General features: G+C 39.4%; 2 protein-coding genes across 4 annotated transcripts; one reads left to right on the top strand and one right to left on the bottom strand.

Annotated features, from left to right (window-relative positions):
• Positions 1-22505: 22505 nt before the first annotated feature.
• Positions 22506-59899, top strand: ZC2HC1A (zinc finger C2HC-type containing 1A). Of its 2 annotated transcripts, XM_030491349.1 has the most exons (10): positions 22506-22615; positions 34360-34433; positions 35191-35307; positions 35515-35650; positions 40080-40228; positions 41172-41271; positions 42210-42318; positions 48291-48413; positions 53150-53257; positions 53964-59899. In XM_030491349.1, exons 1-10 carry the CDS (start codon positions 22600-22602, stop codon positions 54145-54147), a joined length of 1116 nt encoding a protein of 371 aa, XP_030347209.1. In that variant the 5' UTR covers positions 22506-22599; the 3' UTR covers positions 54148-59899. The 2 variants fall into 2 exon arrangements, with proteins under 2 accessions (XP_030347209.1, XP_030347219.1); XM_030491359.1 differs by lacking the exon at positions 48291-48413.
• A 9979-nt stretch (positions 59900-69878) lies between these two features.
• IL7 (interleukin 7) lies at positions 69879-80983 on the bottom strand. Of its 2 annotated transcripts, XM_030505591.1 has the most exons (5): positions 80496-80983; positions 77315-77457; positions 73372-73458; positions 72467-72619; positions 69879-71020 (listed from the first exon to the last, which is right to left on the bottom strand). In XM_030505591.1, exons 1-5 carry the CDS (start codon positions 80503-80505, stop codon positions 70868-70870), a joined length of 546 nt encoding a protein of 181 aa, XP_030361451.1. In that variant the 5' UTR covers positions 80506-80983; the 3' UTR covers positions 69879-70867. The 2 variants fall into 2 exon arrangements, with proteins under 2 accessions (XP_030361451.1, XP_030361461.1); XM_030505601.1 differs by lacking the exon at positions 73372-73458 and having other exon boundaries at positions 70033-71020; positions 80496-80543.
• Between the last annotated feature and the right edge of the window lie 62208 nt (positions 80984-143191).

Raw genomic sequence — 143191 nt, 5'->3', positions numbered from 1 at the left:
ATTTCTGGTTACATTATCTCTAATATGTTCCTTCTTCGAAATCAAGTCTTCAGATCAATCATTATTAGGATTATGAAACAGTTTTGCATGAAACAAAGCCACACAGGGAAATTATATTGCCTTTGAAGCAGCCTATCTATGCTTCACAAATTCGGGTTCTACAGAAGGTTGTAATATTATGAATTATGACAGTGATGGTACTGAGTACTGGTACAAGAGTACCCTTCTTGTACAAGGGTACTCCCAAACATAGCAAAATGTTAGCTTGTGTCACTCAAAAAATAGAAGTTGCTATTTAACTATTCCAAACACGGTTCTGCCACGTGCACTTTGTTTCTCCAATAGAGTTACTGATACACCTAAACATATGTAGCCACCTGTGAACCTTATCAAATGTGAATTCTGATTCTTTTGTTTGGGAACACATTCTTCCCTATAACTTCCTTGTTTCTGAAAGATGAAAATGATAAATCTTCCTGATTAAAACTATGTACTTTCCTGCTATATATATATTAATATATATAAATATACGTGAATGTTCAAGGACTGGAAAACCATTCCTTTCTTTGGTGTGCTCTGTACTAGTTACTGGCCTATGGAAGTCAAAGCAACACAAGTTCCCATATTTAATATTACAGAAGCATCCTCACCCATTACTAAATAGCATTCTACCAAATTTTGGCCATAAAATATCTGATGTTAATGTCAGCTCCTTGTAGTATCACTGTACTGCCCTGGAGACACGGTTGTTTCAAAAGATGAAGTACCTTATTTATTCTACCATGGTGGTTTTGTAAAGCTTGTATGCAGATGCATCAACATAATATTTTTGTTTGACCTGCAAGACCCCTGCTTTCATCTCGGCTACCTGCAAGGCCTAAGAGCTTCCTAAGAGCTCACAAACCCTTTTTGGTCCCTCCCTGCTGTCTCCCATGAAATATTCAGGCTCTGTTCTCTCAAGTATTATTCTGTTTCTCAAAATTACTTCAGTAATTGTTATCCACGTGTCGTGAAGTCAGAAAATATTTAGAACTTACTACTTTTAGCTATATTAAGACTGATCATTATTTTTCCTCTGCTGTTTTTATTTCCTTAGGACAAATGAGACTATTCAGTAGATATTCCAATTTGCTAAACATTTTCACAGTAATACTGAAGGTAAGTTAATGTAAAGAACCAAACAGTCAATTTCAAACTAGAAAAGAAGCAAGGAACTACTTTGAGTTTTACACCACTCTACAGATACACAAAGTAGACTATGCTCAGTACATTCTGCAAAATAACATGTTCTTTCAAAAAAGGGGGGATCTGATTTTTACAGATTATAGTGCAATCTCATAAAAACTCCCTTCATGGAAGACGATAGAGTTGGATTAGCATAAAACTCATGTGGATGTACACTCTGACTACCAGAAGCAGATTAATTTGATAAATTTTTAGTGCAGGTTTCAATCACAGTGAGAATTAATGGAGTATTTTTTTGCCCTTAAGTTTCACTGAATAAATTGCTCCAATTTAAAACCAACAATTCCTATCCTTCGTCTAACTATGTGTGCCAAGTGTGCTGGTTTTGCCTGAGATAGAGTTAATTTTCTATGTGTGTAGTCGATAGAGAAGCTTCTGCAGGGGATGATTAAGAAGCACAATCTAGTTTAGGTTCTTTGAATTGCCCCTACAAAGTGTTTGGGGGGACTACCTGGCTTAGTTACACAGACAATTCTCTTCAGTTTCTAGCATGAATATTTCCTTGCCCCTATACAATGGAGAATCAGGAGTGACAAATTTGTCTTTTAATCTTCATTTAATATTAATATTGCCCTTTCTTACGGAATGACATAGCAAGGGCTCATATGAAAAGTGGAACAGCTCTTCCAAAAATATGTACCAATTTCACTGCAGTCATAGAATCATAGAATCATAGAATCATAGAATCTTAGAATCATAGAATCATAGAATCTTAGAATCATAGAATCATAGAATGGTTTGGGTTGGAAAGGACATTGAAGATCATCTAGCTCCAACACCCTGCCACAGGCAGGGACACCTTCCACTTGACCAAGTTACTCAAACCCCCATCCAACCTGGCCTTAAACACTTCCCGGGATGGCCCAGCTTCTCTAGGCAGTGCCTCACCACCCTCACAGTAAAGACCTTCTTCTAATAATTAATTTAAATCTACCCTTTTTCAGTTTAAAGTCATTCCCACTTGTCCTATCCCTACATGCCCTTGTACAAGTCCCTTTCTGTCTTTCTTGTAGTCCCTCTTTAAGTGTATAATTATGTTTTAGGAAGCACTTTAACTGGGTGAATGAGGCTTTGCAAGTTTAGATACAAGATGATTCACAATGAGGTTGAAGTTGACAAACACACTGATACTACTACTGTCCTGGGTTCAGCTATAGCAGTCATTTTTCTCCTTCTTAGTAGCTGGTGCAGTGCTGTGTTTTTTTAACTTTCAGCCTGGGAACAACGCTGATAACACCGATGTTTTTAGTTGTTGCTAAGTAATGTTTACTCCAACCAAGGACTTTCTCAGTCTTATGCTTTGCCAGGGAGGAGGGGAAGCCGGGAGGAAGCAGAGACAGGACACCTGACCCAAACTAGCCAAAGGGGTATTCCATACCACAGCAAGTCATGCCCAGTATATAAACCAGGGGGAGATACCCGGAAGGCCCAGATCACTGCTCTGGTCGGGCTGGGTATCGGTCAGCGGGTGGTGAGCAATTGTATCCTCTCCCCTTGTTATTTCACTAATCATTATTATCATTGGTGGTAGCAGTAGTGGTTTTGTATTATACCTTAGTTGCGGGACTGCTCTTATCTCAACCCGTGGGAGTTACATTCTTCCGATTCTCCTCCCCATCCCTCCGGGAGCGGGGGGAGGAAGAATGGGGGGAGTGAGCGAGCGGCTGTGTGGTTCTGAGTTACCGGCTGGGCTCAAACCACAACAACTACTCAACAGATAATAAGCTAATTAGCTGAAAAAAAAAACCCAACTTGGAAGTGGTAATCAAAGCAGTACCCCAAAAGACATCAATCCGACCAGCCATGCAAGGTTCTAAAGAAGGATATTAACAACCCCAATAACAGGCATCCGGAGTTCACTTCAGCAACCGTATTACATATAAAAGTGCATGACTGAGGTGACAATTAAGTGCCTTCAGTGGTAACAAGTCTCCACTTGTAAACCTTCAGTGATATTTGATATGAATTTGAAAATTGGTCTTACATGGAAGCTTGAAAACTTTTTCATATATGAAAAAGCTGTGGATTGAGTTGTGCCACTGATTTCATTTTCAAGGGGCAGGATGATACTACTGTACTTCATATTATCTTTCTTTGCACTTACATGGTAGAAGGAGGAGGGAGATATATGTCACCTTGAAGTGTATTTCCTTTCCATGTACTACCATGTTCTGTAATACTTTCAGATTTTAATAGTGCTTGAAAGCAAATACAACAGAAGAACTATCATAAATTGGACCAGTGGTGATGTCTGGAACTGAACATGATATTTACTACAATGCAATATAATTACATATATCTACTACTTTTTTGTCAATATGTTTCATAGATATTAGTAAACTGATTTCCTTTTTTACTGTTTATGTACCATATATTGACATTTCTTGCTGTACTTTGTCTTGCCACTTTTTGAAGACTGAATACATTTCTTGTTTGAGCCTGAGACATGTACTTTAACTTAAATATTATTCAATTTTGTCCTCTGAGTAAATAAAAAGGCTTTATGAACATTTTTACATGGGAAATGTGCAGCTTCAAAGAAGCATGTGCACTCTTTAGCTAACAGCTTTGAGGTGAAAATTCAGGTTTTGTTATTCTGCTGTTTTGTCTGCAGCCCAGAGAACCCATAGGAAGGGTTTCAGAAAGATCCTGATGAGTGTTTTTCAGAATATGGAGGCATACCCACTAAGAAAATCAATCTATTCCACTACTCAGCCAGGAGTAATAGGTTTTGCCCACTTAAAGTCTGAATGAGTTCAGACCAGTGAACTTGTTTCCTTACTTGAAATCTTGCTTACTACTTGTTTCTTGAACTAATAAAATATCTGTATCTATATCTATACTTATATATCTTTATTTAAATCTGTATATAGATCTATATCTACATCTAATCATATGGATTAAATATAGCTATATGGAGGTATACTAGGTACATTTATACAGATGCAATCATATAGGTATGTATACTACAGATATATATTACATATCTCTATAATCTATAATGAGTAGAACAGTACAATTTTCTCAAGCAGAAAAATCACTTGACTCACCAACCACAATCACATAGTATTTTAGTCATTATTTTTACAGTTTCAGCAATAGGAAAAGCAGAACACATTTTTCATGAGCATTGTAATGCCTAACTAGTCCAGGCAGGCTGAGATTATTTTTGTCTTTGTTCAAATAGATGAACTATTTAATTCAAAGCTGTATGCTTGATCGCATGTACATTATGGAGAGGTAATGGCACATTAGCAGTTATATTCCAGTGAAGATAGTACACTAAGTCTTTTGCAGATAAGTTACAGGACAAATAAGCAATTTTATCTTAAAAGCTTTCATGCTGTAGTTTGACAGCTCGGGCTTTAAAACCCATGAGTTCTATGAGCCAGTCTGTCAGGCTGCATCACAGGAAAATACAAATGCACTGTACATGAAGTGAAGGTGCAGCGTATAACCTTGAAGCTTCATACATGAAAAAGGTTAGCCCTTTCAGTTATCAACTTTTATCCGTAAGCTGATATGCTCACTCATCCTTACCAGAAAGCTGAAATAAACATTGGAAGGAAGGGTTCTCCTGCAGAGATTGTTTTTTACTAACATCATTTAGTGGCTCACTGCCCAGGGAAGTGGTGGAGTTGCCATTCCTGAATGTATTTAAAAGATGTGTAGATGTGACACTTAGGGACATGGTTTAGTGGTGGACTTGGCAGTGCTGGGTTAATGATTGGACTCTATGATCTTACAGGTCTTTTCTAACCTAAATGATTCTATCATTCTATGACTCCATGAGTATGACAGCCACTGAGTATGAGACTACCGAGGCCAGAATTGCCTCCTAAAACCTTCATTCTTCCAGAAAGTTCCTTCTCTTTTATTCTATTTATCCTATTCATCACATTTGCCAGCTCATCTTTTAAAGTCAAACCTCAATACCTTAAATAAGGGACCTAAACACAGCTGAAGGTCTAGACGCTTTGCCCCGTTGTGGTTGAAGGTGAAATGTCCTCCCCTTTCCTGTTGAAAGCCATAGAAACTTTGGGGCATTTTGTTCCTTGAAGAATACACCTCAAGCATACATGAAACAAAACAAGGGCCAGGTGATCATGACAGTACACTGTGTCTTAGTCTAACATTCAGTCTTCCTACGACACTACTTTATTAAAGGATGTAGCAACAGTGCCTGTTTTCACACAGTTTGAAGGTTAAAGCTTTGTTTCATGACATCAAAGGTTCAGAATAAATCCCATCTTTTGTCTGAGGCTTTGAATGTCCATCATCTACCTTATAGGCAAGAAAGTATTCTGGTCCTGAGACTCTCAAGCCTTCCTTTTAAAGTGTTTCTCCACTCTGTAAAAAGAAATTAAAGGCCTTACTTTCTCCCAAGTGAATGCCCTAACCAGTAAACTACCTGACAATGGGCCCAAAACTACACTGATTCTCTTTATGGAAAAAGAGTAGGATTGATAAGCTCATCTTCAAAGGAAATTACTCAAAGAGATTTACATGCTTAATAACAGCAGTCAAGCCAAAGAAGAGAAAGGCACCCCCAAGCCCAAAGGGAGAGATTTACATCCTTGGCAAGCAGGTCTTAACCACCACTTTGTGCTATTCTTTACAGGCTTACGTACAGGCACGACTTCTGTGGATCACATTTCTGTGCCCATAACCCAGTGTCAGCCTAGACATCCTCAAAGCACAGAGAATTGCAATAGTTGCATCCTCCCCATGAATGCATCCAACATTTATTAACTCTCTTCAGCTCTCACAGGAGAGATCACAAGCCATGACTGATCTGAAATCTAGATATAACCAATTATTTTCCCTCCAAAACCAAGAATAAAACCTACTTAAACTACAACTATTCAACCAACCAATGGCATCTAGGAGCAGATTTGATTCTGACATTAATATTCCAGGCTACTCTTGGGAGAGGCTAGTGGCAAACAGCTGCTTTTGAAGCTGTTAGTTAACCACTGCTTCCCCATCCTATGGTCTCTGCCTTCGTAACACAACCTGCCTTTTTCATGTATGATGTTGCTGGTTCTTAAAAATCCCCAAACATCCTTTATTGAGAGAAATATACAACTAGGTGAATACAATTTGGAGATTGAGGAAGAACAAAAATCTACAAAATCATTGGAGTTAGTCCTTTCCTGACCTGGGGAGATGCTTTTAGAGTATTCTGAACAAATATTTTGACAGGACTTTTATAAATAAAGACCTGTTCTTCAGTAAGAAAATATACTTAAAACAAATAGAAAAAAACAATAGAGCTTTTACAGCTGTGTATAACAGAAAGGTATATGCAGTATACATAGGAATAGGAATATGCATGACAGAAAAGTATACCATAAATCTATAACTATAACTAGATAAATTGATGAAGTCAGACACTGAAATTGAGCGGTCATCTCACAAAAGAATATTACAAGTGAGCGTTTTCCCTTGACTCCATCTCCATTGTCTCTAAGTAGGTGCGAGACTGCTGGGGCAAATTCAGTTCCTATGATGGAAATCCAGAGTAACAGTGCTGAAGTAAGTATTGCACTTATTTATTGGTTTTGAAAGCAGGAATCAACTATACCCTGTAATTTCTGCATTGAGCCCATGCTGTCCATCAGCTTCATATTTTAGCAGGATTAAAATCTGTGTATACATGTATTTATTCCCAGGGCGTTTGCTGCATAACTGCACCTTCAGGTCCACCAGGGGGGGTTCCAACATTGGACTGGAGCTCCTGCTATGCAAAATGCTTCTATGCTAAAAAATTATCCTTAAGAGAATATGGCAAAGATATTTCAGAGCTCAGTTCTTTCCTTGAACATATGAACACAATATTGTTACTGCTTACAGTGTTAGAACCGTATGGCAGCATCTGAGAATAGCATATTGTTCCGAAAGTTCAGAAGTCCAGACAACATATTTGAAACACAAACAAAATCCCAACCTTTCAAACAAAACCTTGATTATTTTTATTGTCCTCATATTACTTGCCATTCAGCTTTGATACTTTGAGGAGTCATGAGGAGGGATGATGATGATGATGATTGTTATTATTATTAGGTATATAAAAAAATACTGTGTTCATTTTTCTTATCATAGGGGGACTCTGCAAGACTCTCTCACAAAACAGTCACTCAAATAAAAACATGGTGTCATCCATATAAGGGTGAAAAATAAAATCACGGCATGTATATATTTAATACATGGAAAGTAATAATTTCATATAATGGTATGTATCAGCCACAGACATCTACATACCTCCAAGTTTTATCCTTAGGACTTATCCACCCTGGTGATTGACATATCCAAGAACCTGGGTGATGCCACCTCTCTACTCCATTCTCACCTGTTTTTTACTAGGAGGGTAAAAGGGGAAGGTCTCATATGCTAAATCCTCTTTATCTGAGACATGGTGCTTTTTGGAACTTATTAACTATATTTGCTGAGGTAAAGTGCTGTCTTCCGTACACCTGACTTTCTCATTGTCCAAACCAGATACTTCTTAGGCCAGCAGATGCACTTTCTAACTGGAAATCATCAGTGAGTAGGAACAGTGAGCCTATACACACAAAATTTCTACTTCTCTGTGGGGCTGAGGGGCACAAGGGCACAAGCCTGGGTTCTTCAATTTAGATGTTCAGTGCTGTATCCTAGGACGGTTCATCCCATTTTTTTTTCATTCAAAATATGTAAAAAGGGAAATAACTTTGTCAATACCATACACTACCCAGTAACACATAATTATAATACTACATGTGAGATCTGTTGGAGGAATTCTTCATGCTTTGAATGCTTTCAGAGAGATGACAGAGGACATTTGGAAATGAAAACACTTACAAGGCCAGAGAACACAGTCAACAGCCAGACAGCATGCATAGAGATTGCGAAAACTCAATGCACAACGCACTTCTGGTTCAATTTCTGGTTTACAGCAGTATTGTTAAGCACGGGGCAGAATGGTTAGATTTCTTCTGCAAGGACATATCTTACCACTTCTGTGAATAGCTTTCCTCAGACTTTCCCAGACTGATTCTTCTTTTTGAAGTGTTAGCATTAGCATTTCTGGTTCTAGAAAACCTGAGCTTTACCTCCAGTCCTGCTGGTCATAGAACGTGTTACCTTTCTGTTCTAGCTGGGACTGGACCTCTCCAATAGCACACAGGCTTTCTGTTTTTGGCTTTCTGTTGTAGCCCCTTGGTAGGTGTGAAGCATCCAGACATCCAGACCGGAGCATCTTCCAAGAATCGTGCAGCCAAGTCAGAATTTTGTTTTCCTGAATAATCATGGATTGATATTCCCTCTTTTAGATTTCACCTTGTCCCATTTCATGATTTAAGTCCTTCAAGGCTGAGTTATGGAGTGGAGTACTTTTCCTTCAGAGTTTTAGAAAGACATTTGTAGTCATATTTTATGTAGTCACACAGCAGATGGATGCAGCATAGCATAGCAAGCTATGAAGACACATAGCAGATGGACGCCTATTAAGGCAATCACAAATCATGAGTGTCTCTTGCTTTTTTTTTTTTTAATGAAAACCATTTATTTTCAAGGTTTTCAAGCATTTTGCTTGACTGTATTGCACTAAGGAAAGAACACTTACAAAGCTTCTCCTGTAAGACAGTGTTCTGTACCCAAAACAATCGTGATTTACACTTCTGGGGACCTGAGTAGAAAGGAGAAGTAGCACTGCTGGTCAAGGAGAATGTTCTCTCTGGGCAGAGGCTCTCAGATGCCAGAGTAGTCCACAGTTACTGTGGTGACACAGGATTTACTGTTATCCCTTTTGTAAAGTCTCATTTGGAAGAGGCTATCGCAGAGAGACCTGTTCTCCTCACACTTACTGAACAAGTCACAGGCTAACAAAATTGGAAGGACTGAATAATGAAAAAGCTATAATAAATTATTACAGCTATGGCAATTGTAATTGGTGATTTGTTCTTTTCAGCACCCTTTAGTGAGATTTTGATAGAGAATGATAAACCTTACTCAGTAATTAAATCTTACTGGTTAATTAAGCAATGTAGAAACAGGGGAAGACTATGCAGCACTCCATTCACGCATTACTAAAAAGCTCTGGGAGTGGACACCTGTGTTGTTTAATATAGTATTATAATAGCTTGCATAAGAAGGAAAAGAAGTACTGTATCAGGGCCTGCCTAGAATTTTAGGAGGGTTGTTAGGTAAACAGCATTACTACTTTCAAAATGGCCTTTGACCACATCACTGTGTTTCACTCCCTACTCCTACTTACAAGTTTCCTAACTAAGCTGAACCTTCACAGCTTTAGGAATTCATCCTTGAATAAAGCTTTGGTGCATTTTGCACAACTCCTTCAGGCAAAATCCTCTTTGAAATGAAGAAGAGGTTTACATAGTAACTATAAGAAGAAAGAACAGTGTAAGAATGTGAGGTCAGATCTCAAGCTGATGGTTTTGGAAGCACATACTGAACACATGAAAGGATAAAAGAAATCCTTAGCATCTTCTCATAACAAAGGGTCACACTTTTCTACATCAATTATGTGGGTGTAACCTGCTTTAGTCAGAAAGTCAAGCACTGAGGTTGACACCTATTAAAAACTAATACCACTCTTTCAGTTATTATTAAGGAAAAAAAATTGCATGTTGCAAAATGAAAGGCAAAGCCAAATAATAGATCAATATTCTCATTTACCTCTTTAGAAAGTGAAATAATAAATAATAAAAAACCTTCTACCAAATATATTTACCAGACTCCACAGCATTTCTGTATGTCATAATATGTATATGAACACATTTTGTTCTTTTGTACAGAGCTTACATAATGCCATTAATAAAAAAGAGCTAATTTAATGAAAAAAAAATTTCTCACTCTTTCTTTTTTCCCTGTAGCAGATAGATGAATAGCCATAAACAGAATGATCAAAACATATAAAACTGATATTTCTCACCTACTCTCAAGCATGGAGAAAAATCTATTATTATTATTAATATATTATAATAATTAATAGATTACAATTAAAAGATATTATTAATAATAATCTCTTATTATTAATATTCCTGGAATTATGGAGTTGTTATGAGAAAAAAGCAGAATAAGCTCATTTTATTGTTCTGATATTCAATGGCCCATATTGAGTCACCTGGTTTTGCTTCGTGGTTGGACAGTACTTTTCAGTCTTCATTATTTAGCATCCAACTGGACCAAGAAGTTCTTTCTTACATTTAAGGATGTCCTTCCATTTACAAAAAGGCCTTCTACTGGTCATTTAAAAGAACTGTAGCTAAAAATGAGTACTGGAAAAGGAAGAATCTTTCTTTCTGAAAATGAAGCCGAAATAGTTTCCTTGCCAAGTCCTATAATCATCTCACATGGTTTCCTGCACCTGTAGAAAGCCTTGTTTCTGCCAGTATCACTCCCCAAAGACTTACTGATAGCAAGATAAGGACATCAGTCATCTGTTCCAGAGCAGCATATAAATTCAGCCTCTCGGCTGTTTTCATAGTGTTTCATAATGACCTGTAGGAGTAACGGGGATGTTTTGTAACTAATCAATGCTTTCTATTACTATGGTGTTTCCTCAAACTGGAAGCTACTGGAGTTTCAGAGCTGCAAACACAAACCTCATGATGGTACCTGAAATAAATACTTTCTGTTAAGCAAACAAACAAACAAACAAACAAAAAAAAAGAATTCACTGGGCAAATAGGAACAATTTAGTACAAAAGTACTAAAAAATACTGTATCAAGCAGAATACTGTATGCTGATCCATACCTTTATATATGAAACAGGGACCTCAGCCCTTCTACTAGATCTGAGAAATCTGTTACATAAAAAAATAGCTACACACTAATTATATATCATTGGCAAGAAAAAACAGTTACCTCAAAGAATGTTAGTGGCAGCAGTTGCTTCTAATTTTTGTGTCTGTTTATGGCAAAAATAATAATCATTTTGTTAGCAATTACCAGATGTTTTTGCATCAAGCATATTAACTGAACTGGCATACACACAACTATAGGATAAAATACACAAAAGTCTGATTAAGATAATGGATGATTAAACACATCAGCTGATGGAAATAGTGTTTGAGATTTCTAAGGAGGACTTACAGGGAAGCACTGAATTGGGAAGAGCTAAATGTTAGTTCAAATCCAAGGTCTAAGGTGCAAAATGTTTGGAATCTGAATGCAGAGAAGCTGAATGACCTAAGAGAAATCTACTTATCCATTAATACACTGTAGTTCTAACATGGAAGTACTAGTGCAAGGTGTCGTGGTTTGAGCCCAGCCAGTAACTCAGAACCACACAGCTGCTAGCTCACTCCCCCCATTCTTCCTACCCCCCTCCCAGAGGGATAGGGAGGAGAATCGGAAGAATGTAACTCCCACAGGTTGAGATAAGAGCAGTCCCGTAACTAAGGTATAATACAAACCACTACTGCTACCACCAATGATAAGAATGATTAGTGAAATAACAAGGGGAGAGGGTACAATTGCTCACCACCTGCTGACCGATACCCAGCCCAACCCGAGCAGTGACCTGGGCCTTCCGGGTAACTCCCCCCAGTTTATATACTGGGCATGACGTGCCATGGTATGGAATACCCCTTTGGCTAGTTTGGGTCAGGTGTCCTGTCTCTGCTTCCTCCCGGCTTCCCCTCCTCCCTGGCAAAGCATGAGACTGAGAAAGTCCTTGGTTGGAATAAACATTACTTAGCAACAACTAAAAACATCAGTGTTCTCAGCATTGTTCCCAGGCTGAAAGTTAAAAAACACAGCACTGCACCAGCTACTAAGAAGGAGAAAAATGACTGCTATAGCTGAACCCAGGACACAAGGGGATGTTCAGACTCTGCCAGGAGCTGTGCTGAACTTGTATGTTTGGAATGAATTGAGAATCACAGAATGGTTGAGGTGGGAAGGGACCTCTGAAGGTCATCTGGTCCAACACCCCTGCTCAAGCAGGCCCACCTAGAGCCTGTTGCTCAGGACCATGTCCAGATGGATTTGGAATATCTCCAAGGAAGGAGACTCCACAACCTTCCTGCACAACCTGTGCCAGTGCTCAGTCACCCTCAGAGTGAAAAAGTGTTTCCTGATGTTCAGAGAGAAACCTCTTGTGTTTCAGTGTGTGCCCATTGCCTTTGGTCCTGTCACTGGGCATCACTGAAAAGAACCTGGCTCCGTGTCTTTGTACCCTCCCTTCAGGTATTTGTAGATATTGACAAGATCTCCCGAAGCCTTTTACTCTCCAGGCTGGACAGTCCCAGCTCTCCCAGCCTTCCCTCATTAACAGAGGTGCTCCAGTCCCTTCTTCTTCAGGGCCCTTCACTGGAAGAGGCAGTATGTCTGTGTCTTTCTTGTACTGGGGAGTCCAGAACTAGACCGAGCACTCCAGGTAGAGCCTTACAAGAGCTGAGAAGAGCATCAGGATCAGCCTTCTTGACCTGCTGGCAATACTTTGTTTAATGCAGCCAGGACACCATTTGCCTTCTTTACTGTAAAAGCAAATGCACCAAGCTTTGAGATAACTTGATGTTGTAGGACTGGTCAGTAGGGAGGGTACGTCTACGTTTAAATATAGGCTAAAGGCTAAACTCAGCAAGTTTGAGGAGTGCTGACTTGTAAGACACAGATTGGGCTTGCTTTACAGTGACTCAGCCACAATGCCCTAGGCAGAACTCTGTCTGCCTTTACTTCATGCACTTTAAAGCCCATTTAGTCACATATTTATCCGAAGTGCAAATAGCCTGGCTCCCAAAGCCTGTCTGAACAGCCTCCATCTATCCCAACTGCATATGGTGATTTTATGTCTAACTCTGGACGGGCATGAGAATTTGAGGTACTTTGAGGGGCTCAGGAATCTCCTTCTACAAGATCAAATCACACTTGTGTGCAACTTTAGCTGAAGTTAGTTTGCAGGAAAAAGTAGGTACAAGTAAAGCCCCTACTGACTCTGAGCTCCCAAGTTTTGTTTATGGTGTATAAATTGTATACAAGGGATAACATACACATAGCCATCCAAGCCAGATCAGAGATGCAAATGAGGAGCTGGACTCATTTCATTCTGCTTAGAACACAGAAATCAGTGAGGGGAATAATAACCAGAGGGAAACAATAACCAGGAACAGAAACTGAGACATCAGGAGGAATTCTGTGAGCAAAGCTTTAAAAAGAAAAGCTTGAAAATCTGGACAGAGGACATATGAAACAGCACAATCTAAAAGATCCAAAGTCAAGTCAAGAAAGAAACACGGGAGACTGAGTTCAAGGTATTCAAAGGAAAAATAGAATTCAGTGGGTTTTATACCTGAACTGCTGTTTTCAAGACATTGCTAAGAAATGTCTGTCTGTTCTATAGCTAAAGAATTTAGGTCCACAAAAAGAAAGAATTTCACACTGATGGAAGATTAAATGGTCCCTAGAACCAGTGGGAGGCAGCTGGAGATGCAGGAAAGAGAATACTGTATTGCGATTTTTTCAGGAACTGTAACAAGTCATTATCTTAGAGCTGTAAAAGATTTGTGCTGGTTTAGTGGCAGTTAGATGCACACAAAAATCATACTAAAAAATGCAAACTTGGGCTTGAAACTCAGTTTGATTTCCCTGTTTCTCCTTTTCAGTTTTAACTAGAGCTTTCAAAGCATCAGTTCTCCAAAAGTATTTGAAGAAAAATCAAAGGAAGAAATCAATAAGGAGAGGGAAAATCAGCAGTGCCTGCCAACTAAAGACCCTTTTAATTCTCTCATTACTGCCTACAGTTGACCTCTGCATTTTAATTGACAGTACTTGGCACCATATGATACATTTAAGATCTAAATAGCCTGCCCAAAGGGACATAAAAATCTACTGAACTGAGCACTTAAAACATGTTCATGGGTTAAAGAGCAAGAAGGGGCACATAAAAGATGTGGATGTACACACATACAAGATAAAAAATATTCATTTGACGAATTTTGCCCTGTCCATTTTATATTAACCTTATTTTATGTATTATCCATTGAGAAAATAGAATTGAATCCCATTTAAAATCAAAAAGTCCTCAAGAATAACAGGAAGGCGGTGTAAGGGGAAAAAAAACCCAACCCAAACCAAACAACACACCACCACCATACTGCAAACATACAGAATGTCATAATCAATGTGGAATGCTCTCTTCTCAAAATCTTCTTTGATTCCCAGTAATAAATGAAAGCCAAATTCACATATTTAAATTTTTATTTTGCACGTATTTAGCTTTTTTCATCAAAAGGAGGATGATTGTGAGCAAGAGTCAGGGGGAACAATTTCAAATCTTCATTCTGCTTGTGATTTTTTGTGTGATTTCACTTCCCCTTTCCATGTCTTACACTGCCAGTATCAGTAACAGTTTGAGACCAAAAGATTCCCTTAGTTGCTAGCCATTATTTTCAAAAGTAATAGCTTCTATATACAAATAAGGTTTTTGAGACTGAGTATCTTGGAGCAAAGATCATCTTAATCCAGGCTATGAGTTCAAAAGTGTGTCTTATGCTATTGGATAAAACCAGAAACCTTCACTCAGTTTCAGTTTTGAGATCAATGTATGTAAATCTTTAAATCAATGTGAAATTTCTGTTAATCAAGGAAAAGATTGAAACATGAAGTTCTGCTTAATCAAATTCTTCGCAGTGAATCAAACAGTCAAGATAATCAAGGATTTTTGCACTTCTAAATTCTACAGTTTGATCAAATAACACTTAATATTTAAGAATATATTGTGAAAATTACACTGAGCTGGCATGCATCCCCTCTACTTTTGGTTTCTGTGATTAAAAGTGGAAGCATGCCACAGCCCAGTTGCTGAATTAGTTCAGTATGATGCCATCAGTATGATGGGCCATTCCTTAAAGTGAAAGCATTGACTAATATTTCTGTGTTTCTTGTTGGAGCCCATGTACCTTTGGTGGCTTTTTACAAAGATATGGAAAAGAAAACTTTGTGCCAAATGGTAAATCCAATTTAAAAAATAAAATGAAACATTCCATTGGTTCTTTATATTAGAACTTGCAGTAATTATTAGAGTCACTCAACTATTCGTCACCATAAATAATGTTTTCCAATCTACTCTGTGCCATACATGTCAAGGCTCTTCCTTAAGTATTCACACAAATCTGGAAGTATCACTGGAGTTGTATCATATGGTGAAATTAATTTTTTATCCTAACATCTCACTACATCACAAAGCCAACTTGTACAGAGAAACCCATCTCACAGTAGCTCAGACTGAGAGCCACCACATTTACCACAATAACTTTCAATGTACTGATAAATTTCAGTCTACTGATCTATACCTAAAAAGCCATTTATTGCAATAACTTGTTGAACTAGGTGTTAGAGATGCTGAAGAGCCAATTTTCTTGATACTGGAAAACAACATAGGGAATGCAGATATCTGGCACTCAGAAAAAAAAAATTATCACAAACCATTATGAGACAGAGAGAATTCTCACCATGGCCATGCATCAAATGCCACTGGTAGAAAACCGTAAGAGGGAGAAAGAGCAGACACACATGGACTGACGTTATGGCTTTGAAATGAAACATAATAGGAGACAATCACTGGGAGATCAGCTTCAAGTAGAACAGGTCTGCAAAATTCATCTATGGAGCTCTTTTTGTTTAACTTAAGGAAAGCACATCTGATTTAATGACACTAAATGTTAATCTAAAACTAGATGAAACTTTAGTGTTTTCCTGCTTTGCCAAATTACTTTGTAAAAATGCTTTTGTTTAAGGATTTTTACCACCATATCCATGGTTACTTATTTCCAAAAAGAAGAACTGCAAATGTGCAAATTTAGTCACATCTTGCAAGTTTATAAGGGATATGCACTACATAATCAGTCCAGGTTTTTGTCTAAGAATAGAAGGATCAGCAGATCACATTCTGGGACAGAAAATGGCAAGAAGATGAGTATCTTAAGTGGTAAATAAAAAGGGAAACAAATATATCAGAATATTTTATTCTGAAACAAAATCTAAGTTCAGTCAATAAATTCTGCTCTTACTATGTATGACATCTTCCTCTGCATAGTGAACACTATAAACACTATAAAATTACAAGCCAGTAATATAGATTAAATTGTAATGACAATTGATTTTAATTTCTCAATTAAAAAAAAAAAAAATCTCCTAAAAGTTGAAAACACCTCACCCAATCCACAGACCATGATACCTTTGTATAATTTTAATTTAAATTGCTATACAAGCCATTTGGAGAATTCCTCAACAGTATAATATTTCACCAGCTGTGTGGTCAATTTGTTTGTGCAATACGTAGATGCAACCAATTTTTACATGCTCACCCAGCAAACTCCATCTTCTAAGCAAACACTTAGGGAAGAGAAACACATAAAGTGCTTTGTGGAACTCTCTCATATAAATGGCTTTGCAAAATCAGCTTTGTAGCATTGCTTTGTTTCTCAGTAATCTCTCAGCTCTGGCTTAAGCCATGCCTTAGAAAACACGATCATCTCCTAAACCAACAAGATGAAGAGTGTCAGAAATTAAATACAAGCAGTGCAGAGGATTTACTAAAAGTCAATCTGTTTGGTTTACAGATTTTCCTGTAACACTGATTTTCCCACTCATCTTTCAAGAACTAACCTGCTAGTGGAACTGTGAAAACTAACACCCCAACATTTGAAGACTGTTCTATAGGTTGCAAATGCCAATGTATGAAAAACAAGTAAACAGCAGAGGTACTACATGAAGTGCAACTTTATTCAGGACTGTGAAGCAGATTATACAGAAAAAAGCATGTGCATTGTATAATTTGACATTTCAGCATAGAAATGCTCCTGAATTGGAGCTGAGTAAGTCCCTCAACCACCTGAGCACACGAACATTTGGGCCAGCACAAGGAGGAGGGGAAGGAGGTCAAAGTGTAGAGCTGAGAAACCATGGTCACTGAAGGACAACTGGTTTTGATGGCAATGACGGTTTACTGATCATGAAGATATGGCACTACTCCAGCAGCAAAGTTTCTAATGGGAAAAACCCAATAGTCTTTCTTTTGTTGTTTGCTATCTAACTGAAGAATCACAGCCTCGGACAAAGTCACAGTCCCTGGCCTCCTCCTATTTACTGGCTACTTGGCTTGAAAAATATACCTAACAGCATGGCGTCCTAGAATTTAAACTATTATTTTATTTGTGTTTTGGGCATTATTACATCTCATTTGCTCTAATGCTCCCAGTTTAGACTCAGCTTTATAAGTTAGGTAATTCATGCTGGGAGAGAGCGAAACCTGTTCAGCCCAGCACTGTTCACCAATTTTCATTGTGGCCTCTGGTCTTGTTCTGTCAAATTTGGAAGTCCCACAGCAAACAAAACTGTGAAAGTATACTAAAAAAATCCCTGGGTTGCTAAAAAGATTGATAACAAAATCACAATACTCCAATCCTGAATATAAATTGGAACTATAACCCACAAAAGAACAAAAGGCAGTCTTGTATTAATTCAGTTGAGGAATTATTTTAGTAGGAGAGTAATCATTCTCGTCTGTAGACCTCAATTAGTGCTAATTGTAAGAAAAGTCTTCATAAGAATATTTAAATTTTAAAGTCCCCTTGTGCAAACATATCTGAACTCCCAGGAGCTAGTTATAGTGCAAAGTGTATTAATTAAAATGCCACTTTGGGAAATCCTTTTTATCCAATGTTCATTATTAACATGAAAGATAGTGAACAGGTTTTGATTTTCTATAAAGATTTCAGTCATCGTGACAGGGATTCAAATGGTGAAGAGCATTTGAAATGTTAATGAAATTCTGATCATTTTACAGGACTTAGTCCTTTTATGACCCTTCTGCCCCAAATGATGGATCGAGGACAATGTATTGTCAAGCTCTGGATCCGAGCCACTTTCTAAAGTGACTAAAGATTTGGAGCACTTCAGTTTAGGGATTTTTCTATACTGATATATACAATAAGCCATATTTATTCCGTGGCTCTTATTGGCCTGTCTAAACTGTTTATAAGACTAATAGTCCATTTCCCACAGCAGCTCTCCTTACCTGGGGTGACTGTTGGCCATATGAATATATCTAAATGCCAGAAAACTCTCTTCACTGCATTTTACTAAATATATCCTGTGATCAGTATGTGCCTTTCAGATGATCAAATCCAGGCATCTCTATCACATGAGGAGCTGCATGAGAAACAGAGCTTATGCATAGGACATGGCTCGAATTTATTGTGTGACCAGTCAGGCTCTGCTGGCGAAAGAAACACCTTACGTACCAGAAGTACACCAGGGAACTATGAGTACTGTAAGTTCAGTCCTCTATTTCTGCCTTCAGAGATTCAGGCAGAAAGATTTGGTATCACTGCTTCTCTGTGCTTTGAAATTCAGGACCCTTTCAAACCTTAGGTCATGATTCTACATCTCTAGGCACTTTTGCAAAGATCCAGACTATGCAACCAAAGATTCAGACTAAGCTGTAACTTGGGAAAATGAGTCTTCATAATTTATCAGAGACTCATAATTTACCACTCACAACTTATCCCTGTGGGCAGACTCCTCTTTCTCACCAACTGAAACTGAAGAAACACTTCTTTACTGGTCAGCAGAAAGACACCCAAGTCTTTTTTAAAACTGTGTTTGAATCTTAGGTGGCATCTCTATACTCCTGCTTAATGTCTGATCTTACCTTTTAAGTCTCTTCTTCGGAATTCCTTCTGGAATTTGGCGACATGTAGTCACATCTATGTGAGTGTTTGTATTTCAGTTCTTTAAAACAAGTGTGAGTAATAAAGATGTGACTTTTGCATGTAAGGCTGCATTTTCTTGGTCCTTCTCAGGGCCTGAAGATTCTGAACAGAAGGTCTTTAGATGCAAAAATTCCTATCATCATTGCTGCCTCTGCAAAACAACTGATATGGAAAAGGAGCTAAATATATACTGGTGCCTACAAGCTTACCATAACATCACAAATGTAACCTAAGATACATTAGTAGAAATAACTCCCAGCAGAGGCAAAGAACTCTGAGTGATGCAATAACATCACCTCTCAGAGACAGTTTAAGATTCTGATCATGTATGAAATATGAATTAACATGGAAAAGGGGCAAATAAAGGGCATTATGATAACTATGGAAACCGGAAGCATAGTTTCTGAGGACAGTTCAGAAGAGCTCTATTTTGTTTAGGCTAACAAGCCAAATACTGAAACAGCATGCATGCTAATTGCTTATAAACACATCAAAGAAGTAAACAATAAGGAAAATATTTAATCCAGAAATCAATGTTGGCACAAGCAGCCACAGTGCAAACTAGCAATTAATAAATTTAGCATAGAATTTGGGGGGGGGGGCGGAATCCTAAATATTGTAGGAATGCCATTGCAAAATAGACTTGCATTTGGTGTAGTAGGTCTACAGCAGAATAACACAGGCTTGGGGTTTTTCAGTATGGAGGTAAATTTATGCAGGCATTCATGTAGCACAGTGGCTATGATAATCAAGGACTGGTCCCTTGTTCCTCACTTGGACATGACCATTAAAAGACAGCTACTTTCAGTAGTCTTTCAGGAGCCTTCTGAGGTATACTGACCCTATACATAGTTACACAGAGAATGTTCAATACACCATCCACAAGAACTAGAAGAACCTTTTAGCTGTGCAGCAGACCACTTGTCTATTCATTTTATAAGCCAGCTCTTACTTCTTTCACTTCTTAGGTGAGTAAGTGTATGGCAAAGACAAACAATGACACCTTTGCAGAGGAAAACTAAGCATTACATCTGTTTTCAGTACATAATTCAGCCTGAAGAAATCTAGAGTAGGATTTGACTAGTCTGACGCAGGTGTTGGTTATTTACTTGTCTCTCATCCTGAAACATTTGGCCAGGCAGATGGCACCCTCAATCCTGTAGACTACATTAACTAGAGACAAACCTCCATAGACTATTGTGGAACTTGACAAGTAGCTCAGGTGTGTAAGCACACATTGTAAACACCTAAAGACAGGTGAGCTGAAGTTATCTCCTGCCTGAGTTTTTAATAAAAATAACCACAAATTTCAAAGAGAAACAATGAATCAAACCAAACAAAATGCTCCTCTAATACTAAACTTTTCATTAAATTGAGAACACAAGATAAAAAATATGTTTATTTTTTTCATTTGGAAGGATTTCCTTCTGAGAGATGATGTTATCCTGAGCCTCTGTTTTTCAGTTTGCTGTCCAAATACAGAAATACCACTCAAGTAAGTGCAGTCTGACACGCTACCCTAACGGTTAGTTAACAGCAAATGCTTGCTAGCTACAGGCTCATTTAAATTTTATGTCAAAGATTTAATGGATAATTTGCAAAGTTTAGGACTCTACAACATGGTGGCAAACTAGTTCCTTCTGGCATGGCCTGTAATTTTCTAAGCATAAACTCTATAGATCAAAGGCAATTCTGAAATGTATTTTTAGTATGGTTCTAAAGTACCAAGAAAAATTGCAGCTAGAATTACCATATATTTTCAAGCTTTTGGTCTCAAAAGATTATTTTTATCATACATTAATAATGGTTTACATGGTGGCTGTTTGGCATGCAGCATCTGGATCTATTTGTCCTGTGCTAAGGACATGCAGAGAAAACAACATGATCATAATCTTCTATTTAATTTAGGTTTTACGCATTTGTTTTGCTTTCTTTGAGTTGCATTCCCAGATGTATCGTGATTGGGACAGTAACTGTGATTGTATGGACAAGCAAATATGGATCAATCAACTCGACTAGAGTAAGAAGAGAAATGATTTGCAGGTGCCTGTAAAGACAGAAGTAATTTCTATAAGATTTATTGTACTTTATGGAGAAAAACTTTATTAGTTGCTCATGGCATATGGCCACAAAAAGGCGAATGAAAGATCTTAAGAATTAATTCTAAAGTAATGTCTTGAAGAAAAAAAAACCAACCTTGAAATGCTTTTGTTGCTAAAAATGTGGGGAGCTCTTGTAAAAGGAACAGAAGAATTTCAGTATGTATCAAGCATTATTCATATTCATTAGTCAACAGCAACTTAGTAGTACTATTTTCCAAAAACATCCATTACACAGATGTTACCCCGCAGCAGGAGATACTCTCAGATACTAATTTTATAGGAGCAGCTCTTTCCATTAAGAAAGTAAAAGGAGTAGAAATCCACTGCCTGCAAGTATTTTCAGGCCATGAACCCGGAAACCATTGTTTGTGCTTTACCCGTGGTTGCCCATTGCTTTCCTAGAAGCATGGCAGCACCTCTGTGGCCACACACTGCGCTGCACCTCAGCACACTTGTGCGGGCTCGCAGCTGTGAAGGGCAGCAGGACCTTGCTACCATCATGGCTGCTGCCCGCGCCCGCCCAAGGGACTGGTGGCTCCGGGGCTTTTTCAACAGCAGGGTTATTCGGTCTCGCTTGCCCCCAACGCAGGAGGGACGTGGGCCGGCTTGAGCGAATCCAGAGAAGGGCTACAAAGATGGCCAGAAGGCTGAAGCACCTCCCCTGTAAAGCCAGGCTGAGAGAGTTGGGCTTGTTCAGCCTCGAGAAGATGAGGCTTTGGGGACACCTTAGAGCAGCTTCCAGCACCTAAATAAGGCCTACAAAAAATCTGGAGGGGGACTTTTTACAAGGGCGTGTAGTGACAAAACAAGGGGAATGGCTTTAAACTTAAAGAGGGTAGATTTAGATTAGATATTAGGAAGAAATTCTTTACTGTGAGGGTGGTGAGACACTGGCACATGTTGCCCAGAGCAGCTGTGGCTGCCTCATCCCTGGCAGCGTTCAAGGCCAGGCTGGATGGTGCTTGGAGCAACCTGGTCTAGTGGAAGGTGTCCCTGCCTATGGCAGGGGGGTTGGAACCAGATTATCTTTAAGGTCCCTTTCAACCCAAACCATTCTGTGTTTCTCTTTGGTCTTCATGTACAAGGGCTGCTCTTGGAAAACAAAGATCCTGGCCACAGCACAACCTCAACGCCTGGCCTACAGGACAAGTCTGACTGTACCAGCGTTAGGGTAAGGCCGGGTTTTGCAGGGAGACGCCCAGACCTAGGTCCCCGCTCCTCCGGACAGACAGACCGACCAAGCGCGGTGCAGCCGAGGGGCGGCCGCGGCGGGCCGGGGGGTGCTCGACTGCCGGGGGCAGCGGGTTTGCGGCGGGCGGTGCGCTGCAGGGCAGCGGCAGAGCTGGCACGGGGCAAGGCTCGGGCAGGAGCGGGGCGGTGGCAGGCGGTGCCCGCGGCGGGGGGGGGAGGGCTGGGCCGATCGCTCGCACCGCCCGCCCGGCCAATGGGAGCGGCGGTTGTTAGCGGGCGGGGAGGTGGCGGCGTTGCCACAGCAGCGGCGGGGCCAGGGTTGTTGGTCAGGGTGCACTATGGAGGGGCTGGAAGGTGAGAGGCAGCGGTGGGGCGTCCCCTCCCTGCACCGGGGCCAGCTGGCGGGCGTCGGGGCCGAGCATCTGTGCTGTGGCGGGGCGTGCTTGGGCGGCGGCGGCGCTGGGAGCTGGGGCCTGGGCGCCGCCTTCCCTGTTCTCGGACCCCCTGCGGCGGCCTCGCGTCGCTCCGCGGCCGGCAGTGCGGGGGGCGGCGGGGCTGAGGTGGGGGAGTGCCGCAGGAGCGGGGCAGGGTGTATGGGGGGTGGTGAACAAAGGCGGGTGGCGGCGGGGCCCCTGCGCGGAGCCCGGCGGGTCGGGGGGCAGGCGCGGCGGGCAGGGCCGGCCTCGCTGCGCTTTATCTTGGGCGCTGTTCGGGTCTCCCAGCCGAGCTGCGGGTCTGTGGCCGTGTCCCGCCGGCCCCTTCCTGCCGCGGCCGAGCTCGGGGCGCGGTGAGCCTGCTCGGTGATCCGCCGCTGGCGGAGGGTTCGCTGCGCGGCGGGCGGCAGCGGGTCAGGCGGGCATCCCTGCCAAGCATCCTTTTTTGCAAACAGATGGCTAACGTGGGTGTTGGGATAAGCTTACGATGGTAGGGAAGTGTTCAGTGCAGTGAAGTCTAGGTATGTATTTGCTGAGTTTATCCTTTGCAACTTTATCCTGTGCCAGCTGCGTTAGTGAAGATACCATCACTCTCCAGAGCAGCCATCGTAGCATAGATATCTATGATCAGGTTGGAATTTATGAAGTTACAGCTTGCTGTCTGAGCATTTCGGTAGGCTTGTCATTACTGTGGTTTGCAAGCTGCTTTAACCTTATTACTTAAGAAAAAACACAGACCTCTTCTGAGTAACTTTTGCAAAACAGTCATTAAGTCTTCCATGCTCTGCTTCACTAGAGGTAACTGAGTGCTTGAATAGGAGTGAGCACAAGCTAGCCTTTGTTCTTTATCCCTTCTAGCACAGTTGGAGAAGTAATTCTGCCTGAATACCCGTCTTCTCTCTTTGTCAGTTTTTACAGTCATCAGACACTGTTCTTAGACTTAGTGACTTCATCAAAGCTATATATGTGGGCACGATTTGGCATTAAAATCCTAATAGGCTCTCTTATTTCATTTACTCATTATGCTTTGCTGACTATTAATGCCTTTAAATTTGAAGGTGGTGTCCAGTGTTTATCAAATAATGCTTTATCAGGCACTCTGGCTCTGATGACAGTCCTGTGACAAACCTGTGTTGCCTGTCCAGAAGGGGAAAACTTGCTTTAATTTTGCGTAATCTGTGTCTTTGACTGCAGTTGGGACTGCATGTCATCTGCAGCCCATCCATCAATTGATTTGGTTGTGAGTTAACTTACCAACGCCAGCTATGCCAGCTGTGTTTGTATAAGCTCTAGCACCTTCCTAATGGAGGGTGGGCAGAAAGTAGACCTGCAGGTAATAGCAGAAGCCTGAAAAGAACATGCTATTTTTGCAGTAGAACTTGTCCAGCTTCAGACTTTGCTGGAAATGGTTTACATTTTGTGTGTGTGTCGGTAGGTACTGGGTGTGGTGGAAGGAAGAACTGCTAAAGCATGGGTGAAATCTCATATTTAGTCTGTGAGCCCTTTCTTGAAAGTACTTTCAGAAGTTAGAGCTTATCAAAGAATTTTTTTCATAATGTTCCTTCTGAGCACTCAAGATTAATCTGAGAATAGCATGGGTAATAAGCCATTTCTAGAACTTCAGATGGCATTGCACTGTGAACACTCTTATCCCACGCTTGTTATCTAGCATCCTTGAATGCTAAAGTTTTTGAAACTGAAGGACATAGTGGTTTTGCATTTTTGTGGGTTGCTTTGTGCTGTGTTTTTCCTTCTCTAAACAAATCGTCACAACATAAAATACTTCCTTTTTTATGTCAAAACGTTTGAAGCAAGTGGCTTTGCTTTTATTTACAGTTTTTCAGTTTGAGCTGTCTCTTGATGCACATTATGTTAGGCTCAGATGAAGTTTCTGTAGAAAGGTGGCCCTAAGACAGGAAAAACGTAAGCAAAACTAGTAACAATAATAAATTACTTCATTGGGAATTATGGTTTTTTTCCAGGCATTGCTCCACTCAGAAGAACGTTGCTGGTTGCCATTTTAGATTAAATTTGTGTTTAGAAGCAGAGTTGCACAGTCATATCCGCCTGACATGGAAGTATGGGCTGCTTCTGAAATCTGGCTTGGACTGCTCCCTCTCTATATTAGTGCTCACCAAAATCATTTCCCAGAGCTGATTTGTACAGCAGGTCCTGGCAGTTGTGTGCGCAAGGGGTGTGCTTACGGTGGAGGGTGGGACTTTGTCTTTTGGCAGCAGTCTGATTTTATGACTGTGTAAGACCCCCTCAGGCACAGGATGCTTGGCCTGGACTTTCCTCCCTCAGAAGCCAATGCTTTGCTGTTAGGGAGCTCAACACTATAGATGCAGGATGTGGTTTGCTTCTGTTTATTTGAGCATGCTATTAATAAGTTTATGATTCCTTCATAATATGATGGAGAGTTGAATATGGTTAGTTTGCTCATGGAGCTGCATTAGTGACATTTAAAAAGCTAAATATTTCCAGTGTTGTGGTTGCATTTTCTCACTACGTGCAAGTTTAAATGTTCAGTGAAATGGCGAAGTAGGTTTCTGTGTGACTTAGGGTTTTTTTCTAAAATTTACTTCTGTTCTTTTTTTTTAAGTCAGTTGCTTTATTATTTTATTTGTATATCAGTATCGTTATATTACTAGATTCATACTGAAAGTGAAATTTATAACTTTAAAGTTTTGTAAAAGAAATCAATGCACACTTGTGTCATTACAAGTGACAAATTTGATGTAAAATCTGAAGTCGCTAGTTCAGCATTTGTTACTTTGCAGCCCGTGTGCTGTTTGGCTGGTTTTCAATTTTCATTTAATTTACCAATGAAAATACTCAGAGCAATAGACCATCAGTGTCTGAAAATGCAGTGATCTCTAAGGTGAGTTTAAAAATCCATTCCTGAGTAGTCCACCGTGTGCTGGCTGTCAGGACCATTTTTGATGGGTTAGCATCTGCTAGTTGCTTTCACTGTTGGATGGCAAGAAAAAGCTGTCATGTTGGCATGTCTGTTGCTCCCTGTTTTGCTTGAAGGAGATGGAGGAGGAGATCCAAGCACAGAATTCCTGACTTTGTTTAAGCTGGAGCAGTCCAGTGATGGACATTTGATCGGCTTCTCTCCAGTCTGTTGTTTTTTCTGGGAGGATGCCGGCAACAGCTGCTTGATCCAACTAAATGACGGTTTCCACACTTGTTCCCAGCCTATCCCAGCGGGTCAGGACTGCTGCTGCCTAAGGCGTGAAGGGCAGAGGGGCAGCTGTGTCTGAGGGCAAAAGTCCAGCTTTCTCTGGTCAGTAATGGCAGCACTTACCCAGCCCCAGCCTCCTCTTTCAGCCTGCGTTCTAGCAGTCAGGGAAGGCTGATTGTGGTTGGGAGGGGATGGGTGGCTGCTTGCTCAGGAAATAGCCTGCAGTCTCAAACCCAGAGCTTTCCCATGCCGATGCCAAGTAGGGACTACTGTGATTAAGCATTTAGACTCTGAGCAGTCTGGGCGTGCCCTTGAGGTCTCATAAGAATAAGGCTTGCTCTGTGTAGCATCTTCTGGTGAGAGCTGAGATCTGTGCTTTAATAGCATTTGTCCCTGGACCCTTCACTGGCACTGATAATGTCTGAGACACCCCACCCCACACAGTGCAAGCATTCTACTTTGGGGTTTTATGTTGGTAATGCAACTGTTGAAAGCAAGTGCTTAGGCTTGCTTTGACAGGATTTCTGAGTAAGCTAATGCCCCATCCTGTTTTTTCCTGATAGTATAGAAATTTTTTTTCTGTTTTGAAAACAAATAATATAAGTCTTCCTTTCCCTTTCGTGTTCATCTTTCTCTTGCCTCACTGGATGCATTCAGCAGCTTCCTTGCTTTGGCAGCCATTTTCTTAAGCTCCATTTGAGAGAGGCTCTTGCCTTTTTGAAATACTTCAGCATTTTTTTTTTTCTTTTAATTAATTTTACAGTATTGTTCTTAAATCAGCAAGTTGCAAACTATTAAGGATTGAAATGCAAAACTAATATTAATGTGTATTATTTTTAAGGAGTTTTTTGTCTCCAGTAGCCATTAAAACACTGATAAATGTGACTGCATTGGATTGCTGTGTTTCACTAGGCATGCTTGCACCTCCATTAAATGATCTAATTTTGACATTTAGTACCCTGTGGTCAATGTATTTACTTTTTCTAAAGCAATTATGTTTTTATTTTTTGATTAATGTTTGTGTTTTGGGGAAGAAACTGAAAGTAAGTGTTTTACTTAAGGAAAGTTCTGAAAGGCAAGTTTAGGCCATTTTGGTAGAGGAAGTATGTTATTAGAATATGTTTTACCTTTAAAAGAACAAAGCAATATATGTAGACAGGAATTTGAGTTTTTCAGATTAGTTTTTTCAGCATCTTGGTACCAGTAGATTTTACACCCTCTTCTGTAGTTTTTGTAGAATTCCTGCGTTTTTAACTTAAATTGCAGAAACTAGATTCATCTAGTAATCGAGTTCCAGGACTATGGTAAACAGTTGACTGGAGGGAGCAAACTGGGCATTGATACAATGTAAATGAAGATTATCAAAATTATCAGAATTGTTTCTAAAATGTTATTATTAGCTGAGTAATATTCTGATAAGCAAGCAGACTTAGATTGGGATTGCTCTGTCCGATTATATTTGGGTAGTAGAGTCCAGAATTGTTTGGGGGGGGGTCACTGGTGCAAAGCAGTTTTGGTTTAAGGCTAGTATGAGAAAGCTTGTCTTTGCTTGATTGCCTGCTTACAGTCATCATGGTGATTGTAGCCTAATACAGAAGAATGGTGAGTTTATGATGCCAAAGCAGAATTGTGTAATATGTACATGGATTTCACAGGTCACACGCTTTCTAATGGTTTTAGTTGATCTTAAAGCTCATTAATGGAAGACCGGATAATGTATCTGGAAGTCAGATCGATCAGATAGTGCTGCTTATTTGCCTTTGGTTTTGTTGTGGTTCCATATGCACTACAGGGGAAGCTCCCATAGATTTTTCTGGATAATCATCACAACTGAGTGCCTGTCTAAAATGTCTGTATATTAACACTCACAGTATGGGAAGAAATGGGGGGATTTGGAGGTCTGCATGCAGTTGTAGGGTTAGCATCTTGCTGAGATCATGTGTAGGACAGCTCACAGGTCTGCAGTGTTGTTGAGGTGGATGAATACAGGCTCTTCAGGAAGAACCAGCTGGACCGCAAGCGGAGAAGTTGCCCTTTATGTGGGAGAGCAGTGAGAATGCACTGAGCTCTGCTGTGGAGCCACCTGTGAGCTTACGGATCAGGGTTAGCAGGCAGACCAATGTGGGAAATGCTGTTCTGGGTGTCTGCTACAATCCACCTGATCAGGAAAAAGATGAAGCCTCCTTCAGATAATTCGAAGAAGCCTCATATTCACAGGCCCTGGACATTGTGAGATACTTGAACCGCTCAATACCAGCTGAAGGGACAAATCAGCAAGGCACCAGCAACCTAGGAGGCTTCTGGTATGCATTGATGACAAATTCCTGATGCAGGTGATTGAGGAGCTGAAAAGGAGATTCATTCCTGTTGAGGACATACCAACAAATTTATGAGATGTGAAGGCCAGGGACAGGCAGCCTTACCTACAGTGACCGTGGGACAATTGAATTCAAGGTCCTGAGAGGAGAAAGCTGGGCAAATAGCAGGATCTCAACCTGGACTTCAGGAGAGCAGGCTTTGACTTGTTTAGGGATCTGCGTGAAAGAATCCCATGAGATATGGCCCTAGAGAGGAGTCCAGGAGAGCTGGTTATTTTTAGTGTGACATTGGTATGTTTTCCACATTAAAAGTTATGCTTCGTATGAGGAAGGGAAGAAAGAAGGACAGACAATTGTAGAAAAGGGGGAGTACACCATGATGCAAGTTGTGTGTGCTGCTATCACAATCATTCTTGGCTGCATGCAATTAATTTCTCAGTCACAAAAAAAAATCCTTCACCAAATCCTCCTCCAGATTATCACTTAGGGCAATGGAATGACTGTTGATATGTTTTTTTCAAGGGAGTTGTACCAAACTCACCATCATCAGAGTCATGTTCAATGGAGTAACAGTAATTTTGACAAATATAATGCACTTGCATTGTCAGGATGAACAGCTGATACAAAACATGCAGAGGTACTATGAAAGTCTCACTCAGGCTTTTCAGCTTGAAGGAATGGAAGTTATGCTGCTTTTTATTACCTTCTGGAAGCAGAAATGACAGGTTTATACAAGATTAGACTGCATTGTCAATACAGAAGTAGAAGAGAATTCATGAGGCTTTCCTCTAAAGTTAGGGCTAGATAGATAAAAGTAGATTGGTTTCCTATTTGTTATACAGTTGTGAATAACATAATTGTATAAATATTTCAAAGTGTGTGAACAGTTGAATACTAAGAGACAGAGCTTACTTTGATTTTTGTCTTTCTTCCTCTAACTCTTCTTGCAAAATGCTGAATAGCATAGGCAAGAAGGGATTTGCTTGGTGGAGTAAATCATGTGCATTGTCAGTTATCAAGTAGACTTTACCAAAGCATGCCAAATACTGCCAGTTGCTAAGCAGTATGGCATTTTTATCTGACTTCCGTTTGCATTTCAGAATTCCTTTTGGCAAAATAATGAAAACTTGCAAAACTTACACCATTGTTGGTATACTTTTCTAAATTGTGTACATTGATCTTTTAATTATTTTATTTAATGCTCTTTAAAAATTAATGCTCTAAATCATATTTCAAATAGGTACCTAGTCTCAAGGCTGGAAATTATACTGTTTCTGCAAGTTTTAATTCAGTGAGGCTTGATTGTTGTGATTATCACAGTTGACTGGCCCAAGTCATTTAGTGCTTTCACTGCTGCAGATAAATGAAAGGTTTTGAAGGGCAGTCAGACTTTACAACATGACAAAGTACTGGTAACTGAGACTAAGCAGAGTCTAGTTTCTTTGAAGGTTTCTGCACTTTATATCTAAGTGCAGACACATAATTGGGTATACATAGCTCTCCAAAAGAGAAAACTGTAATAAAACTTCAATTAATAGCTGTTCAGCAATCCTGAAGACTTCTGCTCCATCTAGGTGTGGAGTTTATTTACACAACTGCTTAATTTGTAAACATGACAGCAAGAGCTAGCATTATGCCTGTGACTCTGTCAGATGGCACTTGTATGTATTGATGGGTTCCGCATATTGTACTGATAAAGATAAATCTGAGAACTGGCAACTTACACTTTCTGCTGTAAATCAGTTGTTGTATATGAATGTGGGGGAGGGGGGAAGCAGTTCTGTGGAAATCTAGGTTTTGAGGAGGTCTAAATTTGTCTGAGTATTGAAAGCACTGGGCTACATATGAGAGACTGACTGTACAGCTATGCTGTCAGACTTTGAGGTCCACTGAAACTTTACAGCTAAACTCCAACTTCAGGATCAGAAAGTATGGGTAACTAGACTGTGACCATATTCAAAAGGAATGTGCAATAACTTCTGTGTAGGTAGAAAAACATGATTTGAAAGGAGATTATACTCTGGAAGTGGCTGGAGGAGGAGGAGCTCTGACTGGGACAGTTTAGAAACACAGGTTATGAAATAACTGTAGTGCTGCTAATCAAACTTCCAATCTAGTTGTTTAATTCAGATACCCAGCATCTTACCAGGTTGTACTCTTGTGTTTTTATTTAAGACCTGGTCTTGGGCAGACAGTAGAAGAATAGGGTGTAAAGCTGTATATCATAGTTCTGGCATCACTTCAGCTGAAATACTACTCCTTCCTTTGGTATTCACTTAACCATTCTGAACATAGTTCTCTTTTCCCTAAATGTGTTTAGATTAGATAGCAGTAATAATTACGTCTGTCCTGTTCCAGGTTAACTATGTTCATTCAGGTTTAATACAAGTATTCAAAGTGCTGGTGATTAGTGGTATTAAAGACAATAAAAGGAGAAAGAAGTGTAGCTGCTGGATCTTGGGTTTTCCATGGTTTTTATAACCAAAATGGTGGTGATCCCTGCATTGTTGCAAGACTTAAAGAAGACTGAAGAAAATTACCATGACACCATCTTACTACCAATTTCAATTATGAGATTCATTTGCCAAGCAAACCCTCCTTATGTTTCTTGATTTGAGTGTTTTTATTTATTGATTGATTGATTGATTTATTTATTTAAACCTCCTTCCCCCAGTGTAACAACCATTTCTGTTAACTTCTGTTCCAGAAGTGATGTGGCATTCATGCATGATATCTAATGCATTAAAAAAAACCCCAGCAAAATAAAGCAAAAGGGAAAAAAAAAACCCAACAAACCAAACCCTGAACCAGAACCTACACACAAAAAAACCCTAAACCACAGCCCCACACCAAAACCAACTCTACTGGAACTTTGACAATTCCAATGTTTTATTTTTAAATTATCAGATTTCATGTTGATGACATTGCTAACCCTTCTGTTAGGGAAGGCTCATGGGCTCCTGGAGAGAAATACTAAGGTTTTGTGATTTTATTATTTTTTTCAATTTTTTTTTTTTTTTTTTTTTACTTTAAAGGTGGGGAAAAATCAAAGAGGAATGATTTAAAAATTGAAAGGATAGGTGTGCAAATCTAAATGACTGTAGCCTTCCCATTTTCAACAAAACTGAATGAACTGATTTTTTAAAACAACTTCCTTTTGTGTTTTGGATCAGTGGTTTGTATTACAGGGGAGGAGGTGTTGCAGTAGAAATAGCTCTTGGCAGATGTGATTGGGTACCTGCCAGCAGCAAAGGAGGGTAGGAATACTGTAAGAAAATCCACCTCTGTAACTGTAGTTGCAGCGAGTGCTAATTAGCATTTGTTATGCACTGGTATGTGATACGTAAATACCGCTCGATCAGGTGAGCATTTATCAAGTCTCCTTTTAATGGTGAGTTTAAACACAAGCTTGAATTCCAGAGTTTAGTGAACAGAAGAAAATGGTGGAAAATGTAGCTGGTTTTTTGTTTGTTTGGTGGTTTTTTTTTTTGTTTGTTTTTTGTTTTTTTTTTGTTTTTTTTTTTAATGCAGGTATTTGAAAGAATTCTTCTCTTGGTCAAATTCTTAATCTTATACTATACACCTGTTTGAGATCACTAATTCTGATTTATTTCATCTAATAAATTTCATCTAATAAAGTTAATCTGATTTCTTAGATACATTGATACATTATACATAGTTGCAAACTGATGATGAATGTCATTCAAGAAATTGAAAATGCAGAAACAAGACCTAATGGTTATGTATTGATACTAGAAATCTCACTTGGTTTTAATGGTTACATTTAGAATAAAAGGTTTTCAGTGGGAACCGTGGCTGCCTGAATCTACGTTTATTTGCCATAAAACATTTTGTTAAATTACCCATTTTCTTTAGGACTGATCTTGCACTTCATTGACAAGTATGTATGTTTAGATGGAAAATTGTTTTCCACTGGGGAACTGGGAAAAAGCCCTGATGAATGATCATTGAATGTTGATATGTTCATAACTTCATTAGTTTAAGCCACTAGTTTGCCTAAAATACATGTCAATTCAATGTGATTTTGTTTTAACTTTGTATTGTTAACTTTGTACTGGGAGCTGTATTGTTTACAGTAGTTAGGCTGAGTACAGAGAAAGCAACTAGTAGGTCTCAAACTTAATCCAAATTTACTGCCTCTTTATTGATGCGTATGTGTCGTGGTTTAAGCCCAGCTGGTAACTCAGAACCATGCAGCTGCCCACTCACTCCCCCCTTTCCCTCCCCGTCCCAGGAGGGATGAGGAGGAGAATCAAAAGAATGTAAACCTCACAGGCTGAGATAAGAACAGTCCAATAATAAAAGTATAATATAAAACTATTATGATGATTATTAATAATAATAATGGAAATAACAAGTGGAGAGAATATAAAACTCAAAAGGGAAGGAGAAAACCAGAACAAATCAGTAAGCACAAGTGATGCACAATGCAATTGCTCACCACCTGCCGACCGATACCCAGCCCAACCTGAGCAGTGGTCTGGGCCTTCTGGGTAACTCCTCCCAGTTTCTATACTGGGCATGACATGCTGTGGTATGGAATACCCCTTTGGCTAGTTTGGGTCAGGTGTCCTGTCTCTGCTTTCTCTTGGCTTCTTGTGCCCCTCCTCACTGGCAGAGGATGGGAGACTGGAAAGTCCTTGGTCAGGGTAAGCCTTACTTAGCAGCAGCTAAAACATCGGTGTGGTATCAGCATTGTTTTGGGGCTAAAGCTGAAATGCAGCACTGCACCAGCTACTGGGAAGGAGAAAAATAACTGTTACAGCTGAACCCAATATGGACAATATGTGATATAAAAATATCCCAGTTATCCCTCTGGTGCAGTACTAAATACAATAGATGCCAGTTATTGGGAGAGCCTGTAGAGTTTTTAGTCTCTTCCGTGACTCCATTGCATAATGCATACTATATGAATATATTTGCTTGCATAGGCTTGGATATTTTGATTTGTTGGTCTTTTATCTGGTTCTGTGAATCTGTTGTATGTCAGGTATACCATTTATGTGTTTTTTACCAGTGCTTGAATAGCAACATCAGAAATGCTTTTGCAAACTGTCAGTAATAATCTGCATAAAATAGGGTAGAAATAGCATTAAAGATTTTTTTCTTTTGAAGAGAAAATGGAATAGTTTAACTTAAAGAAAAATAAGTGATGGGATGTGACTCTGTACTGTAACAGGTGATTCTTTTCCAAAGACACAGAAATACCCACTAAATACCATTATTCTTGGTATGTATTTGGGCTGTCCTTGTGACTTACAGTGAATTTGTTGTTTGCATATTGACATACAGGCATCCTTTTAAAGGTGCAGTGTTTTGTATTGTAAATTAGCAGAATTTATGGTGACATGTTACTGGGCATGTTGTGTATCATCTTTTTGTGAGAAATGATCTCTAGATAAAAACTTAAGCTCAGGGTAGCAGTGAAGCAGCTATTTATTAATAGCTTTTTGCAAGAACGGGTGTCCTAGCAAGTAGGCACACACGGCAAAAGCAGAACTATGATTTATATTTCCTATCCTGTCTGCCAGTTCCCTCCCTTGTTTCCCCATTGGTTGGGTACCCCAAGGTTTACAGCCTATCCAATGTATATAATCTACATGTTAACTGTCCTACCTTTGTTTACATCTCCCCTTACTTGATTTTGTACGCCCCTTCCTCTTATTTATTTATCTCCTTTTATGGTTTGATTTCATAACTCTCTGGCAGACATGTGGTGCCCCAACTTACTGTTTAACCAGCCTGCACCTGCTTAGTTTCATAGGTTGTACAAAGACAGTATTCTTTTTAACCACAGAGTGTATCTTTCATGCAGAGATTATATTGTCTTTAACCACAGAATGTGTCTTTCTAAGGTATGGTATCTCAAACCCTTTGTTTTGTTCCCTTAGTAATTAGCCCCAGTGTTGAAAAATCTTGAGATTGCAAAGCCTCAATATTGCGAAGTCCTATGCCCGATTATGTGAAAACAACACTGTTTCTCTCACATTTTCCTTTTTGATCTCTGCACAGTTCAAAGAATATATACTTTTACAGTAACAACTGTTACTTTTGTGAAGTATGTGAGGTTAGCCATCTAGGAATAAATTTTTATCCTGAATTAAAACAATAAGTATGGTTTTGTTTGTTTGTTTTAAGATGAGGTTACAGTGCAAACTGGAGATCTGTTGCCATGTAGGATTTGTGGAAGGACTTTCTTTCCAGCAGCACTGGTAAGTGGTGTGAGTGAGTACTGTTGGCTTTTAGATCTGATAAGTTGATAGGAGAGTTAAGCAATGGTCACTGTAGCTAAATAAAGTAGAAACCAAATGATGCTTGGGTTTTGGTATTTGTTTTGTTTGTTTGTGGGTTTATTAGTTTGTTGTTTGAGTTGTTCTCCCCCCCCCCAAATAATTATCAATTCCACTTGTTTCAATTTTGAAGCTCCTTAGAAGGAGATTAATTTTATTTCAGCTTCCCATGACTTTATGAAAATACATGCTTCTAAAAGGATCCTCTCTAGGGTCACAGAATTATTGCTTGCCTGTGCAGATGTAAGCCCTGGCATTATGCAGTCTCAGCTAGTAAATGAAGTGTTTTGTTAGCCATCTTCAAAATACTTGGTTTTCAGTCTTAATAGAAATTGGACTGTCCTTAAATATGAATGTGGATATCAGACAGCACTCAATGCAGATGCTGGTTACCTACTATCAGGTTTTTTTTATTTGCAGGGAGCAAATACAGATGCTCCCTATTTTTCATCGCCCAAATTTTTGTGTCCATGTGTATGCAGTCATGAATTAATGTAGTTCCGCTTTAAAAGTAATGGCTGGCATAGATGTTTGAGTGAAAGCAGTCTGATCTGATTTACCAAGAATTGGGCCTCATTTGCTGATTGGCATATTGAGAAAGAGGGAAAGAACATGTTAATAACTTATGTTTTCAAAGCTAAGTTCTGTATTCTACTTTTTGGTTTTCTTCTGCTTATAGAAAAAGCATGGACCCATTTGCCAAAAAACTTCTGCCAAGAAAAGGAAGACATTTGATTCCAGCCGACAGAGAGCAGAAGGAACTGACATTCCCACAGTAAAACCTTTGAAGCCGCGGGTATGTTATTTACTCTGCGTATGAACATTTTAAGCAAACTATGTATGCATTATAATAAGGCTTATTTCTGCTGGTGATTTGTGATAATTAGATAAACTAGGATCTAGAAGAAATTGAACTATAATGTTGTGTACTAAAATAAGGCACGTACTCAGCTTGAAGTAAGAGCTTCAAACATATAAAGCTCTTTCTTTTTTGGCTTCTTAGCCAGAACCACCCAAAAAACCTTCCAACTGGAGACGAAAGCACGAGGAATTTATAGCTACTATACGAGCAGCCAAAGGACTTAATCTTAAAGATGGTGGAAAACTCCCTCCACCACCTCCGCCATCATATGACCCTGGTATGTAAAACAATCTGTTCTTTAGAGAATTTTTTTTTTTTCCCCACTTAATTTATAAAAATTTGCATTGGAAAGGAATTTGTTGGAATACGATAATCACAAGTTCTTGAAGATAACTATTTGATTATTCTTATGCAGATGCTGGTTTGTGACTGTGGGTCTGGCTAGCTACCATCCTATGTAGCTTTCAAAGCCCATGACTTTGTTTTAATGAATCAAGAGATAATTAAGGGCAACTTGCAGCTTACTCCTGTCTTATAAACTATATGCTGGATGAACAGTTTCAACACATTGTTTCTGTCCATAACAGTGGAACTGCTCAGAAAGAGCAGACTGCCTTTTTAATTAGCTGCTGATGCTGGACACCCACAACCTATTTACATTGTAGGAATGCACATTGGCTATGTTCTTCAAATATAGTCTCTTCCATTTCTTGCTGAACTCACATTTAGTTTCATGTATACAGTGCATGCTCTAGTGTGCATGTGATCCTTCCTCATAAGGTGGAAGTACTTGCATGTTGGGTATGAGATGTGTGGAATTTGTGTTAAGAAGGGTGCCTTCAGAACTGAAGCTGTAGAAAGTGTTGATACAGTCTGAAGTGAGTGAGAAGGAAATGTTCAGTTAACTTTTGAGATGTTATGATAGATTGGAGAATACATTTCTTCCTCTTGTCCTGAGAGCTAAACTATGTGATCAGCTCGATGGCTATTTTCAGAAGGATTGGGAAAACAAGAAAAACGCATGTGTTTTGCTTCTGCCTGTGGTCAAGTGAGGATGGGAGTGTTCCCTACCTTGTTTCTCCACAGGAAACGCATTAGCCCAGTATTAGGATTGTAATTGTGAATTCATAGTAAGAAGCAAAGTCATAATATTCAGCATTCATACATGCTATCTTGAAATGCCATATGCATTTTGAAGTAAAACAAAACCAATAGCTAATGCTACGGATAAGAAATATAAGGCTTGATCATGGAAAGGATCATTTTGTCTCTAAATTAGAGAGACATCAATTTGATAGATGGACCACTCAGTGGATAAAGAACTGGCTTGATGGCCGCACGCAAAGAGTTATGGTAAACTGCTCGATGTCCAGTTGGAAACCTGTAACAAGTGGTGTCCCTCAGGGATCGGTGTTAGGACCGGTCCTGTTCAACATCTTTGTCAGCGACATGGACAGTGGGATTGAGTGCACCCTCAGCAAGTTTGCTGACGACACCAAGCTGTGTGGTTCGGTTGATACGCTGGAGGGAAGGGATGCCATCCAGAGGGACCTTGACATGCTTGTGAGGTGGGCTGATGCCAACCTTCTGAAGTTTAACCAAGCCAAGTGTAAGGTCCTACACCTGGGTCGGGGCAATCCCAGGCACTGCTACAGGTTGGGTGGAGAAGAGATTCAGAGCAGCCCTGCAGAGAAGGACTTGGGGGTGTTGGTTGACAAGAAGCTTAACATGAGCAGGCAGTGTGCGCTTGCAGCCCAGAAAGCCAACCACATCCTGGTCTGCATCAAAAGAAGCGTGACCAGCAGGTCAAAGGAGGTGATCCTGCCCCTCTACTCTGCTCTCGTGAGACCTCACTTGGAGTATTGGGTACAGTTCTGGTGTCCTCAACATAAAAAGGACATGGAGCTGTTGGAGCGAGTCCAGAGGAGGGCCACGAGGATGATAAGAGGGCTGGAGCACCTCCCGTATGAAGACAGGCTGAGAGAGTTGGGGCTGTTCAGCCTGGAGAAGAGAAGGCTGCGTGGAGACCTCATAGCAGCCTTCCAGTATCTGAAGGGCGTCTATAAGGATGCTGGGGAGGGACTCTTCCTTAGGGACTGTAGTGGTAGGACAAGGGGTAATGGGTTCAAACTTAAATAGGGGAAGTTTAGATTAGATATAAGGAAGAAGTTCTTGACAGTGAGGGTGGTGAAGCACTGGAATGGGTTCCCAAGGAGGTTGTGGATGCTCCATCCCTGGCAGTGTTCAAGGCCGGGTTGGACAGAGTCTTGGGTGACATGGTTTAGTGGGAGGTGTCCTTGCCCATGGCAGGGGGGTTTGAACTAGATGATCTTAAGGTCCTTTCCAACCCTTACTATTCTATGATTCTAATAGCCTAGACAGAAACACCCAGAACTAAATCTAGCTTGGAAAACCTACTAAAATGGTGCTCCCTTGGTTCCAGAGGTCACAATGAGTTTTAAGAGAGAGAAGTAACTCTGTTCAGCCCACTTGAAAGCGGATAAGTTGTGAAGAGAAAGATACTGTGCTTCTGTTTCTTCCTTCTGTTTTCTACTTGTTCCAAGCTGAGTTTACTGGTTTTAGTCTCCTGACTTCATCCTGCTGCAGTGGGTAAAACTCAGGAGGAGTGAACCGGGAATGAAGAGAACATGGATGAATTAATCAGTGGATTCTCGTCTCACAAATTGAACCAAACAAAAATAGCGCAGGGACAGCTACTGTTGCTCTTTTTCCACTTTACATGTAGGAGTGAAGGAGAATTATGCATGGTATCATAGAGTGTATCCATCCTTTCCTACTCAGCTGACTTTAGCATGCGTATTTCTAACTAACTGCTTTTTTTCTTTTTTCCTGTAAAAGGAAAGAGTTCTGTATAATATTTCCTACTTAATTGCATGCTTTCAGTTTGCAAACAGGCGATATTGCTGGTTCTTTGATCTCCCACCTTTTCTTTAGAAATGTGGAATAGCATCATGATAATAACAAGTACCTTAGGTCACCCCGTTAGCACTCAACTTGACTGCATATGTATACTGCACTTTATTTTGATTAGTTTGTATTTTATAGAGCTTATATTGAATCCTAACAGTTCTTTTGTACGAACAGTACTTCCAGATAGCCAGGTGGCTGACTGGTGCTAAGCAGTTTAGAAAATGAGGAAGATACAATCCCTGATTCTTAAAAAAGTCTATATTAATCCTCTGTACTCTGATCCATTTAGTTAAGTGGGCTTTGAAATTCTTCTGTGGGAGTTGAGCTGTATGCCAGCTAGAAATGTCTTTTCTTATTATCTAGGGGCTTCCATAGCTGCTTTATTCATCTATTCTGGTTTTTGTTTTATTTTTATTTATTTTTAACTTTGGCTCTATCTATCTCTTAGGGGATAGTTTTATGTTTGAGTATTCTGACGGTAGTGGAGTTTTATGTAAAATAAATAAAAAATTCTCATTGTTACCACATGAGATTCCCATGCTGTCACTTCTCTGAGGGATTCCTGCGTTCTTCCTGTGTCCTTTGCTCACACTTCTAGGGTCACAGTTCATGCTTTGGTGGCCACTATGTCATTTGACTTACTTGAAATAGTTAATAACTAACTTAAAAGGGTAGGTAATTAAGCCAGATCTGCTGCATTTGTAGTAAAATGCAATCCAAATTTTATTTTGGATTGTATAATATCTAAATGTAATATTGGAGGCAGTGACTGTTGAATCCTTGTTTTCTTTGATATGTTTCTAAAATCACCTAGGAACATGCTAATTTAATCTGCTTTGCCAGTGTCCAGCGCTTCTGAAGTTGATGTTTACATGGTTCATGATTTTGAATACTGCAATCTAGGGAATTCAGCATCCATATCTCTAGACACTGAAGTGTCTGTCTGAAACTGCAGCCCAAACACTTCACTTTCCAAGGGCAGTGTATCTTAAGGGGTATACATTGAGCATACAGGTGAGGGATCTTTCAGTGTTTTAAACTTTTCCATAGCCTTTCTGTTTTTTTCCTCAATTAGTTCCTGCAAGTAGTACTGTTTGTAATGTGGCTAAATTAATTGTAAAAAGTAATACAGCCACCAATTGTCCTGTTTTGCATGTCTGTAGTTATCTCCTAATTTTGGTAGGATTTCCTCTGATTTTTTTGTTTGTTTGTTTGTTTCTGATTTTTTTTTCTTGAATTATGATTTCTAGTATTGCAGTTACTATTTCTTAGTCCTTTCAAAATTGGTAGAGGAAACGGATTTTGTTGTCTTTTGCTATTTGTATGGGAAAGGTTTTAATGCGTTTTCATATCTTGAACAAACTGAACTGTGTTTGTGATGTGGGGGGTGTTTTGGTGGTGCTTTTTTGGTTTCTACTTTTGGTTTGGCTTGGTTTTTTTGTTTAGTCTCTACTCTTCTCGACTTCCTTCCAGTTGATAACCTTGCCATGTCCAGATACCTCTTTGGCCACTTTCTCTGCTGAATAATATCTCTCAAAGTGTTTCTGATTTTGCTTAGGTTATTTCTGATCTTCAGCCACTCATTCTTATCCATCAAACCAAGGAACATCTTTTGTGTTACATGTGGAAAATATTCTTTTCCCCAGCAATCTGTATTTTTCATTTTCAGATTCAAGAGGCTTTAGTTTTCTCTGGGGGTGGGGCTGGTCTTTAAAAGACTTTAAAACAGTTTCTTTTTAAAAATATGCTATTAATGTTAGTTTTTTGTTTTTAAGATTACATTCAGTGTCCATATTGTCAGAGGAGATTTAATGAAAATGCAGCTGACAGACACATCAATTTCTGTAAGGAACAAGCAGCACGTATTACTAATAAGGGGAAATTGGCAGCTGATACCAAAGGGAAGCTTCCTACTCGAACACAGGTGAATGATAACATTTTCCTTAACTTGTAGATTGCATTCAACATCAAATCAAGCTTGTTAAATGGTGTATTGTTCTTAAATGTAATTAACCATTTTATTCTGTAATGCTATTACTTATGAGAGTTGCAGAGATCCATAAATCAGATGGCAGCAGTTGCAAAACCAAAACCAGTCATAAGTGTAATTCAGAGACTTGTGAAAATGACAGGTAAGGGTAGCAGCAGGAAGTAGAGACACAGTATTTGTTAAAAAAGAAAAAAAGCTGAATTTCTGTTGTGCAAGTCTTGTGACTCCAATTCAGGACTGTTCCTGAAGTGGACAAAGGTACATGACCTACTGCTGGACAACTGGCAGCAATATTTTGGCTAGTAAGAAACTTAAGAATTCAGGCATATAAAGGTAAGAGCTGCACTAGTTAACTTACAATGGAAACAAATGAAGGGTTAAAGAGTATGTGTGTTTTCATTTGGTGGTAGTGCACTTTTTTTATGGAAGCTGTGGAGAGTTAAATAGACAATAGCAGTTACTCAGTGATCTTGGACTGTATTCTGAATCAGTGCTGGGAGTGGTCCAGAGAACACAAGTGAAAGTAAAATTTGACAGACAAAAATAATCCTGCCCTTGAGTATTCTTTTTAAAATTAACTGGTAATGAGGTGATAATGTTAATCTCAGGAGCAGCTATGGAAAAAGATGAGAAAAGCAGAAAATAGACATAAGGGTGAATAAAAAATACATAACCACTGAGATAATCTTTCTTACTAGTATCATCTGTATGTATAAGAAAGCAGACTAGTGGAAACCATTTGCATGACCCTGTACCAGAAACAGTTTACTCAGGTAATAGTTACCTGATTTCCCACAATACCTGAGATAACTACCTATTATGTTGTATAGATAGTTTGATTTAATTGCTTAAATTTCTAGGTTGTATTTTGTTACAGTACAAACCACCTGCAGTTAAGAAGATGCCTTCTGTAGGATCAACACCACCATCATCATCACGCTTACCGCAGCCAAGTGGTGTTAGCAAAACTGTTGTAGGTATGAAATGAATGTTACAGATTTTCCGGTTCCTTTCCACATATTTGTTCTCAACCTATGCAGTAAAAGTAATATGATTTTAATATCTGGAAGGATTTCTGCAGCATTGCCCAGTGATTTAAACTGATGAAGTAAAAAAATTCAGAGGAGTTCAGTGTTACATGAGTGAATAAGACATGTCTGTTTTTCATAATACAATTTTTAATTTAACCAATGGTTTTGTGACCTGATATTTCTTTGTTTTACTTACATATATACTTTATTGTTGAAATTGATATAGTGGTTTGTAAAAGCATTTAAAGTGAAGTTGGAAGGGGCACTGATTGATATCTATCCAATGAGGCTCTTAAGCACACAGGATTACCTTCTGTTTTATTTATCAGGTTAAATTATTCTTTTTTCTGAATTGAACCTGCAAAATCATTCTGTGTAGTAATGCATAATTTTATTGAATACTAATCTCTCACCTGGTATTTCTCTGTTGCTTAATTCTGTAACTAATTTGTATGCTGAATATGATTATGATCATGAACATACAAGCCATGTATATTATAATTGTGCAAACACTGGTCTTATTCTGATTTCAGATACCAAGAGATATCAGACATGTTCTGTCTGTACACACTTTGACATTCTAGACTTCTTTTCCTTCCTTTTTCTTTCTGAAGAAACTAATTGAGATGCAATGTTTTTTTATTAGAATAGAATATTCTAATTAAACAGAATGTAAGCAGAACATATGCAACTCAATTGCATATACTCTGTAAATTTTTGGAAACATACTTGCTTTTTCCTAGTATCTTGATGCTTGTTTGTATCTTGATATTTCTAAAACTCTTGTTTTGAATTTTGATATTAAAAAAATATAATAAGTTGTATCATCCCAGCAGCAAAATCTTACATTATCGTGTATTTCCATGCTTGCTTTCAACTGCAAGGTGCCTCTTCAAGTAAAGGACTATCTTCACCTGGATCCAGTGGGAGCAAAATTCAGACATTGTCACCAGCTCATAAAAACTCATTTGGAATGGTGAACTCACAAGCAGGGTAAGTTTCCATTTAATGTTGTCATTTACATTTTATTTCATGTTTATGTTGTGCTAGTTCTGCAGGTCTTTGTGGTCTATTTCACTTACATATTTATTTTTTTTTTTGCTGTGAGCTTCAGAAGTGTAGTGTTATGAATTTATCCTTAATTTATGAACACAATGTTTAAGGAACATAGAAGTAGGTGAAGATACATTTTCTAATGTTAAAATAACAGCAAAGGAGGTCAAGTGAGAAAAATAGAAAGTAGATTTAAAAGTTGTAGAATATGCAGAAATACTTGGAGCTATATTTTTTTCTTTTTGTAAAAGCGAAGAGACTTGAAGGAGGAAACATTAGGCATAATTTCCTGCAATTCATGGAAATTAAAAAAGAGGTCTGTGCCACAGACCACAAGCCAATTGTGACAGGATCTTCCGTCTTAGCACAGAAGGGTGGATACTTTCCCTCTTCCCTTTCCTGTCTTAAAATACTCGAGAGAGTACAAATGAACGAGTGCAAATAAGGCAATTGAAATCTGTGCTCTACAACAGCAACAAAAAGTGGTAGATGTATGTAATTAGAGTTCAGTGAAAGTATTGGTGTGATCAGGGCTGTTACTGATCATTTGCTGGGGTGGGAGAAGTCAGTACACACTGTCTCAAAGAAGAAATGTATGAAGGGATTGAAGAAAAGTAGTGCAATTTTACGGAAATTTGAGGAGCAGCAAGGAGCACCGAGAGAAAACATACAACAAAATGACTGCAGTTACAACATTGGTGATTGAAGAAGGCTTATTCCTATAAAAATGAGTATCAGATTGGTGAAAGCTGTATAAGGTGGAGAAAAACAATGGCTTAAGTTTGTGAGGAAGAAGGACAATCTGAAAGAGCTCATGGGGATGGACAGCTTTATTAATTACACAAAACTAGTGATTTTTAGTTTATTGCCCTGAAGTCTTACAAGTTACACACAAGTATGAATTACAGCACCTCGTAATACCATGCCAGATGAGGATGTAGTTGTATCCCTCCTTGCTCTATCCACTCTTTCAGATACAGACTGGAGGCAGAGTCCGTGAGGTTATCAGTAATTATTATTATTATTATTCCCTCCCCTCCAGTGTCCTAGTAGCCTTTGGTCTACGAATCAGCTTCACTACTGTTTGTAGGCATTTATGCTTCAACTATCAGAAAATCCCACCCTCTGTTACACACTGTCTGATTTTCATATCTTCTCCATTTTCAGAAGTTAACACCTACTGATGAGTGGCAAAAAGAGTAGGTCTGCAAACCACAGTAAAAAAGTCAGAGGAGATAATTTCAAGGCATGTTTCTGACTCCAGTGGTGAATCCCAGATGTCTGGGAAAGGCCTTTTCCTGTTGAGAGTTAGTTGCGGTCTGTATTGGTTTTTGAGAGGGTGCAGGTTTTGGTCTTCACTTCTTAACATGGAATTTCTGCTTAATTTTGCTAGACAGTTGCTCACTGGACTTTGTATTCTGTAGTCTTCCATTTCCTCTTCTGAAGCTTCGAGGAAGAATAGTAACATGACCAAGCCAAATAGTTAATATATGAAGAGATGTTTGCACAAATTCTCTCTGTTCACACATGTTAACCACAAATAAATGGCTTCTGGTTGGTATAGTTCTCAGATAATTATCTCTGCTGAGAGGCAGTTAATGTAGCTTGGCTTATAACCTCACATATTTAAGAGTACAGATGAGTGTGTTTCTGCCTGCAGTCCTTCTCACTTTTCTGCTCTAAAAAACATGTGTTCTCATCTTTGCAAACCAGTCCTTATGATTCCTTGCTGGTTATACATTAGTCTTCTCGCAGATGGCTGTTTAAATGTGTCTTTCCTAAGTGAGACCTAACAGTCTTTCTTTTTCTTCTAGCTAGTTTGTATTCATTTCTGAGAAGAGGTTTGTCAGGAGCTACATTGAAGCAAAGAGGTGTAGGAGCAGTTACAACACGGAAGAGTTAGGTGCATTAGATTGGTTACTAGTGACAATTTTGGCCTTAATCATCTTAGCCTCAGGGTGTGAGGGGGAAATACGTAGGATTCCATTGAAATACCTATAAAATTCTATCAGAGCAGGGACTGAGACACTAACAGTCAACATCCTAAATCAGAGAGGGAGAATAGTTAATACTGTTGTGACACAGATTTTAAACAGTAAAACATCTTATAATTTAGGCTATAGCTAATTGCAGCTAGAATTATTTAAAAAAATGAAAGCATTTTTAAAATTCTGTACAAATAGCCTTCATTAGGATGGAACAAGATGTATTTCTTTTGTTATGTTTACAAGTTAACCAGTAAAATGATAAGCCGTAGCATGAGATCTGGGATTCTGTCGCACCTAAGTCAGGCAGACCTCATGCTGCAAGATGCCATGCTCTTACTTCTGAGTTGTTGGTAAACTGATTTACTGATCAGTGTTGCACATGTATTGTTTGAAGGGCAGCCTTTCAAAGGGAGTGTCACGTCCACAGTAGAATTAAGATTAATGTTGGAGGGGTAGAGGAGGCAATTTAATCAGACACTGCTTCTTTCTGTAGACTCATGATACCTGTTCTCCATGATGCCTATGCAAAGGGGCAAGAAACGGTTATCTGCTGGCTAATGTAACAGCCAGAAGTGATTAAAATATACAGGCGTGCAGTTTCCCTCTTGCTCTTTAGGTGGCACTCTTGAACTGCTGCCTGAAACTGTTGGGCGGACACATGCAGCAGTTCCTGCATTCGCATTAAAGGTGAAGACTATAACGAACTGGGTCTCTAAGGCATTTAGTTCGGTAAAGGAAAGATTCTTAACCTTCATTTTATATGAAGTTCAACTTCAATATCGTAGTATACGTTTGTATTTTGTGTGAGCAGAAATGCAACAAATTTTATGAACTCCCTTGTTGTAAGTAATTTTTGCTATACTATTTCCTTTTTTAATTTGGATTCTTTTCTGCTCCCCAAGTAAAGGACTACTGAGAGAGCACATCACAGCTTCATCAGTATAAGCTAGGTTAGTGTTAGTGGTGCTTACTCTGTACACGTAGGTAGGATGTGTCAGTTGAGCTCTGCTGTGAGAGTTTTCTTCTGCCTGGACAGAGTGTAAGCACAGCCAGTTATAAGTATTAATGGAAGAGTAGCAAAAGGGCATTATTTCTGAGTCCTAGAGAAGCAAGTGAGAGTCCAAGAGTAGAATGTGACTGTATTGTAGTCAGTAGTAAAACCTTCATTCACTTGCATGAAAATAAGATTTAATCTTTTTGATGTTGAAGAACTGGGAAAAGGAAAATTAATTCTACCTAAATTGTGGTTAGGTTTATATTTTGATAGTGAATCATGGTAAGATCCTAAGACTGATACATATTTTGTAAGAGTACGAAGCTTTGCCTTGTCTTGCATTTCTTGAGTAGCAGGGCAGTTCTAGTAAACTGTCAGAAGTAATCATGTCTTCAGAAGAAAAAATTGGGTAGGTTCTTCTCATCCTAAGGCTAAGCAAACAGGCAAACTGCACCCCCACGTGTAAACTGTTTTGCCTAGCAGAACTTGACACCGCTGTTTGTGGCCAGTGAGGGATCTTTTGCATGTACATAGACATGCATGTCTATGCATGGTTCATTTATGAACAATGCTGGGTTTTTTTAATTGGGACTTGAAAAATTAGGTGATGTTTTTCAGTATGGCGAATGAACCCTTAGAAATTACATTGTCATTTTTATTTTATTTTGGGGATAAAACATATTGTTTAGTGTTAAGCTGATCGAAGTTAATCCTCTTGGGAATCATGTCTATTAGTGACACATTCAGTACTGTCTTACAGCTGAAATGCAATATGAATAGCATACCTAACCAGTATCAGTAAATTTTAAATTCCACTTGTATATTTGACTTACAGCATGTTTAGCCTTTAAAAACATATTTTGTAAACATCTTATTCTTTTCATTAAGACTTTAATTTACACAGCTTCGTTCAGTGAAATCTAATAAATAGGAAGTTGTCTTCATGTTCTTTGCATTTAATAAGATTCTTCTGATTGTCCTTTTTTTTTTCGTTAGTACATGAAAGGCCTGTCAGTTTGGGGGTTTTTGGTTTTGTTGAAGTGTGAAAGAATCCTGTAGTTCTTTATTTTGGCAGTATCATGACTGTTTCTAGGTTATTGTCTTCAGTATTCTACACTGTAGGTGCCTGAAGTTCATAGATCATGTTGATAAATTGTTTAAGGATTAGAAAAGAGCTAAGAAAAGCGTGATAGGTTGGAGTCCAGAGGAGGGCCACAAAGATGATCAGAGGTTGGAGCACCTCTCCTATGAAGACAGGCTGAGTGAGTTGGGCTTGTTCAGCCTGGGGAAGAGAAGACTCCGGGGAGACCGTATAGCAGCCTTCCAGCACCTAAAGGGGCCAACAAGAAATCTGGAGAGGAGCTTTTTACAAGGGTGTGTAGTGGCAAGACAAGGGGGAATGGCTTTAAACTTAAAGGTGAGATTTAGATTAGACATTGGGAAGAAACTCTTTACTCTGAGGGTGGGGAGATATCATTTAATGCTTTTGAGATCTAATGTGGATTGCAAGGTTCACACCAGAAGCTTCTGAAAAAAACAAATTATGTAGCAAACTTGATATGTTCTTTGCTTTTTAATATGATATTGTAAGAGCATGAAAAGAAGTATGATATGGCTGTTGAAGATACAGAGATACACAAAACTTTTTTTTTATGATTGTATCTTTTGTTTTAAAAGCTAAATTGAAGAGAATATGCTTCCTTGACAGCAATTAGCTGTTACCTTCCTGGCATTGTAGCTTATTAAGATTGTATGATAAGAATCAGAGAACTGGACAGTAATTATAAGAAATTATTTCTCTTGGTGGGAGGATGTGTTTTGTTGGTTTTGCTTGTTTGGTTTTGCCTTATAATTTCCCTCTAGGGGTGGGGAGGTTACAGAATAGTTAAGCTTCAGCTACCCAGATATTTCCATCAATCTTGCTTGGTTTGTTTCTTTATAGTTCTTTAATTTCAGAAAGATCAATAAAAATATTTGAAGTGTCATCATTTTCCAGTTCAGGCTGAAGTTACTAAGCTTTTCTTGAGACCAAATTTCTGTTATATTATTGAGGTAGGGCTGGAGATATAATAGACTTTTTGCAGGTTTTACTGTATGATTTAAGATGATAGAAATGCAGAACTTGAAGATCTAATTTTCCTAATATAAGCTGTGGTTTCTGAAAAGCTACAATTCTCCTTTAAGATGATATATGGGAGGGATGGTGGTATGGGGTTTTTTTTGTTTGTTTTTATTTAATGTTTTTAAAATTTGATTTTTGGTTTAGTCTTTTTGGTTTGGAAATATTACCCATAATAGTAAAAAAGTGTATAGTACTGTCTACTGTGAGTGGGGTTTTTTTATACTAAAACAAAGTTGTTTTTCTTTCAGGCTTTCCTCTGTTCTTTTCTCATCTCCGTAAAAGAAAAGAGAATGGAAGGCATGTTATTCTCTCTGGGCACAATGTTCAGCCTTTACCAAAAAAAGTGAGAAAGGAAAAATTTTCCTTCTTGCTAATTCTGAAGTCAAGGAGGCTTCTACGTACATATCTGTTATTTTCTAACATCTTAATAAAGTTACTGTGACTTGTAATTATGAGCCCCCTTTACTTGAGAAGTTTGACATTATGAAAGCTATTATTAAAATAAAAAAAGCCAAATGTGAGTGCATTGTGCAGATGATGAGGATAACTGATGTTAGTTTTTTGTTTTGTTTGAAAAAGTATGCATTGGAAACCTAAACCAAATATAAGTCTATGAAATGCTGTTCTCTTCAAAGTAAGAACCACCTCTTTGTTTGCTGGATTATTAAAGTCTGATTTCTACATTATTTTAATCAATGGGGATTCTTTGGGAATGTAAGTATTTAATTGTGAGTACTTTAAATTGTTTTGCGATAACTTGAATAGCAATCTAGCAATCTCCTTATGAGTACCCCTTTATATATTTTAGTAGTAAGATGGACAAGTTAGGCCTACCACTGCGAACTGGAAGAGATGTGCAAAGGTTTTATGACACTGATACAAAAACAGACAGTACCATCAAAAGACCAAATGAGTTGTTGCCTGTAAAGAAGTAAGTATTACAAATCCATGTGGTTTATCTGTTTTGCAGAAATCTTGCTGTAAAGCGTTGGAATAGTAAAAATATGACCTTGGCAGACATCTATCACCCAAGATGTCTGCCATATAATGCTGTGGGGGAAGAGTATATAATATAATTAGTATAAGCATCTGTTTCATGTTAAGTAAACAGCTTCACAGTAAAACAGGAAAGATTAAGGCTTTTTTAAGATTTGACTTCCTTTGTCACTGATTGTGAACTAAGAGTAATAAACTTCTATCTTTGTAAACTTGAGATAAAACTGAATTTGCATGACGTAAAGCTAAAGTAAGCATTTAAGCCTGATAACTATACAAATGCCTTACAGGCAGATATTTTATGACAAAGTAATTTTATTCTCTGAAAGTCAGATGCTTACCTGTCTCCTATTTCTGTAAGATAGCTGTGCTGGTCCAAGAATTTAAACAGGGCAGACTTTGTAATAAGATATACAATATTTTATGAAGTCCAACTTATATAAAGACTTTTGAATATTCAGCTAGTTGTAAGATCTAAGTTTGGAAGAAGGGGTATTCCAATCTTTTAAAAAGGAAATAGATACTATATAGTAGCTAACCCTTTGATTTAATCTGGGAGATGCCAAATTCAGTTGAGTTGATTCTTCATGAGCAATACCTTAAAGCACATTGCAAAAGATAAATTAGTAAGGAATTATGTGACACATACATGCTTTAAATAGTAGAAATGTGTCTAAATCTCTTACTGTTGTTTTAGTGTTGTAACTAAAGCTGAAGTATCTTTGAGATAGGGCCAGATTATTTGAACTTAGTTTTCTATTTGAAGAAGCAAAAGGCATGAAGGGGGGTGGTATCTTTTTAGACAAACAGATTTTGTTGGTTTTTTGTTTGGTTCGGGGTGATTTATTTTTTTTTGGTTGCTTTGCATGTTTGGTTAGAACTGTAAGTCCTGAGAGCCATCAAAAATTAGATCAGTTTTTCATTTTATAATATAAGATGCTGAAAATTTGTCTGAGCAACTAAAAGTGCTTATGATAGCCCCTATCCATAGCACAGTGATTCGATTTTTCTTCTTGAGAGAGTATGGGCACTTACTCTGCTCTTCATAACTTCACTGTTCTTATTTGAATGTCCACTGAGTTTATAAATTAAATCTGCCTTCTTTACGGGAGGTTATTCAGTATGTTCCGTGCCAATGGCATTTGACAAATGTGAATAGCTACTAACTGTTGTTAAATTCAGTATAGCAACGTGGATGGTCACAGTTTATGGCAAAGGTTTCTGGACTTTGGTATGCATGCCATTAGTCATAAGGAACTTATTTATGATTTTACACAGAACTATGAGCTGTTGTGGGTGACAGTGATTACTGTCAATAATATGTGAAAACACCCTGTCTAGGAAGCAAGCTTGATACTTCAGTATTTTATTGCAAAATCCAACTAAATTGCAAATACATAAGTAGAAAAAGTATTTCATTTTGCAAGCAGTGGTAATTCAACTAGGTGTACAACATGAGCTGAAGTCACCTTCATTCTTATTTCTTTTGAAATTCAGAATGGATAATAAACATCTTTAAAGGTATGTCCAGATTTTAAGAATTCAAGGTGGCATTGTTACACAACTTCATATGCTGTCAGGCTCCATTAATACTTCACATGGTACAGCTTAGAACAGGGATTTATATAACCTTGCAAAAACAAGACCAAAAAAAATCCATCCAAAACCAAAAAAAACAACAGAGCTAGGCAAGTAAATAGAAGTGGCAGAGGCTGGACAAACTGGAAGAGACCAAGCTGTGGTGGCAGAAGTTGGGTTAATCAGGAATGACCAACTCTGTTGAAAAACATCTGTCTCTAGAGACTGGATTGCAACTTAAGGATGCAATTTCAAGATTTGTCATCAAATATAGATGAAACCTGATGCTAATTATGTGTCTAGATCTGGGATGAATAAAGTTGTAGGCCATGGTAGCCTGCTACTTCTGCTGATTTACTCATCAAAAATCTCAGAAAACATTGCAGTTAATTATAAGACTCATATTAAATTTTCTAGTTTAAAAATAGGTTTGGGTTGGGTTTTTTTTTTTTTTTTTTTTAATTTTATTTTTAGAAAACTATTTGGGGAAAAGAGTCTGCAGAAATTATGCAGAAAGCTATGTTTAAACGTTTCAGAATGAAGACATCATGTTAAACCTTTAATGAATGATGTTTTACCTCTTTGTGGGACTCTGCCTCCCTCAACAGACAGGGTAGACAGTGCACTTTCAATGTGGCTTTTCGATATTTTGATGTATTTTTTTTTTCCTAGTTCAGTCAGTGGCCTCTGTTCTGTACTAGATGCCACTAGTGTTTCTAGCCAATCATGTTTTTAAGACTGATTTCTGGGAAATTTCTCTAGTATACACTTAGCATTAAAGCGTCAGGTGAATTTTCAGAGTAACTAGTGGGATGAGGGTATATTACATATATTTTAGAGAACTGAACAATTGAAATACAAGAAAGAATAGTGGTCAATTTTTCATGTTAATTTCTGTCAAATATCTAGGACTCCTATTACAGTGTTCAAAAATGATTGAGTCAAAGTACACCCTGAAGAGACTTCAGTTTAAGAAATTAATGCTGTTAATTGCAGTATGTTCATCCCAAGTTGAAAATGCAGAGAAAACTGAGTAATACTTGTGACAAAAATGTTTTAAATTACTTGCAGTTGTCTAAACAGGAACTGAGACACAATTCTGTTCTTTACATCACAGTCTGATCATCCTTAATCTGTGATGATCTATACCATTTCTGTGTCTACAGCTGGTTTTCTTCATATGCTTTTCCAGCTTCCGTAACAAAGTAACAGTACAGAATGTTCTTTCCCCTATTGAGCTCTAACGAATTTTACTCAATTACAAGCAAAGGTCTCTCTTCAGTGTAAAATGAGATGAGGGAAATAACATAAAATAGAGAATTTAGCATCTATACTGTTGCGCCTATTTGTAACTGTGTAATTTAGGTTACATTTAGAACTGTCAGGCATTACAGAGTTCCAAGATAAAAGACATGACTTTGAATAGATTTAATTCTGATATAACTTATGTAGGGCTTTTCAGTCTGCACAGTATTTTTATTATTTTATTTTTTTTTTATAAAACCATCTTTAGAATCTCCTTGCTGAAGAAGTTGGGCAGACAGGAAAACTAAGGGGGGAGGTTGGTGTTCTGCCCAGTGAGTCAAAATCTTTGATGGTTCCACTCTACCTGTTGCATGTAGAAGCCATTCTTGTTAAACTTGAATACTTTAGTTAAATATAATATCACTTGATTTAATCTTAAATTTAGTTCCTGATTTCAACTTTCATAATGAATCATTTGACCACTTTTCCCCTGAAGTGTTTCCACTTAAGCTGAAAAGCCATCTTTAGTCTATGCTCATAAACGTGAAAGAAGAAATGTTTTATGCAACATGTCTAAAATTCAGGAGTTCTTACATTGTTCCTCAGTTGTGTCAATGTTGCATTTGAAGTTACTGGATTTGAATGCGTTTTCACACTTTGAAAACCAAGCCAAGGCTAAGTTATTTATTATTCTGAAATGAACAGTTAGATTCATTGAAGGGAAGAAAAAATTAAAAATCACTTCTGGATTTTTGTTGCCAATTGGGCTCTTGGTGACAATTTTTTAAAATGGAGTCTTATTTTAATTTTATTTTAATGTCCATGAGCCAATCCCAACTTAAATTTCATTTATGCATTGGTGTTCCAAGAATGAGAACAGAAAAACTTGGCAGGTCATGAGCAAGATATCAGTCATTAAAGTCTTGCTGAAGAAGAAATCCCAGTGAATAGTAATTCTTTTGAATAGTGATGAAAAACTCTGTCCTTGGTTACTGATGATAAAAGGATGCCACTTCCAATCTCTCTTTCTTAGTGCTATGCAGATTTTTCAGGGAATTCTGATGTTTCAGTAGTCATAAAGTAAGTAGTGAGATGTTCTGAATGTTTACGGTGTGCTATTTGTTGCATACTGGCTTCTCATAAAACCCACGAGTCTGAGGAAAGCAGTTTTCATAGCAGTGTGGTCCTGTTGTTGAAGCTGATTTCAAGAACAGGCTAGAAAAAAAAATTAGGTCCTAATGCCCAGCTGGATAGACTATCTTTCCTCCTATTTATAAATACAATATTTATGCTTTGAAGAAAGGGGATCTACAGCATTATCTAAGAAGTATGCATCCTAAATAAAGTCTGGGGCTATGGAGAAAAGAAGTCTTGTGACTCATTTCATATTGATCACAAAGTATTGAGAATATGGTGTTCCTACTAATTTTTTTTTTTTGTTTTTAAACTTTTAAGATGTGCAGTCAGCTGCTCTCTATTTCTCTGAAAGCCCAGCCAGTCCTAAAAAGTGACTTGTAGTTTGTCAAGCTAGACATTAGGACATACTAAACCACCAATACTGCAGGATCTACATGTATTTTGGTGTGAAAGCAAGTAAAACACATGAACGAGAAGGGGCGTGCTGTTCTGTTTTGTTTCTCATTGTAAGGTTGAAGTCATATTCAGTCCAAACCATGCAAGTTCATGCTGAGCTCTTCTGTCTGCTCCTGGGAGGAAACAAGTTATATTTTTCATGCAGTTAATTGATGTGTAGATTGTTGAACTCATTTCTTTTGTATCATTTGTAAATGTATATTCTTTATGTATTTCTGTGTATATATAAATCATCAGATGTTTGTTCTGTTTTAGAGGTGCAACAAAACCACGGACATCAACCCCTCCTAGTGTGGCAAGAACCATGAGCACAGGTGCTCTAACAAACAAAAGAAAAACTAGTAATTCAGACAGTTACTCAAGGTACCTTTGAATTTTGTGAATTTTTGTCAGCAATAGAACCTTCATTAAAGGGGGGTACTTATTACAAAAGAAAATATTGTTCTCTGCAGATAATAGGTAACTCATGATCAATATTATTTAGCATGTTTAATATACTGAATATATCTTGTATATTTGTCATCTGACAACACCTTTGTCATCAGCTGTCTTGGGTGTGCACACAAGACTATTAGAAATGTCAAAAACATCTTAGGAGAGGTGTTGAAAAAAAATAAGTGAATGGTCTTTCAAATGATGAGTGGTTCAGTTGAAATTTAATTTCATTGCATGCTAAGCACAGAAATTCTGTTGTTTGCCCTTTTAAAGGGTAGGATAAAAATTGTATTGCTGTATTGTATTTTAGCCTTTCTTGTTTTGACAAGCTAAGTTTTAAGTTTTCCAACACTCCATTTAACTAGCAAATCAAATATTTGATCCTAGTTCTAAATTTTTGGCATATTTTTTTGTTTTCCTGCAGGGAAGGTAAGTTTCTGGAGATAAGTAGGGGAGACTATGTAAAGTATAAGGTGTACCACTGTATATCTTATAAGATATACCACTGTAAATAAACAGGAAGTGTAAGGTAACAGTAACAATAGCAGTAATTCACTGCAAGGATTAGAATAATTTTGCATCAAGTTATACTGAAGTGAGTTACATAGAATGTTCTTTATCTGGGGATTTTCAGGTCTGACAGTAAAATTGGGTATGACAGTGGAGACTGCACATCCTCAGTCAATGGAAGTTCAAAAAGCAGTGAAGGAAATTCACCTGTACATTTATCAAAGTTCTGCCATGAATGTGGAACAAGGTATCCAGTGGAATGGGCAAAGTTTTGCTGTGAGTGTGGAATTCGAAGAATGGTTGTGTGAACGTATTCTTAAAATCAAAAAGAAAATAGGAAGTAGGAAGCATCTGCTATATACTGCTGCATGGAAAACTAGAGCACTCCTTCCAGTTAGACTTCATGCAGCAAACATGATGAAACATCATATTGTAATTTTCTGAGTGCAATCTTCTGGTTACACATTAATTTATAAAGAAATATATATACTGTATATAAAAACAGCAGGTACCTAAAACTGTGCCGTTCAAGGAAATACTCTTTAATCTCTGGAAATATTTAAAATTAAGGTAAAAATGTGTTAAGTAACTTAAGTAGCAGAAGTGGTTAAGTGTTATTTTTTGTATAAATCCTACTAGATAAGCGATTTAAATAATTCTTTATCTAATAGGATAATACCCATAGGGAACTAGCCATGGAAAAATTTGGGCTTCAAAAGTGTCTCAGTGGAAATATTTCCTTCATATGTGATAGTAACTTAGATGCTGTGGTCTAAGTGAGAACAACATAAGCAACTCCTTATAAATTCCTAGCTAAAAGAGCAAAAAGTCTGCATCCCTTAAAACTCTTTAATAGTAATGTTCTAATTGGACTTTCCAGTTACTTCCTAGGATTTTTTAAAGAATCGAAGTGAAAAACTACCTGAGGATTCTGTTCACATGTAAGAAAAAAAGCAAGATTTTCGTTTGTGGCTTTCCGTGTTCTGTTTTCCAATAAGAACATGTTAATATTTTTATGTATTTATAAGGAAACTATGGTATCATGATTTTATTAGGTTCTTTTTGCTGAGAAATACTTGTCTTTGTCCTCCTGTGCTCCACCACAACTAGCATATCTAGAAGTTTTGTGCTTTTTGCATTTAAAGGTTTCCAAAGATCCTGCTCCTTTTTTCTCTTCCCTCATTTCTTGAAGGAAAAACAAAGTCTATGCTTGTCCTCCCTAAATGTTGAACTCTTATTTTGGAAAAAAGCCTTCTAGATGTATCCAATACAATAAAAAGGAAGAGTTCTATTAAAAATGTATGTTATTAAAGCAGTAGAACTTGATGTAAGCAGTGACTGGTTTTTATTCTTATTCCTGTGCAAAAAGCACAGCTTACATATGAGTACATGATGGAGTAACTGTGCTCCATAGGTTGATGTGTTAATACCTTACGTGGGTTTTTTGCTATTTTCTGTATTTCTGGGCTCTGAAGAGCGGTCTCTTGAAGTTAGTAATGGACTTTGCATTAATTCATTGGGAAGAAAGGTCAGGCCCTGGAAGCTCTTGTTGTTGTTTTTCTTTTTATAAATTACACCAGATATTAAAACCATTCACAAGCCAAATCACTTAACTTGTATCTTAATGTAGTAATTTGTTTTGTGAAGTTTTGCTTCAAAGTACAGACACCATCTTAGTCATGTGTGCAGGAACAATCTGAAAGAACTTAATTGTGCCTTTCACACAATAAATGCACTCAGAAATGGTTACTTTCAGCTCACAAACACCATTGGTATCTATTCATATAATTTCTTTGTAGTTTATGCAAAATATAATGTAGTGTTCCATGACAGCGTTAGGATCATTGTTTGCATTCTCAAAACTTGTGATTACTATCAATGGGGCCAATTTTGAAGAGAGCAAGACTGAGGAAAAGCATCTCTAAAGCAGGTTCTAGTCTTGGAAGATGAGAGATTTAAGAGCCTTGACTAGTCATGTTGTAAGCCACAAATTATTGCTTGTTTATAATTAGTACAATGGTGTGGAATTCTCTTACACTTTTTATACAAAATTGTTTTTAGAAATTATCCTTCGTTAGTATAGTTTCGTTTTATTATAATTTGCATTAAGCTGGCTACTGAGCATGGTAGGGTGGGTGGCTGGTAATGATAGTTAGAACTGACAAATCACAGCCAAATGATGCTCGAAGTAGTTTAGGTTTTAGGATCCATATTTTGGCATATTCATATCTGTAGTTGGAAAAAATGGAATCCTGCATCCTTTGCGTATGTAAGCCTGCTTTAGAAAATTGGGCCATAGAGTTCTGCAGAATGAATTACTGCAAACCAAGTGTCTATCAGCAAAGATCCAGAAGAAGTTGGATCAGTTAGTGAATCTACTGAGAAACCAAATCCCTTATCTGGCTTGATGAACTTCCAGTTCTTGTTTTTACTGGAAAAATACATTTTACTATTTATTGAAAATGCTTTCTGTGAAGGGAAAGTTTAGTAAGAAATAAATACTTTCCAGGTTTTCCAGGATTGCTGTAACTGTAGAAAAAACATATCGACTGTTTCTCCTGTGAATTGTAGGTGGCAGGTTTCCTCCCATTGAGTCAAGAGCTTCGGAGTGGACCCCCACAGCAGCAGTCTGTGGTTTTAACATTTTGCATAGTGAGTCAGTAGGAGTTACTACACTTGCTGTGTAGTGTCTCAATCAATTTACATGCAGGTACAGAGACGTATAAAGGTATCCATTAAAAATTCCCCTGAGGTTCAGTGAAATATTTACATCAAATGTCTCTGCATTTCTCAATGGGCGAGGGTTGAGCCTCAAGGAGTAGGGAGTCTTCAGCCCAGCTTCCGTTTGTTGCTGTCAGCGATGGTTAGCACAAACTTGAGCGTAAGCTCCAAGGGGCATCCCATTCAGGGAGAGCTGCTGGTTGCATCCCACTGTAATCCAGGAGTGACCGAAGGGCCTCACTTTGGACCACTGTTTATAGGGTCATGAAATGATTGGCTTTAGTCATGGGTAAATTTCCATCTTGGCCACATTCTGAGTTGGTAACTACTAGAAATTTTTCAGCACTCCAGTAACAATGGTATCTGTTCCACTGAGGCTATGATTGAGCAAAGGAATGTTGCAAGGCTATCAGGGGATGACTGATTATCCCTGCCCTTGCTTTGCCACCTTGGCCAGGCAACAGGAGTCCCTGGTACGGCCAGTGCCTCCCTTGCAAGAGTGCCTGATACAGCACCCAACTAGTTACACAAAGGCCAAGGCCTGATGGGAATTCCTGAGATCGTAGAGCAGCCCAGTGGGGAGAAATGTAGCACCACACAATGGAATGTTTGTTAGGAAATAATCGATTTCATATATTTTCATAATGCCCCTGCAGAACTGAATATGGGGAACAAATTTGTTATATTTAAAGAAAAAGATAATCTGTTAAGGGAGGTGGACTCTGAATTTTGAATTTTTAGGTATGTTAGTGACCTATAACCAAAACCTGTTTCCCTAGCCCTCCCCCTGCTTTTATATCTTGGTTTTCATGGGAGGAAGAAGCAGGTATACATATACTAAAAGGAGAGTGTTCCAAAATGTCTCAAGAATCAAAACGTTGCTAATTGTGAAGATAAAACTGGTAGATGAACTATGCACCACTGATGCACTTCATTGATGAGTCTAAGCTTAGCTAGTGTCATCCTCTGGATGCCTTGTTGACAGATATTTAACTTGAAAGCCCAAGTTAAATAGCCCAAATTCCTTAGAGTTCATGTGTAAAATTAGGTAGCATCTGTATTTGCAGTTCTCTGTGTGTGTATATTTAGGGTGTGCATGTGAGCAAGCATGTGGTTTGTGAGAACTGATAAGTTACACAAATGTAAAAAGTTGTTTCACTAAAGCAGAGTTGGTACAAACAAGGACTGAGTGCTCCTGGAGGATTATGAAGCCTCAGGCAGTAGGCTAATGTAATTACTGTCCATTTAAAGTGAAATTTTTTGATGTGACTGCTTTAATGATTTCTGTATCGGTGTCTGACCCTATGACAGACTTTCTTTTACTGTCTGCCACTATATCTTCCTAATGTGCTTATTAAGGTTATTCCATTCAATTGAAAATAGAAAAAGAAAAAAAGTCAAAGGTCAAATCCATATAAAGAAACAAGGAGGAGGCTTGTTTGGGAGTCTGGCCTGAGGGTGTTTGCACTCCCATTCTGCTTTTGTGATGTCTGTTGTACAAGGGATATATCTGTGCCTGAATGAGTGCAGGATCGTTTGAACTGATGTAAGTGCAATGGAATAATGAAAATACCAGCTTCAACAGTAAAAACAATATAGCATAAGGTTTAATCTTTATATGGTGTATCTTACACAGGTTTATATTTATGCATGATGCTCACTCCCTAGGTAGTTTCAGAACTGGAATCTCTAAATATACAGCAAATTAAGTATATGCTTATGTGGATAGTTATGCCGTCAGTCTTACACACCACCCCAGGGAGGTGGGCGTGGGGAAGCACTTCCCTATTTCAGCTCGTACCTACAAAATGACCATTTCGGCAGTTTTGAGGCTTGAGGAGTCGTTGGAGGGTGGGAGATGTGGGGAGCTCTCCATGGTGCTGTTGGTGCTATGCCTCCCACAGCTCCAGCTCTTCCCTGGGCTGCAGGTAGCAGGGTCCATGGGCTGATGGCTCTCAAATGGATTCCAAGAGCTGAGCAAGTCATTGGGCTTGTAACTTGCCATTGCAGCTGAGAGAGTTAGTGCCTGAAATGCAGTGTGCAAAAAGGAAAGTTTCATGATGCACACTGACCAAATCAGTGGAAGGAGGTGTGGCTGCAGTAGTTTAAACACTAATAAGGCATGTAGCACTGCACACTGATGTAGGCTATGTAATTATTTTGAGTATAAAATGAAGTGGTATTGTCTATGTATCACAAAGTTCTCCAGAAGTGCTGGATGCCAGCTCATAGACTTTGTATATGTGCAAGGAATAAACTTGTTACAACTTTTCCTTTAATATTGGTGTTTTGTAAGAGCACTTTTTGCTCTTTCCAGTTTGACTAAGCTATGAATAATTACATGGATTGTATGACAGGGTAGAATTTTCATCTTTGGTGAAATTGGTTTTGATGACTCTGGTGAAAATAGTTTTATTGCCTTTCAAGTACTGGTCATTCCAACTTTTGATGGTTTTGCTGATGGTTTTGGGTTTTGTTTTGTTTTTTTCCAACTCTCTGGTAAGGTTTGATGTTACCTAATTATGTTGTTGAAATGTTTGATTGGTATTTTCTTCCCAATGTTCACAATATAAGAGATTACTCTTTCATACTAGTTCAGTGGAGTGGGTTTTTTTTGTTACGTCATTCCAGAATGCAGGTTTCTGGAGAATCCTACTTAGCCCCATTCCATTCCATGTTGCCAGAAAACAGCTTATTCATACTTTCTTTTAATTAGTTTTTCTTTTTTACAAAAATAATCAATTTCTCCAACTTGAACATTAACTTTTAAGTTAGCAAATCAAATAGTTAGTTTAAGATAACTGAATATTGAACTGAAGTTCTAAATAGTAGTGCGTGGTTTACCATAGCTCCGTATTTGGATTTCTGGCAGAAGCGTGAATGGATTTGGGTCTGATGTGTAAAGTGTTGAACATTCTAAGACTGTTACAATACCTACATTGTATGATTGCTCTAACTCCCAGTGTTCATCCTTTATATGATACTTACTATGTATCTTCATAAGTTTATTTATTGATATTTCATGTTTTTAAATGAAGTGTTCATTCATGTGTTTGAGGTGATTAATTCTGTTAACATTGCATTTATTATGTTTGCCTTGCCCCTCATACATTGAATATTTGTGTTTATGACCATCCAGGGGCTTTTGGGTTTGGGGTTTTTTTTTTTTTTTTAGAATCCTTGGGTTTGTTTGCATCTTATTTGGTATATATGTTTATTTTAAAGTGTCAGTTCTGTTTAACTTAATAAATGTAAATCACCACCTAGTGCTAATTTGCCACTTGTTAACAATAAAGCAAATATACCAATAAAACGTTTTGTGACGTACACATTTTTGTAGCCAAATGTGAAATTGTATTAACTAAAATAGCACGGGGTAAGTAACATCATTTGAACCTTATGAATATTTTGAGGTCTTTGGTCTCAAGTACACCAGACCTGCTGGGAGAACCATCCCCTGTCTTCTAGTCGCTGGGAGAGAACATTTAGTTATTCTTTTCAAAGGATAGGGGGTTTTAATTGTCTTGTGAGGTGAAATTTGGATTCCTTGGTCACCTTGAAAAATAATTAACTGTATCTCTTCTTTTTCCCAACTATATGTTTTTTTTTTTGTTTTTTTGGGTTTTTTTTTTTTGTTTTTTTTTTTTTTTTTTTTAAGGCTGTAAGGTATAATATATAACCTAAACTTGATCTGGGTTTGTTCTTCAATAGGTTAGAGCACTGTTTTCTTGATGATATGATTAAGCAGGAAAAAAGCAGAAGTTACACTTTTTCTGTGAAATTCACTTACGTGAGCAGAAATTGTAATAAAGGGTTTGGGTTTCTGATTTTTTTTTTACTAAATACAGATAAGTAGAGACCAATTCCTCTTTTCTTTCCTCATTTTAGGGAAAGTTCCTCCTGCTGGGCTTTTATGTTTACTTTACCACACCCTCTTCAGAGGAAGGCAGATATATTTTCCGTTCATTCTATATGAAATTTAGTTATGTGTCAGGAGTCTGCAAAATCTTGTGACCTCTGAGTTTCCACAATATTCCACATGCTGGCTTCCTCTTTATTCTAGTTCACCATAAACCATTCTGATTAGGTAGCAGGAGAGAAAAAACCAACCAACCAGAAAAACCCAACCCAATAAAAATCTAAGGAGCTGCTGAATGAAATCTGTCATAAAGCCATCATCTCTTCTGCTCAGCACAAGGCTGAAGAGATGAAACTGGAAGGAAACATGTAACAAGACAGGAGAGGTTTATTTCTGCATCTTTAGCTAAAGAACTACAGTGGCCTTCCTTAACCTAGCTTCCTAAACACCAGAAATTCTTCCTTCTCATTATAAACCACAGAATACCTAAATCATTCTTGCTGTTAGAAATGTGCAACGTTCTCCTGCTTGCAGGGGTTAGTCACCCCTTTTTGCCTTCTCATAATCCCTTGCAACAACAGTGCTAAAATTCCTTTTACTTACTTAAAAAGCTAAGCTTTTTCCCTTGACACCTTCCCATAAATTCCATGTATTTATAAATCTTGGATCTGACCTACTCATATTCCTTATTTACTGTGGCCAAATAAATAAATACATAAATGACAGTGGCAGAGAGCTAGGCACAGTGGTGATACCCTGCAAGGTTTTCATCCCTTCACCCATTCCTGCAGAGCAGTTTATTGTTGTTAGATTTGTAGTTTCAGGAGAGATCGGAGAAGATGTTCAAATGGAAGGAACAATTCAAAGAGCACAAGCAGCTGCACTTAAGCACTTAGTCTTTGCATGTAAGTGGTGACTCAGAAAATTTGGCAACAAGGATTACACAGGAAAGATATTCATTAAGAGAAGCAATCAGAAAAAAATCCACAATTTCATAATCTGTCAATTTAAATTCCTGCTCTGGATGTAACCTTGGTCTTTTTCCCAGGATAGGCCTAAAACTGCTTGATTTGACTCAAGATTTAAGTTGTGGGCTGCTGCTCAAGTCATTTAAGATGACTGGACTGACAGTTTTGTAGTAGCTAATACTGCATCTGTGTGTTTTTCTTTTAATTCCCACTGACCTTTCCTTGCCAAGTGGTTATTAGGAAATCCATCTTGCCTTTTGACCGTTGCTAAAAAAAAAAAAAAAAAAAAAAAAGCCTAAGAAAAAAAAAAAAAAGCCTAAGAAACGAAAAACCCCGAATTTAATCCTCAGTCTCCTGAAGACTTCTTTCAGTAGAAGGGACTTCTAGAGAAGTCCTTACAATAGTGGTTACATTCTCCTATCTGCAGTACAATATTGGGAAATCTGTTTCCTATTACATAAGATTTATGGGTTGGGTTTGGGTTGGTTTTTTTCAGTGTTTGGAATTGAAGTTGTAATTTCTTGCATCAAGAGCTAAAGAGAGTATGTGGAATTCTCAATCACAGTTCTACAAAGATCCTACTCCTGCCTCAAGCCTCTTCACCATAAATAAATGGGGAGCTGGAGGGGGTGTATATGAGGAAAGCATAACAGTATGCTTGCTTTGCTTTTAACCTCTTCCCTCACCATTAGCAGTAGGGCACACTGGGTTTCATGGATTCAGTACAGTGGTCTTATTCCAGTCCATGGAGACGTATATGGTTCTTTGAAGCATATCCCACCATTCTTGAGGCCTTTATTGTGAATACCACAAATTTCTTAGAGTAGTTCTGTGGAAAAATTATTTTCACCAGATAAAACAACCTTATTCTGAACCAGGGAACAACAGGCTGTTGTAATACAACAGTATTTAGTCTGTCGTGGTTTGAGCCCAGCCGGCAACTCAGAACCACACAGCCGCTCGCTCACTCCCCCCCCCCTCTTCTTCCTCCCCCCGCTCCCGGAGGGATGGGGAGGAGAATGGGAAGAATGTAACTCCCACAGGTTGAGATAAGAGCAGTCCCGCAACTAAGGTATAACACAAAACCACTACTGCTACCACCAATGATAATAACAATTAGTGAAATAACAAGGGGAGAGGATACAATTGCTCACCACCCGCCGACCGATACCCAGCCCGACCCGAGCAGTGATCTGGGCCTTCCAGGTAACTCCCCCCGGTTTATATACTGGGCATGACGTGCTGTGGTATGGAATACCCCTTTGGCTAGTTTGGGTCAGGTGTCCTGTCTCTGCTTCCTCCCGGCTTCCCCTCCTCCCTGGCAAAGCATGAGACTGAGAAAGTCCTTGGTTGGAATAAACATTACTAAGCAACTACTAAAAACATCGGTGTTATCAGCGTTGTTCCCAGGCTGAAAGTTAAAAAACACAGCACTGCACCAGCTACTAAGCAGGAGAAAAATGACTGCTATAGCTGAACCCAGGACAGTATCCACCCCTTATTCCATACCATTCACGTCATGCTCAGATCCCACATCTCTCAGCACACCATCACCCCTGTCCCATATATACACATATATATACACCCACACACAGAGAAAGATATCATTCCCTAGTCCATGGACCAATCCCTGTAAAATTACTGAACTCATCCAGTCCATGATGTCAGGCTCCATCTCTTGTAATAGTCTTTCAGGGCAGGAGGGACGGTACATAGTGTTGGGTTGTTGCCTGCTGATGATACCGCCAAACTCATCTGGTCACTACTGAGCTCGTCTGGTTTCCTCAAAATTCATTCTTTGTTGAGGTGATGATCGGAGGGAAGTCAGGGTCAATGGCTGGCGACCTGAAGATATCTAGCTGGTGGGCTACAAAAGTATTATAGAGCAGGCAACAGCGTACAATTGAGTTCATTGGCTGTTTTCCCCCAAAATCAAATCCCCTTGAGGTACACATCGGACTTCCCCATCTTCCCGCATTACCCACCAAGTATATCCAGGTCCCTGAGCAAAAGCAACCCCACGAGTGGGTTTGCCTTTACCTGAAGCAGGAATAACCCAGACTGTCTTCCCCAACAAATTCATTATGTGCACCACAGGAACTTTATCCCCCTCTACAGTACGTAAAAGTTCTGATTGGGCTGGGCCAGCCCTGTTGGCAGATCCCCTACTGTTGACCAACCAGGTGGCTTTTGGTAAATGTGTATCCCAGTGTTTGAAAGTCCCACCACCCATTGCTCTCAGTGTAGTTTTTAACAGCCCATTGTACCGTTCGATTTTCCCAGAGGCTGGTGCATGGTAGGGGATGTGGTATACCCACTCAATGCCATGCTCTTTGGCCCAAGTGTCTATGAGGTTGTTCCGGAAATGAGTCCCATTGTCTGACTCAATTCTCTCTGGGGTGCCGTGTCGCCACAAGACTTGTTTCTCAAGGCCCAGGATAGTGTTCCGGGCAGTGGCGTGGGACACAGCGTATGTTACCAGCCAGCCGGTGGTTGCTTCCACCATGGTAAGCACATAGCGCTTGCCCTGGCAGGTTGGTGGGAGTGTGATATAGTCAATCTGCCAGGCCTCCCCATATTTGTACTTCAGCCATCGTCCTCCATACCAGAGAGGCTTTAACCGCTTGGCTTGCTTAATTGCAGCACATGTTTCACATTCGTGAATAACCTGGGCAATAGTGTCCATCGTTAAGTCCACCCCTCCATCACGAGCCCATCTATATGTTGCATCTCTGCCTTGATGGCCTGAGGTGTCATGGGCCCACCGGGCTAAAAATAATTCACCCTTATGTTGCCAATCCAAGTCCATCTGAGCCACTTTAATCTTAGCAGCTTTATCCACTTGCTGGTTATTCTGGTGTTCCTCAGTGGCCCGACTCTTGGGTACATGAGCATCTACGTGGCGTACCTTCACCACCAGGTTCTGCACCCGAGCAGCGATATCTTGCCACAATGCAGCAGCCCAGATGGGTTTACTTCTGCGTTGCCAGTTGCTCTGCTTCCATTGCTGCAACCACCCCCACAGGGCATTTGCCACCATCCATGAGTCAGTATAGAGATAAAGTACTGGCCATTTTTCTCGTTCAGCAATGTCCAAGGCCAGCTGGATGGCTTTCACCTCTGCAAGCTGACTCGATTCACCCTCTCCCTCAGCAGTTTCTGCAACTTGTCGCAGGGGACTCCACACAGCTGCCTTCCATCTCCGATGCTTTCCCACAATATGGCAGGACCCATCAGTAAACAAGGCATATTGCTTTTCACTCTCTGACAGTTCATTATATGGTGGGGCCTCTTCAGCACGCGTCACCTCCTCTTCTGGTGACATCCCAAAATCTTTGCCCTCTGGCCAGTCCATGATGACTTCTAGAATTCCTGGACGACTGGGATTTCCTATTCGAGCTCGTTGTGTAATTAGTGCGGCCCACTTACTCCAGGTAGCATCAGTTGCATGATGTGTAGAGGAGACCCTGCCTTTGAACATCCAGCCCAGCACAGGCAACCGGGGTGCCAGGAGGAGCTGCGCTTCAGTTCCAATCACTTCTGAGGCAGCTCGAACCCCTTCATAGGCTGCCAGTATCTCTTTTTCAGTGGGAGCGTAGCTGGCCTCGGATCCTTTATATCCCCGACTCCAAAAGCCAAGGGGTCGACCTCGAGTCTCCCCTGGAGCTTTCTGCCAGAGGCTCCAGGTAGGACCATTCTCCCCAGCTGCGGTATAGAGCACATTTTTCACATCTGGCCCGGCCCGGACTGGTCCAAGGGCTACTGCATGAACTATTTCTCGTTTAATTTGTTCAAAGGCTTGTTGTTGCTCAGGGCCCCATTTGAAATCATTCTTCTTCCACATCACGTGATAGAGATGGCTTACAATCAGACTGTAATTTGGGATGTGCATTCTCCAGAACCCCACAACACCTAAGAAAGCTTGTGTTTCTTTCTTGTTAGTTGGTGGAGACATTGCTGTTATCTTGTTGATCACGTCTGTGGGGATCTGGCGGCGTCCATCTTGCCATTTTATTCCCAAAAATTGAATCTCCTGTGCAGGTCCCTTGACCTTATTCTGTTTTATGGCAAAACCGGCCTTCAGCAGGATTTGGATTATTTTCCTCCCTTTCTCAAAAACTTCTTCCGCTGTATCACCCCACACGATGATGTCATCAATGTATTGCAGGTGTTCTGGAGCTTGCCCCTGTTCCAGTGCAGTCTGGATCAATCCATGGCAGATGGTAGGGCTGTGTTTCCACCCCTGGGGCAGTCGGTTCCAAGTGTACTGGACGCCCCTCCAAGTGAAAGCAAACTGTGGCCTGCATTCTGCTGCCAAAGGGATTGAGAAAAATGCATTGGCAATGTCAATTGTGGCATACCACTTGGCTGCCTTTGACTCCAGTTCATACTGAAGTTCTAACATGTCCGGTACGGCAGCACTCAATGGTGGTGTGACTTCGTTCAGGCCACGATAGTCTACTGTTAATCTCCACTCTCCATTAGACTTTTGCACTGGCCATATGGGGCTATTAAAGGGTGAGCAGGTCCTGCTGATCACTCCTTGGCTCTCCAGTCTGCGGATCAGCTTATGGATGGGAATCAAGGAGTCTCGGTGCGATATTGCCGCCGGTGCACTGTTGTGGTCGCAATTGGCACTTGTTGTTCTTCGACCTTCAGCAACCCCACAACAGAAGGATCCTCTGAGAGACCGGGTAAGGTGGACAGCTGCTTAATTTCCTCTGTCTCCAAGGCAGCGATACCAAAAGCCCATCTATACCCTTTTGGGTCTTTGAAATACCCTCTCCTGAGATAGCCTATGCCAAGGATGCATGGAGCCCCTGGACCAGTTACAATGGGGTGCTTTTGCCACTTCCTCCCAGTCAGGCTGATTTCAGCTTCCAGCATAGTTAACGCTTGGGATCCTCCTGTCACTCCAGAAATAGAAATGGGTTTCGCCCCTTGATACCTTGATGGCATCAGAGTACCCTGTGCACCGGTATCTACTAGAGCCTTATACTTCTGTGGGACTGATGTGCCAGGCCATCTGATCCACACAGTCCAGTAAACCCGATTATCCCTCTCCTCCACCTGGCTGGAGGCAGGACCCCTCTAATAGTGATCACAAAATTCTCCACTTCTGTCTTGTAGAAAGGGATTAGTATACCTTATCACAGGAGCTGGAGTAAAATCAGCTCTTTCGCTCCATCTGGGAAACTGCTCGCCAGAGACTGGAGCAGCAGCTTTCCTGGGAGGATCATCCTTGACCATTGTTCTCCTCTTCAGTTCACGCACCCGTTGCTCCAGAGCTGAAGTAGGTTTTCCATCCCACTTTCTCATGTCTTCTCCATGATCCCGCAGGTAAAACCATAGGGTGGCCCGTGGCGTGTACCTCCTATATTTTCTTTCTCGAGCAGTAGGGCGCCTTCTGTTGATAGCTGAGACATGGGCTGGTACGCGTGGAGAGCTGGATAGATCGGATAAATCGTCTCTCAATTGTTTGAACTCCTGGGACAGTTTTTTCACAGCTGAAATGATGGAAGGGGTGAGATTGTCTTCGAACTCTCGGAGTTGACGAATCAGGAAATCCACTGTTGGTGATACTCCGTCATTCCAGGTCATTGATGCCAATGTGTGGGCATATGATGATGGCGCACTCCGTGTAAGTTTCCGCCACATGGGTCGTGTACATTCGACTTCATCTGGATCTACGGATGTGTTCCTGGAATCCGGCCTACGATAGATCATCTCTATAATGGCTGATTCCCTCAGGGACTGGATGCCTTTCTCTATCGTGGTCCAGTTGGCTGAGTGATTCGTAATATCGTCTTTGTAGGGAAACCTTTCCTTCACAGCTGCCAGGAGCCGCCTCCAAAGACTGAGGGCTCGCTTCTCTCTTGCAATCGCTTTGTCAATTCCTCCTTCCTTAGCAAGTGATCCCAGCTGCTTGGCTTCCCTACCTTCTAGTTCGTGACCGTTGGCCCCATTGTCCCAGCACCGGAGCAACCAGGTGACAATGTGCTCCCCTGGAAGACGGGTGAAATCTTTTCGCATATTCCGTAGTTCGGTTGAGGTCCGGGGTCGAGAAGTGACCTCTTCTTCTTCTTCCTCTTCCTCTGACCCACGTAGTAGTAACTCTTGTTCAGGTGCTGTTGCATATAGTAATGGCACTGGGTCTTCATCTTTCTTCGCTTCGCGGGTTGCTCTTTGTGCCTTTCGTCTGCTTTTGCTTACAGGGGCAACAGACATTGTCACAAACTGGACATTTGGTTTAGCTGCAGTGTTTGTCACTGTGGTTGGAGTGGCTGCAGTGTCTGCCACTAGGATTGGAGTGGTTGCAATGTCTATTGCTGGGGTTGGTGCAACTGTCGTGCTTGGGAGTTGAGTAACAGCAACAGCTGCATTATCTGTTGCTGTCGGGGTTTGAGTAGCTACTGTGCTTGTCACTGGGGTTGGTGTAGCTGTGGTGCTTGGAGTAGCTATATTGTCTGTTGCTGTCGGGGTTTGAGTAGCTACTGTGCTTGTCACTGGGGTTGGTGTGGCTGCGGTGCTTGGAGTAGCCATATTGTCTGTTGCTGTCGGGATTTGAGTAGCTGTTGTGCTTGTCACTGGGGTTGGTGTAACTGCTGTATTTGAAGTTGGAGTAGTTGCGTTGTCTGTTGTGGTCAGGGTTTGAGTAGCTGTTGTGCTTGTCACTGGGGTTGATGTAGCTGCTGTACTTGGAGTAGCTGTGTTGACTGTTGTGGTCAGGGTCTGAGTAGCTGCTGTGCTTGTAGTTGGCATAGCTGCGTTGTCTGTTGCTTTGCCATCAGATCCAGAGACATTTTTTTCCCTTTGAAGGTGCTGGATAGTGTTGAGCAGGGCTCTGTAGGCATAGGCCAAGCCCCAGCACGTTGCCAAAATTTGTCCCTCTCTGGTATAACCAGGACGACAGCACACCTCGTTTAAGTGTTTTACTAGTTTTTCCGGATGTTGCACTTGTTCAGTGGTGAAGTTCCAAAGCACTGGAGGGGCCCACTGGCCTAGATACTTGCCCATACTATCCCACACACCCTGCCACTCATAACTGTCCAGCCTCAGGGAAAATCTCCTGGTGGTCCTCCTATATCGTCGTCTAACCCTAGACCAGATTCGAACCTGATACTGCTGAATTTTTGACATTAAACGAAATAGAATGTTCCTACGACGGGATGGCCGTGGGTAAAACACACTCCGTATGTTTGCCAACATGCTGATCCCCAGCACAATCAGCAGGCAGGTTTCAAGGGTACTCAAAGGCCATCTAAAACCTTCAGAACTCTCAACTGCTGTTGCAAATAGGCTGGTGGGGGAACGGGGGGTGAAAGAGAATGCTTCCTTCGTAAGTTTACCCCCCGAGGAGAAAAAAAAAGATATGCAATTGCTAAAATATTTCATTATATACCTCCCAATGTATAGTGGTGATGGCCACACTGGAAGCACAAACCAGACCAGTTTCATGATCAATGAGTCTATTGTATTACAAGTCATTACCATGAAGTACAGTGAAACAAGAACCTTAGCCCAGGCCCCCCAGCCGATAAACGCTAAAACAGCAAATAGTGGCTGTAAGTAAGGTACAACATGCTGAAACTCTGAGATCAAGCGCAACAAGTCTGAGAGCCAAATAATCACCATTGTGACGAGTAGTAACAATGAATGCTTATCACAAATATGATTAAACACACTCTGGTCAGATCTGTCGTTATCTCAACCTTTCGAGCCCCACGTTGGGCACCAAAAAGAAACTGTCGTGGTTTGAGCCCAGCCGGCAACTCAGAACCACACAGCCGCTCGCTCACTCCCCCCCCCCCCCTTCCTCCCCCCGCTCCCAGAGGGATGGGGAGGAGAATGGGAAGAATGTAACTCCCACGGGTTGAGATAAGAGCAGTCCCGCAACTAAGGTATAACACAAAACCACTACTGCTACCACCAATGATAATAACGATTAGTGAAATAACAAGGGGAGAGGATACAATTGCTCACCACCCGCCGACCGATACCCAGCCCAACCCGAGCAGTGATCCGGGCCTTCCAGGTAACTCCCCCCGGTTTATATACTGGGCATGACGTGCTGTGGTATGGAATACCCCTTTGGCTAGTTTGGGTCAGGTGTCCTGTCTCTGCTTCCTCCTGGCTTCCCCTCCTCCCTGGCAAAGCATGAGACTGAGAAAGTCCTTGGTTGGAATAAACATTACTTAGCAACTACTAAAAACATCGGTGTTATCAGCGTTGTTCCCAGGCTGAAAGTTAAAAACCACAGCACTGCACCAGCTACTAAGCAGGAGAAAAATGACTGCTATAGCTGAACCCAGGACAAGTCCAAGGTAGATACCTGGTATGGAAATGTCTACCTAAACTGGCCAGGTGACAAGCAACTAAGAAATGGGTATTTTATCATGGGAAGTACCAAGCAGCTGGAGGTTACATTACATTTTAATGTGAAAAAAGCTAAAAAAGGACTAATGACACCCAAAACAACAGCCCAATTCCATAGAAGAAAATATTTTATTACCAAAAGAGTTATAATATCAAAGTAAGAAACTGCAAAAGAGTTATAAACAACTATAAAAATACTTCTATTTATCCAAAATTAAATATGAACACTTTATTAATTAAATGCCAATATATTATTCTCTGAAAATATTCACACATTTTAAGTCATGTTTGTCTAACATGTTGAACACGTTATATAAAATAATTGCATATAAGAAATCACAATCTGAAGGTCAGACATTCTAGCTCCTCCTGCAGCTAACTCAAGGATAACCAAATACACAAGACTAGTGCTGTTTCCAGTCAGCTGAACAAACTTACGTTCACGAATCTCTTTTTTCACCTTCCATAGGTCTCGCTGTCTTGCCTCTACTCACAGCTGGTAGAAGTGTGCTACACCTCTCAAAAATCAGTACCCTTCCTAAGTTTTTCACAAAGTTAACCTTTTGCTTATTTTTCCAAACTTAAATCAGTTTGCAGACCCATTAGATACCCACACTGAAAACATTACTGCATCGGCAGAACAGATCTAAGATCAGCCACTTGTTTGGTAAATTGCTTTTTTTGGTCCTTGATGCATTTTACTTAGATAGCAAGAAACCAGATACTTTTCCATACCATTTTCTTCACCTGAAGCTTCTAAGATGGTTTTATAAATTGCAGCAGACACTATTGCTTTCATATGACGGTATTATAAACTGACTCAAACAAAATTCAGAGTAGTTTCCAGAGCTCGAAGGTGGGATGCAGCCTTCTGCTGAGTTCTTTATTTCAAATGCTGGTCTTTTTTCCACTTCTTGGACTTCAGCAGCTTGGTTTAGCTGTTTCTGTTTATTCCATCTCCAGGAACAAGGTACAGTAGCTTTCCATCAGAATTCTGGCATAAAGTGTTCATATAAGCGAGCAGAGTTACTCAAGGAATGCATATAAAATGCAAAGATACCAAGTAATGCCACTTCGGAAGAAAAGAGCAGGATCCACCTGGAATCACCTGGAAATTATTTTTTCAAATTTATTCCAGCAGGATCGAAGGCTAGATATATTTTCCTTCAGTTCACATAATTCTTGGTTACATTTCTTTTTGGACTGTTCACCTGTTTCTGTATCTTCGTTATTATGTGTATTTACCTGCATGCAAACCTGAAAAAGAATAGCTTGTGTTGTTAATTGAGAAGTGCTTATTCTTTTCAAATAGACATCTTTTAAACCAAACTGATTCCATTACATCTCAATAAACAATGGAGGTACCTTACACAGTAGTTAAGCCAGAAAGCTGGGCTACTCACAGAATGTGCCGTGGCAGTACACAGCCTGCATCACTCTGATGTTCCTTCTCTAAGCATAGCCCTGCTGCTGCCCTACTGAACAGGGAAAATGTGGCTTTGACAGACAGCAAATATGGAGAGCTGAAACCAGTGTGTGCAGCTAAGAACATATGTGTCCTCTGTCAGTGGTTTAAAATGTATCCTCTGTTATTCAAAGGACTGGAAAAATAGAACAAATTAAATTGTGAGCCAAACTTCGATATGACTACATGTGTGGTACCTTGAGACTGGTGGAACGAGACAGACCGGTTCACAGGGGTTGATGCTGTGGCCCAGTGTTCAGGATCTCACCCAGAGAGAAGATGACCGTGGCTCTTGTCCATATTCAATGATTGTTCGTGATTTGTACCAGATTACTTTAACTGGTCTTTAAATGAAATCAGGCATCCACGAGGTTAGGCAGGAGTTTCAAAGGTGACAACCCTTTGCCTTCTATGACTTAACTGGGATAACTTTTATGATAAGGCAAACTTTGGACTCACCACAGGTGGCTAAGCAAGACGTAGACACCAACATTACTTTGAAGATGTGGTCCTGGATTGTAACAGTTTCTCCATTTCAAGGAGAAAAGAGCGAGTCAAATGCAGCCTTCAATCCAACTATTTAAGCCAGTCATAACGAGTTATATCCACTGGTGTCTATGGAGAGGCTTTTTGATGTTGGTCAATATTTTTGTGTTCAACAGGTGATTGTGAGCCACACTTGAAAGAATGCTCCTCCTTTGGTATGGTAGTCTGTAGATCACTAGATTTGAGTGGCACATCAAAAAGCAGAGTCTGCCAATGATTAAAAATCCAAATATTTTTACATCTAAATGTTCTTGTTGAGTTTGAGATGTTGTGGTTAAAATAAAGATCAAAGAGATTATGGAAGTGAGAGAAATTCCCACTAACTGATGAAATAAAGCAAATCAAACATTCACCTTATGGTAAAACTCCAATGAGAAGTAAGTAAGTATAGTTTTATACACTAGAGAAGTTAAAGTCCTGCTTCACACAAGTGTGGTCTTTGTCTTTTACTGGAGGGTTAACTCAGGTATTTCAGCATTGAACCGAGGTGTGTATCTTCACTATGGACCTCCAGATGATTGTCTTAGTCTTTGCACTGGGCTTAATGTCTATTACAAAAGCAAAATTTATCATGCATGTAACATATTTGTGATAGCTGTACTTTGAGAGGTAGATGTGGTAGTCTGTGTTGAAGAGCTCTAATTAATAAGTCACATGCTTCCAATAAACTGCAGACCATCCCTACCACTCACCTTTTCTTTTTTATGTCTTTCACATTTGCACTGTAGAACCTGTAATGTCCCACATGAGACTAATGCTGCTTTCCATCTAAAGTCTTTGCTGATTTTTTGCTTGTGAAAGAATCTGAGCATGTTGCATGCCATACTCTGTAGTGATTCTATTTCCTGTAAAGAGAGCAAAAAAGATATGTCCTGGAAAGTCTGTGCACCATTAATTCTTTATAATGTTGATCTGTCTTTTTTAAAAAAGCTCCATTAGTTGTCATTAGTTTCTTTTGCTTTCATATTGCAAATCTTTTCCAATAAAACACATGACTAATCTGACCTACCTGCCACCTCTTCCTAATATTTAAAGTATCAATTTGTAGTAGTAATAATAATAGCATAAGGAAATCAGCCGATGCAGTTAGAAAAGCAGTGAATTATTTTGAGAGTCAGTTGTTTTATCAAGTCATGATAAAATTTGCAGCAAAAGCTGCCAATTGTGTTTTCTGTCATTTGAGATCTGCCCAAACTATTACTAGCAAGGCTTTCAGATCTGAACTGAAACGCTTAGCTAATATGAACTTCTGTAGAAAAATGAAAACAGATGTTGGGAAATTTTTATGTTTACTTCCATTGGCAAAATAAAATAAGAAAATAAGTTTTCTGCACTATTTTGGATTAAAAATAGAAAATAATCTTTATAGTAGGGGGAAAAAGCATTTCTTGTATATGGAATTGCTTAATATTTTGATTTTTAAAGTATCATTTTATTTGACAAATTGTATGATTCTGAATTCAAAAAAATATCATGATTTGACTATTAAGAGGTAGCATTACCCTCTATCACAATATAGTTTTCAGGGACTGGACTGTACAAAGAACCCACTTGTGTTTGTATGGTCTAAAGTAAATTTTGAGAAGTTAAATTTTACCTGAGTATCATTGCAGAAAAACACTTTGGTATTTTCATGTTTTTTATTCTTGCAGCACCTGTCACGATACTCTGCAGACATATTTACCTGTAAAATATCATATATGTTTAAACATGGAGGTACTTTTCATCAAGGGAGCCAAGTTTCTCACTAAGAGCTGGTGATGTAAACACTAAATTGTTTTTCAGCGTCTCCTCAGGGATTAGTGTACAACTCTGAGCTTTTCCTTTGCAAGCAGGCAAAGAAAACTCTAATTCAGCTTCAATTTCTACAGGTATTTACTAATCCATACAGAATCACAGAATGGTTGAGGTGGGAAGGGACCTCTGGAGGTCATCTGGTTCAACTCCCCTGCTCAAACAGGGTCACCAAAAGCCAGTTGCCCAGGACCATGTCCAGATGGCTTTGGAATATCTCCAGGGTTGGAGACTCCACAACCTCCCTGGGCAACCTATGCCAGTGTTCGGCCACCCTCACAGTGAAAAACTGTTTCCCGGTGTTCAGAGGGAACATCCTGTGTTTCAGTGTGTGCCCATTGCCCATTACCGCTGGTCATGTCACTGGGCACCACTGAGAAAAACCTAGCTTTGTCCTCTTTTCCCCCTCCCTGCGTGGATTTATAGACATTGATAAAGATCCCCAAGTCTTCTCTTCTCCAGGCTGAACGGTCCCAGCTCTCTCAGCTTTTCTTTATTGGACAGATGCTCCAGTCCCTTAATCATCTCCATGGCCTTTTGCTGGACTATCTCCAGTAGCTCTCTATTTCTCTCATACTGGGGAGTCCAGAACTGGATGCAAATCTATTCATTTTAAACCTTAACATTCTATCAGATTACTTGGTTCTTTGGAATTTTAAAACATACAAGAATATTTAAATCTTACACAGACATCAAATACAATATTTGTCAATGTTTGTCTCAATAAATTCATGCCCCAGGCATCTAAACAGATTGTAGCACGCACTTGGCATATGCACTAACAGAAAACATCCTAAGCAATATCACTTGTTCCCTTTGTGTGACCACAGTCTTTTATCAATGGTTTATTCTCTGTGGCTTTTTAATTCTACTTTCACACTTGTCATCAAGATGACAACTGAACTCAACAAAATTCCTTTGCTTTCTTCTTCAGCCTCCAGATAACCTAATACAATCAGAAGGGCTTTAAAACAAGCAGCTCATGACGATATTGTGTTAGACCTCCTCACTTAGGCATGCATTAGACACACATTAGACAGCTTAGTTCTTAAAGATTTTCTGCAGGTTTTTCAGGTAATATGTCACCTGTATTTCAGAAGTTCGCCCAAGATGAATAGAACTTCATCCTTGAAGTGTTTTCAAAATCAAGAATTAAGGGAGTCAAATATTCAGTGAAAAAAATAAAAATATGGGAGATAATGCACATCTCTGCTTGTACCACAACAGAACGAAGGTTTGATGCAGTCACACAGCATCAAGATTTAGAAACAATCAAATAAATAAACAAATAATCACCCTAAACCCTGCATATCTGTGGCTTCATTCGCTCACCGCTAAGGGATTTGCTCATTCTCACTGACTCCGTCAGATCATCTTTAATGTAACACACAGTAACCATTTTGGAAGGAAGTTCATTGGCTGTGACTAAAACAACCAAAGGGAAATCCTGGCCTCAAAAAAGGCTTTAGTGAAAATCAAATCAATTTATGGAGGCCTAGTATATAACCCACTAGTCATCTCCATAGCTGCCTCCAAACATCAGGCTGAGGGGCTGAAGGTTCCTGAGTTTGGCTCTGTAATTGCAGCAAAGTGCCTGGTGGGCAGTTGCTATCACCCGAACAGAACTGCCCATAATGTCTGCTGTTAAGTTATAGTGACAAGACTATACACTGGTTTTACAGAGAGGAGGAATGAATCTCACTTAAACTGGGAAAAAATAAAGAAGGGAAAATGAAGAAACTGGCACAGTAGGTGTTTGTGCATGCCTGTTCTGTGAAGTAAAATCTTCAGAGCTCATTACATTCCCATTATCTTTCACAAACATGAATTAATTACAGTTTGTTTTTTTGATTATTTATTTATTTAATTAATTAATTGGATAACCATTTTATCTCTCATACAGTCTCCTAAAAAACTCTATCTCCTAAAAATCCTCACCTGGAATATTGTGTTCAATTTTGGTCCCTGTATACAAAAAAAGATGTGGACAGGCTGGAGAGGGTCCAGAGAAGGGCCACAAAATGGTCAAAGAACTGGAAAGCCTGCCATGTGAGGAAAGGCTGAGAGAGCTTGGGCTTGTTCAGCTTAGAGAAAAAATGGCTCAGGGAAGACATTATCACCATGTTCCAGTGTTTTAAGGGTGGCTACAAAGATGGAGATTCCCTATTCCCTTTCTACAAGGAGTCACATGGAAAAGATGAGGAGTACTGGACACAAGTTATTCCTGGGGAGACTCCAACAAAAGAGGAGAATTTTTCACAATGAGAACAATCAGCCATTGGAATAATCTCCCCAGGGACATGGTGGATTCCTCAACACTGGGCGCTTTTAAGATTCGGCTGGACAGGGTGCTGCGGCATCCAGTCTAGGTCATGCTTTGCCTACAAAGGTTGGACCAGATGATTTTTGAGGTCACTACCAACCTGGTATTCTGTGATTCTGTGATTTATTACAATTAAAACCAGATAATCAAAAGGCATCTGGAAGAATGACATTGCTCTATTCAAATCCTTGATGGCACCCTGGGGTACTGAGCACATCAAGCTTCATCCTGCAGCTGGGCAGCCTTTGTCAGAAATAAGATAACAAACTAAAGGGGATACTTATCTTTTCTAATATGGCCATAAATATTTTCCCCAACTTTGGTGCCCTGTTCAGGATAAGGTCGATTATCTATGGAGAAGTACATTTCTTTCTTCATAATCTCAACAAAGTGAACAGAATGTTTTTGAAGATTAAATGATCGCTCCCTGACCCTAAAGGTATTTCGTTTCCAGATGAAGAGCTGATGTGTTTTGGTAGAGAAAGGTTGGAAACCACTGGCACAATGCTCTGAAGGATGGTGGTAGATCTTAAGTGTGAAGAAATACAATGGCTCCTGATTTCTCTGGAAAATCACTGTGTATCACTTGTATTTCATGCAAATAGGTCTTGATTTAGGACTGCAAGAGAATGATGAGTTCTCATTTAAGTGACAAACTGCTAGAAAAATCCCATTTTTGTAGAAAATGACTCTGCTAATCCAACTGCAGAAAGTGCTTTCTCCCATTAAAGTGTTCTTGGCAGGTTAATTTAGTTGTTAGTAATTCATGATGAAGAGTTGGAAGGTAGGTTTTGGGCGTGCATTGGTAAACTGTTATGATACTGTTTTCAAAGCTGTAATAAATGTGGCTGATAAAGCTAGAGATTTACAACTGAAAAAGTAAATTTTCTCTGCTGCCATCTAGAAAAGTTGATTCTTTGTTGACTCAACATGATACATTAATAGATAAAATACAAATAAACTTTTATTGTTGCATGAATTTTGTGCCTCTGTGCATTTTTATTCAATGTATACCATAAAACTTCAGTCAAGCAGTCTACGATTCGCAGAACAAATTACAGGTTGTGTAATGCTTTCTCCTTTTGATAAGAACATATAAACAGAGATAGCAATGAAATTACTTCAGAAAAGAGTACTTTTAAATGTAATATATTAGACTAGTTAGGGCCAAGTTGTACATGTGTCTAACTACATGATGCACAGGCAGAAATACCTGTATCACATGCAGACATGCAGCATCCACAAGATTCAGAGATTTTAAAAAGAGTGAATTGTCATACCCACCAGCATTCCATAATGTGATAATGTGTCATCTTAAACTGGTCTTTTATTGTATGTTAACATTACAGCTCTTTTATTATTATTATTTGTTAGCATCTAAAAATAATCAACACTTTTTGAAAGCCCAAGAGCTATTACCTACCAGCTCATCGATGTCATGGCTTAGTATATTCTCATACTTCACACGGATTTCAGTTGTTCTATTTCCCATTGGACAACTAGATGAATTCGCTGGAGACAGAACAAGGAGCAGTGGCAGAACCCGAAAGATAGATCTAAAAAAGGCTGGATTATAACAAGAGCAGTTCAGTACATATTAAATTAAATGCATTTTGTATTGACAAATAGGATGTATAATCCGTTAAAATGGTTTAAAAGGGATCTTTGTGCAACCAAATGACTTGCACCTAGAGGGAAGAATTCAGCTCCAGATTAGCACACTATTTGTGCGTCTAAACTCCCTCATACGCAAGGATGATTTAGCCAGCATGATTAAGAGCCCTACTGCTATTGAACTGACCAGCTACTTGCTGTCTGCTTGGGCTGAATTCATCTTCAGGCTTCACTGCAAGTGCTGTTGGCATTTCTCCATTGACCATAATTGGACCATAACTACCTAGCACATATGTGAACAACTAAATGTCTTAGTCAAATAGGTGTAGACATTCCAGTGTCTTAATCTTCAGCTGAATCGCATCCCAACTGTGTATTTTTCATATGACAAACACTTATAAATGCCCATCCACATGTCTTTACATCAAAAGTGTGTTTAAATCCCACTGGCCTCCACTTTGTTTCTCCCTTCAGTGGACCATCTCACTTTGCTTGGATCCCTAGACTTCTGTCCTTGCATGATATTCAGGAAAATATGAGTTCTGTAAGGATGGGCAGAGAAAAAAGACCCAACATCAAAAGACCCTGAAGGGCCTGACAGGGTAACTGAAGGCTGCAGGTGATTGGCCTAATGCTGCTGTGTGCTCAATCAATAAAGATTGTGGTCAACTTTCATTGCTTAAACCACGACAATTAGTAAGATCATCACAGCAGGTTCCTGGGCTAGTATGAGCTCTTTCTACCCATCTCTGCTACTCAGTAAGAACAACTCCATACAGAGTAACTGTGGGGTTGCAGCCAGAAAATGCAGAAGGGATGCCCTAGCTGCTACCTTCCTTCCTCTCTGGTGAGGATGGGAGCATTGGGTACCACAAGTCCAGTACTCAGAAATGGGCATCTCTGGACTTGGGCATCAGTGGTAAATCCCAACCTCAGAGAGAAACCTTGAGTAACTAAGAAGAAAGCAATGAAACTTGACCACGATCTTTACTGATTGAGCAGCGTGGCAGAGGAACATGGTCCCTCATAGCCCAGCCCAGCTGGCTCCCACTGCACACTGCTGCTTCAAAGCAGAATCTTTACTGCCTTTCCTGACTACAAAAACCTTTTTTTCCCCTACTAGATCACTTGTGAGCATGCTGGGATGCACACCTCTGTCCTAGAAACTGGACTGGAAAATTTCTACTTGTACAAGACGAATTCCAAAATTATTCTTGTGGCAAGCTGCCAGCCAAATGGGAAATCTGATGGCCAAAATTTTCAAAACTTTTCATATACTGATCAACCAAGGTCTATTAATATCTCAAAAAATCTAACCTGAGGAGCTAAATGGATCCTAAATAGATCCTACATGTAGTAAATACAAAAGTTAGGTAAGGCATATTTGTGATGATCTTCAAGCTCCAAGAACCTGGCTTCCACAGAGCTTTACCTTTGTAAATCTCCATGCTAACTATATCTGTGTTGAGCAAATTATCAGTTTGTAGGACTGAGATTTCATATTTTAAAAGAAGTTTACAAAAAAATGCAAGAACTCAATTACAGGACAACATTTTCCCAGTACGCCATTGCACCTCTCGATCTCAGTGCAAAAAAAAAAGAACAGCAGTGCTTGTTTCTAAAGAACAGTGATATAAGCAACTTGGATTTGCCGCTTCAAAAACACTCTTGAAAAGGCACAAACAACAATTTTCTAAATTTAAATCAATCTAACAGACTCCATCACTTCAAACTCGGACTGCCCAGCAACAAGTGGAGATAATAGGTGAAAACTGCAAAGTCACTTCTGTTCCTTTATTTTTGCTTTCTCTGAATTGTACAGATGGTGAAACTTTTTTAAGTTAGGAAAATACAGAATCAAAGTAGGTAATTCTGAAAGAGATGTTGCACACTCCTTCAATTCCCTTGATGCATCGCAGTGTCATGATGAAACCTGTTCCTAAACGAGTCCTCTAGAACCCGTTAGATGAGTGTCATAAAAAGTTCCAGGAGCTTTCAACTGAAAATTGAAAGGGATTTTCTCAAAGCTGGGTATAGTCAAAAGAGGTGGAATTGATAATGCTCCATACGACCAGCACTTCAAAAAAAAAGCGTGTGCACTGCTGGTAATACCCAATCCTTTCAGTAAACTCCTGAATACTCGTAAGCCATATCTGGAAAACCCCAAAAGTTCTCCCAGGAGAGCCAGTTATAGTCAGTATTCCAGTATTTCCAGAAAGAAAAAAGCCCCTTTGGGGTTTTTGATTAACCCCCACCCTCCCGTGCAGGGAGCCTGAAGCAGCGCTCCAGGCGCACGCGAGGCGCGCTCCCGGCCGCCGCCAGTTGCGGGATCGCTTCCACCCCGCTCCCAACCTCCCGCTGCTCCTGCCGCCCGGCCCTGCTGCGCTGCGCCCCGCTCCGCAGCCCGCCGTCCCGCGGGGCGCGGTTAACACCCAGTTGCCCTCCCTCCGCCCCGCTGAATCCGTGTGAAGGTGTCGCTCCCGCCGGGCGAGAACACGGGGCTCCGCCGGCCCCAGGGCGAGGCATCCCCGGCGCTGCGCGGTACCTGAGCCGGATGCGCAGGTGGCCGCAGTGAGCAGCGCGGCGCGGAGCAAAGCAATGCTTCCCCCGCCGCTCGCCCGTTCCGCAGCGTCCCGCTGCCTCCGCCACTCCCAGGCCCCGCTTCCCGCCAGCGGGCGGGATGGGAACCGGGCGCTTTTACTTTCATTCTAAGTGGAAAACGGAAAAGATAAAAAAAGCAAAACTGGGAATTTCCCCGGCCGTCACCGCGGGTTTAAAAGGGCACCAGGCGGCATCGCGCCGGCACAGCAGGCGAGGCGGCGGGGTCGTCAGAGCGGAGACGGTAAGGAGACGGCGCGGCCGAGGGCGCGGAGCGGCGCGGCGAATCCCATCCCAGCCCGGGCGCAGGTGGAACGGGTGCCCCGCGGCTCTGCCCGATGCCCGCGGAGCGGCGCGCTGGGGCGCAGTGCGGTGCGGTGCGCGCTCCTTACCATGGAACATGGTCCGCGGGGGGGGTGCCAGGGAGCTGCGCCGGTGGCTCCGCGGTCATGGTGGCGGCACCGCCTCGCCCATGGTGCCTGCGGCCCGCGGGGCAACGCGCAAGGGGGCGAGAGGAGCCGCGGCGGCCGGGCGGGGCTCGGCGGACCCCGCCGCCCGCTTGCCGGGGGGGGGCGCGGCTCTGTCAGAGGCGGCTGCGGGACGGCCGGGCTGTGCTAGTCCCATGGGGCTTCCGCCGCCGGCAGGTACTTTCACTTTCTGCTCCGCCGGCAGTCGCGGTGCTCCCCGACGGGGCGGCGGGTCCGCCGCCTCAGCGCGGCGCGGCGGGCGGGTGCCCAGCCGCCGGAGGAAGAGGCATCCCCGTCCGCCACGGGGGAAGGTCGGCGAGCGTCCCGGGCCAGGTGGAGAGGACCGGGAGCGGGGCCGGGGCGCGCCCGGAGGAGGGCGACAGCGGCGGGTGCCGACGGGATCCCCGCGGGCGGCGCGGAGTGGCTGCGGTTGTGGCGGGGCCGTGCCGCGCCGGCGGGGGTTACATAGAGCTCCGGCTACACGCCCAGTGCCGTGTGCGCGGCCAGGGAGGGAAGGATGGACCTTGGCAGTGCGCGTGGAAAGAGCCGCTCATCCGCGGGGAGCAAATCCTGAAAAAAAAAACGCAATTAAAAAAACCACCACAAAACACAAATAAGAAACCACCCAACACAGCCGTGCTGTGGAGCCGCTGTTGCGGAGGAGAGACACTTGGTGTCTGAGCACCCTGTCGCTCTCTCAGCTGTTCCTGGGTGGGCAGGGGGAGCTGGGGCTGCCAGGAGGGCCCCCGCTCAGGTGGAGGGTTTCCCCGGGCTGCTGGCATGAGGTCACCAGTGCAAGGTGGACGTTTTTCTGCAGACTTTGCCCCTCACCCCCTAAAAGATCATCCTGAGAAATGTGAAAGGATTAAGAAAAGACAGTGAATAGCCCAGGAAGGTGTTTTAGTGTAGAAGGTCATATTCTAAAAGACAGAGCTGTGGTTTTCTAGGTAAATTCAGAATGCAAAACCTGATGCTTTGGTGCAGTTGAAAAGGCTTGGAATAAAATAGAGAATGAAACGAGTTTGCAGCATCCCCTTCACATCTCCCGCCCAACATACTTTTTGAGTTTTGACTTTGACATCACTTTTGCTTCTGCACGTGAGCGGAGAGCTGATTCCATAACCTCTCTCCCTTCTCATAGAGGTGCTCTTCTAAGTGTGGGGAAGAAATGGGTGTGTATATCAAAGAGCAAATATATGGATTTGGTTCAGGATGCCAACTGACTGCTCAAGATGGTTTCCTTCTTTTTCTTTGTACTGGAACTGTGCCACTTCATTCAGGTACTTGGCCCTCTTCACTTGTCTCTGGACTAGACTCTGCTTTGGATTGGATGTTCATGTCTTGTTAGTTTTCCTTTGGGAAAAAAAATTCTCCAGATTATCTCCAGAAGTATTCTGACAGGTCGAGCGAGGGTGTTTCCTGCCCATTCAGCTTTGAGCAAGTTGACTTTAGTAGTAATTTCACATCACTACCATTCTGTTTGGGCAAGGCACAGCGATCGATATCAACACAGCTCCAGACAAGAGCACGCACCTGTCCTTGCTGTGTGCCAGGCTGGATGTGACGGATGGCTCAGATCTTTAATGTGGACAGGGATTTTGCCTCACTAATAGCTACATGATCTAGTTCTTAGATGTGTCTTAAGTTGTCCCTCTTTTTTTTTTTTTTAATTATTATTTTCATTTCCCTCTTCTGCCAAATATTGCCTGAAAACATCCCTCTCGTTTCCTTCTGCCAAATATTGCCTGAAAACATCCCTCTGTGCCCATATGAATTTGCTGGTGTGTGCAGGGCAGAGAATGGCATGGGACTCTTTAGGGGAATAGCACCTAGTTTAATAAAAGCATATTTAAGACTAGATATTTGTAGGGTCTGGCAGTCAGAAACTGGCACTTTCAAAACTCAAAGGATTTGAAAAAGCTGCCATGTAAAGATGCAGTCATGCAAAACCACATCCACAATATCAACTTTCCTTCTAGGCAAGTAGTTCTTCCCATTTTTAATGATAGCACATGTATGCTCACAAAGTGAGGTATATTATGCACATGCTAGTAAATTGTTGGGATGTAAAAACTAAAGGAAAACTCCTTTAGCTCTTTGGTTGTGCTTGTTTTCTGGATGAAACATCCGGAAGACTGATAATTTCTTCAATTTATAGTGTGATTGATGGAAGAAGCCAAAGTAGTAGCTTTACACATTAATGGGAACATGACTCTGAAAAGTGTTGCTGGGCTGTTAACAGGAGTTTTGTTCTTTTCTTCAGTAGTGGCAGGGTCTTGTCTGCTAGATGGTGTGATCTATACTAAGCTTTGATTGTATTTAGATCCCAGCCCTTCCCTGTTGTGTGAACTAACCCTGACTGTGGCATAGATTTACGATATAAATGTTATTTGATGTATTTTTTGTGTGGAGGATGCTTAAATATTCAAGCTTTGACTGTAACTCTTATGTGCTTTTTAAAATATCTTGAATCCTTATACACACTTTTTTTTCAAAGTACTTCTTTTAGTGATTTAGCGATTATTTTTTTCTGAAAAGATTACCTACAGAAAGTTCAAATGCAATTGTTCAGCAGACGTAATTGCCTATTTTTTAAAGAAGAAACTAAACACCAAGCATTTGAAATATTAAAAGAAGGAATTTAAGACTGATTATATGAATATCATCTTAACAGCCTATATTAATCAAGAACTCATGAAAGGAGTTTTGAAGGCATAAAAGTTTATTCAGTCTGAGACTTACCTAGTCCAAGTGGCTGATACTGGTTTGCCCATTTTGTGAAATGCAGTTGCTGCTGGGCTATAGAGAACTCTCCCTCTGGAGCTGAATTAAGCTGCAGCTTGACTGTGATTGTGGGTAAAACCTTTGGAGAGAGAATAAAACTGGAATACTTCTGTAGCATTTCCCGGATGTTAAGCATCTCACTTCTCTTTAATACCTTGACAGTTCATAGGCCTGTCTGTTTTAGTAAGAGATATGTTAGCTTTACCATGTAAATAATTTGACTAAGTAAAAATATGTGACTTCTGGAAAGATGTAGTGTAATGCAGGGCACTAGTGCGAATGTGTTCTCTTTTCTCTTTCACGCTGGTTTCAGAAATACGGTACTGCGAATTGCATACCTGCAACTGAAAGGCACCAGTAATTTCACCTATTTATCTATTATTCATCTATCTATTTATTTATTTTGAACATCGTCCATGACTATTTCTAGTATATTTTCCAAGGATAGTTTCTCTAAACAAGTTTTAATTTAAAGTTCCAATCATCTCCTGACCTGGTCAAATTTATTCCTAGAGAAGCAGCTATTTTGGTATTGCATATTAACCTCCACCTTAATACCAGTATTCCTGGGTATCTATGTGATTGCAAAGCACATGGTTCCTTGTTAAGATTCGGTTTTTGAAAAACTAAGCACTTCTGGGAATGTGGCTGTCTTTCTGCAGCTGTGACTTGTCAGCTTGAAAGATCTTTTACCCATGGCATTAGATTTTCCTTCAGGCTGTTTGCAGACTTACAGAACCATTAGTGAATGCTTGTATTATTGGATAAAATTAGTTGAAAAGTTATAAATTTTTTATTTTATTTTGGAGTAAAATGTACGTGCTGCAGTCGTTGCAAACTGGTGGATCTCAGGGGAGCGTGGCCACTGTTACTGATGTTCTTAAGAATAAGTATGTCTAGTACTTACATTATTTTAATCTAACCGGGGGGACAGGGAGAAGAAGTGACATATTCCCTTCTATCCCACTCTTCAAAAAACTCCAAAAGGATCCCTGCTTAACTGGGATTCGGAGCTAAGTTTATTGAGCATCCAAACCTCCTGTTTGTGATACTCAAGTCTGGGAAGTTCTGATCTTCTGCCATATTTAAACAAGGCCGAGGGACCTAATTTTGTCTTTGTACTAGAACATCCTTTTTGTAGAATTATCATTGCTACTTCTTCCTTTTTCACAAATCATTTGTGCTGTCATTGTGTCTGCTGAACAAAACCATGAACTAATAGTGCTTTTTAATGCAGAATTATGTCTTCCATTCACTCAAATGTAATTTATATATCTGATTTTTTTTTTTTTTTTTTGATAATTCAATGTAATTTTCCAACAGAGCTTAGGAAAGAAAAAAATCCAGAAAACAATTAAGATAAGAATTGTGGAAGCATGGGAACCTTACAGGAAGTTTTTGTTATCAAGCTGTGGAAAAGCTTATTCCTTCGATAGAAAGCAGTAATTATTTTATCTTCCTGTTTTGCAATACAGGAAGATGCCAATAAAGATTGTATCATGAACAACATGCCAAATAGAGTATTTTGATAAACTGTTGGGGAGGGGGAGTTTCCTAGGAGCAGCATGACCAGTGTTGAGGAGATGGTGTGGTGTAAGGCAATAGTAGTGGGAATCAGGCTCCACATTCCTGGCTGCTAAGGGCATTATCCACATTCCCAGCCATGAATATATCAGAGAGCCTGGTCCATCGGTCAGGCTTTGCCCATGCCGGGCTGTTGGAGTGGGGAGGCTCATACCCCTCTGGGCTTCAAGCTTGCAGATCAGCACATTCACCCTGGCAGGCAGCAAACAGCCCTTGCCACCTTGTTCGGTGGGTATCTGGGGAGCGTCTGTCGGGAATGAGAACTGTTTCTGGTCTTCATTTGCTGGTGCCTGGGGTGTGCCCGCAACCCAGCCCTTACGGTGTCTGTGGGTCACATCAGCTGCTCATGTCAACTCTGTGGCAATGAGAGGCTTTGGTGAGGTTGTCCACTGAGTGGAGTTTTTTGAGCTTCTTCTTGTCTGTTTCAGTTCCTAGATTGAGACTCTCAAATGTGGGAGAAATTAATACATCAGCTGGGACAAATAATGAAAATCCTGCTTGTGCTTTATTGAACCACAGAGGAAAGAAGAGCTTGTGGGGGGTGGCTTTCTGTCAGCGCATTTTCCCTTGCTTTTCCTATTTAAAAAAGTGCAGCTTCAGGGAGGGGAGGAGGTTTGGAAGCTGCAGTGGTCTTTGCAGATAGTCACCCGTATTGAAATTATGAAAATGTCATTGCATTTCCAGGTCATGGAGATTTATTTGGTTTTGGTGTTGTGCTTTTAAGAGTTTTTCCCAAATTATAATTGATTATATTTTATGATTTGGGTGAACTTACGTGTCTTTTAGTGGTGGCTCTTTTTTACAATCTTACATATACAAGTACAAAAGGACATTCATTGAACTTCTCCTTTTATTTTTCCCTCTCCTTCTCCACTCTCATTATTTATCTTAAGAGAAAGTGTTTGGTGAGTAAAACCCATGGCAAACTGTCCCTGAAATATTACTCCATTTCTTTTCCTTTTTCCATCTACCTTTTTTTAAAAGAACTTTCTCCTGATTTTGAAAGCAGGCAGAGGGTCACCCTGGGAAGTGACAGCAGCTTCTTCAGTGGAGCCACTGTGCCAGCAGTAAGGTTAAATATTTGCAGTTTTGTAGAACCAGAGTCTACCCAAGGAATAAATTTCAGGTCTTAAATCTTGGAAATATATTGCAAGGTGCTAATGGCTATTTTATCTTTGCTTTGGATGTATATTAATAAGTGTATGTGTCCCATTACAAACATTCTGATGAAGGGTTTAGGTCTGTTAATAAATTAATTGAAAAAAATCTTTTTTTCTAGCTAAGACTTTTTTTAACTTTTTTTTTTTTAAATCCCTTCTCTGAATAAATGCTTATTTCAGGAAAGGATATTCTGTGTCATTCATGCATAACAAAAAGCTGACTAATTTCTCCAGATGTGAAAACAAACTTAAATGCAATGATTTCTGTGAACTTCAGGGTTTTTTTTTTCTTTTGCTAACCATGCCTTCCCAGTCTCGACAACTTTTACTTGATTTGGTTGGTCCAACACCATGTTTAAATCCAGGCACTTAAAAAACCTCGTGAAATGCACTCTTAACCACCAAGGAGCTGCTTTTATTGCATGGCAGTAAGCTGTCTTGAAAAGGAAGTCTGTTCTTAGAATGATTAAAAAACCCCTAAACAAACCAAAAACAGAAAAAAACCCAACAGTTGATACAAAGAAGTTCTTTAAAACAGTGATCACTTATTGTAAATATGGACGTTGTGGCCCTAATCCTGCAAGCATGTACCTGCTTAGCCCTGGTTTCAGCAAGCCTAACTTACATGCTTATTTTTAAGGAAAAGATAAGTTCAGCTGAAATCGAGCATCTCCACTTTGAAGCTTTGACTTATTTCTGACACATTTTGCTGCCTGGAGTTACCCCAAAATAATTCCAAACACATCTCTGTCTTTGAAGATTCCCATTACAAATGTTCCTTTCTCCCTTGTTTGCAGTGAGTGTGAGATCCATGTGTGGTTAGAGCAGGAGGGGGCAGCTAAGCAAAATTACAATTAAAATATGGTGTGTTAATGCAATTTACCCAGTAAATATCACCTGGCAAATCAAAACAGTGTGTGCATGCTGAGGCTTAAATTTCTTTTTTGACAGAGAATGTACACTTAAATATTACATGAAGACCTAGCAAATATAGTTTATAAGAACAGTGTGCAGGTACTGTGTTTTTGGTTTTGTCGTAACCATTTTAAAGAGCTGACTTTGAAGCAGTCAATAGGATACGTGTGTTTGTTCTATAGTGTCTGAGCCTTTCAGTTTCTCTATTTTTGTTCTCTCGTTCAGCACAGGTAACAATACTGGCTTTCAAAGATGGCAGGTGACCTGAAATGGTGTGAATTGTTCTAACAAAATTGATTGTTCTAAAATTGTTCTAAAAAAAAATGGATCAAATAATGATGTAAACTCTAAAACTAAAAGGAAGAAATGAGTGGTCAATAGTAGCTTTTTTAATTGTTTTAAATGACATTCAGAAGTTGTTCAACAGTCATATTTTTCAAACTTACAGTATAGGACCAAAGTGAAACATGGCTGTCCAGACTCTCTTTGCCTCACACCACGGTTAGTACTGTCTCATTAATCAGTCTTTAATAAGCTGTTCTGAATTCAGAAACGTATTCTAGAATGACCCACTGTGCATTGAAGATCTGAGTCTCTTTCAAGGTAGATTCCTGTAAAAAAAAGGCATTTAATTTTGAAGGAACAACAGCAATAACAGACACAGATAATGAAGGTTACTTCATTTTTACTATTAAATCAATAGTAAGGTTTTCCTGACTCAGCAGGTTTTAGCCCCTTCCTCTCCAAAGATATTGAAGAAATACACCATACATCTCTTACTTCTTATTCCTGGTTTATTTGTTTGATTTCTGGGCCATACAGTTTTGGAAGGAAACGCAACTTGCTAGTAATTCACAGGCCATTTCACAGGCATTTTGGCACCTGTTTTATTTGATGTGTTTTTATATGGGTACTGAAAAGCTGTCTCATTTTTAGTGTGTGTCACACCCAGTGTTGTCTGTTATCTTGTCTGACCCAGATGATACAATTTAGTGCCTTTTTTTCTGTGTGTGGGTAAGATTAGGGCATGGCTGTGAGCAAGGCAGCTAATGCTGTGTCTAGGTAAGACTGTGTGACTGGGACAGCTAAGGACATGAACAGGGGTTGCAGTAGAAGGATGCAAACCTCTTTGGATGCACTGGTCAAGCTCAGCTCCTAAATTAGGAGTGGTTTTATCAAGTGGTAGAACTGCCAGATCTTCTTCCATGGAGGCAGAGTCTTGCAAACATCATGGCATCATATATGCTGTTTTCAGGTTATATGCTTCTGAGGAACACCCTAGAAAGTGATTCCTGTGCCATAGGGTTCTCACATTTCTGTTATGATCCCTTAAGGCACTTCTGGTACTGCTGGTGCACCCGTACTTGGGTTACTTCTGGGCAAAATACCAGTATCAAATCCACGTGTCATCCTTCTTGCACTTATCTTGCCCTAACTCAATATTCTTGCTTATAAGGGTCTTGTTTGAAGGCAAACATTACCCAGTGGTGCTTGTAACACAGCTTGTGAACCTAGTAAAAAAGTGATCCCCAGTGCTTATTGGTATATATACTAGCAGGTCAAAACTTCAAGCATCTGGTTCCATAGGTTTGGAATGAGGCATTCAGGGCCTGCACAGACAACTTCCTCTAGCTGCAGGTCCTGGGGCACAAGCTAAAACTGCTGTCTCCTTCATTTCCCTGGCATGTAATCCTCTTCTGCTCACTGGGACCAGCCTCTAGGCTGTAATCAGAGCTCACCATTACATGTAGTTTGGCAAACAGAAGACATGGAAACTGCCTGGTTTTGTATGCTTTTAGAAAAAGAAGTTCTAGGGAAGAGAATCTCTAGGAGACAAAATACAAAGTAAATATCAAATGTTCTAATTCTGGTAAAAGGAAAAAAAATCTTTACTCTTGTATAAACCAAGACCCCTTGGCTTTTAGCCCTTGGAGAGGGTAGGCAGAGGATGTACCCATAAAAAGTAGGGTTCAAGGTCTTGGTGTGGTATGGAGAACTCCATTAATCTCATGGCAGCCAGTGACCATGAACCCCTCGACAGCAGCAGCTTCTCCTGCTGCCTCACCTTAGCACAAACCTGTGCTATATGAGCAGGTTGCAAAATTTTAAAAAGCCAAGTCTGCCTCACAAGCAGTATTTCAGTGGATACAGCAGTATGTGACTGAAAGCTAACATTACCGAAAGAGTTTGGACTGAAACATTGTGAGTATTTAACCTTGAAACTGGATTGCATAAAGAACAATATGAAGATATAATGGTGTGTGGGCACCGCTGTCATCACCACCAGTTAGACTCTACCTGAGGAAGGATCCTAGAATAACCTTTGACCACGTGCTCTAATCAGGCTTACGCTGCTGGAAATCTGCTTCTCACTGGCTCTGTCAAAAGAAATCTTAGCCACTGCCCTACAAAGAAGCTCTCCATTGTCAATAACTTTTGGTAGGCAAATTACCTAGGAGCCCACCAAGAAAATTTGCATCCTAAAGTGACCTTTCAAGCTTGCCTAAATCCAAGATGGAGGTCTACCCAGGCAGTCAAGAAATTGGTGTGGTCAGAACAAGACAGGGCAGCCTCCTGCTCCCTGCCCAGATGTTTCCAACACAAGCTTCAGAGCGTGATCAAGGCATTTTCCCCAAGGCGTATCTGTAGAGAGTCAAATGGGATGCTTGCTTCCATCCCTCGGCTCTCTGAATTCAGTGGGATACCTACCTCCCAGGTCCTTCTGGTGCTAATTAATACTTCTCCCTTTTCTAGGAGCATTTCAAAAAGCTTCCAGGTCCAGAAAAGTGAAAAGTGCTCAGAATTGTTGAGGTTGGAGTCCATGCTACTAAGCCCTGGAGCACAGCTTGGATGAGTGCCTTACAAAGAACCAGGGGGAGCATGCAAAGGCAGGACAGGGCCAGACCAGTTGGTAAATGAACTTATTAATTACTCAGGATTCATTCCCTTCCTTTTCAGCACAGGATGTGCACCAGGTGTGCCCTGTGTGTGCACCAGGCCTGCCAGCCTGTGAGTGATGAGAAGGAGCCAGCTCCATATGAGTGATAAGGCGGCTGGTGTTCACAGGAAGCTGGGGTGTGACAATCTTCCTTTCCCAGATTGTCTGCACAATCTATGGGCATACGGGAGTAGAAGGCTACAGCGTTTTCCTTTTCGCTCCAGAAACACCACTTTGTGGGAACACTTTGTGATTATCTTGCCCCACCACAGACAGGAATTGAACATCATAAATATGGCAGATTGATATTTCCTTTAAAATAGTGTTTTAAGAAAACCCACATAGCAAGAAGGTGAAGTGGACATGACTCTGTGTAACACTAGTTATGAAAATGTTGAAGATACTCTTTGAATAAACTCTGGGGTTAGCCTGTTTCTTTTCCCCTAGTCAGCTCTCCTAGCTGTCGCTAGCAGCCTGACAGAACAAAATCAGGCTGGTGATAAACTCCTTCTGCAGAGGTTGCCTGAGACACAGGTGAATGCCCGGCTATCACGGCAGAAGATGGGCTGATGGCTGCATAGGACAGAGGTGGGGTCAGTTCATGACTTGCCAGTGCTGACAACCCCAGGGGTAACAGCTGGGACGAAGCTCTGATCACATCCTGGGCTATGCGTGTCTGTCAGGGACTGAGCCGCTGCTCAGCCCTTTGACCTCTTACAGTGTATTGGCATCACTGCCCTTGAAGCAAACAAGGAAAAGTAGTTGTTTAAGGATAAAATGCCAAAACCATGCATGTGTGACACCACGGGTATCAGCCACAGCTAGCTCCCATGTACGTTTTTGCTTGTGTATTTGACTGCACAAGCACATTTTGCAGTGCATTTGACTAGTCCTGTTTGAACAGGGGCATGGGACAAAGGGGAGAAGGAAGTGGGGAGAAAGTCAGTAGGCTGGAAATCACCCTCATCTTTCACCCAGGCAGCTCTCTGCATGTTGCTGTGGAGGTGAGAAAGGCTTTTGTTGTGCTTCATGTGAAACAACTGTCACATGCTACACGTCAATCCAACAGTCAGCAGTGAAATGAAATGGCAAATCAGATGTGAGATGTACCTGAAAAGAGGACAGGCTGGAAAGAGGTTGCTAGCATGTTTGACATGAGCAGCTTGTGCGGCACTATTTTGTGGACCACACGGACATTTCTGGCACAAGGCAGTCTGGAAAACCTAAAGGTGCAATCAGGAATGCAGGATGCTTTGGCCCACAGAGAATGAAATTGCTTGTATGATGCCTTGCTTACTAGGGGGGATCTGCCTGCTGGTGCTCCCCACAGTGTTCGTGCTCTTTAAAATTAAATTGTCCATTTCTTACAATTTGGATGTGCTCCTGGAAGTGAGGACTGGGATTCACACATAGCATTTATTTTTCAATATCTCTGTAATAAGTGCTGAAGAGTTAGGAGATTAAACAAATTTACATGATACAGGTATGGGAAAGTAAATAAGGCATGCTGCTCTTTATTATTATCAGGATATCTCACAAACCATTCTTTACTAAAAATATCTTCACAAAAATAAAGGTTTGAAGGTCTGTGTTTCCCTTCCAAGGCTATTTGAAGGGGAAGAAGTGGGCTAGAGTAGTTTTTAAGTTGGAAAAAGCCCTCGGGATGACTGTAATGCTTCATTTTAATTGTATGTACAATTGATGATCCAACAGCTTCTTGGCTGCTGCTTTATTCTTGCGTCCCTTTACTTAAACTGAAGAAAGGCATGTCTGTTACCAGCCTGACAATGCTATTGACAGATTATTCTAGGAAAAGCTAAGTAAAAACAGGCTGGCTGACTTCTGAAAAGAGGACAAGTGCTGAAGGAAAGTACTTGTTAAGACACATGTAACATGTTCACTCTAGCTGCCCACAAGCGGGATAAAGTCTGGCATGGCTCACACAAAACATTTTTAATGTTCCAGTCAAAACCTGATATGGTCTGTCAGCTGTAGTAAATGTTTGTGTTGGCTTTTGCAGATATCTGTCAGTGTTTGCTGGCTCTGCTTGTGTGTGCAAATATTAAAGGGTGCCCTTCCCTCTCTCTTTGAGGGTGCTTGCAGCAGAATGGGAAAGAAGGACCTCAGCTCCAGAGCAGTGTGGAATACATATGGTAAAGGCTCATGGAAAGCACCTCATTGCTCCACATAAGTAGGGCCAAAATAAAAGGTGTTGCATATGATGTAAACATTTCCATGCTGTTTCTCATGTAATTGTTAAAGCAATTTCCCTTCTTTCTGATGACCAACGAAGGTTTTGTTTGCTTTCTCCTTTCTGTGCCATCTGTGAGACAATCAATTTTTTGCCCTTGTGGGGGCATGAATACAGTTTGATTTCAGAGAAGCATACTTTTAAATAAAATATGCAAAAAAAGTAGTATTGGTAGAAGTGCCAAGGCTGAAAGATAGTTTATTTGATCTGTAGAGTAACTGTAACTGGCAACTGTAATGCTAACTGAATCCCATAGCATGCACCACAGTGATCACTATGCAGTATACTGCTTCAGCTAAGTGCCACTGTCACTCAGTACTGCCATGAACAATTAATGTGGTGGCTTTGAACTCAAAACTACCCCTACAAAGTGTCCTTCTGATTGTTCCTTTGACATGGAAAAAGAGGCATCAAGATATAATTATTTTTTATCTGATAGGTCGTTTGCCTCTTGCCCTGAAGAAAATGACCCATTAGGTAGAAATAATGCTCTACAGTTTTACAAAATAGAAGATAAATTATGGGATATGAAGACCTGTTAGAAATCAGAATTACCTATGGTACACATATACTATCACTGGTGGAGCTTCAAGTCAAACAGGTCAGTAAGCCAAAAACTTCTAAACTCTGCTGCTTAGGTATTGAGTAATACTGATGGTCATAAAGCAACTGATACTTTTTAATTGACATGAAAATTCATACATCTCAAGACACCATGTTATTTCCAATGCTTTTGTAGAACAAAACCTGTTTGAGCTCAGAATAAAAAGATTTATTGAATAAATATGCTTTTTGCTTTTGACTATCCCCCTTCTATAGTAAACATGAATGCCGTTTTGATCTTGCCTGAAATAGCATTTGAGAATTCTGAGGAGGTTGTTAGCAAAGAAAGTTGCCTAAATTCAGCAGCTTGCAAAAATGAGAATATATCTTCAGTCTCATCTCCAAAGCCACAAATGCCTGACAGTTGTTCTGAGTCCTTGTCTTTTGTCTCCTTATTAAGGTAAGCGGAGCCCAGCTCAGAAATTGGGAGAGACATGTTATGCAATGCTTGTTTAGTGTGACAGATTTTGGCCAACACATAACAGCTGAAACTTGGCAGTCTAGGTAGACTGCAAAGTTAAATTCTGCATAGACATGTTTACATTTTGTTAACTACAAAACATGTTTGGGGGATTACATCAAATAGCATGCTCTGACAGCAGGAAATTTAAGTGGCTGACATTTTACAGATGGAATTTGTACACTGGAGTGGATACAAACTTTCCCCGTAGCTCGTCACTGGCTTATGCCATATCCTTAATGGATACCAGTTTGAAGGTCAGATATGTTGTGTCCTTCTAGAAATACGAATAAATATTCCTATAGCTGCTGGTTTATTTGAGATTATAACATTCTGACCTCATGTTTTATGTAGCTATCTGAAATTGTATGTGCTTTATGAATGAATTAGGTGACTTTTCATAGTAGTTTAACTTCTACTAATTCCTTCCAAATACGCCAAAATTTGCTAATGTGTCATATTTGTGTCTTCTCCTGGATCTAGATTCTGCATTCTTGGAAAGAATGCAATTGGAAAAAATAATAAATTGTGCAGCAGTGGGTCAGTTTCTGGAATGCCTGTTGTTTTCCTAATTAATCTTGAAGTTCTGGTCTACACATCTATTCAGGTCTACACATCTACTACTCTGAGAAGTGATGCCCTAAAGATTTGTTTTAGATGTTTTGATATATGAAGGTGTGAAGTAGTGACAGTGAAGAATGTAAAATCTTCTTTTATAAGCTTCAGTGATTCGACCATTTATTAAATAATTAATTTTCTTGTAGCACTAGGTCATGCTACAAAGCAGTATTTGTTGGACTTAGGTCTGGTAAGCTTCTTTCAGAGTTAGACCACAGACAATACTGACTGAACATCACAAAGGTTTCCTTCAGTATCTTTTTAAAAGTGCAGGATTTACTTTCTTATTTGATAGAATCCTGTTATGGATTTTGTATAGTATGTATTTTTAAGTTATTCTACAGTTGGTTTTAAACCAGTTACCAATATGCAATCAAAACTATCAGAGTGCCAGTAATATCTTGTGTGTAGTCTCAGACTATAAAACATCTGTAATACTTTTTCCCTTTGAGCTTATTCCATTTCAGTAGCAGGGTTATATAAGAATTAGACAACGCCCATTATCAACCCTTTTCACTGCCAAAAATAAAGGAGATATTAGCTCTTGTGGTCAGGAGAAAAATTTTCAAAGGCTCAATAGATTAAATAAGATTGTTAGAACCAAGATTTACAAACCTTAGTAATCAACTTAAACCAATTTTAGAAATCTCATCTGTACTTTACTAAAGAGAGCTTCTTTAAATAAGCTAGTTAGCGCCTAGCTTGTAAGTCAACAGGCTGTGCAAGGAGTCCTTCCCTACCCACTACTTTGTCACTGCAGCCTCCTCTTCCTAGCCAAGCCCTACCTTTCCAGCAGTGCTCTCACTGGATTTGTACCTTCTTATCCCAAAATTTTGGTTTTATCACTCAATGTGATTCGCAAGTCAGCAATCACAAAGATACGCAGTTCCTCCAAGTTCTGTGAAAATTGGTTACTGGGTGGAAGAAACCCAGTGCCTTGACTGAAGGAATGGCTTTAATATGAACTTGCATTTTGTTGTATATCAGATGATCAACATGAGAGAATTATGAACTCTTGCAGTTTGCAGCCATCCTGATAGGCAAAGCTAGAGAAAAAGTGTGGTTTGGTCCCTGGGCATTTGTGGGTGTGTTTTTTCTGTACATGGCACTGTACAAAATAGTGCCTGACAAGCTTGGTGGCCTTTTACAACAGGGTAACAGCGTTGGTCGATAAGGGAAGAGTGACTGATGTCATCTGCCCGGACTTGTGCACAATATCCTTGTCTCTAAACTGGAGAGGCATGGATTTGATGTATGGGCCCCTTGGTGGATGAGAAATTGGCTGGATGGTTGCACTCAGAGTTGCGGTCAACAGCTCGCTGTCTGAGTGAAGGCCAGTGACAAGTGATGCTCCTCAGGGGTAGGTATTGGAACTGGTGCTGTTCTTTGCCAGTGGCACAGACAGGGGAAGTGAGTGCACCCTTAGCAAGTTTTCCAATGACACCAGGCTTTCGTTGCCCTGATGAATTATGATAGATTACATTTATGAGCATATATTATTTTGTAAGAGTGTGCAGGTATGAGTTTTGCAGAGCTTAAAAGGTGTACTGCTGTTGAAATGATGTTTTCTGGAGCCCTTTTGCTGCCTTTATGTCTCTCATAAGGTTACTCTGTGGGTTTGAAAAATGTAGTAAGAAAATATTTTTGCAGACATGGATGCTCAAATATTTGTTCATTCAAGGGTTTTGGAATTGCTGGTCTGCAGAACACTTACCTTGGGACAGCTGGCTGATCATGATGAACAGGCACTGCTCCAGATGCTGAGTGCTCACAGGATCTTACAGGTATCTCATGTAGTTCTGCGGGGTCGATATGTATCTTGTGTGACTGCAAATGGAAGAGGTGGTTTCTGTATATCTGTTGAGATCCAGCCCCATGATAAAAACATTTGAGAACTTCCAATTTAATATTATATATTAATTATATCTATTAATATTAATGATAACGCCCCTGCAATAAAATTACAGCCACCCCAAGCTTCCTTCTTAATAAAAAATGCAACAAATAAAACTTGAACAAAATATTAATTTTATATGATTTTTACTTGCTCTTTTGCATATCCACTCTACTGTCAGGATTATTTTTTTATTTGTTAGACTTCCTCTTCTTCAGAGCTATGACATGGCATCATGGTGGTCTAATACATGAGATATATTTTAAATAGATTTTTGCCCAGCCTCATTAGTGAGGATAATTTTATACGAATAAAACTCCAAGATACTGAGTCTTTGCCTCTATTGTCACAATTCTTGGTATAGCCATGTCTGAATGATGTGGATATTTTTAACAACTCTTCAGCTTGAAATCTGGTGACAATACAAACCCAGAGTTTCTGTAGGCTAGCCCTAGCCTATTTTATTTTATTTTATTTTATTTTATTTTGTTTTGTTTTGTTTTGTTTTAATTTTTCTGAACCCATCACTGGAGAAAGAATGAGGAAGTAGCAAAACAGCAAAATGACTTTAGGAAACTTTCTCCTGAGAGAAAGACAAGCACTGCTATTACAAGTAACTGGAAGAAGTAGTGTAAGCCCCTGTTTCAGTTCTGTGTATTGCACCAGCTTTACAGAACAAAGTGCTAGACAGGGATGTTTGGGCTGGGGGAGGATGGTTCGTTGTCCTTCTTACCCTCCAAGTTCTTTTCAAACAGGAAAGGATTTCTCTGACAAGCTTCCTTTAAATAAAGGATTAAAAAATTGCACTCAGAAGAAAGAGGTGTAAATGAAAATGGATTTTAGTGCTTCAGTGGAACCTCACATACCAGAGTTGTTTATAGATTTTAGCTTATTAAGCAAAATCAAAAAGCAAATCCTTTCAATCTTGGATATATTGCAAGATCAGCATCTCTCAGTATAAATTTTTGGAAGAAAATGACAAGCTGTCAGCACTGGTAAAAATTTAAATTCATGTTCAAAAGATACAGGAGAGAAGGGTGCAATGCTGAGTACCTGAGACTTCCAGGAAAGAGAAAGTCAAGAAACGAACATGAAGAAAGAATATTTAAAATTTCAAAGACTAGACATCTGTTATGAGATATGGGTTTCTTTCTTGTCTTCGATTTCAGCTGAGACTCTTCTTTCTCTGGCTACTCTGTGGTCTGCTTTTGGGAATGTAGATATTAGAAATATCTGCCTATTAAAGTACTTTCATTTGGAAATGAGGAAAGAGAATAAAAATATGAAATAAATTAAATAATACCCATGTATTTTTCTCCATGACTTCCATTAGCATAAACATAATGTTGTGATATATTAATCTTTTTCACTTTCTGTTCATAGGCTTTTCTTTTAATTTTTTAAACTAGGGTATCTGATAAACCCTGACTTACAAGATAAACAGAAATTTTGCTGATTATTTTAACATATTGCAGTTATTTTTTTACTGCATGTGAAGGGCAAACTACTAGACTTTATACCAACAGTCTTAATTTCAACAGGAGGTTGGTGGTTTACCTCTGATTCTGCCCCTGATTTTGAACTATTTGGAAATAATCTTTGTAGGAAGGCGTGTCTGTTATTTATACTATTAAGAGTTATTGTCCTTCACCAGTAATACAATTCATAGCAGCAAAGAAGAGGATGTTGCATCAGTCAACATTTCAGGCACCCCCAAATTAAATTTGTTTGAAGTTGTTTGAAAATCAGAGCTGCTTGCACTGTCTGCAAACTTGGAAGATGGGAAAAGTACTGAGAAAACAGTTGTGGTACTTATTTTTAGTATGGAAGAGGGGGAAGGCAAGGAGGAAGATGAGGGGGGGGTGGGCAGTTGTAGACCAGTCAGCTAACTCTGATTTCCAGATAAATTCTGGAATAAAAATTCCAAATACATGTAAGGGCTTGAAAGATCAAAATGAGATGAATTATAGTCAACAAGTTGTGTGGAGCCAATTTATTTCTTTATAGAATAACATGTCTTTTCAACAGAGACAAAGCAGTAAATTTCTATCTTGGCATTATTAGGATTTTTGGTAGTTGCATATGACATGCTCCTACACTAAGTAAGGTAGAGAAATATGGCCAAGGCAATATATGACTATGCAGAACTGAGAATTCAGATTTCAAACAAGGTTGCTGCCAGGAATACTATCAAAGAAATAGAATACATACTGGCTGGGGTCTTGCAAAAGTCTGGTTTGTGCTCCATACTAGCATGTGTTTTGCCTAGGTGATGGAGAATGTGCTGTTGAGATCTCAGGTGCCATGGAGCTGTAATGGTATAATGCATGTTAGAGGACAGGATAAATACTGAAAATAACCTTGATGAGCTAGGGTAGTTTTGAGGCAGGAGGAGAGAAATAAGCATTTCAATAGGAAGATGTTGTGCCTTGGACAGCCTCATTCCATCCTTTACGTTTCAAATTTTTTTGCTCCTCATTCATTTCTGGTTGTATACTTCTTTGTGAGTTCAGATTATTGAGGACCCATGACTTTGTGAAGCTGATCTCTTTAAATTTCCCCATTCTGTTTTGTTTTTCTTTTGGTTTGTTTTGGTTTGGTTTTGTGTTTGGGGTTTTTTTGGGGTGATTGAGTTTTTTGTTTGGTTGGTTTTTAATGTGGTGCAATTGCTTCATTTTTTTCTCTAAAGTGGACTACTTTTCTGTCAGTGAAATCAGTTCCTTGAAACTGGTGCCTTCTATCTTTGCATCCACTTCTTCCTCTTTTTTTCCTAGAAATTCTAAACTAGCATTTCTAGGAAATAAGCTAGCATGTAGTGATTCTGCTACTTGAGCTGCCTATGTACACACAGCTGATTCTTCTAGAAGCGATGCTGACTATATGGGTCATCTTCTGTCAGGATGCTGGGTCTCCTCACCTTTGCCTGCTCACTTCCAACAACATTTTCCAGCAGGTTCTCCCCTGGCACAAGGTAACAGCACATCTCTTCCCCACCCCAGCTGTCTTCCTTTGTGCACATCCAGCCTGCACAGATTACCCCCCCCCCATTCTCAGTTATGCTAACTGGCATAGGTAATCACACTTACTATTTAATGTGTTCAGGGTCTTCTATTTAGTTTCCTACATTTCTTTCACTGGTACTGATGTCAAAAGTGTTCTGTAGAAGGACTGTTTGTTTTTGTTGACTTGCTACCTTGTATGACTTTATCTTAGGGAATAATCATCCCAGATCTCTTTCTCGCTTCTAGTCAGGTATAATTGGCAGGTTATCAGGAAAGACATTTCCCGTGAGGAGAGGAAATATTACTGGTAAGGCATTGTGGAAATACAGGGAGAAGGGCATGGGGGCGTATTAAAAAAAAAAAAAATTTTTTACAAGATCTGATGCAAACACTTGAGATTGAGGGGGCAGAGATACTCTAGAGCAAAAGGAAGCTGACAGGATGATCTCTTCTGCCTGCCGAAGACAGAGAATGTGATCGTTACTCATAGGTAAATCTAGAGACTGAGCACAATGGGAAGGAGCCAGCTAAACTAATGAATGGGTGATTGATGCCAGAACAAATGCATGTAAATAGGTTACAAATAACTTCAAGCTAGATGCTGGAAGATGACTGCTAACCAAGGGAGAGAACACGTTTCTAGAGCAGTTTCCACCAGAAGAAGTGTTTAGCTTATGATGTGGTCACAAGGATGAAAAGAATAATTAAAAAACCCCAAACCCAAACGTAGTAACAATATGAAAATACTCTTCCTAGAAGATTGTAGGACACATGGTAAAATGGCACAATGGTACCTTTCAGTACCGAGCTTTAGTAAAGATTTCAGAATACACTAAGTCTGTCTCTCACACTCACTTCCATTTTCTTTTTTGATACAAACATTTTTATATCCCCTACATAATTAAAAGTAGGGAGTGATTTAGCAAAACTTCACAAATGTACCTGCTGTGATTCTTTGAAGCTATGAGTTAAAAGGAGTAGTTTTCTGGGTGAGAAAAGAGTGATTCTGTTAGATCAGGGCTAACTGGTAACTCCTGGTCATGTTTAGCTTATTCTTTGTCCCCAGGAATTGATCACTCATCTTAAAATCAATGATTGCCTAGTGACAAGCAATTAAGGTATAATTTGATTACTTGTTTACAAATAAAATATTGTCTCGGCCTGTAATGATGGTAACGAGCCTAAGGTTATGATGTTATCAGAGCTTTGGAGGGTTTAACAAGACACACATATCGGTTTTGGCATTTCTGTAAGCCTCTTGTAAATTTCAGATAATGTGTAGAAAAATGTGAATGATATGCTTTATATTTCAAGGGCAGAATAGGGAAGCACACTTGGGGTTTTGTTTTGTTTTGTTTTTTTGAATCCTGTAATATCGTATAGTAAACAAATATTTTTGCCAGAAAAAAAAAATACTCTGTGCAAGTCTTCTTTACTGGGAGCTCTGGCTGGCTGAGCGCCACCAACCCTGGCAAAATCAGTGTTTGCTGCTTCTTTCTCCCAGTTATCCTGAGCAGGAGGGTAAATTCCTGGTGGATTGAATTCGCTGAGTGTGAATTGCCTCAAAATACTGAAATAAGACATTGCAAAGATCAGTCACAAGAACCATAATGAACGTATGTTATCCTTGCTTACAAAGCTTCATTTGTCCTTCCACAGATTCATGTTATTGCAAATTAGATTCTTTACAAGGGGTAATATCTGAAAATTTAAGTAAAAATAAGAGACATAACAAATGTAAGAGAAGATACATTACTACCCTTTCATCCTCAATTTATGAGGAGCATGACTTTTCAAAAGATGTTTATTGCTTCTGTCACATTTCACTGGTACAGAAGTTTCAAATCAAAATTATTAAATTCTCTCACGGAAGATTGTACTCGGAATTATTATTATTATTTACTTTATTACTGGCAGGAGTGTTCACACAGTGACAAAGATTAGGCTACTCAAACAGTTGAACTTGCGATAATCAAGTAGCCTCTGAGGAGTGGACTGGGACTACATAGATATTTTCAAGCCTTGAGTACAGGCGGGAGCTGTAGGAGGTGTCCACTGTTTCTACAGAAGCATCCATATTACTTATTTTGGCTGCACTTGCCTCGGAAACAGCTGTTGTATTTGTGTTCTTTGCAGCCATGGAGGTGAAACTCAACATCTCTCTGTGCTGGAACAACTTCACTGCTTCAGCAGAGGACAGTGGAGACTGGGAAAAATGCAAGTAACCATTTTCTAAGGGATGCTTCTGTGTAAAAGCATCGACCTCTCTTATGACAGTCTGGTGGGTGATTTTTTTAACTTACCAGTTGCAATATCTAGTACCACTACATAGACAAAAATAAAACACATCATATAAAAATTACTTGGGTTAGTTTGAACAGCAGGGGTAGTGAATGGCATTTTAAGTGCTACAGAACACTACTGTTATGCAAGCACTTTCCTTTTTGTATCTCTAAGGCTATATAACTTCCTTTTTAAAAAACAGTTTTCATACAAAAATTGACTTCTTCCACATGGTCTGTACTTTAAGTGCAGTGATGAACATGATGTGGTGGCATTCTGGACTTAACAAAAGAGCACTTATTTTGATACGCTATATCAATTAATACCTCATATAAATAGCATACGGAAAACAGTGTAAAAATGAAACAGCAAGGTACTTTCTCACCAGTTGGACACAACGTGTGAGCATCTTGTAAGGGTTGAAGTCTAGATTATGCTTTTTCCCCCCTGGTTCTTGTTTCGCTTTGCTTTTTCTTCAGTTTAATGAAGGAAAGAAAGGACTTCAGATCATGAAGGACCATCAAATAAACATGAGCACTTAGTAAGATGATGTCATCTTCATATTTTATGCATCCATGGAGAACTGAATGGAAATATGAAGGAAGAACAGGGAAGCAGGTATTGCTCTTGTGTGTGGCATCAGCTATTCTCTTACCAGATTTCAGTTTCCCTTTTTATATCACTGCTATGTAAAAAAAAAAAATAATAAAATTAAACAGTTCAGAAAACAATTGCAGGAAGGAGATATAAATGCTGTCTTCAAAAAGAGCTCAGTTGGTTCAGTTTATCTTAGAGGTAGTAGTCATTTGCATGACAATGAGTGCTGAAGGAAAGCTCTGGCAAGAAGAGTGTCTTCCATCTTCAGGTATGGTGCAAGCAGGAGCTAGCTGTCAGTTGGCAAGGTGGATATCACACATGCAGAGCTGGGGAAGTGCTGAGGAGAGAAAGCAGCCTCTTGAAGCCTTGCTGAAGTCAGATGAAGAAATGGAGTATTGTGCTGATATGGCGGTTTAGTGTAGTAAGGCAGTGCAGATAAAAGAACTATTTTTTTTAGAAATAAGAGTGTGAGGTCCTTTTAATCTGTTTAATAGTTTATCTTATTAGTATAAGAACTTTGGGGCCAGGAATATATAAATGTGTAAACAGTATGTCTTGTTCACAGTGAACACGTTGCCTATGACTAATCTTTCCACGAGAGGGAGCCAGAACTGTCTTTAGCTTGTTAGTAATAAAGCCTGTGAAATAATACAGCCTAAACTCGACCTGAAGCGCTTACATTATCTTCTGTGAAAGCCAGCATTTTAGCTCAAACACCGTATGCAATAAGCTGCTCGCGTACAGGCTTTGCCCACCATCCTGTCGGAGCAGCCGAGCCTCCCAGGGCTGGGCGAGTGCAGCAGCCAGGGAACTGCCCTGGTCCACTCCAGCAGCAATCGCCACCACCTCCTCCTTTTTTTTTGTTATATACTCCCTGTGTACTGTGCCAAGGAATTATCAGTGCAGAGAATTCTGCTGTGGCAGTGTAAAGGTGCAGGAGTCTCACTTTTATTAGCTCCTTTTGGATAATTAGCAAAAAATGCATTCCTTATCTGCAAGTGTAGCTTATTGTGCTGCATACCTGAGGCAATAAATGCAGGGGGTTAAACTGGGGGGTGAAACTGGAAATAAAATATGCAACACCTCGCTGAGCATTACAAAAGAATAGTTTTTGGATCCTCAGCTGTACTTCCTACTGACTCAAAAACAAACAAAACAACCAAGCCACTAATTGGAACCTTCTTCTAGGAAAAAAACCAGACTTATAAATCAGCTAGTGGATGATAATGGATTTCAGAATAGCATGAAGTTTTGAAATCGACTGCAATAAAAAAGAACTGGTCTGAAGGAAGAATCAAGGATTCTGAAAACACTGCCTCTAAAGAAAATTCCTCTGGCAAGTAAGTGTCCCTTAAAAAGGTCAGATGGAACTGCTGGCTGAGCACATGAAGCTTAAGCTGAATCCTATGCTGCAGGCTAACTGAGGAATGTGTATGCTGAGGGAAGCCTATGAATAAACCTTTCCAAGGAGATTCCTGGTCAAAGCAGTGTTCAACATCAAAGGCAGAGGTCTGTGAGTACAAAAACCTGTAGGTACATAAAGAAAATAAGAAATTATAGAAAACACTTAAATGTGAAAAAGTACAGAAATACTTTTGTTTTCAAGTCAACAGTATTAAGCAAGAACAGTCTCGTTTTTGCAGTCAAAAGTATTGTTTAGTGCATCATTGGATGTTACAAACCAAATAACACTCTTTTTTGGGAATGAGTGGAAGGATTTTAGGATGTGTCATGTATGCATATGACAAAGGTAGAGAGAAAGTACACTTACACTTCACTCAAGAGTCAAAATGCCTCCAATGCTGCACAGAATGACTGGTCAGTGGTTACTTAGACTAGTGTGCAAAGCAAGCTGCTTTGCCGCTAAGATCCATGGTGGATTTGCCTATGTGTGAAATCAGTCTTCTTGGCCTGAACCTGGGGTCTGGTAGACCTGATGGCCAGCGCTGAGGGGCAGTAAAGGCTGGTTAAAAGAATCAATGAAAAAATCTGGCTTCAGACAGGGGATATGTTCTAGATTGTAAAGTGTTGTTTCTGTTTATTTGGCCATGTGAGTGAGGTTGTGTGTGTGGATGTACAAACACTTGCTGTATCACAACCTAGGGTGGAATTGTTAGTGTGTCTTTCTTTTGTGCTGAGAGTAATGGGGGCTGTGGGAGTAGGGTGAAGCGCTAGGCAGTATCTGGTTTGTTTCACTCCTGAAAACTTCACATGACATATGTAAAACTGACCTACTTGTAACCAGAGACTAAATTTGGTAACTTTGGTTTTGCCAAGGCCAAAAAGCTTTTCCTTTTTAAGGGTCTCTTATAATATACATTACTGCTGGTCTCTCCACCACTTTGTCCTTTGGTCTGCTAGAAGCCACCAAATACTGAAACATGGTATTCTTGAGGATTATGCAAACAAAAGGAATATTTCCATATAGAGAATAATATTGGCATTTGCATGTGGATCACAGTGCCTCTTCAATTTATACTGAGCAAGGTTATAATTCAGGCTTCTCTGTTATCTTTGCATGCTGTATAAATTATGTCTGATTCTTGAAAATACAAAGTGCATCACTAGAGAGCTCAGACATGAAGTAATGTGTGGCTAAAACTTATAATCAAGGCTAATATTAACAGCCAATACAAACAACTGGAAGATTATATAGCACAAAAAGCAGTTAAAATATCTAGTGCCCAACAACTGAAACTGCACTCAGATTTTTCTTCAGCCAGCTTGTTTTATTGAAAACATCCCTTAAGAGTTGGTACAGTACAATTACTCTCTTTTTGATGTTAGGAGTCATATGACAAAATAGTTGTGTGGGAAGAAATATCTTTGAAGAAGCATCTTAGCAAGTGCCTTAATTGTTAAGTAAAAATAACTTTCTGTCTGTCAAGAGAAGAAATACTTGCCAAATACCAATATGGGATTCTTTTTAAGATTGCTTTTATATAAATATTATGAAATCATAAAGCAAACATTTTCAATGTGAAATATCTTTCTCTCATTTTTTTTAAAACTCAAAACAATATTTTCAGCATAATTCTTTAAAAAAGAGGGGCAAAAAAAACCCCCTTAGGAACTCAAGTGTTAGAGAATATACCAGCATTCTTATTGACTTTTTTGTTTTAAGTGGCAAAGGCAAAGCAGAGGCTGTGTTGACCTTTATGAAAGAACAGATCCATGGGGAAAGAAGGGTTTTTTATGCTAGACAGGAAGCTGTCCTACTCAACATTTAAGGGTAGTGAAGGAGGATGTTTAAGTCATCTCTTATTCCAGTGAGTGAAATTCAGCCTCAGGGCTGTTGTTTCTCTAAGGGTAAAGGCGTACTGGTAAAGGCGTACTTACACAGACCACCTCATTTACAGAAACTATGAAATACTCTGCTGCAATTACTTTAATCCAATAAACTAGCTAGCTGGTAGTGTTCCAAAGTAATCTTTTAGTTTAAAATATTTATTCTTTTTCTTCCAATGTTTATTTTCCTCACTGTGCACATAATCTTAAATTTCATATTCTCATTATTATACTACATAAATCTCCATGTCTGCTCTCTGTTAATCGTTGTATTACATTTCCAAAATCTTAAGTAAGCTTTTTGTCTGCTTATGCAAAAAAGATTTTCTGGCTCCCAATGCACATCTGGATATCAGAAATAGTTACAGATAATATTAGCTAAACCAAAGAGTTAAAATTAGGCATCTCTGATGGACATAGGTGTAATCACAGTACAGACTGTGAGTACTATAGCAACTCACTATGTAAATGCAAATGATTATACTGTATGATAGGTGATTAACCTATTATAGGATTTCATTAGGAATCCCACCTCAGTGTGGTACATCTTTAGATAAAGAAAAAGAAAATACATATCATACAAAAAAGTCACCCTGACTTTATACAGTAAGAGAGAAATCTTCCATAGTAGTAGCTACCTGTTCGTAGCTTGTTTCTCTTCCTTGATTTTCCTTACAATAGATTGTAAGGATTGGATTTCCTTACAAAAGATTTTCTCTTTTGTTTGATAAAGCTTCTCTTATAAAGCCAGCCAAAACACCACAACTGCGAAAAGTTACTACTTTAAAGAGTATTAATGAGACCCTGGCTTCAACTGCATTATGCAGTGCTCTCATCCAAAGGAATTCAAATCAAACTCATAAAACTGAAGGGGCAGGAAGAATGTTGCACCTACATAAGAAGGTGCAAACTCCCAATAAGATAGCTGAATCAATATAAAAATGAAATTACAATGTCTAAATACCAAGCACGGTGGATAGTGAGCAGAATACAAAGTGAGAAGGTAGACTAGCTCTCCCGTGCTAACTTTGAAATCTAACTAAACAGTGCATTCTTCTGTGAAACTAAAGTGTAGAATTAAAAATTACTCCAGTTAAGCAATATAAGTGAAGAGTGTTGTAGTACAGATCATTCTGATGTCTGTAGAGCATCCCATGTGTCACACATCCAGTAATGGGAGCTCTTTAGTGCACATGTTGTGACTTCTCCATTGCCATCAGGTTAGGGGTGGAGTAGGTGGGACACAGTGTCCATTCCCCTGAAGCGAGGCCCCGCACTATGTTGTTCTCCTTTCCCACCCTGGGATCCTGGGCACTGCCAGCCAGTGTCACAGCCAGAGGAAATAAATTAGGCAGAAATCAAAGAGGAGTGAGAGGCTGAGAATGTGGTGGCTGAACACTGCAGAGTGCTGTGAAGTGCTAATGTCCTGGTGGTTAGATTGCATCAACATAACTTCCCCAAGGGGTGGCAACCAGTAGGCAAGTCCTTTGGAGCCTTTGCCATGCACTCTGGTCTTTAAAGTCTTCAGACCTAGCCAATGTAAAGGTTGCATCATAGCTTCCAGAGGTTGGTCTGTCACAAAAATGTAGTTCCCAACCTGTTTATTTCCAGTCATGTAGCAAAACAAAATCTAGTCTGTAGCATGGTCCAGCTCCATGGTTTTGTAAGACAAACTATTGTTAAGTCTTTCTTTCATATGTGTAGGCTCCTCAGAACAGGTAATGAGTTGCACTTAAATTAGGAGTTTCCAATACGATGAAACGTTGTGGAACCAAAGCCTGTAACCACTGCCACAGTATATTTTGTGCTGAGTATAAAATGTCTTAGGTTTCCTCAGTGGTGCTGCATGTAGATAGTGTTGAGCAAACATCAGTTTGCTAGTTATCTGTATGTTGGATACAGCTCATCACGATTTGCACACCGGCAATCACACCAGATTAAATGGTACCTAAAGTTCGGACTGAATGGAAACCTAATTGCTTGTGCCAGTTCTGCCCAGGCTCGCTAAGCAGGTTGATGCTTATGCTTGTTCAGAAAGTTCCAGAGCATCAGCTGATTAGGTGTCTGCTGAATTTACAGAACCAGACATACTTAATTTAGAAAATCTTAAGTTACACTTGGTCATAATGGACTCCAGTTAAGAGTGTGGCAAGGACTGACAGCTAATACAAATCTGACAGAGCATTAACTATAGAAGTTTTAGATCAGGCAAAGAGCATCAATGACAAAATATGTATTATTCTCCTTATGCTTGAGTTAATATGATTTGACCTCCATTACAATATCTACTGTAGTATGTTGGCATCTAGTGGAAGGCCAGTGTAACTGCAACGTAAATTTTGAGCAAACTCTATGGTATTACTGAATGAATCCTTACATCATAGCCACCAGTGTATCCCATTGCTAGAATAATATGTGATTCCGCTTATAATCCTGGGAGATATGGATTTGCAAAGAGCATATGTAGCTGAAGCTCTGTATTTCCTAAATAAAATAAATATAAACTGTTGAAAATAGGTTTTACAATGGTGCCTGGGGGTGGTGTAAATTCAGTGCCTTTTAGCAATTAGAATTTAGGAACTGACTGTTCAGACCCTGTATCATCAGCTTACCATAAGCAAGTTATTTGACAGAGAAAACATCATTACTATATGAAAATATATGAATTATTACCAGATATTTATTTCAGTTTACCTTCCGGGGGAAAAAAAGGTACTAAGAAACAGTTGTGTTGCAGTACAGAGATGTATGGTTGTATGAGAAAGTTATATAAGAGCAATTCAGGATTTGAAGTAAAATAATCTATCTTCTTTATATGACAGTAATAACCAAATTCCAAGAAATGTCTGTATATATTGTTTATGAACATGTATGTACATACCTACATAAAATCAGATGCTAAATCACAGAGCCAGAGATAGTAAAGCTGAAAGGGACTTGAAGAGAATATCTTGTCTGTACACTGAAACTGATGAATTCTCAAAAATTTACTCTTGATCTACAGCTTTCTGCCTCTCTCTTTATTCTGTGAATTGGAACAAAAGAATCTGCGCTTCGTCCAGGAATTTTCACAGGAATAGCACAAACTAATAAAGATCACTGTGATAAAAAACAGGACTTCAATACCTGCCAATGGTGTTGATATAATCAGAAACTTTCCAAAATTATTGCAGTTTGACTACTTGGCATATAAGGATATGAAAACTGAATACAAGTAATAACACTGAATACAAGTAATCTGAAAATTTGAAACAAACAATTAAGGTAAACTTAGAATAATAATTAAAAAAAATCTCAATTGAATATGAGAAGGGTAAGGAAAACAAGCTTTTATCCAAAAGGAGATAAGGGAATACAAGCTGTTTGGGAATGTATAAACAATGTCTCCACAGATTGCTTTAATATATTCAGTAATAAAAAAGGACTAATAGGCAAAAGCTAGTGATAATGAGAGTGAAAACTGAAGCTGAATATTCTTTGTTAGTCATGAATCCATTGATGTACATATTAATAAGTGTTATTGAAAATCATGGCTTTAAATACATTCCCAGTAAACATTTCCTAGAAAACTCTGAAGTACATATTTAGTGAATAACATCTTAAGTAGGATGACATTTGTTAATGATTAGTAAAAACAAGCTAGAAAGCCATCTTTACTGATGCATATAACAAAAGGACATAGTGGTAAAGATTTATAAAACTACTTCATCTGTTTGTTTGGAAATGTATCTCTTCATTTTGAATGCTTCTGCAAATCATGAAAAATAATCTAATGAAGTGGAAATAAATGGTGGGTCAACTGAATCCCTGATATAAATTTCTCCTGCGAGTTCTTGATTGTGGGGCTGATGTTTGCAGGCTGAAATTATTTCTGCAGAGTATTGAAAGTTAGATGAATTCCCGATTTTCATGCAAAATTCAGCTGTTTCAATTATAGAGCTATGACTAATGCCACCATAATGTATATACATGCATTCGTACATACTTTTTTTTTTTTAATAACGTAGCATATACTTTGTTTCAAGTGAACATTTGCTTAATTGTGGTAATGGAATATAGTAATGTGAGTATGACACTGATTTATCTGGCAGCATGAAGTTAATTTTATACTACACTATTTTATACCTGTTGAATCAGAGAAAGTTGTAATAGCCTGTGAGATTTGCATCTGATATGGGTATTTTCCTGTTTGTGTTTTCAAACATTAACATCCCATTTTAATTAAATATTGTGCAAGAGATTTTTCCTACTCTTTTTAAGAGTAGTTGAAAGCTACAAGTTGAAACATGAAAGATTGTTTCATGTTATTTCAGAGTATTCATGACTCCTTATGTACCTTTTTTTAAAAAAAGAAATTATAAAAGTCAATTTATATGAAAAAGGTTGAAATAGAAATGCAGAATAGTATATACATAGCATTTGCAGTAATAATTTCTTGAAAACCTGTGATTGCTTGAAAAAGGATTTGCCTAATTACTGAAAAATAAGCTGTTAAGTATGTGATTTTAACCTTATAATTTGGGCTAATGAAAAGTAATAGACCATTTGGTTTCTTTTTTCTTTCCTTCCCCTTCCCCCCCCCTCCCCCTTTATTTTTTCATTTTCCCACCTGCTCCACTTTTTGAATCCATGATGTCTGTGAAGTAAAAATAAAGAGTGTGGAATAAAATAGGTGTGCATATTCTAGAATATATTCAAAGTGCTGAAAGGTTTGGGTTTTTTTGTCCAGATGTTCATTATAGAATCTGGCTCTTGTGTTAGAGAATCACGTAGTTTCAGTGGTTTCAGCCTCCAGAGCTAGAGAAAACCACTTTTTTTTCTTCTCTTCCAGGGCACTGGAACTCAATTGCATCCTCCAAAATTGCAGATGGCAGAAGACAATAGTTGGAAATGGAGTACTCATTTAAAAGACATGTCCTAAAAATCTTTCAGTCCTCAGGAAAATTTGTGTGTCATATGAGGAGAACTTTTCAGATTTTAACATGTTGTTCTCCAGTATTTGACAAATACGACCAGAACGGAACATATGTTTTTTTATCAGAGCATCACAAAATATACTCTAGAAAGCTAGAAGATGAAAACAGAAGGCCTTTTACCATTACTATGGGAGAGAAAGCATATATGTGTCCCCTCTAAAACTTTCAAACCACATTAAAATTACCATCTTTGTCTAGACTTTTGCTTTGTAAACACAGAATCTCCTAGGTTGTAATGGAGGTCTGCTTGCCAGGAGTATGCTTTGTTTAGCACACTTTTCTCTCTGTACATTTAAAAATGAGTCTCCAACCAGAAGAGTGTTGGCAGCAGAGGTGCTTTGTCCTTGTCCAGGGGTCTCAGCGAAACCTGAGGTGTCTTGTCCACAAGTTGTTCCCAGCCTTTTGTTTTGATTCTATAAAACAGGCTCCCACCAGCAGCAATATTTAGCTACACAACTATAATTTGAAGCAGTACAAGATAGTGTCCCATGCTCTACAACAGTTGCCTTACTCAAGTGAACTTCCAGTACATTTTTAGGCTTACAAGGTTAGAGATATATACTTACACTGCTGCATGCTGCAGAAGAAGACAAGAACATGAATTTTTATATATTAATTTCAATAATGTTGTTTGTATATGGCTTTAATTATACCAGGCAGTCTTTGCCTGAACATTCTCACACTAATTCTAGCTCTCATGAAAGAAAGGACACTGTAAGCATACAGAGGTTATAGACCACTGCTGGCAGCACAGCTGTTTCAGGAACTGTAACCGTAGCTGGGAATAAGTTGCCTTCTATACTTTCCAGCAGTAAATGTACTGATTGTTCCTGAAACCCTTCTGGGAAATGAACTGTGAAGTGACTTGCGATTTAACTCAAGTCTGCAGAAAAGCAACTTTTTGCTTCTCTTGTTTTGCGCCATAAAAGTAAACTTTAACTGGAGGCATTTCAGTGTTGTCCTACCTGGCATTCCACTGACCTTGCCGCAGGTGCCATTCTTCCTTGAGTGCCTGCCAGAAACAAGGAGCAATGATTTCCAGCACATGCCCTACTAAAACCTGTAGCTGTCTGAGGAGTGGGCAGCTTCATTGTAGTACCTGACCATGTAATTGCACCTCTGATCAGCTTGGCTTCACCTGTGTTAGCAGACTGCTAGTGCCCTGGCTGGGTGAGGAGGGGTTTTTCCCCAGAGCAACCTCGGGGTCAGGTTGTTGCCCCTGGGGTCTGCCTGGGTTGCAGCATTACTGCTGTTGGTGTGAAGCCGTGGCCAGTACTACTGGTGCAACTGAGCACCTTCTCTCTGCTCAGATATCCACTGCTCTCTTTTTGGACTGGACACAGTTGGGATCAGAAAGCCTCATGCTTCTGAAGCTGAAGTCCTACCTGTGTCAGACCACAAAGGGACAGGGGCTTGCTGCAGGGAGAGGGCTGGCAAACTAATTTCCTAGGGAGATGGGTTCTTCCTTCCTTCTTTCCTTCTCTCTTTTCCTTCTTTTCCTTCTTTTCCTTCCTGCCTTCCTGCCCGCCTGCCTTCCTTGCCTTCCTTGCCTTCCTGCCTGCCTTTCTGCCTTCCTTGCCTTCCTTGCCTGCCTGCCTTCCTGCCTGCCTTCCTTACCTGCCTGCCTGCCTGCCTGTCTGCCTGCCATACCTTGCCTTGCCTTGCCTGCCTGCCTTGCCTGCCTTTCCATTCTTTTTCTTCCTTATTTTTCTTCCTTTTCTTTCTTTTCTTTCTTTCCTTTCTTTCCTTTCTCAAACCTGTATCATTTTACTGTTATTATGTGATAAATCTTTTTCTAATAACTGCTTCCCAGGAGTCAGTGATTTGGTGGAAGTACTCATTTCTATCAGTCCCTTAAAGCCTACCAAAAAAACCCAAAACCCAAACAGGATGGGATACATATCCTGGCAAGATTTTTGGCGTATCTGGGTCCATGATTCAGTAATTCATAAATGGATAATTATTTAATCTATTTTTCCTTTGTAAGCAATACTGGTATTTTACTAGTCTTTTTTTTTTTCTGTTGACATCCAGTCGGGGCCAAGCAATTTGCATAAGTATTACTATTACTGGCACCCCTAGAGACTTTTCTGATATTGTCAAGAACAAAGCACTGTAAAGGAACACATGGCCAAAGATGATAGAAGATCTATGCACATGATGTATGATAAATTTGTCAGCAATTAATTCCTTAATAGAAGTCACAATAAATAGAGCTATCCCCTTAAGATATGCTATTGGAAATCCCATAGGTATTTGAAATTCTTGAACACTCTATTCTGTGAACAGGATTTTCATTAAAATGCATGTATCTTTGCTCCAGTAATTCAGTCTGAAAAGCAACCTGTTGGTTTTTTACCTCCGTTCACACAAGGCCTTGAAGTATTTTGGCGACAATACCAGGAAGACAGTCACTCCACCAGTATCTGATTCTTTGCACTGCATGTGAGGGGGGAGGTTATGGTGGCTTAATGGCAGTGTTGGAGCCAGATGCTCTAGCATCTGCCAGCTTAGAAAGCAAGTAATTCCTGCCACTCACATGGTCCGTCTGATCAAGTGCCTCTTGCTCTTTTTAGGAAACCATTTGCTGCCCTGCAGTGTTCTCTGATTCACACATACTCATGTGCATCTCTATATAATTTGTCTCTCCTCCACTCAGGCTGCTATGTACCATAATATGGAAGAGCAGATTTAACCCCACAGTGACCTATTATGACCCAGTATTTCACAGATGCCAAGACTGCTGCTGCCTCTAAGTAACGTTAGTAACAAAATGCTAAAGAAATATTACCTATTTTTTTAGCTTCAGATTGATCTCAATTAGAAAAAAAAAAAAGCATGTTGTGACTACTTTGTGACAGAGTAGTCTTCAGCCTCTTTCAGCACAAACAGGGTTAAATATTGAAGTGAAGGGACATACTTTTCATTTTCTATTGTGGAAGTACAACTGGTAACTGTGATGACTGTGTATCCCAGGAGGTGAAAAATGACCAACCAGTGATGAGCAAACACTGGCAGAAAACGTAAAAGCAGACACATAATTCACAGGCCAGACAGCAAGAGATAAGACACTGCATACGAATAAGATTATGTGGGTGTGAGAGCAAATGAGTGCTGAAGGAGAGGATTTAACTGCTTCACTGAAAGTGCAATTACACAAACAGCTCTTCTGACTGCATTTCATCAGTAGATGCTACTCAGTGGCATAAAACAGCTTAAAAAACCCCCAGCAAACTGTATGAAAATGGTAGGCTTGCTCCCAGGCACAATAAATAACAATCAGTTAAAAATACCAATATATAACATCTGCCTTTTAAGCAAGCAGCTTCGGTTTAGTTTGTGTTTCTTCCTTAAAATATGTATTTTGGGCTCAGATTTAGAGGGTTCGTTCTGCTTTCAGCAGCCTCATTGAACAAGACCATGCATTCTGGATCACTACCACAGAGATATTTTAGCTGGCTGGATGTACCTTAAATTAGATAAAAATTGTGCTTCTTCCATTAATTAATATTTTTCTTCCATTAATATTCTTTAAAAAAGATCACTGAAAAATAAAGTACTGATATTGCTTGATTTCCATGAATACCCTATGCTGTAATAGAATGTAATCCTCTGCTTATACATTTGGTAAAAGATCTTTATGGGCTGAAATCTGACCTGAAATAAAAACAGTATTCCAGGTTCTGAGGACTTTATTGGTGGCTGCAGAGAAAAAAACAAGACTTCTTCCAGAGTCAGATAAGAAAGAGAATGTGACCCAAAATGAAGTTGAGGGGAGTTTATTCCACCATAAAGAAGCTTCAAAATTTTAAGTTGATGCAAACTTTTTTTTTTTTTTTTTTTTTTTGGTAAACTTTTCATTTTTTCACTGAATTCTAACTTCAGCTTTTCAGGTTGATCTCTGTGGCTGATTCCCAGGATCAAGCTGGAAAGGCTGTTGTGTAGCTCAGCTCTCCTAAGAAACTTTTGCATGCAGGGTCAACATTCGAAGGCTTAGAGAGCTCCTGCCTGAGGACCTGGACACAGGGAGGACGCTCTTCCTCTGCTATGGAAATTCTGGCTGTGCTCAGCTGTGGCAGGCTCTAGCTGAGGACCACTCTTTTGTAAAGCAGGCATAAGTGGATTTTCAGAAGTGACAAGTTTAGGTTTTGCATGATCCCTGTACTATAATTTTAGATCCAGACAAATGAGAGTTCAGTTTTCACCCCACTCAGTACTTTCTCCATTGCTTTCAGTATTGCATGTCCATACTGCCCTATTTGTTTCAGTGAAGGCCTCTATTTCCTTGTTAATGTATTTAACTTCTTAACAGACTTGAAAATGTATTTTTTTATGGAGTAAGAATACTTATTCTCCCAACGTCACAAACCTATAAGGATAACATTTTGTTCCTATGACCCAAGCATTGTGCGAAAGACAATTTATTAGTAAAATGGATAAACATTTTTCATAGTTCAGATTGCTGAGTTCTGGGCCACTTACACTAGCTTTGTGGAAGTAGCTGATTGCACTTTAGATTTGTAAAGCCAGTCTGGATTTCCTGCTTATCTGTTTAATTTAACTGCTTTTAATGATCCGGCACATATGGCCCGATGCAGTAATACTGGATTACAAGCCATCTAGTTTTTATGCTGGAGGAAGATTCAATTACCATGACTGTTTCACCCAGACATTATAAAACTTGGCTGAAGTTTTCTAACTGTCTTTTAAACGAAATCAGACTCCTTCAGTGAAGGCTTCTTCATGCTCTTGCAAATTTCAGGATGCCTCTATATGGATATTTAGTTCCAGAGGTTTCATTTGAGTATTTTAGTAGGGATATGGTCCAGTGCTCAAACATACTCCTCTGGAGTTCTTTTTTTAAATTTCTTTTTATTATAGTAATACTTCCCAGCTGGCAATACTTATATTGTCTGGCTCTGATTTAGCCAAATGACAAACAAACACATTCTTAAGTGACTAGCTCTCCATTCAGAAGTCTTATAGCTTTATTTTCCAAATTACGTATCTGAACTGTTCAATTTTTAGTAGTGGCTAACATTAGATTTTACAAACTAATTGTAAAACAGACAAGAGTGGCTGAATAAAATATAATTATAGTATATAAACATAGGAGTCTCAGTCAGGATCTGGTATTCTAGCACTAAACTGAAATGCAAATAGGGACTTTAGTTTGCAGAATGTTTGTATCAGAGAAAAATATACAGGCAAAGGCTGATTGAGCTGTACCCTGTTATGTCATGCTCCTACACTTCCCAGGTGACAGGGAAAGCATGATCAGGACACTAAATTCCAAGGTAGTGTGTTCATTCAGGTGAATTAAAGTATTTCAACACATTTTTACAATGTACATATGTAGTATGTTTTGCATCTTCAGGTCACACAACTTCTTTTCTTTATTCTATTGAGTTACTCATGTCTTTTGGAGGTAGCCAAAATAGTGTAATCCCTCCATAGCTCTGTATCTACTCTTGGCTATGAATTCTGCTTGTAGAAGGGCCCATTACTCTTCCTAGAGTGGAAAGGAGCTGGGAAAGCTGTTCTTTTAACAGCTAACATCTTGCCCAGAAGTTATGGAAGCAGAGCATCCCTTTTGATCACTTGCTCCCAGCCTACCTGCAGGCCATCTTGCATGGTTTTAGCCTTTCAAATTGCGTTGCTCTTCAGTACTCCTCTTAAGTGCCTGCATTTTAAACCAACTCTAACTACAATCTAGGGACCTATACAATTGCACTTAAATTTAAATGCCATTAACTGACTGAATAATTTATCAGTGTATACAGCAAAGGTTAATTGATGGTAACATTAATTCCGTGGATGCTGGAAGTATTTTAGATTTTCTGACGTTCTGATTAGCTTTTAAAAAACCTTAGTTTCTCCACCAAGTCAGCCTTAAAATCTATAGAAACATCTCAATTTAATTTTGCATCTCTTAGTTTCAGGAATACAGCTCTACCTTTCATATAGAAATTACGTATTTTTCCTCATGAGCTGACAGGACCAGAAGAAACCACCCCTTCAGGTGCTTGTGTTCATTCTGCTTCATTAGCTAATAGCTATGCACTAGCCTAATCTAGAAAGATACACAAACAATCCCTGCAACCACCAAGAACACTGACATGATTTAAGTCTTCATTGCAAAACCTGAGAACTCTGATGCACCAAGGCTAGCATAGAAGTGAAGGACATCTAACATGATGCTTTTTGCTTAAGAAATTATACAAAAAGTGTACATCCATATTTGCATGAATCTTTAAGGAAATTACGCCATTTGAGCTTAACGAAGTGTTCTCTTGCAAGCTGAGAGTATGGAAGTAACTTACTATGTGCCTAACCCAAAAATTCCAGGTTGCATCTCTGTAGCATTTCTCTCCCCAGGAAAGATAGCTTGTCCACATCTGGTATAATGAATGTGAGTAATGCTATCATATGTTTACATGTTTTACCATCTGTTACATGTATGATTAGCTCTGCTTTGTAAAAGGAGGACTCGAAGTGGAGAAAAATGAAGTAATTTGACCAATGCTTTATGGGAAGTCAGTAACAAAAGTAAGACTGAAATGCTTTGGAATCTGTCATGTTTCTCCGATTGCTACTGCTACAGACTAGAATGGGTACTTATAAACACCCAGTTGTTTTGAATTACTTGCACAAGTGCATTCTGTGATGCCCTTTCTCAATACAGTTACAATGCTCAGCTCTTACTGAGGCTTTAAACAATCCTATAGGATGTATTAAACATAATGGTTTCAACACTTTTGCTTTGTAGGCAAGTTTATAGTGTGAAGCAGTATATTTTATTGAAAAAGCTCACAGAGGAAGAGGGGAAGACATGGGTGAACTGTCCAGGGCTGAGGAACTCAGAAATCACCAGTGCTAGAACTCTAACTGGGTATGAAAATTTGACATACAGTAGCACAAATTCTATTTCTTTTCAGCAGAATGAAACCACTGTAAATGTATTTAATCTTTGAGATTGCTTTTCCTTATAAAATATGCTAACTGCTAGAGGTGCTGCATGAATATCTAAAAAGCAATAAAGGCACCTATACATAATAGATGATGTAACATTCATAAATTATTATCAGACAATAATAATCAAGCTCCTATCCTAATTTATTCTGCTACACCGGATTAATTTTAATATTGTACAGACTGAAATATTTGTCAATATTTTCAATTATTTTCTTGTAATCTGTCCAATTTCACTTATGTTTTAAAGATGGGGCCTCATAAAATGCCCTTAATATTTTGCTTTTTCTTTATATTTTTATGAAAAATAGATTGTCTCTTAAAGTAACAGAATTGTACTTCATATTAAGCTGGAAAAAGGATTTTGGGAAAATTGAAATAGTTCATGTGTTCGAACTACTAGGGTGAGAGACATTTATAGCTTCATTTTCCTATTCTTGCATAGGCAAGGCAAGAAAATAAGTAAATTGCTAAGTAGATTTAGCCTGGTGTGATTAGAGATAAGTAGCTGCAGATGCACATAGGAAGTGTACTTGTGTGTGGAACTAGTTACACATTTGAATTTCTCTTTCTGTATATAGGACATCCAGGCAGTATGTGAGCAGGCATGTTTTGCATCTATAGGACTGTTTGAGAATCCAGGTCAGAATAAGTAACTGAAGTCTATATTGATCCAAGAATATCAAGTGATACTCTATCCTCTGTCCTCAGTTTTCCTTCCAGAACACTTGGTTCAATCCACCCCAAATAATTAAACACTCCTTGGAAAGGATTATCAGCACTGTAATTGTAATTCTATCATGAAATTATAGTCTTTGGATTAGGAAACCTAAACATTCTTTAAAATCAAGAGGAAACTTGATATGGTGGAATAAACAGCGGTTATTAAACTTACTACAAACTGGAATATGTTTTTGACAGTCTGAAAATTACAAGTAAAATACAATTAATGATTGGAATAGTAACAATCAAATTTTACTCACTATGCCAAGCTTACTTTCCTATCTTATAAACCACAGACAGTCCTCATAAACAAGCCAACTGCTAGATTGATGTGATTAATCAGTTTTTATTAATATGCTGGTCCTGGGTGACCAATTTTATGCAATGAACATAGAAAATTCTGGAGAATCATAAATGAAAAGGCTCCATCTTAATATGAATGCAGAGTCATTTTTTTCCCCTCCCTAAGTAGAGTAAAATAACCTTATGGAAGTCACTGTAGAGGAGCTGTTTTGCAGTCAGCTCCTGCCGTATTCCTGTGGCCAATGTTGTGATCTCTAATACTGCATCTGTAAAGCCTCTGATGCTGCTTCTTCAGCTGTGTGTCCTTTTAGCGGGGACCTCCATCCTGCCTCTGCACCCCAACAGCAGGGCTGGTGTACCTCAGTGCACAGATTGGTCCTCCTGTGATCCACAGCTGTCCTTGTGCTCTGACCTCACAAGCAAAAATTGTTCTTCATGGAATGAATCCAAAGAGAAAAAATATTCAAGGTTTATTTTGTTTGTTTGTTTGTTGTGTTTTTTTCATTTGTTTGTCTATTTGTGGGTTTTTTTAGTGGTTTTTGTTTGATTGGTTTTGCTGAGGTTTTTTTGTTGGGGTTTTTTTTTTTTTTTTACTTGAACCAGATAATCCCAACTGTGGACTCTGGTCACAGTGAAATTACAGAAAGGAACATGTAGAATGAATGCCTTTGCAAATCCATTATGGCAATGGAATCACAGAATCATTCAAGTTGGAAAAGACCCTTGAGATCAAGTCCAACCATTAACCTAACACTGTCAAGTCCAACACTAAGCCATTATCCCTAAGCCACATCTACCTTTTAAATACCTCCAGGGGTAATAATGTCATTGCACAGCCAATTGAAACATCACCTGAAAACTTGTCTTATGAATTGTTAAATCTACATGTATTTACGAAAAATGAGATGGCAACAATTAGTCTCATATAAAAGTATAAATCACCAACATGGAAGCACTACTGGTGAATCTGTCATTAATGTTTTGTTGATGAGAAACTTACTTTCAGGCAGTAAATCACGGTACTTAAAAAGCATTTCCAAAATATGAAGTCATCTATACTTTGGAGGAAAGTATAGGAGGAAAAAATAATAATTTTTTTGACTGGCTAATCATAGTATATATAGTATATATGTAGAATATGGGGTTTTATTAGTATCATTAAATTGATTTTTACACTTAAGTCTTCTGAGGCATTTCTGAAAAGTTGTATTTATTTCTGTCTGTGATAAAGTAGTGGGGTTTTTTCTCTAATGTTGGACTATTGCCATGTTTTAAAAGGAAATGCATCACCAGCACTTACCATGCTGAAGCCTTGAAGGATAAAGTACCATATTATGGGACACAGACAATTATGGTCTTACCAGAACAGATACAAGTGATATTGTTTTCCACATACTCCTAAAAGACTTTTCAACAAAACACATTGCCATTGAACTAGCAAGTGACCCTAGTTTTTCTGACAACTCTCCTTCTAGAATGCCATTATAAACTTAAGATATTGTAGTGCAAGTATTTAACCTAAAAGCAACAAAGTGTTGCAAGAAAAAAAGCTGCAAGCCCACCAGACAAAAGAGCCCATCAAGGCTGATGCCTTTCAGTATCAAGGAAAGCTGAATTTAGTATGAGTCCTTAATTAATAATTCCAGTCACCTTGGAGTATTTTTAATCATGCTGTTTCACTATTTCTGTTCTCAAACCCCGATCCTGATCAGTCAGCATGTATGAATTCCAGTCCAAGCCATCTTCACCAAAATGCATTTAATAGATAATTTTAATAATGCTTTTTAAAAATGAATTTAATAGATCAATTTAACCTATTAAACATCACTTCACTGACACACTCCCTATCACAGACTTCCATGTAAACAAAGCCCAAATAAATTGAGGGAGTGAAGGACAAAGGCAGCTAGCAAGGCTAAGGGAGCAGATGATTTGCTATCTGGTGCCTAAGGGTCTGACTGGACTCTTGTATAACTGATTTTACAGGCTACTGGGCTAAATGTAAGACCTGACTACATCAAATGAGCCTTCAAGTGTAATCAGAAAGACAAATCTGATATGTATGAAAGCAGGAAGATTTTTCTTCTTTGAAAAAGAGACCTTTGGGGACTCCCTCCTTTGAAGTCTTCTCCATCTTGAAAGAATCACTGTTTGTATACATCAGTGTTTTTTCTATAGTGTCAGCCACTGAAACTGTGTTCCAGTCAAACAGTGAAACCACAAGAGTCTGTGTAATCACCCTGTTTATTATTCACTTTGATTAGCTTCTATATGATGGCATTACTGAGGAAAAAGACAATGATATTCCAAAAACACTAACATAGGCTAGTTTAACTTAATCTCTCACATCAACCTACAGGACATGTCAGAAAAAGTATATTAATGTGGGACTTTCTCTTCTCAGAGTAGTCTTTGTTAGGAGTTTGAGATGTCTGAAGCAAGACACAGTGTACTTCAGTGTTCATAGAATCATAGAATAGAATCAACTAGGTTGCAAAAGACCTTTAAGATCATCCACCCATTACCCCAGGACTGCCAAGAGCACCACTAAACCATATCACTGAGGGCCTCATCTACATGGTTTTTGAACACTTCCAGGGACAGTGATTCCACCACTTCCGTGGGAAGCCTGTATCTTTCTTCATATCTTATAGTTGGTCTGAAATAAATTCAGCATATCCTTTTGAAAAAAAGCTGAGAAGCCAGTCCTATTAAACCATATTTCTTCTATTGTAAACTATCCCACTGGTTATATCCAGCACCATACTCTTCGTTGAGTTTTGCAGCTCTCACTACAGAACAGTGATTAACACTTCAATATACTAGCATGGTAGAGACCTATTTATAGACCTATTTTACAAAATTATTTTCTGCAAGGAAAAGTACACCATATTTGGGATTAAAAGACCTGTCACATTCTTTCCTGTTCAACCTCCTACAAAAGCAAGTTCATTTCTACAGTATACCAACTGTTTGCTCCACAATGTGTTGCATAAAACTCTAGGGCTTTACATCTCTGAGAAAACTGAAGCAGAGCAACACTTTTTCCTCCCACTCTTAAGACATTTTCCTGACTTAAAAATTCTTCCTAATTAGCTGTGCACATTGATATGCTGTCGTACCATTCTGTCTTCCATCTCTGTTCTTCACAAGGAGCAGTAGTCTTTACAAAACTTCTCATTAGTAACTATTTTTAGCTCTTACCAAACTAAGTGAAAAATGACAGTAACTGAAAAATGTAGACTCCATTTTTTTACCTGCTTTCTTATTTCTTTTTAAGACCAGCACAACTATATTTTCATATTCACTAAAATGTCTGGCACCTTCACTTGAGGTCTGAGCTATCATGACCTCAACTTCTGAAAGATCTCACACATACATCTTCTATTTCTTTTATATGCAGAAATGCTTGTTTATGCCAAACTCTGCTTTCTTTACATAATGAAACACTGCTGCTTCCATGGAGTAATTCATCCAGCTTTCCCTGATCATTCTCATGTGTTCATAAACAAATACTTGTCCTGAATGTTGTTCTTGATGTACCTCAAAATGTGTGTTCACACACCTTGGCAACAAACAAGAATTTTACTGCCTCTGAAGATTTAGATCATGTTTTGCAGTAATTTGCTGTGATTTTCCTTTTATAGGCATATGGAATCACTGTGTACGTGGCTCCTCAAGTAGTGTTTTTAATCAAATGGGTTGTTGTTTCATCCATTTGCAAATGTAGATAGTTACAAGTATGCAGCTGCTCCTGCCAATACAACAAGAAAAATTGTGACAAAGATGACATATTTTGAAAATCTCAGCACAGTAATTTCTTTTAGACATATCCTCATATACGTATAAGAAAATGGTCTTAAAATTTTCATTTTAAGAAATTAAAAAATCCCAAGGTTTCCAGGGAGACTATTTGTCTCAGCTATAGTCTCTCTGTCACATGCTTTGAAATGCTGACCTGAAGCATTTGGAGAGTAACAGCTTCAGAGAAAGAACACTCACTGAACCTGATTTCCCAGAATGGCCACAGGCAAAAGTCTTATTTGCACAAATGGGTTTCATGACTGTGTGCACAAATTGTATCCTAATGTGGCCATAAAGCAAAGGTTCATAGTGGCAATCAGTACAGCACTACAGAGGCATTTGGAGAGCAAATGGATGTGTGCAAATGCACATTCATACCATGTGCATTTAAGGGGAAGTTTACAGTTTTAGAGGCTGTGGACTAAATATTTTAGGGTTTGGAGGAGCATGCTTTGGGAGCAAGTCTTCTGGTTTGGTTTCATCTGAGAGGGATTGAGGCTGAGCATGCAGAGCCTGCTCCCTGTGTGAATCTAATTGGTAAGTGGGGATGATCAGAAGATTCATCTCAGAACTACATTCCTGAACTAAAATAAGACATTAATTCAGGACACACAGAGCTGGTCAAGCATTCAATTGCTCTCTTCAGCAAACTTGTCATACCCAATTCAGGAACATAATTATTCACAAAAGCAAAATATTCCAAAGTCTATTTGCTTTTCTTTGCCATATATAGTCTTTGGGAGTTTGGGGGGGTTTGGTGGTGGTGTTATTTGGTTGGTTGGTTTTGTTTTGGTTTTGTATTTGTTGTTTGTTTGGGGTTTTTTTTATTTTTTTTAACTAAATATTCACTAACATCTTGTCTTTTCTAGAACAAGAGGAAAGAGTCCTAGGGGATTTACAGTACCATTGTGATCAGGCCTCTCTCAGCCAAGTTTCTGGATGAGTCCTTTGAAAAATAACTCTTCCTTTCCTAAAACAATGGATATACTCCTGAGCAAATTTGTGTTCAAGGCCAGGTTGGACAGAGTCTTGGGCTACATGATTTAGTGTGAGGTGTCCCTGCCCATGGCAGGGGAGTTGGAACTAGATGATCTTAAGGTCCTTTCCAACCCTAACTGTTCTATGATTCTATGATTCTATTTCTGCATAGGTTTATAGATGGGAAGGAAGGTTAAAAAATGGGAACAAACAGAAGAGGAGGATTCTAAATAGGCAATAAACACTATTAAATATCACAGTTTGAAATTTGCAAAGTGTGAGATGTGTCATTTAGTCACATATGCACTGTCAAAGTGCTCTCAGGCAACATCAGCCTGGCATTGAAAGTTACCTTAGTGATTCTGCTCTGAGATAGGAAAAAAGGCTGAACCAGGTGGGGAATTAAGGACATTGCCAAATCATCACGAACCCCAAAGGATTTTTTTCTGACGGTTTTTAAAGAACTCCGAACTGAAGCATTGTATTTGGAAGTAAAAAGGAGAGGAAAGCAAGGGAGAACAAGATACTCGTAGATGCTTTTCTTTATATGTGTTGTGGTTTAAGCCCAGCCGATAACTCAGAACCATGCATCCGCTCGCTCACTCCCCCACTTCTTCCTCCCTCCGCTCCCAGAGGGATGAGGAGGAGAATCTAAAGAATGTAACTCCCACAGGGCTGAGATAAGAGCAGCCCAGTAACTAAGGTATAATACAAAACCACTACTGCTACCACCAATAATAATAATGATAGGGGAAATAACAAAGGGAGAGGATACAATTGCTCATCACCCACTGACCGATACCCAGCCCAACCTGAGCAGTGATCTGGGCCTTCCGGGTGACTCCCCCCAGTTTATATGGGGGGATGGGGGGGGGTGTGACATGCTGTGGTATGGAACACCCCTTTGGCCAGTTTGGGTCAGGTGTCCTGTCTCTGCTTCCTCCTGACTACCTCTCCTCCCTGGCAGAGCATGAGACTGAGAAAGTCGTTGGTCAGAGTAAACATTACTTAGCAACAACTAAAAACATCGGTGTTATCAGTGTTGTTCCCAGGCTGAAAGTCAAAAACACAGCACTGCACCAGCTACTAAGAAGGAGAAAAATGACTGCTACAGCTGAACCCAGGACAGTATGTTTTAGAATAGATTATGTAGTGTAAATTAAGCTTATATTTTCACTTATGGTTTAGATAAACTAGGAAAGTCCTAGCTTCTGCCTGGTTTTCCTTCTATTCAGCTGAAGGAAAAGAAAATAATTTTCATAGCACACACTTGAATTTGGGAAAAAGAAAAAAAAAGCATATTACACTTTTCCTCAAATTTAATGAAATGTCAATAGCAAAGCATTCACACTTTGTCCTTTTGATTATGTGCTTCAGTCTTACCCTAAATCAAGGCAAATATATTGTGGTGTTCAAAAGTGCTGCCTATCTTTGCATGTGCTTTTTTTTATGATAATAGACCTCTCCAATGACACTGTATCTTTTATATTGTAGCACAATATTATGTGGGAAGTTCATAATATTGTAATTTAATTTTAATATTAAAAACATAAAGCATTTTAAATGCCCTAGTATTTTTTTAAACACAGACACTTATCTGTTGCATACAGAGTTATTATTCTCATTTTTCTTAAATTCTCAGAAGTACAAGAAAATTCAGCTAAAAAAGTCCTAAAAAAAAAAGTCTTGCTGAAGACATAATTTGGGCTCATGCATTAGCTATTGTTTTGAGTCCTCACTTTTATAAAGAGCAGAGAGTGTCCAAGGGAATCATTGAGTTTCTCAGTTTTCTGTGGTTAGTCCCCACAGAAATAGAAGTTTTTCTCCTATGATTATCTGAGTGTAAAATTGAAAGTTAGTTTTATGGAGATATGTATCTGAGCCTGTGTATTCTGAATGTTTGGTGGATAATAGTTGAACTTCAAAGTCTACAGTGATTTGGCAACTAGAAAAAGAATCTGTCTTTATTAAAGGAAATTAATAAAATCTGTAAAACCTCACTGCCTTAGTAATCATCTTCTGTGATACAACCTGTCAATCAGGAATTAATAGGTTAAGAAATAAAGACTATATTCTGCTTTTCCTGTGGCCTGTCTTCTCTGAAGAACTGCTTTTCTGTCAGTTCTGTGTAATCTGTATTTTCTATCCGTTTTGTTAGTATTTAGTCCAATTATAACACTTCTACCAAGCCCTCCAAACACCAAGAAGTGAAGCCTCATGCCCTGAAAGAAATTAAGATTATAGAAGATTAATAGAATTGTTCCTGGGGCTAGATTTACAGAGGATATGGGGCCCTGAGATTTCACCTAAAGTCCCTTTTAGGACTATGCAACCCTTGATAGCCTATGATACAGTTTGACTTTAAGGTACTTTTAGATCTGGATTCAGCTCTAGCATGCCTTAAACATAGACTCACTAGGTCTCTCTCAAACTTTCAACAGTAAATTGTACAGCAAACAGATAGACATAAATCCAAACTGGCTTTACTGTCTCACCTCTCCAGAATGACAGAGGATAGAAGTTGGATTGTTCATGGTATTTTTCATGAAGTAAATTATGTCTATAAACCTGTTATCTGGAACTCTGCTCATTTTTGTCATTCATCATTCATGTTAAGAATGTAATAAAGAATTCAGATTTCTTAGTGTATATTCTGCAGTTCTTCTAGAGATGCTGACTTTAGAGCTACAATTCTCTTACTGTTCAGTAAGATCAGAATCAGGACTTTTTTTTCAGAAGCCAGTAAAGTCCCATTGTAAAGAACACAAAGACCCTAGTGTATATGTACTGCACTAGTGTCTTTCTTTTGCCAGTCCTGTCTAAATCATGAAGGCTTCTTGCTTTCAGGTTCAGCTACCATCAGGAATAAAGTTAGTTTCTGTGACAATTTTTACCATAATTGTTACAAATGTTAGGAGAGAAGACACATCTTGCTCTAATATAGGCAATCATCTTTGCTAGGTTGTGACTGGTAAATAAACTACATTTTTGAGTGCAACACAAGTCACTGAAAATGTGTGGAGGAAATGTTGAACACATCCCTACAGAGAAATGTGATGTAGGTCAGAAACTGCCAAGGGTTATTACTGTTTTGGGCTATTCTGGTGTTCAGGCTAGGAAAGGCAGTTGAATTTAGACTCTGGGGCTGCTTCTCTATCAGCACACTCAGCTTGGCCTGTGCTTGGGCTTATGCACTACCCAGAATAGTTTATACTTCTAAATTGTTAACATGCTCCGAGAAACAGTTTTAGTCCATATCTGATGAAAAAGCTATCTGCCTAGGCATGGAAAGGAATAGCACAGGATATGGGAAGTAATAAAGAGTTCAGCCATTTGGATGTAAGCCATGGTGTTGCTTGCACTTCATTTCATTTACTGGTGTAGCTGTAGTCCCAGACTTTACATTCAGCCCTCTGAGTATTGTGTGCTACCGAGGAGGAGTCAGATATGGTGAGAGGTTGACAGATATGATTGCTTTTAATCATAGGTTTGATTGGGAAGGAGCTATAAGAAGCACGATATTAAGGTTCATAAATAGCAATTTGTAAAATCCATTAATTGCTGCTAGTTGCACTAAGGAAATATACAGCAGAGTTCTCCTGGGGAATGGAAAAGCCTTCCGTTTTGAACACAAGACCAGAGGGCAATTATATTGATCTTTTTTTCACAATTGTACAATACTATTAGGTAAGTGACTATGCTAGCTCCACCAGGGTAGAACTTGACTACCTTTTTCTTTAGACAAATTTATTTGCCCACATTTTCCAATAGGTTTGTGCATATGAAATTGCTTTCTTTGTGGAAAATACAAAAAGGAAGGTCGTTCATTTCATCTTACAAGTTTGTGGGTTAGCTTGGTCTTGTTAATATGCACTGTAGTCAGTAACATACAAATCACTGGCATATCAGCTGTAGTGACATGCTTTGGATTCTTCTTATTTTTTGATAATTAGCTATGTGTATGTACTTGTTTTGTCAATAACCAGAAGAGACATGACTTATTTTTGCTGGTTAAGTTCTGTAACAATAGTAATATGTATTGAACAAACACATTCAAAGAATATTCATGATGCATATAGGTTTCATCAAAATATTTCTAAATATTTCATAGCAGAACTGTCTTTGATTTGGTTTTGATTATGATAAAGAACATGATGTTCCCTTTCAAATTGAAGAACCTTGAATAGTACTAACTATAATAGGCACTGGAACAGGTTGCCCAGAGAAGCGGTAAATGCTCCATCCTTGGCAGTGTTCAAGGCCAGGTTGGACAGAGCCTTGGATAACGTAGTCTAGTATGAAGCATCCCTGCCCATGGCAGGGCAGTTGGAACTAGATGATCTTAAGGTCCTTTCCAACCCAAACCACTCTATGGTTCTATGATTTTCATATGAGACCAAACTGCAGGGTTTTTTTCTCCCAGTCTCATTTGCAGAAATGGTTGAAGTATTCTGACAGAAGCGGAGGGGAAAAGGTACAATTCACTTAATAGGTAGAATAGAAAACTTTCATTTAAAACTGTTAACATTTAGAAAAGTTCTAAGCAATTGGAAATAAAGCCTTTTCACACAAAATGGAGTTCTGTTTAAGTTTGCTATGGACAAGTTTGCCTGTAGTTAACAACACATAAGGACTTTTTACTTCTGTCAAATATTTCATACTGAATGCTTGCTGAATTGTTTGTATGAATAATTCCCACCTGCAGGTTGTTTAGAAACTGTCCAGTGATATTAGTTCTCTTGGGTTATGTGACTAATTTTATCATGCATAACATAAAATAAAAATAATTAAGCCCCAAGCCATGATCAGTGTGCTGTTGGTATGGCCAAGTACACACACACTTTGCCCATAGGAACTTACATTCTAATACAAAATAGATCCCAACAAGCCATGGGAACAATAGAAGACAGTGGAAAACACACTGCATGAGTCAATAAGCATAACACGTGGGCCTGATTCTGTCCCTTTGCCAGTAGTTTTCAGTGATGCAAGTCCAGGATAAGTGTATTTAACTTGGAAGTAGTAAATCATTAAAGATTGTTTTAGAGGCAAATAAATACAATGTGTGTATTCACTGATAGATACACATGCATACACGTATCTTAGTCCCATTCTCAGTCTCCCATCTGGCATTGCAGTTGCTCTCATTTTGCTCCCCTGGCTGTGGCGGTGCTGGCAAGAGGCAAGGCAGCAGCCCTAGCTCCTCAGCTGCAAATACCCTGCAGTCAGCAGTTCCTGGAGTTTGGAAATAACTCAGTAACAGAGTTTGTAGATAAGACTTAAGAGCATTTGCACAGTCTGCCTGAAGTTGCTAAAGATATACAAACTGTCCTGCAAAGGGCTGCTGTCACAATAACTGCAAGTAAAAATCATCCTATGGGTAGTAGCAGGTCCTTGTTCCTGAAAATATTTGTATCTGTATGTTCAGCTACCCTAAATAACCTGTGCAATGACTAAGCTATTAACTTTTATATGGAGAAATTAATTAGCCATGTGTTCCTTTAGTGATGTTGCAATCTTATTGCTATGTAATTAAGATTTACCACAACAATGTTAACTATTAAGGGAAATCAGTTTGCTGAGGAGTAGAGGTAAGAACATAATTTTTCTTTTTGCTCATGGCTCTTAGGTTACACATGAACTTTGTCCTCTTGGAAGGCCTATTCTCTTTTTGACAATACCCACCCTGCTTGATCAAAGGTGCTGTTTGAATCCAGTGAAAAATATCTGCTGTGCTGGCTAATAATTTGTCACGTTGGGCACAGTCTTGCTCTGATAGGGTCAAAATTCCTGAAAGAAATAGAAGCAATAGAGATTTGAAACAACAATCTTCAAATCCTCCAAATGAAGCAAGCTTGGGACCAAACAGTGTGCTGAACAGAGTATTTTCAAAGCTTACTTAAGCAGTTCCTGAAGCAAAAGGCAGTAGTCGTCCCTGCATGGTCTTGTTTACTCTAACTCCTAGATACTTGTGATTGTAAGCAACTGACAAGCAGTCACATAGACTAACATAAGTCATTGAAGTATCAGAATTAAAGTTAGTGTAGATATGTAGTTCATCACAATGCTAAGGGAAATGTTGCTGGAGATTCCTTGCTAAATGAAAAGTAAAACAAAGGCACTTCTGCTCATTGCCAGACTCACAAACCAGAAAGCCCAAACACGTGGCTTCTGAAATTGAGGCATTTTGCTTTCTGCACATGCATTTTCTTTCCCAGGCACATAAGGAAAGCAAAGTAGTGCTTTACTTATTTTGGTTTGTTGCCTGAGGACCAGCAAATTTGGGGAAAACCATCATAGGCATAGAGTATGTTTTAGGGCCAGGTATAACTATAGGAAAGGTTTTGTTGGGGCAGGTATACTGAGCACTAGTGATTGCCAAATACTAAATCAGGAAGTAACATGATTTTGCTTTATTTCTGTGTGATGCCTCAGGTAGCTTCACATTCCCCATGTTCCACTTCAAAATATCTTGCATTATTGTCATGTGTAATTTACTTATATATATGTACACACACACGCCTGTTTTTAAATATATGTATATTCACGCATACATACATTTTGTAAAAGCATCTGGATTTTACTGATCCATGAATAAAACAGTCTCTGTTTTGGTCCTGGTTTAAAGATGTCATAGATTACTTGAAACTTTTTCCTAAAAAAAACCCAAACCAGACCAAAACAAAACCCCAACAAAAAAGCTGTAGTGTTTTATGTAACACTTTTAAAAAGAGTAAACTGTAATTTCCCATTCAACATCTGTGATTTTGGTTGTTGAAAAACCCTGTGATAATTTGATGAATGCATAATACACCAGTTTTTCTGCTGCCCTGTTTTGACAGAAGCACTTATCTTGTACCCGGACAATCTGTCAATCTGGCACATGCTGTTGACTGTGGTCTCGCCAGGCACACAATAAATAAAGGTATCATTGCCTCACTGCTCTGCAAAGAATGTGGTTCCTTTGGCCATAAAAGTATTTCTCTAACTCTTGCTACAAGGTACCCTTCATCAGCATTTATATCCAGGGAAAGCATCCATTGCCGTGCTTGACTTTACTGGCAAAAGAAATAGAGGTTTGGATGTCATGAGCAGTTCACCCCACTTTCTCAGTCTATATCAGTGCTATTAGAAGAAAATAATACTCAGGGTCTAAGTGTCTAGTTACTTTAAAGAGATTTGTGCTGGGATGAAAGACACTCAGGAACAGGCAGGTAGAGGCTGTCTGTAATGGGAGACAGAATTAGTACTTTGCCAGAGCCAGGCATGTCAGTTACTCATGACAGTTCCCAGTTATCACTCAGACATCTTGTTGAAACACATCAAAGAATACCGTATCACAGCCATGAGGTACACATCTCATTCATGTGGTGTGTTTTAAGCTATTCCATATCTCTTCCTATGAAGGAGTTTGTTCCTTTGTCACAGGTATTGCTCATTCCCCTAGTGCTCAGGACAGTAAAAGCCTCTGAAAATAGGTACTTGTCTCCAACCTCAGTTCTGTCTGGCTTGGATGTATCAGTTTTCTAGTGGAGAAGGAGACAAGATTTTCTAAAGGGATTTCTTCTCAGCTCAGTAAGGCCTGACAATTGGACAATCTTGCATCTGTCATCTTCTTCTCACAGTTTGTGTGGGAAAAAAAGTGTTTGCACCCTGTGCAGATGACTTGCTTCATTTGGCTGACCAGTGTTACTCATGACACATCTGTTAGCCAAACAAGGCAAACATGGTTAAGTGTTGCAATTGTCTACAAATATTGAATAACCAAACTCCATAAGGAAGTAGTACTATTGGATCTAGATTAGAAGGTCTAGAGGATTTATATGCAAGTGCATGCTATTTTCACTTGGTCAAAATCACCGAGACAGGCTGTGATGAAAGCAGAGCCAAAACACAAACATGTGTGCAATTTATTTCATCCACAAATCTCCAGGTTTCTGTGACTTTTTCTTATTACCAAAGCAAGGCAAACAAAAATTCCAAGAAACAAATAAGGAATTAATTATTTTTTCCATTTTTCTAGTGAACTTTTGTTATGATTCAAAATGTGTCTTTGTAACCATAAACGATCTCTGCATTGATCTGGTTTATATCTAATCACAAATACTGAATATTAGTTATCTCAAAAATAGTTCCTCTTTCTCAGGTTAAAAAGAAGTCTCCTGTAGATAATAGCCTACATGAACAATAGAGGAATTATAGGTCTCTGTAGGGGAAAATATCATTATATTACAATGAGAAACTGAAAATAGATTACTGGTATTATTCAGTGTGTATCACAGAAGAATTAGAGACCACTTGGCTGAGACACTGCAAGTGATGAAAGGCTTCAATTTAATTTTTTATTTTTATTTTTACTTTACCATATTTTAGTGAAACACAGTAATATATTAAATTAAAGGGCACTAAATTGAAAATCAATAGGAGGAGTTGTATAAACCACACATGGGTTCTCCTTTTCTCTGACCTTAATCTATCAAATTACATGCTACCATGGCAGCCCCTCTTTCTGTAAAGTACAGAAACACAGAATACCTTCAGAGTCCCTCCTTAATAAACGCTTATGCCCATCATTAGTTTATAACATAAACCAGGTCAATTCAACATATCAGTGAATAGGGGAGGAACAACAGAATTCCATTTAATCCATGTTACTAGGCTATCTCACAACAGTTATAGAATCATATAACTGCTAATTTGGCATCTAGCCATATAGACAGAAAAGTTTTGACAGCCAAATATTTTTCTTTGCTTTTCTTTTCTAAGCAGAAGATGGAAAGAAACACTTGGACTGCTAAGAAAAATGGCTATTTGTTGAGCTACTTGTTACCAAAGCATGTGGGCTCAGATCTTTGAGAACTTTTGTATGCACCATTTTGGGTTTTGTTGCAATATCTATCCCTTAAAGATTATTTTAGTAATTGTTTTTTACTACTAAAGGGCTTCCTGCTTGTGAAAATTATTTCAATATTGACACAAAGATGCTTTGATCTAGAAAAAAAGCTGTTTCAATCACTGTTAGGCCAGCAGCTGTCTCGAAGGTTCCATTTTTTTTTTAAAAAACAAAAGCATAGACTAAAACATTTTAACTGTCTTAAAAAACTTGCAATATTTATGTGCTTAATATGCATAAGAGAGGCATGCTTTCAAATAATAGAAAAATAATACAAGAAGTCAAAATGAATGTTCAGAGCTCTGTAGTGAATCTCTTTTCCCCCAATATTTTTTGGATGTTCATTTCAGAGGGAAAGCTGAAGATAATTCCTTTCATTCTGCACCATCACAAGACTGTGTTTTGCAATGTTGGATTTTCCACTGTGTGTAAAAAGGAAGTTTTAACTCATCCCACTCTAGGGTGAAAATTCAGAGCAGGCAGCGAGCTATGAGGCAGCACCAGCACCTCTCTTGGTTTGGTACTGCTGACCACGGAAAGGCAGTTCTGAGCGCATCAGCAATGCTCAGCTGTTAACAGTGGGTATCTTAGGACTTTTGAAGTTCTTGCCTTTCCTAGGAGTAGAGTACAGTTTGTAAGAAGTCCCTACTTCTCCAATTAGGTTTGCTATTTTTGAGTTTTCATCCTACTCTTGTTTTTGCTGGTCTTGCTCTGAGCATTTGGTATTCATCACCCACGAATGTGTTGAGGACTGAAATGCTGGATGGAGTCAGTAAACTGGCAGACCAGTTCAGTGATTCAGCTAAAACACCTCTGTTGAAACCAAATAGCCTTGCTAATCTACTCAGTGATTTCAAACATGTTTCATAAAAACTGCTATTCATAGAACAGTTACAGCCACAGATGGCTTGTGCTCAGAAATAGTTTCCTTATGAATTTGCTTAGCTTGAGGGATTCATTTCATCTTGCCCTGTGTCAGTTGGGTGCAGCCACGAATCGTTAGTAACCCACTGCTCTTTGTCCTTCGAACCACTGAGTACGGGACATTCATACTTTTGTTAGCAATGATGGAGAGAAAGCAGTGGTCATTTGGACCTCATGTGCGTGTCTATCTTTTTATACCGGATAATGGATCGGGCCAGTGCCTGCTGGTTTGCTAATGTAGCTCTTTGCACTCACACTCTTGTGCCAGTTTTGTGGTGCCTGTAGCTGAGCACTTATGACCCTATATTAGTCAAAACCAGCTTTAGCTTGCACTTGCCATAAGTCCCACTATTCTGGCAGTTTGCAGAATTGGCAATTCTGGAAGAGCTTACGCAACCAAATATCTGTCCATCATCAGCAACACAAGGGCAGATGAGATGGATAATGCCATTCTCCCCCTTTCAACTATATGTTCACACATGCATTGAGTAGCAAGGATCCACATTTTCATTATCCCCAATGATCAGCTAAAGATTCTGCCATGGAGAGTCACATTTGGCTTCAGGAACAGGCTGAAAATTGCTTAAATCACAGCCCTGATGTACTTTTAAGAGTACAAAAGTGCATTAGCTGTGTTTCTGATGTTTACTGCAGGATCATTAAGTTAGTATAAGTTTAGTTAGTTAGTAAGTTAGTATAAGTCAGTTACAACTGACAGTATACCTAGAAAAATATTAACTACAATTAACTACAATTATCAGATGCATTTTATATACACATAGAACTTTTTGTGAGTAATAAATTATGAGATGCTTTTTCTGTTTCTTCACTCAGTATGAATTATAGGAAATTATGGTGAGTTAATGAGTTTCTAGTTTGCATATTTTTCCTTTAGACCCCACAGACATAACTTGTGAATAATGAATAACAAGATTTTGGAAGCCATGGCAAATTGCAATAGACATTTTTATTGAAATAAAGCATTTTTTAACCAGAAATTGGTTACAATTTGACCCACTTTCATTGGAAAGCATTTTTTTTCTAGTACTAGAACAAATACACAACTAAGAATATAACAGGTTTTTAATTATACGCAACACTGAAAAATACAGTTGCTGCAGTAAGTCTATGTTATAATAGTGTACTACTTCAAAAGCTAAACAATCATTCTTCAACAGTTGGTTCTCTTTAATTTTTTTGTAAATGCAAAACTAGTACTACCTTAAAATTCAAAGAAATCACAATAGCTGCATTGCAGTCAAAGTTATCTTGCTGTAGAAAGCTTGGATGTGGAGCTGACCCATACAGTGAAGTCCAGGTAATGTAGCACCATGTGGACTTAGCTCAGATCAAAGCCAGTGTAGTTGTGTTTATACTGTAATATTTGAAAGCTGAGTAGTCCTGCCATTCACAACGTGTGTCTGTGGGCATTTCCATGTGGTGAGCTTGAGTGCCTCTGTACTACTTTCAGTTCTGGAGTTACTTCAGGAGGAATCAGTTCAACCTTGGCGATAGGTTGTTCTGAAAATGACTGTTGCTACCACACCTTTTCTTTGAGGTCCACTCAGGCATCCTCTTGTGTATATCTTGTGAGTTCCCTCTTTTACTGCCAGCAAATCGTGCTGGCGATAGACTAATGCAACATTTCTGACATTAAGGACTAAGATTTAGGTCTGATTGTGTGTATTACAAATGATCCTTTTCTTTATAACATGAAGAGAAGACTAAGTGATTTGATGAACAGGTCCAGGTTTCTGGAGACCCAAAAGATAGAAGTTGTGCTTTGCCAGTGATGTTCTATATGACTTTCAATAAATAATTTCTCTCCGATTTCCACCTACATGCTCTTTGTCTTAAGGTAGTATCTCAGTGGGAATGGGCTGCTTCTTGAAACAGTGAACACAGTACTTACACCCTTTGATTTTGTTTATTGTACTTAACCACTAGCAGAATAGAGAAAAATGGACTTGGGAGAAGTCTTGGAGAAGTCTTATAGAATCATAAAATCATAGCATATTAACGGTTGGAAAGGACCGTAAGATCATCTAGTTCCAACACCCCTCCCATGGGCAGGGACACCTTGCCCTAAACCATGTGGTCCAAGGCTCTGTCCAGCCTGGCCTTGAACACCGCCAGGGATGGAGCATCCACAACCTCCCTGGGCAACCCATTCCACTGCTTCACCACCCTCACTGTAAAGAACTTCTTCCTTATATCTAATCTAAACTTCCCCTGTTTAAGTTTGAAGCCATTACCCCTTGTCCTACCACTACAGTCCCTAAGGAAGAGTCCCTCCCCAGCATCCTTATAGACGCCCTTCAGATACTGGAAGGCTGCTATGAGGTCTCCACACAGCCTTCTCTTCTCCAGGCTGAACAGCCCCAACTCTCTCAGCCTGTCTTCATACAGGAGGTGCTCCAGCCCTCTTATTGTCCTCGTGGCCCTCCTCTGGGCTCGCTCCAACAGCTCCATGTCCTTTTTATGTTGAGGACACCAGAATTGTACGCAGTACTCCAAGTGAGGTCTCACGAGAGCAGAGTAGAGGGGCAGGATCACCTCCTTTGACCTGCTGGTCACGCTTCTTTTGATGCAGACCAGGATGTGGTTGGCTTTCTGGGCTGCAAGCGCACACTGCCGGCTCATGTTAAGCTTCTTGTCAACCAACACCCCCAAGTCCTTCTCTGCAGGGCTGCTCTGAATCTCTTCTCCACCCAACCTGTAGCAGTGCCTGGGATTGCCCCGACCCAGGTGTAGGACCTTACACTTGGCTTGGTTAAACTTCAGAAGGTTGGCATCAGCCCACCTCACAAGCGTGCCAAGGTCCCTCTGGATGGCATCCCTTCCCTCCAGTGTATCAACCGAACCACACAGCTTGGTGTCATTGGCAAACTTGCTGAGGGCACACTCAATCCCACTCTCCGTGTCGCCGACAAAGATGTTGAACAGGACCGGTCCCAACACCGATCCCTGAGGGACACCACTCATTACAGGTTTCCAACTGGACATCGAGCCGTTTACCACAACTCTTTGTGTGCGGCCATCGAGCCAGTTTTTTATCCACCGAGTGGTCCATCTATCAAATTGATGTCTCTCCAATTTAGAGACAAGGATGTCATGCGGGACAGTGTCGAACGCTTTGCACAAGTCCAGGTAGATGACATCAACTGCTCTGCCCCTGTCCATCAGTTCTCTGGCTCCTTCATAGAAGGCCACCAAATTGGTCAGGCAGGATTTCCCCTTAGTGAAGCCATGTTGGCTGTCACCAGCCACCTCACTGTTTTTCATGTGCCTTAGCATATTTTCCAGGAGAAACTGTTCCAAGATTTTGCCAAGCACAGAGGTGAGGCTGACTGGTCTGTAGTTCTCCAGGTCTTCCACCTTCCCCTTCTTGAAAATGGGGGTTATATTACCCTTCTTCCAGTCATCGGGAACTACACCTGACTGCCAGGATTTTTCGAATATGATGGACAGTGGCTTAGCAACTTCATTCGCCAGCTCCTTCAGGACCCATGGATGGATTTCATCAGGTCCCGTGGGCTTGTGCGTGTTCAGGTTCTGAAGATGGTCTCGAACCTGATCCTCTCCTACAGTGGGCCTAAGGTCTTCATTTTCACAGTCCCTGCATTTGCTTTCCAAGACTTTCATGGTGTGGTCAGAGCATTTGCTGGTGAAGACTGAGGCAAAGAAGTCATTAAAAACTTCAGCCTTCTCCAAATCCATGGTAGCCAGTTCTCCTGATAGCTTCCGGAGAGGGCCCACGTTGTCCCTAGTCTGTCTTTTATTTGCTACGTATCTATAGAATCCTTTCCTGTTATCTTTTACATCCCTTGCCAAACTTAATTCTAGCTGGGCCTTAGCTTTCCTAACCTGGTCCCTAGCTTCCCGGGCAATGCTCCTATATTCTTCCCAGGCCGCCTGTCCTCGCTCCCACCTTCTATAAGCTTCTTTTTTCCCCTCTAAGTTTCCTCAGCAGCTCCTTGTCCATCCATGGAGGTCTCCTGGCCCTCCTGCTGCACTTTCTTCTAGTTGGGATGCAACACTCTTGAGCACGTAGCAGGTGATCCTTGAATACCGACCGTCAGTCTTGGGCCCCCCTGCCCTCTAGGACTGTATCCCATGAAACCTTACTAAGGAGGTTCCTGAAGAGGCTAAAGTCTGCTTTCTTGAAGTCCAGGGCAGTGAGCTTGCTGCATGCTCTTCTCACTGTCCTGAGGATCTCAAACTCAACCATCTCGTGATCACTAGAGCCAAGGCTGCCCTGGAGAGTCACATTTCCAACCAGTCCCTCCCTGTTGGTGAGCACGAGGTCAAGCATGGCACCTCTCCTTGCCAGCTCCTCTATTGCTTGAAAAAGGAAGTTGTCTTCCACACAATCGAGGAACCTCCTGGATTGCTTGTGCCAGGCCGTACCGTCCCACCAACAGATGTCAGGATTGTTGAAGTCCCCCATGAGGACAAGGGCCTGCAAGCGTGAGGCTGCTCCTATCTGTCTGCAGAGCGCTTCATCCACAGAGTTCTCTTCATCAGGCGGCCTGTAACAGATCCCCACCGTAATGTCCCCCGTTGCTGTTTTCCTTTTGATCCTGACCCACAAACACTCTGTTACCTCATCACCCATCCCCAGACAGAGTTCCATACTCTCTAGCCTATCACTAACATAGCTAGCAACGCCCCCTCCCCATCTGCCTGGCCTGTCTTTTCTAAACAACCTGTAACCTTCCATTCTGAGGCTCCAGTCATAGGAGCCATCCCACCATGTTTCTGTGATACCAATGACATCATATTCTTGTCATATTCAAGTCTTGTCCAGAACAAACAATGTGGCTAATAATGGTTGCTGGCAGGTTTTAGGTGCTTTTGGCTACTTTTTCCTACCTGAATAGAACACAAATTGAAAACTGAAATTGGGAGAACCTTGCCCTTTCAAAAATACATTATTCTCGGATACATTTCTGAACCTGGAACTTGAACAGTGTTTTGGCTGAATATCAGAGGTGCCAGTTTTCCTTTTATTTCACACCTATAGATACTGTAAAGCTACTTTCGTGAGAGCTTTGGTTTTGCTGTGAAATGTTGTGCAATGCAGGATTCTTCATTGCACTTGTAATGTCCTTCTGTCGTGGACTATTCACAAAGTCCCCTGACAACTAAGGATCAGAAGGAAAATATGAGTTTCAGTTATTAGTGCCTTTTTTGTGTGTGTGAATGCCAATACCTTTCAACCCCAGGGGGATGGATGATTCTGTCTTCACAAATTTGGCAAAGGTTTTCAAATTCTAAGCACAGAAATAGAACTTTTTTTTCCCCCTCTTCACAAGGGTGATTTTTCATATGAATCATCTATGTATTATTTTCTCCAAGATACAGGATATTTTGATTACTAAGTATCTTTTTACATATACAGTTTTTCCAGTAAGTTTTTCTTTGCTTATTCGTATTCTATGAAGGGGGTGGTTCTCATTACTGATGGATTAGTGTGCATTCCAACTCTACATGGAATAGCTGGGTGGAGAGAACAGCTGTTGATACTTCCATGATAATTTAGAAAGCCAGTGGGTTGTAGCTACAAAACAAATGAGCCAGATTGTACACCTTAGCCACGTTGAGATTGAATTTACATGGAAAAAGTTTTGTTCCATTACACAAAGAATGTTACTGCATGAGTAGTCCCATTGATCAATGAAAGTGTTTACAGAGCACAGTGCTGTCGATAGGAAGTTGGCAGAACCTGATTATTTTCTCTGAAATTTCCATCTGCCTCTAGTTTTTCTCCTTTCATGAAAGCTAATCTGAACTATTAGAGCTGTGCTCCAGTTCAGCTGATAGCAGTGGGCATTTTTTTGCAAACGATGTGTTATATTGAAGAGATTACCATTCTTGGTTTGTAGGCAGCTATGTTAATCATAGCATTGGCCTCATTCAGTAAATCAGTCATGCAAGGTCAATTATTTAAAGAAAGGTGCATTAAATTTGTGACTTACTGTGCCCATCACTGGAACTGCTAATAATTGCAGAATTGTGTAGGTGGAATTCTTGCTATTACACTTCCTGACATTTTAAAAACTTGATATTGTTTCTTGTCTCCTCTGTCCTGTGCCTGATCAGTGCAGTCTATTCTATCTTATTAAATTCCCTTCCAACTTTTCTTAAACATTTCCATTGTCTGTGCATGTGTGTGTAGGGCTCACTCCCCCTGCCCCAGTAGGATGAGAAGGAAAATTGGGAAACAAAAGTAAAACCTGTGGGTTGAGGTAAGAACAGCTTAAAAATTAAAAGAAAGTACAATATAATACTAATACTAAACACTAATACTAAAACTATTAACTAAACTGTTAACACTAACACACGCTAACACTAACACTAACACTGAAACTAATACTAATACTAATACTAATAAATACTACTAATAATAATAATAATAGTAATGAAAAGGGAAATAAAAGCAGATATAGAAAACTGAAGAGGAAAAAACCCAAACAAATGGCAGTGATGCACAATACAATTGCTTCACCATTTGCTGACCAATACCCAGCCTGACCCAAGCAGGTCAGGCTAAGCAGACCAAGAGACCAAGCAGGTCTCTTCCAGGTAACTCCACCAGTTGATATAGTAGGCATGATGTGCTGTGGTATGGAATACCCCTTTGGCTAGTTTGGGTCAGGTGTCCTGTCTCTGTTCCTTCCTGCCTTCCTGTGCCCCTCCTCACTGGCAGAGCATGAGGGATGGAAAAGTCCTTGATCAGGGTAAAAGTGCTCCTTAGCAACAACTGAAATATTGGTGTGTTATCAGCACTGTTCTCAGACTAAAGCCAAAACACAGCACTGCACCAGCTACTAGGAAGAAAATTAACTCTATCCTGGCCAAAACTAGGACAATGTGCCTGCTGGGAATGCATCTTCAGCCTCGCTACTGTTTGGACCTGGGGACATAGAGCTGCAGTAGCCTCGCCTCTCTTCAGCTGTTGGATGTGGCATGATATACTTTTCCCGAAAAAAAATCATTTATATCCACTATATTCTCCTGCCTGCCAAATCTATGGGTGAATTTTTGTGACAGATCTGTACATATTCTTTTATCACCATAAACTCCTTCATATCACATACTGATTCATAACACTAGAGGTAATTTGTGACTTATTTTGAACACCACCACACTGCTATGAGCAGGGGCGCAATAGTTTGTTTTCTGAATGCCTGTAGGAAATGAGTGGTAATGGCTGCTGCCCATGGAGCCAGAGATGGCCTCTTCAGGGGAAAAGGGGCTCCAACCTCTGCTGAGTTCCCATGGGCACTGCAGAGGACACTGGTGTGAGCCCTCACCTTGGGCAGGGGCAGGACCAGGGCACTGCTCCGTGCCTACTTGGTGGTAAACTTCAACAGGACGAGAGGGCTTGTGCCATGGTGCACCTAGGAACTCACCTCAACCCCACAGAGGACAAGAGCAGAGCATCCCGCAGTGCAATACTCCTCAGTGTTCATGACAAGTGGCCTTCAGTGCTTTGCAAAATTTTATACCATTAGTTAACCTGCCTGAAGACCACTGGATTGCTATTAAGTTTTCCCGTCTTACCTCTCTACAAATTCCATATTTCTGAAGATTGTGAAAGGAAGAAATGAAAGCTTGTGAGGATAGGAATAAAATACCTTATATTACAAGGTATGTATGTGACTTTTCAGCCTCATAAGTGGTTTATCTACTTGCTAAAAGCTCTATGTGGGTGAAAATACATGTGTAGTAATGTATATTTGCATTCCAGAAACAAAATTAAAATCTAATAAACAAAATAAATAAGGTTTATTTTAGCAGCAGCACAAGATTTCTGGTCTAGTCTTGCTAGTCTAAGTTGCTCAATTTATTTGAAATTATGTTTTGGAAAGAATCTTGCTTTTATAAAAACAGGTTTATTAGAATAGGCATTAACGGCATTTAAGAATATTTCCTAAAGTGGCAGCTACTGGAGTAGCAGAAATTCCCACAATGGCATGTATTTTCAGGCCCCATTGCCATAGAAGAGCTTCTGATGAAATGTCATGACCTTTCCACATTTATACTCCATAGCAGTTTATCATTGTTAACTTTCTGATAAACTGAAACTAGCCCTTAAGAACAAGAAGTTACAGTGCCTTGTGCTTTGAAAACTTTTAGTCTTGCCTACAAAAGATTAAATGATGGTAAAGATGCTTTGATTACCAATATAAGAAAAAAAAAAATCTCAAGGCAAAAATATCTGCTCTGTAATTACAGACCATTGTCTAAAAAGAAACAGAAAAGATCAAGAATAAAACTTTCCAAAATTTTCCTTTAGTACCCTCAACTCCTAGTCACTGTTTTGTCCAGAGTTATCTCTGTCAAAAAATCCCTGTCTGTCAGATCTTGCTCTCTAGCCTGAGATGATTTGTGATACTATTTAAACTTGACATCTGAATGGTAGTGGCAGTGGAAATTAAAATATGTTAACTTCATTCTGTTACTTTCATTGCTATTGATTCAGTTATTTTTTCTGCTGTGTTAGCATAAAGATGTTCTATTTCAATATGTGACAACCATGTACCTATAGGAATTTACTTCATATATTTTTCTTTTGATAAAAGCTTTCTAACATTTTCAGAAGCCACATCCTTTAATAAAACAAAAACCTTCCCAACAAGTTTTACAGGGAATACAATTCAGACTAGCTCAATCTTTTATGAGCTTGTGTATGGCCACTTTTTATACAGAAGTTTCTGCAGTTTTTATCATGTTTGATTTGTAAATGTATTACTTCACATAAGGCTACAGCAAGTTACCATCAGTGCATTTTACTTGTGTAGAAAGCATAGCCTCTTAAATACCATTTCTGTACCTGATAACAAAAGCAAGGATTTCTAGAACCCTGAAGCACTACCCCTTAATCCAGCTTTCTGTTGTATTTGTTGAACCTGTTCCTTAATGCATACTTGTAGCTCTCTTCTCCTACCTTACTTGGTAGACCCATCTTTTTTTGCATGGCAGTGTGTTTCTTACAAATGCATACACTTTGTTCTTTCATCACCTGATTTCAAATAAATGCAAAAAGAACTCTAGCAACACATTGCTTTGCTTTTCAAAATCACGCACCTGCTACTCTGCATATTTCTAAAGTGTGTTCTCTTTTTACTGTACACACATTCTCTTGGTTTGCCCTCAGAAAAGTCAGAATGATACATATATATTTAATAGTGTACATGATTTCCTTTGACTCGTTCTCCAGCTTCCTTGATATTTCCTTGTTCCTTGACAGAAATTAAAAACCTATTGATGCCAAAGAATTCTGTCTGTATATTTGGTTTTTTTTTTCAATATGGTTAAAAAAAAAAAAAGTCACAATGTGTATTTCGTTTGGTTCTGGTGCTGCATCTACTTTAGGCACTACTTCTATGCAGTTTTCCAGGCAGGCAAATACCAGCAGTGCGAGATGAGATCTGGTGGAAACTTCTGCCTTCCTTAAGCCGAGTCAAACCTAACCCTTTTCTAAAAGTAATAATTAGCTCAAGACTTAGATTAAAGTCTTCCATCAGTGCCCAATAATAACTAAAGACAGAAGTTTAAGCCAATGAATGAACATCCGACTAGAAAAATTATGATTCGAAAGCATAGAATTTTGAGACTAAGCTACTATCAAAGTAGCGCTTTTTTTGATCTCTCTAAATATTGTCTGTGTTAAGTGAAAGTTTAAGTTATATCTAAAAAACCTACTTGGTTGAGATTCTGCTTTTCCTTTGCATCTTTGGTGTTTCCTTTTGCCTTTGTTATAGAAAAATTTGGGAAAGCAAAAATACAAAAACCATCCACAAAATGTGGGGTGAACTTTGTAGAGCTTTTATGGTTTGCTTCAAACCCTGACAATCTATATTCCTCATTTGTTTCCCTGTAAAGCTTTTCTCCTCCTAGGGATTAGAAGCAAGTGTACATGATTAAAATTATCCTACAGTCTACCTCTTGAGAAAATGGATCTCAAAGCTGTAAAAACCTCAAATGGATGAAAAATAACTTTTAGGATGTACATCTCTCCTTCAGAAATTCACAATAAAAATTTGAGAGTATGTTTTGAAAGGAAGAGTTAGAACAAAATGTAAAAATAATTCATGAGGCCTCTTACCTTTGATGCATGACATTTTAATTTCAGGGCAGCCAATCAAATGTTGTCAATACTTAGAACTTTAGAAAATGGTTATCTGTGGATGCAGTACCTTTATTTTTTTCTCCTTGCATCTAAACCTGTGGAACTTATAATTACATTATGTAATCACATTATGTATGTGAAAACATATACAAGTGGCTTTAGTTCACCGCTTATTTGGCAGTCAGATGTGCATAATTATGAGGAAGTAACATTTCAACGCTAACTGATCAGAAGGCTGTAGCCATTTGTTCAGATTGCTTCTGTTATTCATATCTCTCACCTTGAATTTAAATTGCTTCAAGATCCAAAAGATATATATACTGAGGAGCATAAATCTATTCAGAGGCTGAAGTTGATCAAAAACTGGCAGAGTGTTAATTGTCACTAAAACAGCTTTAAAAGTTGTTTAAGCACAGTAGTTGTCAAAACTGGGGACTGATTTTTTTCATCCCAGTGCACCGTCTATTTGGAGCAGTGGTGCTATGTTCATATCTTTGTATTGAGATATCTTTCTGTAGAAATCAGGGTGT

Source organism: Strigops habroptila, chromosome 1 (assembly GCF_004027225.2).
Source record: "Strigops habroptila isolate Jane chromosome 1, bStrHab1.2.pri, whole genome shotgun sequence".
Taxonomy (NCBI): domain Eukaryota; kingdom Metazoa; phylum Chordata; class Aves; order Psittaciformes; family Psittacidae; genus Strigops; species Strigops habroptila.
This window is presented reverse-complemented; position numbering and strand designations above follow the sequence as displayed.

Bases quoted from the DNA above. Each gene is read 5' to 3' on its own strand.
- IL7 (XM_030505591.1), bottom strand. The intron at 72,620-73,371 runs GTAAAATTTAAC...CTCTCTTTACAG, and splicing joins TTTTCTGCAATGATACTCAG to GAAATAGAATCACTACAGAG. The intron at 71,021-72,466 runs GTGAGTGGTAGG...ATTCTTTTTCAG, and splicing joins AAAGACATAAAAAAGAAAAG to GTTTGCATGCAGGTAAATAC.
- ZC2HC1A (XM_030491349.1), top strand. The intron at 41,272-42,209 runs GTATGAAATGAA...TTCAACTGCAAG, and splicing joins TGTTAGCAAAACTGTTGTAG to GTGCCTCTTCAAGTAAAGGA. The intron at 48,414-53,149 runs GTAAGTATTACA...GTTCTGTTTTAG, and splicing joins GAGTTGTTGCCTGTAAAGAA to AGGTGCAACAAAACCACGGA.